Source organism: Eumetopias jubatus, unplaced genomic scaffold, assembly GCF_037043125.1.
Source record: "Eumetopias jubatus isolate StellerSeaLion01/CBP00866 unplaced genomic scaffold, mEumJub1_p1.0 scaffold_7, whole genome shotgun sequence".
NCBI lineage: Eukaryota > Metazoa > Chordata > Mammalia > Carnivora > Otariidae > Eumetopias > Eumetopias jubatus.
The window spans coordinates 10254698-10357819 of NW_028274813.1; the positions used below are offsets into that span (position 1 = coordinate 10254698).

The following is a 103122-nucleotide window of genomic DNA, read 5'->3' on the forward strand; positions in this document are numbered from 1 at the left end:
CAATTAATAGACATCAGATTGGGGTAATCACCAAACAAGAGTGATGGCTGTGAGTACATGGAACCTCCCCTAGAAGGCTTAGCACTGGCTGACAGTGATGGTCATTGTGATTATAATGACGAGGATAAGGAGAATAAAATCTGATAGCCAAATAACACCAAGCCCTCTATACTGGACATTTATTTTGACAAACCCACCAGGTGCATAACAATAACATCGACTGTGTGAAAAGCTCTATGTTACCCAGAAACACTGTCAGCTTCTCTATCATTATCTGGCTTGATCTCACAGAGCATATTCTCCCCTCAATTACAGAAGAGGAGATAGACAGAGGCTCAGAGTGAGGAAGTGACATACTCAAGGCCACTGGAAAACCCATGCTCAGACTTTATCTTTTTATGTCATTCTATTTCTTTTTTTCTCAGAAGGAATTACATATATCAGAAGACTCAATATTGTTAAGATATCAATTCTCCCAAATAGATCTAAGATCCAATGCGATTGGAATAAATATCCCACTGTGCTTTAATGAATAAATTGAAGGGCTGATTCTAAAATCCACATGGAAATGCATGGGACCTTGAATAGATAAAATGACTTGGAAAGAAAAGAACAAAGTTGGGGGATTTACACTACCTGCTTTCAAGACTTATAAAGCTACGGTGTGAAGCTACAACACATAGTTATAGTAGCAACATGGTGTGAACATAAATATACATAAATAAATCAAAAGAACAGAACAGAAAGCATAGAAATAAACCCACAAATATGTTCAGTTGATTTTTGACAAAGTTGTACCAGCAATTCAATGGACCAAAGGATATTTTCTTTTTTTTTTTAAAAGATTATTTATTTATTTATTTATTTGAGAGAGAGAGAATGAGAGATAGAGAGCATGAGAGGGAAGAGGGTCAGAGGGAGAAGCAGACTCCCCGCTGTGCAGGGAGCCAGATGTGGGACTCGATCCCAGGACTCCAGGATCATGACCTGAGCCGAAGGCAGTCGCTTAACCAACTGAGCCACCCGGGCGCCCTTTTCAACTAATGGTGCTGAAACAACTTGATAGCAAGAACAAACAAACAAAACAAAACCCTTTGATCTGTGTCTTAGAATTTATACAAAAATTAACTCAAAGTCTATTTGTAGAAGTAAACCTAAAACTTTAACCGCCAACTTCAATGAGAAAACAAATAAAAAAATCTTTGTAACCTTGGATTAGGCAAAAATTTCTTAGCTATGACACCAAAAGCACAATCCACAAAAGAATAAATCAATCCAATCAAAGTTCATCAAAATTAAGAACTTTCTCTCTTTGAAAGATACTGTTAACAGACTAAAAAGACAAGACAATGTTTGGGAGAAATTATTTGCAAATCACATATCTGATTCCTGAACATATAACAATACTCAACACTGAAAAATGAGGAAAAAAATCCCAATTTAAAAAAACAAGGAAAAAATATTTCAAGACATTTCACCAAAGCAGATACACAGATGCTAAGTGAAAGAAATCAGACCAAAAGAAAAGAAAAGAAAAGAAAAGAGTACACTATGTACAATGCCATTTATAAAAATCCTAGAAGGCACAAAGTGATCCATAGTGACAGACAACAGTGATCAGTGAGAGAGAATGCAAAATATAACCACATGGCAATTTTAGTACTGAAAAACTGCACAAAACTAAAAATAAAAATTCACCAAATGACTTTGAAGCAGATTGGAAAAGACAGAGAGACAAGCCGGTGAACTTGAACATACATCAGTAGAAAGTATCCAACCTGATGAAGAGAAATAAAAGAGACTGAAAAATGATCAGAGTTCAGATTGTTAGAGCAAAAGGCTTAAGATATCCACAATTGGAGTACCAAAAGCAGGAGAGAGAGAGAGAAGGGCACAAAACATATAATGGTCAAAACTTGCAAAATCTGGTTAAAGACATGAATTTACAGATTCAAGAAGCTCGATGAACTTCAAATGGGATAAGTAAGAATAAAAAAGAAATCGTGTCTAAGCATATGACAGTCAAACTGCTGAAAACCAAAATTTGGAGAGAAAATCTATTTTTTTTGAGAGAAAATCTTGAAAATGCTCAGAGACAAAGTGATACATCCCAATGCCCACAAACATCTCATCAGAACCATGAAGGCCAGAAGACTGTGGAATGGTATCTTTACACCGCTGAAAGAAAATTTTCAACCCAGAATTACAGAGTTAAAGAAAATATCCTTCAAGAACACAGAGGTCTTCGCTGGGGAGACGTGGGGAGGGTGAGTGTAGGGACCCAAGGAAGGGTACAGGTGGGAAAACAAGACCGATCCTGCCTCATCGACACCAGTCTGTCAGGGGGGCGGCCGGCGACGCTGACTGCCAAGACCAAGCGGACAGGGTGAGAACAGCCCCAGGAGGGCACAGAGAGCTTTAACAAGCCGCTTCGGAGGACAGGAAAAGAAGGTCAGTGGAGCAATAGCCAAACTGTGGCAAGAGCCAAGATGTCCATCGACAGATGAATGGATAAAGAAGAGGTGGTATATATACACAATGGAATATTATGCAGCCATCAAAAGGAATGAGATCTTGCCATTTGCAACGACGTGGATGGAACTGGAGGGTGTTATGCTGAGTGAAATAAGTCAGTCGGAGAAAGACATGTATCCTATGACCTCACTGATATGAGGAATTCTTAATCTCAGGAAACAAACTGAGTGTTACTGGAGTGGTTGGGGGTGGGAGGGATGGGGTATCTGGGTGATAGACATTGGGGAGGGTATGTGCTACGGTGAGCGCTGTGAATTGTGCAAGACTGTTGAATCACAGATCTGTACCTCTGAAACAAATAATGCAACATATGTTAAGAAAAAAGAAAAAGAAGAAGATAGCAGGAGGGGAAGAATGAAGGGGAGTCAGTCGGAGGGGGAGACGAACCATGAGAGACGATGGACTCTGAAAAACAAACTGAGGGTTCTAGAGGGGAGGGGGGTGGGGGGATGGGTTAGCCTGGTGATGGGTATTAAAGAGGGCACGTTCTGCGTGGAGCACTGGGTGTTATGCACAAACAATGAATCATGGAACACTACATCAAAAACTAATGATGTAATATATGGTGATTAACATAACAATAAAAAATTAAAAAAAAAAAAGAAGGTCAGTGGAAGAACTGAATGGCAGCTCAGAAGTTGGGGGCTGGCCATTTCTCCCAGCGCAGAAGGTAGAGCAGTTTTACCAGGATTTTAATGGAGGCCAGGGTTTCACAGTTAAGAATCTTTATGGGAAAGCTTCTGCAAACTCAGCAATTTGGGAAGAATTCCCCTATTCCTTTCTAGCCTAAACTGTCTGTGGAAGTAACCAAGGATTCTCTGGAAAAAGAAAGGGAGTTGGAGACCAGGGGATGGCCCCCTGACAGAAAATCAGTGTGCCTACAGTGTGTGCCAAGTCTCAAAACTGCCTTGAGATCACCAGAGCCTCCATTTCCTCAATAGTAATTGATTAAAAACATTGTTTTCACATTAAAACAAACACTTGACTTACTATACAGCAAAATGCAAGGAGTGCCCAATTTTCAAAGGAACTCGTGCTTCTGGAGCTTCACCCTACTCCAGGTCCCAGGGAAATAAGACCACTCACCTCTGCAGCTTGTGGGAATTTGTTGACAGTCTGAAAAGCGCTGACCTAGGGAGCTCTGAGCAATGTCCACCCAAGCAAACATGGAAGAAGGGATTCTCCTGGCAGAACTAAATTGTTCTTGGCACAGCCTCCAGGGTTCATCTTCTGTTAGATGAGGCAGGTGTCAGGCTAACATTTCTGTTTCTTTCTTTTAGAGCTAGAACAATTCATAGCTACCTTATATCACTAATCCTTGGTGGACCCTCACCGATGTATTCTTGCCAAAGACCTCACTACCTTGAAGCATCAGGTTAGAGATACCAAATCTGACCAGGCTGGCAGGCACACAATTTCTGGCCATCCCACATTCCTAGTGAGGCATAAAGACCTTTTAAACATTTATTTAAAATGTGCTACTCAAGAGAAGTCATCACCAGAGCCAAGACGACCAACATGGTGGAGACAGTTGGCTTACAATGGGAGACACAATTTTCTCTTTCTCTCCACCTTTCTCATGCTGCATGGGGTCTTTTTCTTTTAGTGTGCCTTTGCTCATGGTCATCTTCATTGTTCTGTGGTGTCTCTCCCTCTCACAAGCCAGTGGAGCCATCCGTTGCATCATCTCTGCCATGTAATGGAGAGCTGAGCCAACACTTGAGTTTCCCCTGGGACCCATGGTTGGTTGGCCATTGTGCAGCAGTCACCCTCTTAGACTCACTCCACAAGCTGTGATTATGTGGGCCCAGTTGTCCTGCACACCCCTTCCAGTTCCCGGCAGTTTCTATTCTTTTCTCCAGAACTTCTCAACCTTCTGCTGCCAATTATAAATCTATTCTTCCATGCAACCTAGATTAGAAGAGATGGGCATAGAATTCGTAAGCGAACACATTCTTAGCAGAACAGGCAGAACAGATGGCCTCCAAAAGGAAGAGCTTATAAGCCTGCAGAGCTGCTTTAAAGGAGACCAAGAGCAGTCTCCAAAGATACACAGAAAAAAGCAGGCAGCTGCACCAGGAGAGGGTATGTGGTGGTCTCCATACCAAGCCTCCCCTTTAGCCGAACCGCTCACCGAGAGACCATACAGAGGGGACCTCAGCATCCTCTTTGAGAAAATGAGATTATTTACTGGTCACTTCTAGCTGCTTCACAGGGGAGCCAGGAACAAACACGACCAGAAGTGGTCAGTTCATAAATCATATAGTTTAAATTCAGCTCGGTGTCTTCCTTTGCTCTCTAATACGGATCTTTCTCTGCCTTGCACCCCGCTTAAGAGTAGGTCAGTTAAGAATCGAATAGATTCGTTTGAAAGCTCCTTTTTTCCTGGGCCACTCTTGAGCTCAGGAGGTCTGAATGATGCCCAGGGTGGGGAGCAGGGGCTGGTGTGACTCTCCTTCGGCAGTGTCAGCACATCCCAGGTAACCTGTGTGGCTCCAACAGTGGAAAGGCAGTAGGGTCAGAAGCATCTCTGTGCGGTGGGCAGTGGTCAAGTTGTGCAGAACGGAGGTGATTTGGGTTGAAGGTGAGCTCCCTGCTCCTGTGTGCAGACCTGGCCTTTCCTGGGTGGGGGTGACTCAGGGGGCTCTTGCCAGAGGCCAGAGATGCCTCTGAATATTCTTTCTGCTCAGAGGCTTGTCAATCTGCGGCTGAAAAATGATCCACAGCCCCAACAAGGTGGACGGAGTGGGACGTTTGGGGCAGCTCACCAACTATAACAGCAATGATTCCAGTCTCTCTATTCCCCCCACTTCCCAGCCCCTCGGCCGTGAGGGAGACGCCCCAGGGATAGGGTCGCCTCACCGCTGGGGATCCAGTAAGGTCACTGACATGAGCATGCTTTATAAACTGCGAAGGGCTGCCTGAGATAATTGCCAAAAAGCAGACGTTTTGAAATCAAATGTCCACATGGTCCTGGAAAGGAATGTAAATGAAGGAAAGAGTCAGATGGGGGACAGTAATCCAAAAGGGCCAGGGAGGCTGTACCCAGGTGTGGCAGGGAACACGGGACTGTTTGCCCTGTACCCCTGCTCACCCACAGCCCAGCCGAGTCACCTTGGTCATTCTCCCTAATCCCTCAGTGCCTTAGGACCCTCTTCTATAAAACAGTGATGACACTAGGAATCACCTAAAGACTTCTAATGAGGTGAAACGCGTTAATACACTCAAATCACTTGGAAGAGTACTTGGTGCATAATAAGTGCTCAATAAATGCTTGCTATAGTTACAGCTATCATTACGATTATTAATTTGGCTCAGCCAGTCGTTGTCAGATGGGATACACCCATGTTGCCAGTTCTTCTAATTTTCCAAACAAAAATGAAAAATCTCTTGATTTTTAAATATTGGTGACTAGTTTTTGTTTTTCAAACCTGTGGACAGTTAAATAAAGACTGGGATCGAGTTAATAGTGATATAACAATACTGGTTTCTCAGCTTGGCAAATATACCACGCCCCTGTAAGAATTTAGCAATAGGAGAAGCTGGGTATAGAGGAACTCCACCTTTGTAATTTTTCTGTAAGTCTAAAACTACTCAAAAATAAGAAGTTTATTTAAAACCTACATGGAGTAACACACACACGTACACATCGATGGGCCCAGCTTAGCTTCTGGACGAGCAGAGAGCGAGCTTTGATAGAAGGGCCTTTCGCTGGGTTACACGGATAGGACTGAGAAATACAAGAGTGAGCCACCTGCCTCCGCACGGCTGGTAACCGAGGGGAAACGCGTTCAGTGGGGAACAGACAACTATAGAATAAATGCCTCTTGCTAGGTAGCGGTCAGCTTGTCTATTTGAATCCATCCTGCTGTTAAGAACAGCTAGAAAACCTGGTCTTGAACAAAATTCTCAAAAGCATCAAAGAGATGATAAATTAATTCCTAGGACAAAAAGATAAGAAACCAAGGGCCCAGAGGAATAAGCAAACCTAAAAGCTGCTTTTTATTCTGAGGATGGGTGCTAATCTCACAAAATTCAAACCTTCATTTTGACAGCTGTCCCCAGCCTTCAAGGGACAGAGACACCCGAGCTGGCATCTGGATTACTCTTGGGCACTTACGTACATGTCTTTCTCTGGACAGAGGGCCAGATATTGTCCATTAGATGTTCTTTAGGGCCCTTGACCTCCCCACCCACCCCATACACAAATGGTTAAGTAACTGAATGCAAAGAAACCAGTCAACCTTTTTTTTTTTGGTGGGAATTACGAAGATTTGGTTTGGGAAGACACCTACTGCTCAAAACCTTCCTCCTGTCTTGTCACTAATGCCTGACATTCACCCACCAGGGACACAGGACCCGGCACAGTGGGGTCTTCAGCCTTTGCAGCTTTTCTACTGTGTGGCACATGGTCAGATCTTCTGCAGGGAACAACCTATGACATGAGGAGGCGGAGAGTCCTAGAGGCGTGCAGGGGACTGGGGGGGGGGAGGGGAAGGGATGACTCTGGAAAGGAAGACCCTCCTGGTAAAGGACAGAATTCAGGAAACAGTGACCAGGAATGGGTGCAGGCACTTTTTCTGTCTTATTAAAATCCAGGTATCTTGGTCCTTGCGCAGCCAGGCTCCTGCAAGATTTATTTTCTGTTTCCCTCATCCTTCCAGCAGGGGACGCTGTTCCATGTCGGCAAAGTTGGAGGTAACCACCGAAGCCACAGCCAATTCTACCCTTAGGTCCAGTGTGGGGAAGCATCCTGCTTATGGATCCCCATGGGACTAGTGTCAGAGCTGAACTGGGACCCTTGCTTTCTGACTCCAGACCCTGTCCCTCACCTGCCTGGCCTGTGCAGAAGGTCAAATAGATGTTGGACCATGACTGGACTACTGTAAACATAATCACACTGGTCCACAGCCTTGATGACATTATGCTCATTGCATCCGATGAGCAGGAAATAGCAAGCCTGTTAGCCGCCTTAGCAGTACACATGCATACCAGAGGCATTCACAGGCCTGCCACCCCAGTGAGCTTCTGGGGATTCGGTGGTCTGGGCCATTTTAAGGTATCCTCTCCAGAGGAGACAAGTTGTTGAACCCTGAACCACCTGCCACAAAAAAGACGGTCCAATGCTTGGTTAGGCTTGGTTGGTGAGTCTAAAGAAATTACATTGGAATTTGAGGTTCACAATGTGTACTGTATCCTCTGCTTTTCCTCCTTCTAACAAATACCTCCCACCGTATTCCCACTCACTGTTATGTTCCAGCCACACACATTGCCCCGTAGGTCCTGGAATAAGCTCCGTGCTGCCCCAGGGCCTTTATACTTTCTGTTGTTTCCTTTGCTTGGAAGGTTTTCAGCCTCAGTCTTTATCCTGTAAGTATCCACTGGACTTGATCTTCATAGATGATTTCCCTGACCACTCCACCTGAAGTGGGTTCCCATAAACACCCTGATTGTCTATCTTAGACCCTTATTAATTTCCTTCATAACATTACACTTATCTAATTTGTTTGTTCATCTTTCTTGAAGATTTTTAGCTACTAGTTCATTGTCCCTCTCTCCAATGTTCCTCCTTCCTTAATTCTTAGAAATTTCAGTATCTGCACAAACAGAACTTTATGATGTATCTTTCTACCCTGTTTAAGGTCACATGGTCACACCCTGGATATTGTACCAATGACAGTGTGATCTGTCGTTACAATCACTCCACTAATATATTCTGTTCTCCCTTTGCCCTATTGCAAAACCAAGCCCTGATTAAATCCCACACTTCATCTACTCCATGTGCAGCCATACAGCTGAAGGCAAGGGAGAAAACGCATGACCACAGTGACCGGTCATACTTGAACCTCACAATCACTGTCATCTGTCATCAAGGGGCCCTTAATGCTACTCAGACATCACACCATACTTCCCTAACCCATTCCTTCCCGTTTCCCATGACAATTCCGTATCTTCTTCTCTCTCCTAAGACTTCCAAAACTGTCCACTGGGTGTTATGCACAAACAATGAATCATGGAACACGACATCAAAAACTAATGATGTGATATATGGTGATTAACATAACGATAAAAAAAATTAAAAAAAAAAGACTTCCAAAACCGTCTCTCCATTCTTATTGTCAGCTGATGACTTTGCTTCTTGTTGCACAAAGGAAGTTGAAACAATCAAAAGAGGAATTCTAGAGGATTCCAGCTCAACAGTTTTCCACTTTCCTGCAAGTATGCCCTTAAACTCTTCCTTCCCTTTGTACTACGGATGCAGCATCCATGCCTGCAACAACAACAAAGGCCAACACCGCTCCTGTGCACTAGACCCATCACCTTTACCAACTCAAAGACAATGTCCCAACGATTCTCCTCTCCCTCTTCTGCCACCAATGATTGTCTCTCTACTTGAACATTCCCCTCTGTTAACAAACACAGCATATTCCCGCCAAACCCAGCATCAGGGGCCCTGGGATACACAAAGATGAATAAGCAGGTTTCAGAGTTTGCCCTTTCCCCATATGCACTGGTAATGTATTTTATGATATGAGACCAAGGAGATCCCTGTTCTTTCCGTGGGATGATGGGTGGGGCAGTTGGGGACTCAGTGCAGAGCTACCCCCTGGAACACAGACAACATGGCTGAAAAGTTGGAGCAGTTTCCATCTCTGGCCTCTCCCGACCATTGTTCCCTCAGGAACTGGAGGCCTGTCATACAGAAAGTGAGTCTGCTCAGATAAACAGGGAACCAATCTTGGGAAGAAGGGTGGGCATCAAGGGACGCTGAAGGCAAACCTACCAAGACCCAAGACACTGGAAGAGGTGGGGCTGCTGTTGGTAATCTGCCAACGGGTTGGTACCACATCTTGTCCCTGAACCCAGGTTACACATAAACAGCATGGAATGAGATGCTCTGGGATTTCAGAGACTGGTGTGATCACTTCTAGATGAGGAAACATGGAGGAGTTAACATTAGACCCAGGCACGAGAGGACACCAAAGAAGCATTGCTATGGATTAAAGCAGAGAAGAAAAGCATGAAGTCTCGCTGGGGGGTTAATGGCTACTGGGAACAATGTGCTAAGCACCTAGAGCGCCCTGTGAGAGAGAAGGTCGGCATTAAGTTGGGATACGTGGAGTTCCAGCCATTTCTCAAGGCAGGGCTGGGAGTCAACCACTGTTTACATTTACTTCCATGGCACTTGCTACCCAGAGTCATTGATTAGGGTCCCCGGTTGCTGGAATCCAAGCATTGCAGCGTCACTTGGGTCTGAGACACAGATTTTGCTGACTGGCGTTGAGAAACCTGTCTTGGTTATTTTTTGATGAGTGCAACTCGGTTCCAGGCATGATGTGTTTTTCTCTGCACGTCTAAGAACAGAGTTATGTTCCCCCTGCAGTTCAAACAACAACCGGGTGGCTGGTACCTACAGACAGATTTGGTCAAAGGCCATCACTTCTGAAGGGCCAACTTGTAAGCTGATGTCCAGTTGTGGATGTTGGTTTGCAGCCCCCGACCTGATACTTTTAAATAATTGAGAAAACTGGTGGGAAAATATCAACTATCTCTCTTACAGGGTTATTTAATCAAGTTGGACCATGGTTAACATATAGCGACATGCTCATAAGAACTGTGTAGGGGTGAGCTGATGCATATCACTAGCATTGTTCACAGAAATAGGGAAGACAGGGAGGGAGAACAGTTGTCAGGGAGGAAAGAATAAGGTCGAAAGACTGCAGCACAAATCAGGAGTCAACAATTGGGCATTGGAGCCAGCCCTCACCTAACTGGCCAGTCATATTGCCCATATTAGTTATTCTTAAACATTTGCTTCTGGTCCAGGTGCATGGCCACCAGCCTCAGTCGGAGAGTTGTTAAAATAGATCCTATGTGACTTTTACAGGAGTCACCTAATCCCAAGTCTGATGTGCCTGAGATACTTTAAGAAAAAAAAGTAAATTAGTAAGCCAACACACAGGAGAGTTGAAATAGCTCAATTTCAGATACAATAATGTTGAATTTTATTTAAAAATATAAAATCTGGGGTGCCTGGGTGGTTCAGTCAGTTAAGTGTCTGCCCCAAATCCAGCAAATTTCAAGTATACAATATAGCATCATTAACTATAGCCACTATGTGGTACATTACAGCCCAGAACTTAGCCATCTTATAACTGGAAGTTGATACTCTTTGACCGACCTCTCCCCATTTCCTGCACCCCCAGACCCTGGTAGCAATCTATGCGTTTGACCTTTTATGATTCCACATATAAGTGAGATCATACAGTATTTGTCTTTCCCCATCTGGCTTGTTTCACTTAGCATGATGTGATTGTTAAGCTTCTCGACATGAAACCCAGATGTAAGGAAATTAGGAGGAGAACACTATGTCACCGTTCTCTTTCTTCCATCACATATTTCCCTACCATCCCTACTGGGAAGCAGGCCCATTTTCCCTGGTTACAAAGGCAGAGTAGCTGTGATTTCCAAGGCATTCAGAATGTCAGGTGCTAAACTCACCTGTGTGTACGGGTGGATATATGCGTGTGCTCACACACTAAGTATGTGAAACCTTCTCTAATGTCTCACAGACTATTGAAGTACAGGATGACCCATAAAATTAAGGGGGAGTGGATATTTCAAATGGTCACATATGCACAACTGAGGTAACAAAACCCATCAGTACACTTTAAGAGGGTAAAATAATTTTTGAAAAGTTCATGCAAATCACATGACCAAGGTGGTGCTCCTGGCCTCCAAGGGAAAATCCATCAGGAAAGAGAGGCTGAGAGGTCTACTAATCAGACTTACTGCACAGCATGGGAGACAAACGGTCAAGAATATAAACTGTCTTCCTGCAAGGACCCTTACTAATCCCAATTTTAAGCAAAAGAGGAAAGAAATTGGGGCAAAACATAGAAATTTTAGGCTGTGGCTTGAAGGCATTCATTCAGCAACTTCTTCGGATCAAAGACCTCATAATCCCAGAGCTGGGAAACCCAGTCTGTTATGTTAGAGTCTTAGGGATTAACAGACAGGTAGTTCCTTCAGGATGTGATGGTTTTTAATATGCTACACTTGAAGTTGCAGGGGAAAAAACACCAAGAGCACTTTTTGTTGATTCATTCCTATGTTCAGGCATGCAGGGACTTATAATTCGTCCGGAATCACGACTTAGAAAATCATACGAGGAGACCGGTTTCCAAATTGCCCTGCGCTCAGGAGAATTGAAAGTCCTTAAGAATTACCAAATCCCTATGTTTATTGCAGCATTATTTACAATTAACCAAGACATTGAAGCAACCTAAGTGTCCATCAATAGACGAATGGATAAGGAAAATGTTGGATGTATACGCACTGGAATATTATGCAGCCATAAAGAGAATGAGATCTTGCCATTTACAACAACATGGAAGGACCTAGAGGATATTATGCTAAGTGGATAAGTCAAACTGATAAAGACAAATACAATATGATTCCACTCATAAGTGGAATCTTAAAAAATGAATCAACAAACAAAAAGCAAATCAGACCTATAAATACAGAGAACAAACTGATGGTTGCCAGAGGGAAGGGAGGTGGGGGGATGGGCAAAACGGGTTAAGGGGAGAGGGAGGCACAGGCTTCCAGTCAGGGAATGAGTAAGTCACGGGAATAAAAGGTAGAGCATAAGGTATGTAGTCAACGATACCATAACAGCAATGTGGTAGCCACATTTGTGATGAACATACCCCAATGTACAGATTTGTCAAATTACTAAGTTGTACACCTGAAACTAATGTAACGTTATGCATCCACTGTCCTCAAATAAAAAAGAATAAACTACAATATAAAAAATATATAAAACTATTTGGTAGAAAACAAGTCATAATTTCAGAAGAGTTTATGCATGAAATTTAGAGATTTTAATATGTTCATCTAATAAATATTCAACGGCTGTTATATATAGACATGTATGCCAGGCACTGTACTAGAGGCTGGGTGTGGATGTGGGGATGAGCACGCACAAGAACCTACATGCTCCCCTTCATCTCCCAGCTTCCCTTGCAATTAGGTGAGGGTCACATACGGGATGGGGGCCAACGGACAGTGAGCAGAGTGAAATGTGTGGCTTCCAAGCCAATGCCATTGAGAACCAGTGTGTCCTCTCCAATTCTCTTTCCCTGACCCTTGGAAGCCACGTGTTCCAGAAGCCGTAGCAAAGAGATGAAGAAGGACCCCCCTCTAATGCTGTTGTGCTAAGCCCCTGCGATTTGGAGGTTGTTGCAACAGCGGCTGATCTTGGCTGGGGACTCAACATAGAACAACCAGACATGGTCCTTGCTCTCGTGGAGACTACACTCTGGCGAGAAAGCTGCTCTAAGTGTTTGTGACTGTCTTCAGAGTTCAGATCTTAGATTTTGCCAAAATTATTAAACTCTGTTTTAAGGGGAGAGGATGGTACTGAAAACAAATTATGCGTGATTCCATTCCACTCATACGATCATGAAATAAATATTTTTTGAGCTCCTACTGTATACCAGTTACTGTTCCAGGACCTGGGGGTAGGATGGGCAAAACAATGTTCGTGCCCACACAGTCTAGTGGGAGAGACAGACATAAACAAATTGGCAAATAGATAAATGGTAATATATAATGTAAGTATAGACATACAACATAGTATCGGGTAGTGACAAGTGTCATGAGGGAAAATAAAGGTCAAGGACATTGTGTCATGGTGTATAGGAGGGCAGATATTTCGGATGAGGTAACCAAAAGAGCATTCTCTGCGAAGGCCCATTTGAGGCATGAGCTGAATGCCATGCAGGACCATCCATGAGAATACCCCAAAGGGGGAGAATGTTCCAGGCAAAAGGGCCAATAAGGGCAAGTACCAGAGCTGTTCTGGTAGGTTGGGCTCTGTGCCCAAACTCAGAAATGGCTAGATCCACCAATAACAAGGGAAGCTTGTGGTCAGGCTGAGGTGGGCCCTGACCAACCCAAGTTTCTGGGAAAAAAGTTAGGCTCTCAAATCTATATTACCATTGATTTGTCCACCCTTACACTCTGGCTTTAAGCTGTGTCCATGCATTGTTGAGCAAAGAGAGTTTATTAAACTCACATTTTATATCATTCATGTTAACATCCATATGGATTTCCAGCAATGTTCACCCACTCTGTGATGCCATAGTCTTCTGCAAACTTACATGGTTTCCCTGACTAATCCAGGGGTACCCAGATGGATCCAATGGGTCTATTAGAGTACAGGAGAAAATACTGTAAAATTCATTAATTTTTGTCTCCTTTTAAAAATGTTTATTTTTCTTTGTTTTATTAAGGCAAAAAATGCATTGGGACTGTTGCACACGTATATAGTTTATAAATAACATATTTGGAGCTACTATTTTTTTAAAGTTTTCTAATAGAGATGCATCAGCCCATTAGAATGATTAGTTACACAAGTAGTTGTGAGTTATGGCTGCCCCCGGTTCAGGAAAACAGCGCCAACCTGCCCTAGTTGACCAGATGACCAACCTAATTAAGTATTAGGACAAAAGATCTGAACATGCATTTTGGTGGGTGACGGTTTTGCATCTGGAAAATGTTCGTTAGAAGCCAAAGCAGTTGGATTTTCCAGAGTTTTTCCTTGTTAATGAGGCTAACAGGAAAATCTTGAAATCCAGCCATGGAGAGTCCTATCCCCCTGTGCTCCAATCTCCAATTAGAGACTACGCACATAGCACAAACTGAACGAGGACAAGTATGTGACAAACACAGACTTCAAGACCTGTCCAGGCACCAGAGTCAAAGCCCAAATATGACACAGCCATGATGTACGTAATGTTCATGTTGTAATATACAAGGAAGAAGATCCCGGAATAAACACTACTGGTTTTCCAGGGCCAAACTAGGCAAGTCACTTAAATTCTCTGAGTTTCCATTTCTCATCTACAGTCAAGGTGACAGCAGGCAGTGACTCTTGCCCAGGCTTGCCGTGGGGTTGCCAGAGGCCATCTCCATGAAGAAGTGACCTAACGCACTGCTTGGGAGGAAAACCACCATTCCATTCCTTAAGAAGCTTCTATATGCTTGGACCATAGACAGTCCTATCATTCAGCCTTCCCCCAAACACCGTAAGGTAGATACGATCTCGATTTTATTGCTGGGCTCACAGAGAGATTAAGTCATCTTCACAAGGTCCCACAGCTAATAAACAACAAAGATCTGAGTCCTGCGCGGTCTGACTTCACCATGAAATCTTTTCCCCTCCATCAGCTGATGTCCGGGGACGAGGGCATTTGGAGGAAAGCCAAAGAGGGAAAGAGAAATCCAGGGGAAGTTACTTAAAAAAAAAAAAAAAAAAGACCCTCCCAGAAACTGTCATATATATAAATATAGCATCTTTCTGTGTGGTCGTTAAGCTAAAAGGAATTAAAGATGTTCTTTTCCATAAACACAACCCACTCTTGTTTCGAAAACATAAGCACACAAGAAGATACAGAAGGAAGGAAAAGTCACTCCAGCTGGGAAGGATGTGTTCCAGAATAACCACTGGTTTGTGTCTTTCCAGAAGCTTCTATGCATATACCTTAGTTTCTACACATGTAATCTCTTACTGGATACAGGATGCTCTGAATGACACCGTTCTCTTACTTCTTTGTGATCAAAACAAACCAAAGGACCTAGACAGAAGAGGGAAAGAAGAGAAAGGGGAATCAACATATATTGAATGTTCACCGTATGCCGATCTTTTATAGAAAAATTGACTCACTTTACCCTAACAACCACCCTGAGACCTTGGAACCAGAATCTCCACTTACAGATAAGGTCAGAGAGGCCATGAGGGTTTAAGTAACTTGTCCATAGTGAATCAAGGCTGGTTCTGACTGTCCCTGAGGCCCATCGGACTTTCCTACCAAAGTCCACACCATCCCAGACCCTATCAGGACTGTTATCTTTCCCAGGGGACTGCATACAAAAAGGGGAGCCCCAGAGTCTCCTGGGGTGGTGGTAATGTGTGTGTCTGTGTGTGCGTGCAAAAAATACTTGCTTTCAACCCCCTGAGTGAGCCCAACCTCCAGCCACGGGAGGAGGGCACGTCTCCCTTAATCCCCTCCACAAGCCCTCCAGCAGCTGAGCAAAGTCGCCGTGCAGAGCCTTCCCTACCTGCTTCCCTTTTAGCCCCATGGAGGCCAGAGGTAGAGGGAAGCGGGCAGAGGGAGGCCCAGAAAACACACAGCCCCCATTGTTTGCTCTACACAGACCTTCTTCACAGAAGGCAGTGTTGACCGAGCTTTGTTTATCTGAATTGCTCAACACTCTGCAAAGTGGAAAGTTGAATACGAGGCCCTGAGAACCTGTTTCAGTAGAATGGAACGCATTGATTTCTCACTACATTTCTGGAGCATGTTTGTTTTTTGTTCCCAGCCATTTCATTGAATTACTTCATTTCTATTGGCCTACCATGAAAACAAGCCTCGCACCGCCTCGAGCCAAATGATATTTATGGATCCTGGGCTTCCATGATCGGTGTCTCCTGAAATCCTCGCTGGAACCCTGAGAGGTCAAGGTGATCACCCCCATTCCACGCAGTGGGCGAAGCGACCGGTCCGAGGTTCCCAGCAAGGGAGGCAGAGCTGGGCCTGAGCTGCTTCCCCACTGTGGTTCTGGAAGCCCTCCCAGGACATTGGGACCGGAAGGTGGAGAGGAGGAAGCCGTTCCTTATAAAGCTGAGCATATACTACCCTGTAACTAGCTAGTCCACCCAAGAGAAATGAAAACATGTTCACACAAAGCCTTGTGCTTGAGGGCTTATAGACACTTTATTCATCATAGCCAAAGCTGCAGGCACCCAAACATCTGTCAACAGAAACTAATTGTGGTACACCCCTGCAGTGGAACTACTCAGCCAGAGACAGGAGGAACTTCGCAAACATGTTGTGGAACAAAGAAGCCAGAGGCCAAAAAAGCACACAGTGTCCGCTCCCACTCTCTCCATGTCCTTCTAGAAGAGGCGAAACTGACCTATGGAGACAGAAGTCCGAGGAGAAGTGACCTTCAGTGGGAGATCGGAGGGTGGACAGAGTGGGGAGCTTCCCGGGTTGATGGATTCGTTCTCTGTATCTCGATCGAGCGGCAGTTACACAGATGTACGCAAATATAAACATGTATCGAGCCATGCATTTAGGATTTATGGTTTTACTGCATGTAAATAACACCTCAGTGAAAGTAAATACATAAAAAGGAAAACAGGGAGGCAGTGATCGCACATGTCTGGTGATTGCAGGTGGAGAGGGGGAGGGAAGGGAGGGTTCAGGGCAGGTTTCGTGGAGTCATCGCATTTATTCTCTCAGAGCCTCACCTGCAGAGTGGATATGATAAAACCCTCTTTGCAGAGCTACTGGAAAGAGAAGAGTTTGTGTACACAGGGCCTGGCACCCAGGAGCCAGGATTCAGCTGTGGGCATTTGGGGATGGGAGGTGGCGGGGTCAGCTCCTGGGCGGCGGGACCAAGGAGCTGCCCCTGCACCTGCCCGGCCAAGTCAGCAACAGGAGCAGGGAAGGAGACACAGTGCACACGACGCAATCCCCCTCCCTCGGTACTATTTCACCATCGAATAGCTTGGCCCTAGCTCTATTGTCTTCCTGTGAGCCTTCCCCTTTCCTCGTGGGGCAGACGGAGGTGGCAGATGGGAGCAGCAGCTTGTGGGGGGGGGGCAGGCTTGGCCAGCAGGACAGCGTCACTCTAGGTCCTGGCTGTGAGCCCACTGCCCTGGTCCCCTCTGCCTCTCCCTAGTGGGGGCCTCCCTTCCCCACAGGATGGCTTCCAACTCAAATAGACAACAACTGGTTTTCGGTCTAGGAAGCTGCATGCCCCATGCCCATTTATAGCATTCTTTTTAATTTAAATCAACTTAAGGAACATATAACATATTATTAGTTTCAGAGGTAGAGTTCGGTGATTCATCAGTTGCACGCAACACCCAGTGCTCATTGCATCACAGGCCCTCCTTAATGCCTGTCACCCAGATGCCCCATTCCCCCCACCCCCCTCTGCTCCAAAAACCATCAGTTTGTTTCCTAGAGTTAAGAACCATTCTACGGGTTTTCATACTCTCGCCCTGGCAAGACGCCTTAACCATCTGATAGAAGAAACACTACGTTTCTTTTCTTTTTTTTTTTAAGATTTTATTTATTTATTTGAGAGAGAGAGAATGAGCAATGGGGAAGGGCAGAGGGAAAGAGAGAGAGAGAAGCAGACTCCCTACTGAGCAGGAATCCCGACCCAGGACTCGATCCCAGGACCCTGGGATCATGACCTGAGCCAAAGGCCGACGATTAACCAACTGAGCCACCCAGGCGCCCCAAGACACTCCGTTCCTGCTTCTTCATTCGTTTTCCCTCAGTTCTTCCAGCAGCCTTGAGCTCCTGCTTTGTGCTCAGCAGAGTCAGAGTCGGAAAACAGGATGCCCCGCCCTCAGGTAACCACACTCCAGCGTCTGAGCTGAGCCCTTGTCCTGCAGTCACATAGGCTGGTTCCAATCTCCCCTCCGCCACTCGCCAGCTCCGGGACCTAGGACTCACCGGCTTGACTTCTATGAGCCTCAGTTCTCTCGTCTGTCAAATGGGGATAACAAAAGTACCTGTGTCTGACATGCTCAATAATTGTCAGCTCTCAACGACACATGTTACCAAGTATGCTCTGGAAGCAGCAAGGAAGGAGATGTCCCCCAGCACGGCCAGTTTGTGGGGGTGGGGGTGGGGGCAGGAAGGCTCCTCAGTGACGTCATCCTCGCCCCGGATGTGAAGAGACGCACTGAGTTGGCCACACTTCCTTCCCGGGACGGAGCAGCCTGTATAAAAGCCAGCAGCCTTAGAGGCACAGCCGCAAGGGACCAGTGGAGCTGGTATGGTCTGTGGTCTCGGGCAGGGATCAGCAAATTTGTTCTGGAAAAACCAGACAGTACGTAGGCCTAATTGTAGGCTTTGCGGGCCACGCACTTTCTGTCACCATGATTCGATTCTGCCACCGCCGCAGGAAAGTGGCCGTGGAGGGTGAGCCAACAGCGTGATTGTGTTCTGATAAACTATTAAACGTGGACAGGGAAATCTGAATTTCACGTAATTTTCCTGCATTACAAACCCCTTCTTCACGCCACCCCGACCTCTGCTTCTGCTGTCACATCCCCTTCTCTGACTCGGACCCACCTGCCCCTCTTTTATAAGGACCCTCATAATTACACTGGGCCCATGCCTGGAAAATCCAGGATAATGTCCCCTCTCGAGATCATGACCTTCATCATATCGGCAACATCGCTTTCACGGTGACACACTCACAGGCCCTGGGGATTAGTACGTGGGCATCTCTGGAGACGTTATTCTATCTACTGCAGAGGGATTAACAGGAGAGCGGCTGACGTGATGGCCCAGGAGGTTTAAACTGGTCACACCTCACCATCTCCACGTGTCTACACCCGCAGGCCCATGAGGGCCGAGGACCGGTGAGCAGGGTGAAGCAAGAGGGGAGCTGGAGACGAAGGGTTGACACAGAAGCCTCAGACCCGACAAAAAGGTCCGAGGGATGGCCATGGGTCCTATGAGGGTCGGGAGGGGTGAAAGAGAAGGTCGCCGGATGGGAAGCAAGCAGCTGGGGGCTCGGAAGGCCATCCACAGCCATGTCGAGTGATGCGGAACGGACCAGGCCGGCCCCTGTTGCCCATCTCCTGTGGTGTAGGATGTGATCCACGAGCCTGCAGATGTCAGGGATGAGGCCGGGAGACGGTGGGCCTGTCTAGGGAGGCAACTACCTGATTGCAGGAGGAGGAGAGGTTTGGACCCAGCTGTGGGCCGGGAGAATTGGACTTTCTCATGGCCCCAAGGGCAGGGATGCTGGAGCATAAACAGCCCCCACAGGAGAGGACTTCAGGAGAAGCCAGGTCTCTGGGGACGCTGGGTATCAGCCGCCTGACTAGTACCCGGGCAGGGGAGGGGCTGCTGGGGCAGGTGATGGGGAGCTGAGCCCCAAGGCTGAAGTGGGGCAGAAGGAGAGGCAGGTACGAAAGCTGCCATCAAGCGCCGTGTCCCAGGGTCCCACCTGCTGGCTGTGGACCTGCCCTGGGAGTCTTTGGTCCTTCCTGTCACTGGGGGATGGGGAGACTACATCTAAGGAGGTGAAGCAGTTGCCAGAAAGAGAACTGAAGAGTAAGTCAGGAGGTATGGATCCCAGCGCAGCTGCGGGAGGCCCTGGGGGAAGCCCGGCGCCTTCCTGGCGCTTACCCCCGATGTCAACCCTTGTCTGTGGCTCCTGCCTTCTGCTTATCTCCTGACCCCAGCCCTCCTCTCTATCCCTCTGCCTTATCCCGCCTCACAGGGACATCCGAAAGGGGCTCTGTGGTCCCCAGGCTCAGCCCCCACCAGGGTGCAAGTTTCTGGACAGTGGGGAGCACACCTTCCACCTTTGCAAACTCTGAGCCAGGAGGCGGTCAATACAGGACGTTTCGTGAGTGAATGAACAGATGATAGATTCATTCATAGATGGGGAGAACTAAGGAAGATGACCCCATATGATGACTACAGAGAGAGGAAGGAAGGGAGGGATGGGGCAGGGAAAAGGAGGTGGACTGGCCACACGGTCAGCATCCGGGTGATTCTCTGTGCCTCAGATTCCTTACCTGTACTAAGGGGATATTAATGCTACCCACCGCACGGGATTCAAACAGAGCCCAGCAGATAGGAAGCACTTGAGAAGCATCGGCCACAATGCACGTGGTGACAGGCCCCACACTGGAGCCAGTTCGGGGGTTTGTATCACCAAAGGAGAGCTGCAAAAGACTCGTTAAGATCGAGCAAACAAAAAGGCTGAAAGTCAACAGGAAAGAAGACAACAAAGTGAATCGAACCATTTCAACCCAAGGTCGGAGTTGGGCAAGTTCAAAGATCCCTAATGCCCTCCTTATCTGAGCCACCCACGCAGGGCTCGTATTTCTGAAAAACAAGTCCCAAAGTCCTTCGGGGTCTCCCTCGGCCCCGTGCAGGGGTGAGTCCTGCACAGCCGGTGCTCACTGGGTGTTCCTGAGAGGACCCTTGCCACGCCAGCTCCCTTCCTCTCCCAGGGAGGGTTTTGCTGGCATGGTGCCTAGAGGCAAGAGAAGATGAGGGTGGAGCTGGAACAGGGGCTCGTTGCTCGAATACAAGTGCGTGCTTTCTGGAGATTGGCAAGCATTGCTAAAAGGAGAAAAGAGAACTTTGAGAAGCTCCCATTGGCCAAAATGTGGTGACCAGACCATCCTAAAGGAAATACCACTGTAGTTAAATAGGACAAGCTGAGTCTCCTAAAAGCTGAAAGGCCATAATGAACATAATGGCCTATAAATTCAATAAATTTAAAATAAAGTGTAGAAAAGGTTAGTGATAATGCAAATAATGGTTTTATTAATTTTAACACGTAGGGGATAAAGCTATAGATGTGTGCTTCCCTCCTTCTATTAACTCCATTGTCACTTACAACGCATAGATCTGCCTTCTTTTCCTCTGAGTAAGGATGAAAAGTGAAAACAAGAAGCCATAAGCCAAACATTTCCAGAAAAAGTCAGACCTGAACCACACACAGGAAGCAGGCCCAGAGGTCACGTACAGGAAGGAAGAGGGTCCGGTCGGCTGTTGCAAGATGGATGATTTGCAAGATGCCAACAGGAAGCAGATTCACGGTGCAAACTTAATTCACACCCTGGGAGGAAGCCCAGGAGCATCTGACTAACCCTCCTAATGTGAACAGGCTATGACAAGGCAGACACAGTTGTCGATTATGCTCACGGAGCGGGCCTGGGGTAGAATACCCCACAAGCATCCACTCATTTGAGCCTCACAACAACTATAATGAGAAAAAGACTCTTATTATCCCCATTTCACAGATGAGGAAACCAAGGCTCTGAGATCAGCCACCAAGTTGACAGGGCTACAAACCACCCCACACCCAACTTGGTCCTCTGTTCCTAACCCTGTGCCTCTAGGAAGAAAACTAGCTCAGAGCCCAGCAGAGGGGAGTGAGGCCTTTTGGGATCAGCTGAAGCTTGAATGCTAAGAAGTGTGCCTGGACAAAGAGCACCGTTCCCCCCATCTTTCTCCTGCTCAGACCCCGGGAAAGCATCTGAATGGGCTCCCGGGCCCAAGACACATCCCCAAATATCTCATGGTAATTGGCATCGACTTAGGGCCCACCTGGGCCGAGGCTGCCTCGAGTCTTACATGAAATCATCTCGTTCACCCTTCCCAGTCCTGGTACAAGTGATATATCTTATCTTGCGTATTACGGATGAGGGAACTGAGGCACGGGGAGGGACGTGGTGAAGCTCTCACAAAGGACAGGGGTGGAGTTCAGGCTTGAACCAGATGTTTGGCTCCTGAGCCCATGCCTTAACCACGGCCCTACAATGAAGAAGAGAGCCAGTGCCTGTGGGGGAGGGACCCCAGAGTGAGCACAGCAGGACCCGAGTGGGAGTGCGCGCTGAGAGCCTGGTGCACCTGTGTGTTGAATGGGGCAGCACATACAGGCTGGTCCCCACGCTCTGTGGCTGTGGGGCCTCTGAAGTGTACCTCCACCCTCCTGACTTGGCCCAGGGCCCCAGGAAGGGTAGGGTGTCCCCAGAAGCTTCTTACTTAAACCAGCCCACAGCATCTTCCTAGGATGCATTCACTCCCAGGGAATCAGCCTAGAGGCTACTTTCGACAATTCCAGAAGCCACTGAGTGGACAAGACGTTCTCTACCATGGCTCCTGGTTCAAGGAACACTGTCACTGAGAATGGTCCCTGGGTGCCCTCCACCACCGCCAGCCAGGATTCCGTCCTTGCTCGGTTTCCCGGATCATCCCACCCCTTCTTCCTAAGATATGTGTCCAGAGGAGCTCTCCGCAGCAGGAAGCCCCAGGGGAGTAGGGACCCTGGAGCATGCGGATCGGGAGATAAGGAAGGGCTGAGCATGGAACCTTGACTCAGATGGCACAGGGCCCCGGAGCCCCTCACGTGCTCCCCTCCAAATGTCCCAGTCCCTGCTGGGACGTCCTGCATCCATTTTGTACCCAGCCAACATCCATGACACACACCTCTCCCATACCCACAGACCCTTCCCAGCTTCCGTGGGGCTCCAGCTGGGCATTTCTCGGGTGGCTCGGTCTTTCCCTCTACGGCTGGCCCTGGAAAGCTGCCAAGATGCCGGTGCCAGTCCCTAGGCCAGGGGGGTGACACCTGCTATCTCCGCAAACGCCCTGAGCCCAGTGCGACCCTCCCTCTTACAGAAGCTCAGAGGGACAGGTTGACTCGTTGGGGTCACACGGGCTGGACACGGCTAGAAGAGCAGGTGACAAGCAGGACTGCCTGGGCCAGGGAGGGCCGGCTGCACCCGCCTGGCTACCCACAGCTTTGTGCAAGGCGGCTTCCTGTCCCAGTTCCCCGCCCCTCCCGGACCTGCTGCCTCTGACACCCAGAGCCTCCTTCCTCCCAGGCTGGCAGAGACAGTGCACTGCCCAGGTGCATACAGAGTGCCAGAGCAGGAGAAGGAGGAGGAAAAGGCAGGCTGCCACAGGAGGTGTGGAAGGCACCGCAGCTCAAGGATTGGAGGTAGAGGGGGTGTAGGGCAGTGCCTTCCCACCAGCCCCGAGGCCACCAGGCTGAGGGAGCCAAGCTTGGCAACGGAGTGGAAGGTGGGGCACTTGGCATTGCCCATCCACTGCAGGGAGGTGGGAGGGGCAGCTGGGTTTGGAGGGAGGCCATTGTACAGATGGAGAAACTGAGACATGGGGCAAGGAAGAGATGCCCGGGAGGTATGGAGGTCAGGCCCCACTTCAGTCAACACTCACCTCTCTGAGCTGTGAGGGGATGGAGGGCCCCAGTGGGGAGAAGCCCATCCAGCCAGCTGAGGGAAAGAGCCTGAAGCCCGATGGTGGAACTGGGATCAGGATGGGAGTGGGGAATCCTCCCCTCTCTGAGCTCGTTCCTGCTCCTGTCTGGCAGGTGGCATGAACTCCCCTCCCAGAGTCACTGAGAGCACTGAATGAGAGAAGCCTGGGGGGCATTCCCGGAAGCCTCCCCTCTGCCGCAGTGACACCAGGGAGACCCACGGGCACAGGTGGGGCCCCATTATTAAGGGCTCGCTGTGCACACCCAGCACCGGGCTCTGAACTAACCCAGAACCGCTGCACTGAATCCTCACAGCAGCCCAATGAGGTGGGTACCGTTGTGATCCTCATTTTACAGGTGGGGAAACTGAGGCACGGGGAAGTGAAACAGCTTGTCTGAGATCTCACAGTCACTGAATAGGGGAGCTGGGTTCTCAGGTCTGAACCTATGTGTAGCAAAGGAAGCTGCGGGCCGTTCACCTGGCACAGTCCCACATTTGGGACCGGGGGAATGAGAGAAGGGACAAAAATGCCCTCTGCCGCTCCATCAAATACGCATAGAGAGCCTGCCATGTGCCAGGCAGCCATCAGAGCGCACAGAGAGGGATGTGGTCTGCCTTCAGTTTTTAAAGAGATCACAGTCAAGCAAGGCCCAATCAACCTCAACCCTGTACTACCACCTCTCCCACTGCTAGTGCCCTGGGGGCCTGCAGTAGCTCCAGAACAGGGCCTCATTCCCAGGAGAATTCAAGCATATGTGGATCGTATTCCTCTGCTGGGAGCCACACCCAGTGGAAACAGTAACAGGCTGAGGCTGGCCAAGAATTCAGCCTCGTCCTGCCCAGAGAAGCCCGGAGAGCCGGGCTGAGCAGACCCAGATTAAGAGCCCACTGTGTGCCAGGCACTTTACAGAAGTTATTGTGCACAACCCTGACAACCGTGCTAGGGGGCGGGACTTCCAAACCCCTCTGATGCAGACAAAACCACCCCCTGGTTCAGAGAGGTGAAGCAGCTTGCCTGAGGGAGCACAACCCTGCTTTATGTATTTACCATCTGACCGCTGGTCTGTGCCCTGGGCCGCCCGTGCCAGCCCAAAGCGGCTGTGTCAGCATCGGTTATGGCCCATGTTCCTCCTCGGGAAAATCGACAGAGCTCGTATCTGGGGCTAGCTTGGTGACTACGAATGAGCAGCCTCTCCACCCTGGACCTCTGCTGCCTCCTCTGCCAAAGGCGCTTTTCACTTCCCCGCCTCCTCCAGCGCATCTCCAGCAGGAGACATCTCAAGGGGCCTGGGTAAATAGTAGCTCTTGCTGGGGCAGCCAGTGAGAATTCCCCAGTGGGAGGGCAGGCCCCCAAAGGAATGCTGTCCCCAAGAGTGCCTGAGTCATGCCACCTCTCCATGGATGCAGGACGCCACGGTTTATGAGCTGGGTACAATGACTGCCTTTGGTAGACGGGACAGAGGGCCGTGGGCTGCCTGGGCAGGGCACACACGGGTGGCGCGGGTGGACAGCTCAGCGGTGGCCTCTGGACTTAGACCCCGTTTGCTCCTCTGATAACTGGAGTGACCTTAGTTAATATTCACCAGCAACCTCCCCCGTCATCCCTGTGGGTCCACGGCTTAAATAGGAACCAGAGACAAGGCTCTGTCTCCTCAGCCTTGGTCACCAGCCCCGGCCTGGGACAGTAACTGTAAGTATGCCTTCCACTGGGGAGAGCCTCTGGAGGCCCCCGTGCTGCCAAGCAGGCCCCGGGGATGCAGGGAGGATGGAACAGGCTGGGGCTGGAGCCCCTGTCATCATGGCAACAGCAGCCCCAGAGGTCCCTCTCCTCTCCCAAGCCTGCCCCGGGGCCTCCAGTGTGTCCACCAGTATCTACTGGTGGATACACTGGCCCTCGAGGAGCCGCGGGGAAGTGGCGACCCCAGGAAGGAGCACACCTCTGTGGGCACAACTCCTATGTCCCTCCTGTTTGTCCCCTGCCGGCCTCACCACCTTCCCCGGGCTTCCCCTTCTGTGGGTGAGAAAGGTAAGGCCCAGAGAGGGACCGTGGAGAGCCCAGGCTCCCATAGAGACCTTGTGGGGAAGCCAGACGGGACCAGAGCACAGAGTTCCAGCCACTCATGGGGTCTCCGTCCTCTGCAGAAACGCCCAGAACAGAACCATGCTGGACCCCCCGTGCTCAGTGGGTCTCTGTGTGCCCTCGTGCACGGTGGAAGATGGGAAACCATGGAGGGGGCCCCGGCTCGGGCTTTCCGCTGTGCTCCTGAGCCCTCGCTCTAGCCAGCCGGCTGCTGAGCTCCTTGCATGCGGCCAGCCATTTGAGCCTTAGAGCAATCTTCCGAGGTGGTCACTGAGATGATTCCCATTTTACAGATAAGGAAATCAGGAACAGGGAAGCTCATGACTTGCCCCAAATTACACACTATCCAGGATTCCCACTGGGGCCACCTAGATCCAGAACTCACCCTCCCAAACCTCTACCTCCCACCAACATAATTCTCTTGGGTCTTAGGACCCAGCTGGGGAATGGGAGAAACCCAGGTGGGCTAGCCTCGAGGCCTGTTTGATGTGGGGTGACCCTGGGCCCCTGCTCAACCTCTCTGTCCTCTTGGACAAACTGTAGACAACCTTTGCCCTCTTTGCTCTCACCCCGCCCTGGCCCCCCAGCCTTGATCTCTGGAGAGTGGGAAGGATAAAATTTTTCTGTCATCAGTTCTTGGAGACGGGGGCTACAAAGATGACCAAGGCCAAGGCCACCAGACTCCCATGCAGTGCTCCAAAAGATCCATAACTATATCGATAACAGCTAAGCCTCCCTGACAGCTGACTTTGTGTCAAGCATTTCTTGGCACTTTGTACATGTTTAATTTGCACAATAGCTCCGTGGGAAGTGCACCCTTGTCATCTCCAGGAAACGGAGTTTCAGAGAGGTTAATTAATCTGTCCAAGGTCACACAGCTGCTATGGAATTGAACTCAGGCATCATGGCCTCAGAGCCACTGGCCAGAGGCACACGCGATGCCCTCTTCATTTAGCCCGATCACATCCAAGCATTTTTCTGTTGCAAGGTCTCTGGCTTTAGCTTTGTAAACAGAGAAGGATTGAATGCCGAGTCCCAGAATCAAAATGCCAGGCATTAAATCCCAGATTCATAAGCAACCAGGTCTGTGGTTTTCAGTAAGTTGCTCAACCTCTGGAGGCCTCAATTTCTCCATCTATAAAATGGGGCTAATAATCATTCCCACTCCACAGGGTAAGCATTGGGGGGACATTAGATGAGACAGTGCGCGTAAAACACCTGCTGTTTACTGGGTGTGACCACCAGGATGCTGATGCTGGTGCTGGTGTTCATTCGACACGGGCTTTGGCAGCTAGGAGGCAATACATAAATACTCAGAGAATTGAATTTAAAATTTTCTGAACTCAGAGGCAGTTCCCGGCCCAGAAGGGGCCACATCTCTGGTCCTGGGCAATGTGGCAACTGGCCAGGAAGAAATCTGCCAGTTTTTTACATGTGCACCTTACCTGTGCGCAGGTACGGGGAGAGCTTCCACACCTGGCAGGTGCTCGCCCGCCCACCCACTGCCTTGTTCGTCCCTCACATCTGCCTGGTGAGGGATTCTTTTCTCCACAGACAGGAAGCCATGGCTCAAAAGAGTGCACCTCCCCGGGGCTACTTGCCCAAACTCAGCAAGGCTGGGTCACACGTGGGCTTTTCCAGTGTCAGGGTTTAGCAGGTCGTTGATGCCCCAGTGGCTTTCCTGGACCTCCCTGGGTCACCCCGATCATTCATTTTATGCTCATGGGTGGAAATAGAGGTAAAGGTAAAGGGAGGGCTCCCTTCCTGCGCCCCCACCTGGCACACAGCTCACACCAGCCCTGGACGCCAGGAACGTCACTCTGACGTCTTCATTCTTTTGGTTTAAAGCTTGATCTGTCTATACACCTCTGGGTGCTTCACTATCTACTTTATCTACTCCTGTTGCCTTCCCCAGCATTAGTCTTTGGGGGATGCAGGGTACGGCCTTTGATAGAAGGGCATGGAGAAAGCAGAAGTCTGGGGTCCCTGAAGTTGGAAAGAATACTTGAGAGACAAAAGGAAGCCGACAGGAGGCCCAAGCCCAATGCGAGGGTCCCTCGGGGCCCCGTTCTGGCATTCACAGAGCCCAAGACCAGAGGACCCAGTTGTCTCAGTCTGCAGTTCAAGTGGCGGGAAAACCAAGACTCTTTCCAGCTTTGTCACTGGTTTGCTATGTGGCCTTGACAAGGCCCTGACCCTCTCTGGATCTCAGACCTTTTACTATAAAAAGGAGCCAGGAAAGGTGATGTGACACCCACTGAGATGGATGTGTTCACCACCGCTGTGGCCCCTCCCCAGCTCAGCCCAGGCCAGCAGCCCTTGGAGGGAGAGGGCACCCCACCCACCCCCTACCCACCCACCCCCAACAGGAAGTCTCAGTCCATTTTGCTCCACCAAACCCAAATACCTTCTGAGAATCCAACGTTAGTCCAGGGGAAACTCGTTTAGGTCTTCCCCCACCTCAACTTCAGCAGCTGGGGACTTGCGTGCCCAAGGCCGAGGGGATGCTAGTGGTCCCATCAGGGCTGGACGCCACAGCCTTTGAGGCCCCTTCGATATTTAGTGTCCCCACCCTGCAGAGACCCAAGTCCCTCATGATCTCTGAGCCCTGCAAAGACGAGGGGTCTCTGCAAACCATGAAGACCCGCGCCAAACCCCGGTGGGGAAGCGAGGAAGAGCCGAGGGAGATGGACGTCTGCAGAGCCAGTGCCAACACTGGCTGATTACTTTAGGAAAAATATAAACACGTATCACGTAGCATGCAGTCCGTCAGGTTTGGATTACTTAGAGGCACCAAGGCCAGAAAAAGGGTGGCGAAGAGAAACCAGGGCTGTGCTTCATTTTGTTGTTTTTTTTTTTTTTTAAGATTTTATTTATTTATTTGAGAGAGAGAGAATGAGAGATAGAGAGCACGAGAGGGAAGAGGGTCAGAGGGAGACGCAGACTCCCCGCCGAGCAGGGAGCCTGATGTGGGACTCGATCCCGGGACTCCAGGATCATGACCTGGGCCGAAAGCAGTTGCTTAACCAACTGAGCCACCCAGGCTCCCCATTTTGTTGTTTGATTCGAAAGAAACTTTTATAAAAAGTCTGTGAGGATAGACTTCCTCATTTCCAGCTTCTTCCCCCCAGGTTTTCAAATTCCAAATTCAAAGATTCCTTTGTCTTTGTGTTTTACTAAAACGATGAGTTAGTCCCATGAGAAATAGCTAGCCATGTGGCCGCAGACACACTCTCCTCGGCTTGGACCTCAGTTTCCCCACCAGGTTGTACTCAGGGGGTGCAGACTGGTGGCCCTGAGGCGGGGGCACATCTGGGAGCCACAGAACACATGTCCCTCCCCTGCCTGCCCTCCGAAGGCTTCTGATTTGCAACCCCTAGCAGCTTCTAGAACCTGTCAGTGTAAGGTCTGATGCATGGACTTATTTCACAAAATTTTCCCAATACCCCCACTTTCTATATGAGGTAGAATGAGAACCAGGGAGAGCGAGTGGCCTGTCCTGGGTCATATGGCTGGCCGTGACAGAGCCCACATTAGAACTCAGGGCTGTCTGAAAAAGGGATGTTTTTTGAAGTCCTACACCCCACCCCACACACAAGTACACACCCCCTAACTTGCTGGAGAAATCAGTATCTCTACAGCCCGCATCACTGCCAGGCCCAGAGCCGGGACAGAGGTGGTGACGACAATGGGCAGGTAAGCTCACTGCAGGGACTGCACCCCATTCGTGTGGCTGAGGCCACAGACGCATGTGGGGCTGCCCTTCAGCTCAGGCAGAGTTGCTGGGGGCTGAGGCTCACCATGACTGGTGAGTGGGGACAGCTCTGCAGCTCCATGCATTCTGGCTGTGTGTCACTGGGCAGACTCTTACCCTCTCTGGGCAGCAGCTTCCTGTCCATTAAATAAAAGGAGCTAGTGGAAATGTTCCCATTCCTCATCCAGTCATACCTGAGCCTGATCTGGCCCGATTCCTGGGCAGTTGTGCACAAGTCTCTTATGCTCCTTGTGCCTCAGTTCCCCCTTATGTGAGACAGGATCTGTGACACCTGCACACAGGGCCACTGCAGGAAGTAGGCAGCCATCAAGAGCATGGACTCCCATCCAGACGGCCCGGGTCTGTGATTCTGCTCCTGCTACTTTCCTGCTCTGTGGCCTTGGGCAGGTGGCTTCAACCTCTCTGGCCTTCGGTCTCTTCCTCTGTGGATGGGCAACGGTCCTGTGCCCTAGGTCACAGGTCATCACGAGAGGACAATAAGCTGAGACAGCCAAGTGCCTAGAATGGGACTCGGCACGCGGTGAGCCCTGTAAAGTCTTTGCTACTGTTCTGTCCTTGTGTGATGAGGATGTAGGAGAGTGCTTGGCCCAGCGCCGGCACATAGTAGAGGTTTAGTAAACTCTGGACGCTCCACCTGGGGTCAGTCAGTGGCCGGGGGACTCACCGTGTGGCCTGACTCGGGCGTGGTGCCCCTCCTCTCTCTCTTGCAGGACAATGCCATCCTCCATCACCTGGGGCCTCCTCCTGCTGGCAGGTCTGTGCTGCCTGGGCCCCCACTCCCTGGCTGAGTATCTCCAGGGAGACGCTGTCCAGGACACAGTTGCATCCCAGCACGATCATGAGCACCACCAGGAGCCAGCCTGCCACAAAATTGCCCCAAACCTGGCTGACTTCGCCTTCAGTATGTACCGCCAGGTGGCTCGTGAGTCCAACACCACCAACATCTTCTTCTCCCCCGTGGGCATCACTACAGCCTTCGCCATGCTCTCTCTGGGGGCCAAGGGTGACACTCATGGCCAGATCATGGAGGGCCTCGGTTTCAACCTCACTGAGAGAGCAGAGAGTGAGGTCCACGAAGCCTTCCAGCAACTCCTCCGCACCCTTAACCACCCAGACAACCAGCTGCAGCTGACCACTGGCAATCGTCTCTTCATTACTGAGGGTATGAAGCTGCTGGATAAGTTTTTGGAGGATATCAAGAACCTGTACCACTCAGAAGCCTCCTCTACCAACTTCAGGGACACTGAAGCGGCCAAGAAACAGATCAATGATTATGTAGAGAAGGGAACCCAAGGGAAAATTGTGGATTTGGTCCAAGATCTTGACAAAGACACAGTTTTTGCTCTGGTGAATTACATTTTCTTTAAAGGTAAGGTTGCAACACCAGCCTGAGCTGTTTCCCACGAACACATTCAAAAATATTCTCAAACACACAGTTGTTAAACTTTCCATAGCAGTGCAGAATGAGTGGGCAGTGAGTCTCCACATGTGTTATTTGGTTTCCCACACACAACCACTGTCATACTTTCCTCGATCAACTAAAGTCAGGCGCTGATGAGTGGGACAGTCATCTTCTCTGCAGGACTTTTCAGAGCCTTTAATGTCCTAGTGTGCCTTGTCGATCCCTACCAGGGAGGGAGGTAAAATGGGCAGTTTTAGCAGAGTATATGAAGGGACTGGGGTTTCTTGGAACACAACTTCTGATAACTCCAGTGCAGTGGGAGGAGGGACGGCTTTGGAGTCAGAAGCACCAGGGTTGGAATCCTTCCCCCACCGATTATTAGCTGTTTGATTGTGGGCAATCATCGTTCCACTTTGAGGTTTCCCCTCTGTAACAGGGACATACTAATACCCTTGTTGTCAGGTCTCTGTGAGGACTGAACAAGTTACAAAGAACACAGGACCACAGGCTCATGTAACAGGTGCTCAAATGAGCTTGAATCTCAGCCTGGCCTCCTCCCTGAGGGATGGCAATGTGGGGGGCCTGTGGGCCGCGGAGGGCACTCTAAGGTAGTGGAACAGCCCATGGAGATGGCCTGGTGGGGGAGGAAAGACGAGGCCAGCATGGCCTCCTTCACTTTGCCGGCTCCTCATTCTGGAGACAACAGTGCAATGGAGAGCCCCGGGCCAGAGTCAGCACATCTTAGGTCCCAGCTCTGCTTTGGGGCTTCTGGTGGGTCTGGCCCCTCTCCAGCCTCAGTCTCCATCTCTGTCCAATGGGAGAGTTGGGTGCAGGGGCCCCCGGGGCACCCCTCCACTCTGACTTGCCCAGATGGGGCCGCTGTCTTGGCGTGGGGGTGGGGGCTGGGGAGGAGCTGCCCAGGCATCTGCATTCCGCACGGTGATCCAGGGAAAACTTTGGAGTCGGGGGGAGAGTGATTTCCTGAATGACAAGAACCGCCCGCTAACAAGGGGCAGGGAGACTCAGACAAGGAGGTGCTGAGTAGGACTGATGTCAATCATTTTCATTTAGAATCTCCCAAGCCACCCTCAAATAAGTAAGCATGAAATACAAGTAAAAATCCTCGCTCTGTACATCCAGCTTGGCATCCCTTAGCCTCCATTAAGATAGACATTCTGGATCCTACTCAGGTCTTGCATTGTTCTCACGGAAGTCCTTTCAGTAGATTTCACCGCAGCCCCATTTTCCAGCTGGTGAAACAGGTTCAAAGAGTAGGCTCTCAGCGAGGAGGTGCAGGGCTTTCTTAGCGCCCCCCATATTGTCCCAATCTTCTCCCGCCTCTGGCTGAGGCCCACCTTGCCTTCTCTCCAGGCAAATGGGAGAAGCCCTTCGAGGAGGAACATACCACAGTGGAGGACTTCCACGTGGATGAGCACACGACGGTCAAGGTGCCCATGATGAGCCGCCTGGGCATGTTCGACATCTATCACTGCGACAAGCTGTCCAGCTGGGTGCTGCTCATGGACTACGTGGGAAACGCCACCGCCATCTTCATCCTCCCTGACCAGGGCAAGATGCAGCAGCTGGAGGACATGCTGACCAAGGAAGTCCTGGCCAAGTTCCTGGAAAACAGACACACCAGGTGATTCCCAAACCGGAGAACAGCCCAGGCGCTGCCTCGTCGGGACCCAGCCACCGGGAGGGAGGGTGGACCCACATCCCATGGACCGCACAAATGCACATGACCCGGTGTCCCGGACACAGGCTCACGTCACTCCCACCACACCGGCCAGGCTCCGGGAGAGGGACGGCGCCCACGGGGAGGAGGCCAAAGCCCTGTGTCCTTGGGGACTCCCCCCGCCCCGGACACTGCCCCTTCCCTGTGCCAGCACCCGGAGCAGGGTGAGCAATGCCAGCATGAGCCCTGGAGAACCGAGAAAGGAGACGTGGGCTTCTGGAAAGGGGAGCAGTGGACAGTCAGGGCTAGAAGGGGAGAGCTCGCCTGGGGACCAGAAAAGCACAGGCCCAGGTTGGTTTGGGTTCCTCGGTCACTAGACCAGTGTGGTTTGGTGAGGTCCCCAAGTGAAGTGATATGTGAGCATGCAGCGCAGATTCGTGCATCACTCAGTAGTCATACGATGCCCAAGGCCTCAGGAACTAGTTTATCGGGTCCACTCCAAAATACACATCCCTTTATAAATGTATGCAATAAGAATATAGAAAAATAATCCAATACATTAAAATTAGAATTAAGAAATAAAATTAAAATGCAGAAGACGGTATAATGCACATATACATACACACATACATATGAGAATAGAAAAGAGCATAAGGTTAAAATTAAAATAGCAGTTTTAAGACCTCTTTCCCGGCCCCGCCTCCCCCACCCCACCAGAGGTGACGACCTCACCCCTGTGTTCCCTGCACCAGAGGCTAAGGAAGGAGACAAGGTGGGGCAGAACCCAGAGTCGCTCACAGGGAGCCTCTGTGCCCATCAGCTCACTCCGGCAGACCCTTGATTCAGGCCCTGGAGAAGTCCCCATCTGGGGGGAACCTAACCCTGCAGAGCAGTGTGCTGAGGGCTCCCCAGTGGAGTGCCCCGAGGGCTGCTCAGAGGAGGCAGAAGGCAGCCCCTGAGACTTTGCAGGACTAGCTCATCCCTGTGACTCTACATTCTCTGGCCCCAGGGGCTGGAGGAACGAGAAATAGAATAAACCCATGCACACCGCCCGTCCCCCTGTGGGAGGGAGAAACAGCCAGAAACGAGACACTCCATGTGTGTAACCCCCTTGTTTCCTGTCATGACAGGTCTGCCAGTTTACGTTTGCCCAAACTGTCCATTTCGGGAACCTATGATCTGAAAACCGTCCTGAGCAAAATGGGCATCACCAAAGTCTTCAGCAACGAGGCTGAGCTCTCGGGGATCACGGAGCAAGGGCCCCTGAAGCTGTCCAAGGTGAGTTGTCCCTGGCGTCCGTGGGTCAGAAGGTGCCACAGCGTGTACGGGACCACAGCGCAGAGGTGGTCTGGGGGAGGACAAAGGGACACAGACGCACCTGCGGACCGAGGTCCCTGAGGAGTGCCACCGGAGCCACTGGGACTGGAATGTGGGCAGGTGACAGTGGAGGAGGGGCCTCACGGGCTTCTGCCACATTAGGGACTTCTGCGCTGGTGGCACTGACCCTCTGGGTCATCTCTGGCCAGGGCCTTCCCTTCTTTGGGCCTCAACGGACCCATGTTTACCAAGACAGGCTTGGGCTCAGGGATTTCAAAGAACTTTTGTCCCCTGCGTCTGGGACCCAGGAGCTACTGGCCAATCACAGAGTCGGAGTTAACAAGTGATTTTGCCTAAAGATGACATTTATTCAGGAGAGTGGCAGGTGACCAAAGACACCACTGCAGCCCCATGGCTGGCTGGGAACTGAGTGCCTGGTGTGGACCAGGCACAGGGAAGGTCCCTGTCAACGTCCGGGGCCCCAGGGCACTTGACATCTGATACTGAAAACAAGGCAGGAGCCAAGGAAGACGAATCACAGGGAAGTCTCCCTGCTGGGGTTGTGGGCGGCTTCCCAGGGAGACTGAGCAGGTTGGTGAGGATGGAGAAGTAGGGTCCACCGGTGGAGTCAGGCAAGGGCTGGAGAAGGTGGTGAAGGCCTGTGTGTTGCCTGTAGGGAGGGAGGTCGGGGATGGGGAAAGACAGGCTGCGTGGAGGAAGACCTGAATGAGCCCCTCCCTGGGCCCCTGCACCCCTCCTCTGGCCTTGCTACCAGGCTGGGGGAGGGGACGGCCCCGCTCAGCACCGGCCCCTGTGCTCTCTCCCTGCAGGGGCTGCATAAGGCTGTGCTGACCATTGACGAGAAAGGGACAGAAGCTGCTGGGGCCACGTTTGTGGAAGCCATCCCCATGTCGATGCCCCCAGGTGTCGACTTCAACAGCCCGTTCCTTATCATCATCTATGATAAAAACACCAAGAGCCCCCTCTTCGTGGGAAAGGTGGTGAACCCCACCCAAAAGTAACTGCCTTTTGGGTTTGGCTCCCTCCCGAGATGACATTAAAGAGTGACCCGGCCCAGGCTCGAGTGTGACGTGTGAATCCTTCAGCCCCCCATCTCTCAGGTCTCCCTCTCCGTCCCCAGGAAGTGGGTGGAACAGTCACAGCATCTCCCCTGTAGGCACTGTCCTACCCTGTAGTGGCACTTACACTGTCCAGGAGCTGTGCTACGCCCAGAACCACTGCCTGCAACACACCGTTTAGCGGCTCTTCCCCAGTCACTATGGAAAAGTCTAGGCTCTCAGTCTTATCTGGGAATCGCCCAGGGGGATCGCAAGGGCTCAGATACCAGCCTGCAGACCCCACCTCCACCAAGCATCGCTGGCTAAGCCCCCCAGCCCTGGTGCTGCTCGCGGAGCCCCCCATGAGAGCACCCCCTGCAGGGCTGCCAGCACCAAACCCGAGGCTTCGCCCCCACCCCCCCCCCATGGCTCCCAGGGCTTTCAGCTCACACGGGGGCTTGGAGCTGCCACACCTCCAACCACAAAGAGAGACGCCTCGGTCCCCTTCTCCTCCCACCTTGTCACCTGAGCTAGGCTTGGGCTCCTACCGCTCAAAGGTCTTTCCTGCAAAAAGCTATGGTTGATTTTTCCTGGAAACTCTTTCAGTGGGGCTAGGCTAGGAACACATATTTTGTCCTTGTCTTCCATCTCTGCCCCAGGACCCTCAAACACATTACCCGCAGCAGCAAGCGGGTCTTCCGCATCCTCTTCTCTCCAGGTGGGTCTCTGCGTCTTGGGCTGTGTCACCTGCTCAGACTCGTCCCGGTTTGCCAGAGCCCCCAAGACACTTACCCTGTGTCCTCTTCTACCCAATCATGGGGCCAGGTTGTGGCTCTGGAAACTCATTCCAATGAGTCCTTGGGCATGGGACAGGAGCCAGGCCATCAACCTCACTTGCCCTCCCTGCCCTCCCTTGGCTAAGCTCTGACAGGGGACACTTTTCATCTGGCCTTGTTCCTGCCCCACGGCCCACCCTGTGGTCTTCAGAGGGAAACCACAACTCCTACCACAGCTAGTGGCCATCCCAGGAGCAGCCCTTTCACTAAGGGCCATGTGGTTCTTTCTCATCCTCCAGAGTCCCACGGAAGGGTTATGGCACTCGGGAAGTCCTGCCGGACCCCCAGCCCGAGGGAGCCAGCTCCCGGGACTCACAGGAATGTGCTTGTCTGGGGCACCTGGGTGGCTCAGTCGTTAAGCGTCTGCCTTCGACTCAGGTCATGATCCCAGGGTCCTGGGATCAAGCCCCGCATCGGGCTCCCTGCTCAGGGGGAAGCCTGCTTCTCCCTCTCCCACTCCCCCTGCTTGTGTTCTCTCTCTCGCTGTGTCTCTCTCTGTCAAATAAATAAATAAAATCTTAAAAAAAAAAAAAAAAGGAATGTGCTTGTCTGTGGGAAAGACTGCCCCATCCCATAAGAACCTAGTAACGCCCCCCTTAAGTCACTCACGGAGGCTGACCGCACATCCACACAACTGCGGTGAGTCATATGAAATTTACACCTTTTAAGTCAGAAAGGCCACATGTGTGCAATTCCATGTAATCCAATATAACGGTTAAAACTTCAGCTGTCTCCCAGATAAGTCTGATATCATCCCGATTTCTCTGCCTGGACACATCCAACCTCCACAAATTCCATTAATGATACACCCGGTGTCAAACACCCGGGACGATGCCAGAGTGAGAGCAAGTCCAGACCCTGCAGCGTCCCAGCTGTGTGACTTTGGCGAAGTCACCAAACCTCTCTGGGCGTCAGCATCTTCATCAGGGTTATAGCCATGACTTTGAGTTGGTGTATGCTTCAAAGCAGGTACTCAAAACAGCTTTTGAAGGAGAGCAGAGCTGGGTGCCGATGTAAGGGGTGACATTTGTGACATTCATGAGCTCCTCTGTAAGCCTGGAGCCCCTCGAGGGGCAATTCCAGCATTTACTCCTCACTCAGCACTGTGGAGCGGCGAGTGGAGCGGCTCGGCTCTCATGTGCCCATTCTCCAGGTGAAGAAACAGAGGCTCAGAAAGGCCACTGGTCTTGCTCGAGGTCATGGAGCTAATAAGTGGCAGAGCTGGCTTCAGGAGCCCCACTTGTTCCTGCAAACCTCAGCACACCACCCACGCTCCCCACCAGACACCCACAAGCTAGATTCCTGCCTGAAGCCTGGGCGATGCTGGGGCGCACAGCCACATGCTGAGGACACCTGTGCGGGAAAACACCCTCCGCCCCAGAGGGCAAGTAGCCGATCTGCGGGAGCCTTTTTCACTCGAGGCTGAAGAGCTCACAGCCTTCAGCAAGCAACCTGCACAACCCTGCACACCCCCCCCCCAATATTGGGGAGCACATGCAAAGGCCAGCTGGGACTCCTGGAGCCCAGGGAAAGACCAAAAAGCTGGAAGACCTAAGGGCGCTCACCTAAGAAACCATCATTCCACTTCCAAGAATGGTCTGCAGATACTTTCGTCTGAGCTGTGGTGACAGAAACCCAATTCGAATGACCTGAAAATCCCCAGTGCGGAGGTCACAGGCTCTTGACAACCCACAGGGTCCATTCATGGGTGGGCAAAACATCCAAACAACCTTGTCATAAGGAGGACAGGAGTGTGACACTAATCAGCCAGGGCAGCCAGAAGCCCCGGCTTTGCCTGTTCTTTCAAATGTAGTCACTGCCTAGTGTGACCCGCAAACCAGTCCCTGAAGGACCCAGGCTGCCATTCGTCATCCCCCATTGACAGACGGAGGTTAGAAGACCTGCCCAGCACGGGCCTAGAAATCGGGTGCCGCACTCAGGCCCGGGCTGCCCCAAGAGCGCGGGATGTCCCATCCCTCTCAGATCTTACAGGCGAGTCCAACCTTCCGGTCCGCACGAGAGCCACCTGTCTGGCCTAAGGCTGGCTGCAGCCCAGCCACTGGGACTGGGGACTGGCGAGCATGTACCAGCAACTCTGGGGGAGGCGGGGCTGTGTCACGGGGGCCAGGCTAACGGCTAATGGCGGGACAGTCCCGCAGGGAAGGGCCTGGCCCCGGGTGGGGCTGAAGGCTGATTGCCAGGGACGTTTGTTCTCAGAAGTCAGAGCTGCCTTTCCACGACCCGGTGCCCACTGACAGTCACTTCCGAGCCATGGGACTCAGGACATAGTTCAAGACTCCTGACAGTGGCAGAGTGAAGAAATCGCTTTGTTTATTTATGCACATTGCCAATGTCTGCTGTTCCGTTCACTGTGCTCTCCGTGAAAGGCACACCACGGCACTAAACTACTTCTGGCAGCTCTGATTTTTCATCATCACATCGCGTGCAGTTGGATTTGTTGAAACGAAGGGTGTGTGCCTCTTAATGTTGATAGCGGTCTGTAAATGGCCCTCGCCTCAAAAAAGGTGATTCCAATTTACATTCCCACCATAAGAACAATCGTTTCCTTACAGTTGTTGTCCATCCAGTAGATTACAACAGGCTCGTTTCAGGGAGACCTCGATACTAAGACGAGCTCACTCACTTATACATGTCAGGGCCACTGCAGTTTCCTTCGCTGTGACATGGGTCCTTGTCCAGAGCCCCCATCCATCCTCCTTCCCTCCACCACCACAGTCAGCCCAGGTGTGTCAGCCCCGCCCCATTACCACCTGCCTTCCTGCTTCCAGAAATCATGGGGCACATCCTGAAAGTAAATTGGACTGACTGTGCTGTGATGGATTAGGGCCCCTCTCAAGACAGCTGACAGTGAGTTGGCATCTTTCAGCACCAGGGTTCTAGCCAAAAGGTCTGGCGATGTCACCGGAGCCAGCTGGAAGAGGGAGGGCAGGGAGAGAGGTGCCGAGCACCTGCAGGGCACACAGGCCCCACTGTGAGACTGCTCCCCCCAGAGTGTTGCCCCCCCGCCCCCAGCTCGGGGCTGGTTCCCAGGCTGCACGTCCAGGGTGGGGAGCCCCACAGCTGTGCCCAGCTGGCCGAGCTCTGGGCCACCTGCTGCTCAGGGAGCTGAGCTGTGGAACCACCAGTGGCATGTTAAGGTCTGTGGGCTGCCGGGCAGCTCTGCAGAGCCCAGACTTGGGGCCACTTCCCACGGGACCCAGGCCCGGAGGGCAGCGAGTCTCCTGCAGCCCGCCTGGTCACAGATGCCACTGAACCCTGCTTTTGGGTGGACCTGGAAAAAGTGTTTCTCACTCCTGCGATCAGGATAAAAAGACCAGCAAACTGCAGCACCAAGAGCGAACCAAATCTAAACTGCAGGTTCAGACTTTGGTTAATAGCATTGACATTGAGTCCTCGATTGTCACAAGTGTCCCACAGCTGTGCAAGATGTTCCTATCAGGGGAACTGGGGTGCAAGGGGGGGAAGGTACCTGGGAACTCTCTGTGCTTTCTTTTTTTTTTTAAGATTTTATTTCTTTGACAGAGAGAGACACAGCGAGAGAGGGAACACAAGCAGGAGGAGTGGGAGAGGGAGAAGCAGGCCTCCCACAGAGCAGGGAGCCCGATGCGGGGCTCGATCCCAGGACCCTGGGATCATGACCCGAGCTGAAGGCAGACGCTTAACGACTGAGCCACCCAGGTGCCCCCTCTCTGTACTTTCTGTGCAATTGTTAAAGTCTTCATGTATGTATGTATGTATGTATGTATGTATGCATTTTATTTATTTGACAGAGAGAGACACAGCGAGAGAGGGAACACAAGCAGGAGGAGTGGGAGAGGGAGAAGCAGGCTTCCCGCGGAGCAGGGAGCCCAAGGCGGGGCTCCATCCCAGGACCCCGGGACCATGACCTGAGCCGAAGGCAGACGACTTAACCAACTGAGCCCCCCAGGCACCCAAATAAAGTCTTTTTTAAAAAAGAAAAAATATATTATGATGGAAATGCCTAAGGCAGTGTGATAAAGCACACAGAATTCAAGAATCCCAAGGCAGCCTTCGAAATAGTGTGGCAGCGTGAGCAGGGCTCCCGACCACACTTGCATCTGAGCCGGCCTCAGCTCCTGTCACTGCAAAATGGAGACAGTGAGACCAAACTCGTTCAAAGTTTCCTCTATGGCTGATGGTGCAATGGCGTCTTTCTTCAGTGCTGGTCCTTACCGAATATTAAACATCAGACTGCAGATTCTGAAAGTAGCGGTTTGGGGGCCTGGTTTCCCCTGCCTCTTGATTCGCTGGCAGAAAATTAACAGAGGGGTGAATTACAGATACTTCCACATTTTGTTCCTGAAGACCTGAGTTGGGAGTCCGACAGCCTGGGGTCTTTTCAAGGCTCTACCACGAACGAAGGCGCCCGGGGCGCTAGGGAAGCCACCACCCCTCTGTGAGCCTCGATTTTCTCACCAGTAAAATGGGAGCACTAAGCTCCCTTGGGTCCTGATATTCTGCCAGATACTCACCACCTCAGGGCAGCCCGACGCTGTTCTTTCCCATCATAGTAGGCCCACTATCATGATGCACCTGGCAGGTGCCTGTTACTTCCTTTCTGTGCCCAGACAAATGGACTTTGGAGCCCAGAGGACACAGATTCCAGTGCCCAGTGTGAAGATTCCAAGGGCTGGGACCTTGGCAGTCACAAGTCGGGTGACATCAGGGGGCCGACGTTTCTCGGAGATCAACCATGTGTCAGGCACAATTCTAGGCTCTGGAGGTGTTGTAATTCACTTTCTCCTCCCGACAGCTCTGTGAGGACAGTATCAAGGCAAAATGAACTCTGGGTCTTGCATGACCAGGGGGCCCCCAGCAGCCCATCCTTCCAATGGCCCTTGTGCCTCCTGGATCCGCTGGACTAGCCCACTTCAAAGAAGAACAGCAAGGCCCTCTGATGATATCAGGCACTCGCCGCCTGCACCCTGGAGGCTCCCCAGGCTGATTTCCTGCAGCGGGGGTGGCTGTGGGTCCACAGGACTGGGTGTCCCAGCCCCCTGAGACTGCCCCATAAGTAGGGGAAGCCCCGTGAGCCAGTGTGGGACACCTGCCGTGCACGTCCAGCCCGTCCAGCCTGTCTGGGAAATCAGTGCATTCTGCTGAGTGAGTCACTTTCCATCAGCCTCCTCCCGAGCTGACACTGGTCTGCGAGGCGGAGCCCCTGTGCCAGGATTATAATCTCCACATAACAGAGGAGAAAACCCAGGCACAGACAGTTTGGGCTCTGATTTGCCTGGTCAGGATTGGCAGGCAGGCTGTTCCGCTCAGTGCCGCCAGTGGGGAGGATGGAATCACGCCATTCAAACACTCCCAGCACATAGGAGGCCCACTATCATGATGCGTGCTGGTGGGTGGGACAGCTGGAGGGTTGCTTTTCCCTTCTCCCAGCCACCCCAGGCTTAGAAAAGATCCTGTGGCCTTGGTGGTCTTCCCCTGTGTCTCTGCCACCTGCAGGTGGCAGGGACAAGTCCCCTTGAAGCGCCCTTTCCACGTTCCCAATGTGCTTCTCCAACACACCTCAGGATCCTTCTCTTTTACCTGGTTCCTTTTCAGCTCCAGCCAGAGCCAGAGTCCTTGCCCTTGCCATGTAGCTTCCACGCCCCTCACTTAACTATCTTACTGGAGAAAGCACATGCCCTTTTAGCTTTCCCCCAGAGCAACCTGCTCCACAGATTTCCAAGGGATGGCGCGTGGTGCCCCCCGCCGACTCCCTGGCCCCCCCGCCCTCTTGCTCAGTGGACCCTGGCCTTGGTCTTGTCGTTGGAACTCCTCCTCTGAAAGCTTGAGGTGTATTCATTAACTCCCCAGATAACCTTGCTATCTTGTATGTCACCTCCTTCCCTTTCTTATCTGGGTTCACGGCCCCATCTCCCACTCGTTGGCCCCTTACTGGTTGTAAAAGCTTTTGTTTGCGAAACCCACCACCCTCCTCCCCCAAAGAGTTGATCTCTCAGGTCCCTTCTGGCCATGAGTTTTGATGGCTAGCCTGGCTTCACTCACGTCTCCAACAATCTCATTTTAAAGAGGAAGCTCAGAGAGATGAACCATTTGTGTCCTGGGTCCACAGCTAGCGAGGGATCGAAGCGGGTTAGAACCCAGGCCTGTCTGACGCTAAAAAGTGTGCTTTTAACCAGCTCCTCCCCTCCACGTCAACCCTCTGCCACCGGCGTCTCCGAGGCCCCTGCCACCCGAGCGCAGGGTGGGGACTCGGGTGCTGTCCGGGGAGCCGGGGAGCTGACTGTGGGGCCCACAGAGTGTGGGGACCGGCACTGAGACTCATCATGGGGCCAGCTCAAGAAAGGTTTCTAGGGGCTGCAGCTGGGCATGAGCGTTTAGTGGGAACAACCCTGACACTCAGAGGAACTTGTCATTAAGCTCCCAGTGACAGGAGGACCATCGGGGCATCTGCGTTCCCAAGGTGACAGGTGAGGAGATTTGCTGCGGTCTCCCGAAGCCCTGCCACAGCATGTCACAGCAGAATCCTGGGACCCCCCGCTAAGAAAGGGCCCTCACCCAAGGAGCATGAACACCTCCGTCTCACCGGGTCCAGTGAATGCCGTGGCCCCAGTGAGCCAAGCCGGGACTCAGTGGACCCAGACCTGCTCTGAAATGAGAAAAGTCTGTCCAACTTGGAAAAATGAGGCCTTCCAAGTGGGCCATGTGCTCTGAACCCCTCCTCCCCCTGCACAAGGGCACTTTGACCCCAGGAGACCCTGGGCAATGTCTGAAGAATTTTTGTTTGTCTTACGTAGGAGTCGCGAGATTGCTACTGGCATCATGTTTTGTCTAGGATGCGTCTGAACATCCTACAATGCACAGGACAGCCGCTCCCAGCATGGAATCTTCCAGCCCAGAACGTCAATGGTACTGAGCTCGAGAGCCCTGACTCCCGGTGTGCTCAGCCCTCAGAAGCAGCCACGTTCCCGCTTCAGAGAGGGAAGTATTAGGTGAGCATTTCTGAGTACAGAGCACCGGACCAGAAGCTTGCAGACCTGTCTGGGGCCAGTGCTGCTTGACCAGCCGTGCGGCCTTGAGAAAGTTCAGGAACGACTCTCCAAGCCTCAAGTCATTGAAACAAAAGTAAATGCCTCTGAGTGCCCTGAGGTTAAGGGCCCGCAGCGCTTTTGTCAGCCTCATGCCCCAGACCCAGAACATTATAGGGTCAGATCCTAATCCACTCCAGGCTAAGATGCCCCTACTCTGAGGGTTGTAGCAGCTGCAAGGAAAGGGGGATGAAGTGTACGGAGTCAGGCAGAGTCTGGGCCACCATCAGCCAGGATGGGTTTCTGGCTGTGTGTCGTTGGGCAAGATCTTACCTCCTCTGGGCAGCAGCATCATGTCAATGGGGGCAAATGGGGGACTATTCCAGATCCAGGCATCCCTGCACTTGACCTGATATGCTTCCTGGGTAATCGTGCACCCGTACATTATGCTTCCTGTGCCTTAGTTTCCCCTTATGTGAGACAGGATCTGTGACACCTGCACACAGGGCCACTGCAGGAAGTAGGCAGCCATCAAGAGCATGGACTCCCATCCAGACGGCCCGGGTCTGTGATTCTGCTCCTGCTACTTTCCTGCTCTGTGGCCTTGGGCAGGTGGCTTCAACCTCTCTGGCCTTCGGTCTCCTCCTCTGTGGATGGGCAACGGTCCTGTGCCCTAGGTCACAGGTCATCACGAGAGGACAATGAGCTGAGACAGCCAAGTGCCTAGAATGGGACTCGGCACGTGGTGAGCCCTGTAAAGTCTTTGCTACTGTTCTGTCCTTGCGTGATGAGGACGTAGGAGAGTGCTTGGCCCAGCGCCGGCACATAGTAGAGGTTTAGTAAACTCTGGACGCTCCACCTGGGGTCAGTCAGTGGCCGGGGGACTCACCGTGTGGCCTGACTCGGGCGTGGTGCCCCTCCTCTTTCTCTTGCAGGACAATGCCATCCTCCAGCGCCTGGGTTTTCCTCCTTCTGACATGCTATCAGGTTCCCGGCTCCCTGAACACATCCAGGCAGGATTCTAAGCTCCATCAGCATGCCCCCTTCCCCAACATAGCCACCAAACTGGCCAACTTTGCCTTCAGCCTGTACCATGGACTGGCCCATCAGTCCAACAACAACATCATCTTCTCCCCAGTGAACATCGTGGTGGCCTTTGCGAAGGTCTCCCTGGGGACCAAAGGTGACACTCGCACCCAGATCCCATAGGGCCTAGATTTTAACTTCAAGGAGACACTTAAGGCCACTGTCCACAAAGGCTTACAGCATTTCCTCTGCACCCTCAACCTGTCAGACAGCCAGTTCTAGCTGCCCAGCAGAACTATACTATTCGTCGATAAGAATCAGAAGCAAGTGCGTAAGTTTTTGGAGGCTGTCACGAAGCTGTCCCACTTCTCCATCAACTTCAGAGACACTGAGGAGGCCACAAAACAGATCAACCAGTATATAGAGAAGGAAACCCAAGGAAAAATTGGGGATTTGGTCCAAGATCTTGACAAGACACAACTCTTGTTCTGGTGAATTACATTTTCTTTCATGGTAGGCTTTACCACCAGTATGAGCTGGTTCTAAAGGAAACACGCAAAAATATTCTTAAACACTCACTTTGTAAGCTTTCCTTGGCAGTGTGGGAAGGAGTATGGCAGGGCATGTCTGCAGCTGTTATTCATAGTATCCCACACACAACCACTGTCATACTTTCCTCGATCAACTAAGGTCAGGTGCTGATGGGTGGGACAGTCATCTTCTCTGCAGGACTTTTCAGAGCCTTTAATGTCCTAGTGTGCCTTGTTGATCCCTACCAGGGAGGGCGGTAAAATGGGCAGTTTTAGCAGAGTGTATGAAGGGACTGGGGTTTCTTGGAACACAACTGCTGATAACTCCAGTGCAGTGAGAGGAGGGACGGCTTTGGAGTCAGAAGCACCAGGGTTGGAATCCTTCCCCCACTGATTATTAGCTCTTTGTGGGCAATCATCGTTCCACTTTGAGGTTTCCCCTCTGTAACAGGGACATACTAATACCCTTGTTGTCAGGTGTCTGTGAGGACTGAACAAGTTACAAAGAACACAGGACCACAGGCTCATGTAACAGGTGCTCAACTGAACTTGAATCTCAGCCTGGCCTCCTCCCTGAGGGATGGCAATGTGGGGGGCCTGTGGGCCACGGAGGGCACTCTAAGGTAGTGGAACACCCCACGGAGATGGCCTGGTGGGGGAGGAAAGACGAGGCCAGCATGGCCTCCTTCACTTTGCCGGCTCCTCATTCTGGAGACAACAGTGCAATGGAGAGCCTCAGGCCAGAATCAGTATGTCTTAGGTCCCAGCTCCGCTGTGGGGCTTCTGGTGGGTCTGGCCCCTCTCCAGCCTCAGTCTCCATCTCTGTCCAATGGGAGAGTTGGGTGCAGGGGTCCCCGGGGCACCCTCCCACTCTGACTTGCCCGGATGGGGCCGCTGTCTTGGCGTGGGGGTGGGGGGTGGGGAGGAGCTGCCCAGGCATCTGCATTCCGCACGGTGATCCAGGGAAAGCTTTGGAGTCGGGGGGAGAGTGATTCCCTGAATGATAAGAACCGCCCACTAACAAGGGGCAGAGAGACTTGGACAGGGAGGTGCCCAAGTAGGACTTGGGGAGCTTCCAGATACACCTAATAATTTTCATTAATCATCTTCAGGCCATCTAAGATAAACATAAAATCCAGGTAAAAATGCTTGCTCTGTACACCGGGACTGGAATGTGGGCAGGCTCTGTGCCATGTAGCCTCTGTGATATATAAATTCTAAAACCTCCTCTAGCCTCACTTTAGCCCCACAAAGCCCTTCAGTCCCCTGATGGGGTCCTTGTAGCCCCAATTTACAGCTGGTGCGGCTGAGCCTCAGAGAGAAAAGCCTTACCTGGGCACTCCTTCTAGCACACTTATGCCAGCCTTCTCCCATCCTGGCTGATGTGCACCTTCGACTTTGCAGGCAAATGGAAGGATAAATTCAAGTTTGAGCGCATGGTGGAAGGAGACTTCCATGTGAATGAAAAGACCACCATCAAGGTGCCCATGATCCAGCGCCTGGGCATGTTTGACCTGCCCTGGGACCGGGAGCTCGCCAGCTGACTGCTGAGGAAGCGCGCCGAGGCAGAGTCAGCGCCTTCCTGATCCTGCCTGGCCCCAGGAAGATGCGGCAGCTGGAGGACAAGGTCTCCGGAAACCAACTCTCCAACATCCTCAGGGTCATTAACATATGGTGCTTCCCGGTCCAGGGCCAACCTGGGTGCTGCCACGTCGGGCCCGGCCGCAGGGAAGGAGGGTGGACCCACAATCCCATGGACCGCACAACTGCGCATGACCCAGTGTCCCGGACACAGGCCCGCGTCACTCACATGGCACCAGCCAGGCTCCATGAGAGGGACAGTGCCCACGGGGAGGAGGCCAAAGTCCTGTGTCCTTGGAGACTCCCTCCCCCACCACTCCCCAGTGGAGTGCCCCGAGGGCTGCTCAGAGGAGGCAGAAGGCAGCCCCTGAGACTTTGCAGGACAAGCTCATCCCTGTGACTCTACATTCTCTGGCCCCAGGGGCTGGAGGAACGAGAAATAGAATAAACCCATGCACACCGCCCGTCCCCCTGTGGGAGGGAGAAACAGCCAGAAACGAGACACTCCATGTGTGAAATCCCCTTGTTTCCTGTCATGACAGGTCTGCCAGTTTACGTTTGCCCAAACTGTCCATTTCGGGAACCTATGATCTGAAAACCGTCCTGAGCAAAATGGGCATCACCAAAGTCTTCAGCAACGAGGCTGAGCTCTCGGGGATCACGGAGCAAGGGCCCCTGAAGCTGTCCAAGGTGAGTTGTCCCTGGCGTCCGTGGGTCAGAAGGTGCCACAGCGTGTACGGGACCACAGCGCAGAGGTGGTCTGGGGGAGGACAAAGGGACACAGACGCACCTGCGGACCGAGGTCCCTGAGGAGTGCCACCGGAGCCACTGGGACTGGAATGTGGGCAGGTGACAGTGGAGGAGGGGCCTCACGGGCTTCTGCCACATTAGGGACTTCTGCGCTGGTGGCACTGACCCTCTGGGTCATCTCTGGCCAGGGCCTTCCCTTCTTTGGGCCTCGACGGACCCATGTTTACCAAGACAGGCTTGGGCTCAGGGATTTCAAAGAACTTTTGTCCCCTGCGTCTGGGACCCAGGAGCTACTGGCCAATCACAGAGTCGGAGTTAACAAGTGATTTTGCCTAAAGATGACATTTATTCAGGAGAGTGGCAGGTGACCAAAGACACCACTGCAGCCCCATGGCTGGCTGGGAACTGAGTGCCTGGTGTGGACCAGGCACAGGGAAGGTCCCTGTCAACGTCCGGGGCCCCAGGGCACTTGACATCTGATACTGGAAACAAGGCAGGAGCCAAGGAAGACGAATCACAGGGAAGTCTCCCTGCTGGGGTTGTGGGCGGCTTCCCAGGGAGACTGAGCAGGTTGGTGAGGATGGAGAAGTAGGGTCCACCGGTGGAGTCAGGCAAGGGCTGGAGAAGGTGGTGAAGGCCTGTGTGTTGCCTGTAGGGAGGGAGGCTGTGGTTGTGGAAGGACAGGCCAGGTGAGGAGAGAGGCCTGAGTATGATAATGAGGCACAGAAAAGGGGCCAGCCCCCGGGGAGGAAAAGGTTAAGGAGAAGTGTCCTTGAGGCGGTTGGGTAAACATGACCTATTGAAGGAGCCCATAATTACCAGCTAAAGAACTCTGACTTATTAGTCCCCATTCACACACACACACACACACACACACACACACACACACACTCACACACCTTTCTCACACACACATACGTTATGCACACACACACACATTTACTGAGCACCTACACTGAACAGGGCTCCTCACATGAAGCACCTTAGTGGTCCTGGGAGTCCATATTGGATAGCTCTCATCTTCCCCTTTAGGAAACCAAGGTTTCAAGATGAGTTGTCATCTCCTTGAGGTGACACAGTTAGTTAGTGGGGAAAATGGGATTTAAACCCAGGTCCTTGTGATGGAAAGTCATATTTTTTCTACTATATACACCATGATGATTCAGTTGTAAATTTTGTGATCCTTTAATAAAAATGCTCAAATGGCAGACACCCAACTAGCAATTCTGCTTATTTGTCATTATTTTCATTTTTATTTCAACGAAGTGCTAGAAAGACCCAGGTCCTTGACGGGCATTTGGAAAGATCCCTTCCCTGAACCCCCATGACAGCTCTCATTTCATCACATTGGCCTTGGTCCCAGCTCTGCGTGGGGGCTGGTGCAGCCTGTCTCTGCTTCCAGTAGGCCCCTGTGTCTCTCCCTTCCAGGCCATGCATAAGGTTGTGCTGAGCTTCGATGAGAATGTGACAGAATATTCTGGAGCCACCCCTTCAGAAGAGAGCATCTGGTCTAAGCATCTGTCCATCCAGTTCAACAAGCCCTTCTTAGTCATCATCAAGGATGAGAACACCAACGTTCCCCTCTTCATGGGAAAGATGGTGAACCCCATGCAAAAAATGACCATCCCCTCCCAGGCCAGGCCCCCTCCCTAGATGACATTAGAGAATGGTGGACCTGCCCAAGCATGAGTGTGATGAGCACATCCCTAATATTCTTGTCTTGAGGTCTCCCTTTATATGTGTGGAATCCAGGTCACAACAAGTGTTCATGTATCCACTTAGTTCATATGCATTGAGCATGCACACTGTCCAGGCACTGTGCTAGGCAAGGTGAAATGTTGGCTGAAACCCACAGTTTAATAAGCAGACATAGAAAGCGAGCAATGACAGGAGATGGCTTCTTGGGAAGTGGGACAGGACACCTAGTTAATTATTTAGATTTTGGTAGAAGTGTAACAGGCAAAGAGGGAAAGAGGCAAGGCTAGGAAGGTGATTGAATCAATAATCAAAATCTCCCAACAAAGAAAAGCCTAAGACTCCATGACCTCACTATTGAATTCTCCCAGACATTTAAAGAAGAATTCACACAAATTCACACAAATTGGACCACTTTCTTACACCATATGCCAAAATAAACTCAAAATAGATTAAAGACCTAAATATGAGATCTGAAACTGTAAAACTCCTAAAAGAGAACATAGGCAGTAATCTCTTGGACATCAGCCTTAGGAACATAGTTTTCCTCAGGCAAGAAAAACAAAAGCAAAAATAAACCATTGGGACCACACCAAAATAAAAAGCTTCTGCATAGCAAAGGAAACCATCAACGAAACAAAAAGGCAACCTACTGAGTGGGAGAAGGTATTTGCAAATGCCATATCCGATAAGGGGTTAATATCCAAAATATGTAAAGAACTTACACAACTCAACACCAAAAGACAATGTATTAAATTTTAAAATGGCCAGTGGACCTGAGTAGACATTTTTCCAAAGACATCCAGATGGCCAACAGACACGTGAAAAGATGCAAATCAAAACCACAATGAGATATCACCTCACACCTGTCAGAACGGCTAGTATCAAAAAGACAAGGAAAAAGGAATCCTTGTACACTGTTGGTGGGAATGCGAACTAGTGCTGCCATTGACAACATGGAGGTTCCTCAAAAAATTAAAAATAAAAATATCATACAATCCAGTATTTCCACTATTGGATGTTTACCCAAAGAAAATGAAAACCCTAATTGGAAAAGATATATAAACTCCTATGTTTAGTGCAGCATTATTTACAATAGCCAAAACATGGAAGCAACCCAAGTATCCATGAATAGCTCAATAGATAAAGAAGATGTGGTATACATGCACAGTGGGATATTACTCAGTCATAAAAAAGAATGGTGGGGTGCCATTTTTGATGACATGTATGGACCTGGAGGGTATTATGCTGAGTGAAATAATAAGTCAGACAGAGAAAGACAAATATATATGACTTCACTTATACATGGAACCTAAAAACAAAACAAATGAACAAAAAAACAACAACAACAAAAACCAGACTCTTAAACACAGAGAAAAAACTGGTTGCTGCCAGAGTGGAGGGGGATAAGGGGATGGATGAAATAGATGAAGGGGATTAAAAGGTACAAATTTCCAGTTATAAAATAGATAAGTCAAGGATATGAAAGTACGCATAGGGAATACAGTCAATAATATTGTTATAATGTTGTATGGGGACAGATGGTGACCACACTTATCATGGTGAGCACTGAGTAATGGATAGAACTGTTAATCACGGTATTGGAACAAAAAAGAATTCACACAAATCCTCCACAAACTCTTCCAAAAAAATGGAAGAGGAGGGAACACTTCCTAACTCATTTTATGAGGCCAGCATGACTCTGATACCAAAGCCAGACAAAGACAGTATAAGAAAAGAAAACCACGGACCAACATCTCTGATGAATATGGATGCAAAACTCCTCAACAGAACACTAGCAAAGACAATTCAACAGCACAGCAGAAGTATCATCCACCAGGACCAAGCAGGATTCATCCCTGGAATGCAAGCCTGGGATAACATACGGAAATCGATCAATACAATACATCACGTCCATGGAATGAAGAGAAAAAATATGATTGTCACAGTTTATGCAGAGAAAATATTTGACAAAATTTCACGCCCTTTCGTGATAAAAACACTCAAAAAAGGAGGAACATAAAGAGACTACCCTCAACATCACAAAGGCCAGGTATGGGAAGCCCACAGCTAACGTCAGACTCAATGGGGAAAGACTGAATGTTTTCTTCAGGAGCAAGTCCCAAATGCCTGCTTTGGCCTCTTCTACTTAACATAGTTGAGAAAGTGAAATAAACCAGTCATGGAAGGACACGTACTGTACAACTCCACTCCTGTGAGGTACCTAGAGCATCGAAGTCACAGAGACAGAAAGCAGAATGGTGGGGGCCAGGGGCGAGGGGAGGAGGGGATGGGAAGGCACTGTTTACTGGGGACAGAGTTTCAGTTTTGCAAGATGGGAAGAGCTCTGGGGACGGATGGTCGTGATGGTTGCACAACAACATCAATGTCCTTAGTACCGCTGAACTGTACACTTCAAAATGGTAAGATGTCTTTCACAATGAAAGACAACATGATGCAAATTCGTTTAAAATTTGATAGTAATGATAATGTATGACCAACATTTTCTAAATAAGCCAGTGAAATTCCTGACACGTTAGCTGTTACTCCTAATTCTATGGTTTTAATGATAATGTCACATCAATTCGTTAAAAAATATATATATATATCCAACTGCTCTACAAAAAAAATGCCATAAAGCCAAAGATCAGAAATTTTTTAGCCAGTATGACAAAGAATCATTTTAACTTTAAAGAACTCTCTCAAATCTATAAGGAAGACAGCAAGTAACCCAGTAAAATAATGGGCAAAGGATTTAAACAGGCAGTGTACAAAAAAATAAATACAAATGGCCAATGGAAATATAAAAGAATTCTCAACCCTACTCATAATTTAAGAAACACAGATCAGAGTGCCACCTGCCACCTATCAGATTAGCATAAATGTGCAAAGTTGACAATACTCTGCTGATTTCCATGTGAAAAAAACAGATCTCATACAACAGATGGGAGAGTAGAAATGTGTGCAATCTTGTGGGAACATAGTTTTGTGACATCTATTAAAGCTAAAAGTAGAAAAAAAAATTCTTTGATTCAGGAATTTCACTGCTAGGAATTTACCCCATGAAAATATTTACAGGGGCGCCTGGGTGGCTCAGTCGGTGAAGCGTCTGCCTTTGGCTCAGGTCATGATCCCAGGGTCCTAGGATCAAGCCCCATGTCAGGCTCCCTGCTTAGCAGGGAGTCTGCTTCTCCCTCTCTCTCTCTCTCCCTCTGTGCTCTCTCTCTCTCAAATAAATAAAATCTTAAAAAATAAAATATTTACAAACAACAAATGTAGGGGGGAAGTTCTTTTTAATTGCAACATCGTCTGAAGAGCAAAAAAACCCTAAATGTCCACCAATAGGGGATTGGTTACATAAAATAAGGTACATTTCTATAATGGAATGTCATGCGGGCTTTCAAAATCATAAGGCTAGTTCTATATGGGCCGAGAGGGAAAGATCTTTAAAAGAAAAAATAGGGTAAAAAGCAAAATACAGAACAGTGTACAAAGTATGATTTCTCCTGTGAACACACACATTCATTTCTCTAACAATTATTTACTAAGCATCTACTATGTGCCAGGCACTGGCTGTGCAGCTGTTAACAAAACAGACAAAATCCCTGCCCACGGGAGCTCGATGAGGGATAGGCGATAATCCTGGTAAGTCAATACCATGCATAGAATAGGGGAAGGTAATGAGTCTTACAGCAAAAAATAATGCAGGGACAGGGTATGGGGTGCTGGGGTGTGAGACATGCTCAGACAGAGTGGTCAGGGAAGGCCTCACTGAGAAACCCAAGGCAGGTGAGAAAGTAAGCCACATGGGTATCTGGAAGAAGAGCAGCCAGACATAGAGAATAAGGTGATGCAAAGGCCCTGGGGTAGGATGTCTGGCATGGTCAAGGGAAACAAAGAGGTAGTGTGCCTAGAACAGGGGAGAGTATGAGAGAGAGAGAAGCAAAAGAGGCCAGAGATGCTAACTGCAGTTCCTGGCCTAGGGGTGTGGGGGGGCTTATATACTGTACACCTGCCAGGACCGGCCTTTGTTCTAAGTGACCTGGAGCCCCAAGAGGGAATCCAGCAGAGGTGCAAAGTGATTTACATTTTGACAGAATCATATAAAGATGTGGGCAATCGAATCACAGACCATTTGTTTTCTTCTTTATGGTTTTCTATATTTAAAAAGTATTAAATATTAATTTAAGAATCAAATGGAAGGGGATGCTAGATTGGGAAGATGGATGGGCAAGGAAAAGTTCAAGGAGGCAGTTCTCTCTTAAGCAAAGAAGCAGGGTCTCTGTCTTGGAGGAGGATATTCCCCCTAAGATATTTCTCTGTGGTGTTAGTTTGTGTTATGGGTGAAAAGAGTCCTTGATGAAATGGGTCTGGAAAACTCTGGACAAGTGTGACTTCTCAGCATCTTTCAAATATTACCACCCAAGTGGAAGGGAGAAGATGCAGTGCTTCCCCAAGCTTATTTGACCACAAAGCCCCCTTTTTTCTTCTTTTAATGAATCGTCTCTAGGATTCCATGGAATACACTTTGCTAAATGCTGCTGTGGGTGAGAAGGTCGTTAAGTGAGGTTGTGGCAAGGGCATAACTGCATTTAGCTAGCTCTCTCGGGCAGCGGTCAGGGGAACTGGTTGGCGAGACAAGGTGAGGTATAAGGAGGTCTGAGAGCTTACTCCCCTGCCACATACGTGTGTTGCACTTCTGGGCTAACATGCCCTTCTGCTCAAAGACAGTGATTCAAACACCAGATACCCCTACACCCAGAGACTCAGTGGCATCCACTGGAAGCATGCTGATGCAGCAGAGTGGCATTTGACATTTTTGGTTCAGAGTGATAGCACCATCTGCTGTTGCCCAGAGACCCAGCCTTCCAAGCTCGTCCCTGGGCATTAACTGGAGGGCAGCTGAGGTGCAAGAGACAGAGTGGACAAACGGGACTGTTAGGTGGGGAGGAGATGACCAGGCCAAGGATTACGCAAGCCCACATCACCTTGGGTCTGTTAATATTAACTCAATCTCCAGCCTGGGGGAGCACCAGCAATCTCCAAAGTCACTGCCCTGATAAATATTGTTTTGCTCATCTTATGGGCTAGGTCTTCAATGAGTCTCTCTTGGCCTTAGATAGTGCTCCTGCTGAGTCCCCCATAAATATGCAGCTTTAATCCCCTATGGTTACATGTTAGGGAAGATTCCTCCCATGGGACAGGGCAATATCTGGCGATGGACCAAATGGGAGCAGAAACGCAGCAGAAGCAACATGAATATCCAACCAACGGGCTTCAGGATAATTGTCACCTTGAGCCATTTCAATAATTGTGCCATCGAAGCCACTCCTAGGAGGATTTCTTCCAAGACAGCGCACCCCCTGTCTTGGTGTCTGGATACTTTTTTTGACTCCTGGTCATTGTTCACATAAACTAAACTTATGAAAAAGTATATTCAGTCAACCAATCATCTTTCACTCAACCATCTTATCCTAAGTTAATCGTTTATCCAACCATCTTGTCCTAAATGCCCAACCGCACGCCAGGCCAGGGCTACCCATTGTGCTATGTGTAAGTTCTATGTAAATGCAATGAATAACTTTTAATTACAAACTTCTTTGTAAAAAGAAGCAAGGGCCTCGTAGATATTCTATTGCCCTGCTGCCTATTTGGAGGATTGCCTTCAGGGTCAAGGACAGTGGGGCATGGATGCCTGCTGGAGGAATTACGGGGCCTGAAATCCAGGCCCTGCTACACTTGCCAAGAGGTGACATCCAACTGATCTAAGAAGTGTCCTTTTAAATTTACACAAAGATGCTATTACTTCAGAGAGCATGTGATAAAATGAGCATAGTAAAATGTTAATGACAGAAACTAGGTGGTAGATTTAAACTGTCCACTCTAAAAATCTTGACTCTATGTTTTAAAACTGTCATAATAAAATGTTGAGGTGCGGAAAAGTGGAATGTTTTTCCTTACCAAGTTATGCATGGACCAGAGAGATGCTGTTATGGGTTAAATTGTGCCCCCCTCAAAAATGTATATGTTGAAGTTCTAACTCACAGTACCTCAGAATGTGATCTCATTTGGAGATAGGGTCTTCACAGAGGTGATCAACTTAAAATGAGATCATCAGAGTAGGCCTTAATCCAATATGATGGGTATCTTTATAAAAAGGGGAAATTTGTTCACTGGGACATGAGTATAGAGGGAAGACAATATGAAGGTAATGCAAGAATACCATGTGAGCAAGGAGACAGTCAATCTAGAAGCCCGGGAAAGAAGGTTAAAACAGAGCCTTCCCTCACATCCCTCAGAAGGAACCAACAGCTTGATTTCAGACTTCTAGCCTCCAGAACTGTGAGATAATAAATTTCAGTTGTTTAAAGAGCCCAGTTTGTGGTACTTTGTTATGACAGCTCTAGCAGACTAACGGGTGCCTTTTCCTAGTCTGCACTGAGGGAGGCACCCTGAAGGCTAGCAGAGACCTGATCTTCACCTTGAACTCCTAGAGTAGACACAGATGTAATGAGGGCTTGGGGCAGTGGGGAGATTTCCTACTGCAGGGTTTGGGTTGTTGGGAATTGACCATAAGCTAATGTTTACCTTAGAAAGGAGTGATGATGAAGGGAAGTCATTGCCCACTGGCATCTAAAGACCAGCTAATGTCCAGTAATGGGGCTATAAGCAAGGAGTTTTGCCACTGTTGACTTCTGACACCCCATACTATTCCACAAATAAAGATACCAGACAGGGTTGGTAAAAAAAGAAAAAAAAAAAAAAAAAACCCACAGTGACCCAAGCAACCAGGCATGGCAACCAGGGAAAAGAGTTATTAGAGCCTGGTTCCGTTCCTGGCTATACCATCTTGGGTAAGCCACTGGAACTCAATTTTCTCATTCACAAAGACAAGGTTTTGGGGAAGATGAAGGTGTTACATGTAAAGTTTTAAGCACATAGTAAGTGCTCAAGAAATAGGGGCAAAAATTCAAAGACAAGATTGAGATAAGCCCCATGAGGACTAACAAACAGGCTCAAAAGCTTGTTTGTACAACAAACAAATGGCTGCAGGTGACGGTCATCAAGACTGTGGAGGGAAAAATCAATACTCTGTTGATATCAGGTGTTTTTCCATATTAGACACTGTAAGAACTGACTACGGTTTATTGTCAATCCTTACAGAATGTGTGCTGGAGTAGAAAGAATACTTGCTTGTGAGGCAAGAGAAAGGATTCTAATTCTCACTTTGCTCTGGGCTGTGTAACCCTTGGTAAGTCTCTGTTACCTCTCCCAACCTCTACTTCCTCAGCTATCAAATGAGAGCATTGTCCTAGACTGAAAATGACAAACAGTTAGCCATGCACAATTTCTTCCGCTCTCACATCCACACAGACATCACCAGTCAACCATGGCCCTATTTTCATCTCCATTCAGACAGCCTCAGAAACCTTCTCAAAATAAGATTCTGGGAATCACTACGATAGATCCAAGATGGCAGCTTGGATGGAAACCATTTACTGTCCTGTGCCAGATGATCTCTAAAATGCCTTCTAGTTCCTCTGTTTGCCCAGCCTGATTCCTTTCTAAGAACAGACATGACTTCGTTTTGCATCTTTCAAGACTTTCATGTGGTAATTACTGGGGACATTTCACTGTCTGGGGTCTTACATTTTGACTTGCCCATCTGCTTCAGTTCCTCTTCTCCCAGACCAAATGTCTAACCTCCTCACCAGGGTCCTAGATTTGGGTGTCTCCATTATTTTAAGTCATCTGGCTTCCTCTGCCCACATCCAAGACAGTTCTGGTTAATGGATTAAGGCACTCTCATACAGAAAGAGGGAGTCTCAAATGCCTTTGGAATTCAGTCTCTCTGGCAGCACCTACCAATTGCTTAAAATTGATGTGTCAGATAAAAACTACTGGCCATTTCATTAGAGGAAAATATGTCAAAGATACTCTAGAAGAAATGACTGAACTGGAGACTAGTTCTGTGCGCATGTGTGTGCGTGTGTTGACAGGTACGAGCTCTCCATATGAATAGCTTTCTTTTCAACCTCTAATTAAGCCTTCAAACCACCTTTCCAATTCTCTTCTAACCTCCGCAGCAACCTCAGAATGTGCCTGTTCTCAGGAAGCCATCTATTATAGTAGAATGCTGATCAGGGTGTCACATAGTTTTGCATGCCAAGCCTGCCTCAATCTCAGCAAGCACCTTGCTTTTGAACAAGCTACTCAATCCTTCCTGGGTTCACCTGCAAAACAGGACTACTGCCTCCTCATAGGGTCCCTTTAGTGTACAGCACATATTCTACCACCTAGAAAATGTTAAACAAATAAATAAGATGGCAGCTCCCCTTGCATGTGTTGCTATTATTAATAGTACCATATCAATATTGATCTGTTGGGCCTTGGGCTTCTGCTTGGGAATTAAGACACTGCCCATGCCCTGGAGAAGGGCAAGAGGGAGCAAAGGTACATGAACAAACTGGAGGAAGGCAGTGTGACTGCAGCGGAATCTGAGCCCATCTGGGGCACCACTCAGAGTTTGCTTAGCCAGCATCTCTTCTGCCTCCTGTGTGGTTGCCTGGATTCTGCCCATCCTCAAGGACAGGTCAGGTTTACATCCTTCCAGGAGCTTCCACTGAGTACTTAAGTTTCTACTCTGTCTGGTGGAGGAAGCTTAATCTTAGTCAACTCTAGTTAAATTCTGTTAGTTTAATATAAACTTTGTCAACTCAGTATTCTTGCATCAATTCGGGGTTTCCCCAGTCTAGAGTTGCATACACCCCAGTACCTATCCCTGAGGTATTTGAGTATGGAGACAATAGGCATCCATGGTCTCAAGGAAGGCGATCTTCTTGAAGGCAGCAATAAGATCACTCTGAATCTCCTCTCAGTGCCCACCCAGGGTTAAGCACGGTGCTTCAGAAGCAGATGGATGGATGGATGGGAAGATGGAAAAAACACTTTCCCTACAGAATGTGGCATCATCCATCCTTCCTCCTTAGTCTCTCTGACAGTGTAACAAAGCCACCCTCCACTTCCTGTTCCTCTAGTTCCCCACGGACAAGTGAGCACGGCACATTGTGCACCCAAAAGGTACAGGTGCAGCGGGCCACAGGCTGGAACATTTGCCTAAGGAGGGTACAACCTGCCCTTTCTGTGTGCTTCTGCCTCCCTGACCGCCAGAATCAGCTGTTGATGTTGGCTATCCTCTCTTCTCCTTAGCTAAGGACCCCTGTCCACAGGGGCCAGCCTGGAGGGTGCTGCAGATATGTCAGACTCCTAGTCTGTAAGTAAAAATTTCCTTCCCCTAGCCTCATGTCTGGCCCCCATGGCTCCCAGTTCATTCCTGAGGCATACCTCTCTCTGCACAGTTATGGGCCGTAGTCTGGGGTAGGATATGGGGAGGGAACAGATCAATGCCATAGGACCTGTGGCTTACCCACAGGTGAGTCTTATCATAGAGTCATCTTGTCCAGAAATAGGGAGCCAATGAAGGATAAAATCAAGCCTTGCAGGGCAGCAGACTTTGACTCAAGTGTGCTGGCTCAGTCCCTGGCTAGCTGTTGACCTTGAACAAGCCACTCCACCTCCTTGGGACTTGAAATTTTGCAGGGGTTGTTGCAAAAATTAAACAGAGCATTGCTCAGAGTATTGGTTCAAAGGATGAGACTTCTATGAAGAGACAGCATAGGAAGGTGTGGGAAAATGGGAGGGGAAAACAGCAGGGTCTCTCATGAGACACCCAGAGGTTAGCAAAACCAGCGAGCTCTTGCCTATCCAGAGCTGAAGGAGTGAAGGGAAGAAATGGTGAGAGCCAGAGCCATGGAGGAGGGGTTATCTGGAAGGACCCAAGATGGTGGAAGGACACAGCTGCTCCAGAGGCATGGAGCTGAAGCAGGAAACTTCTCTCTTCTCCTGCCCAGCAATCCCACCCACGACCAAACCCAAGAAGAAGTCAGCGGCCAGGAGAGCCTGGCCGTCCGGTCCAGAGGGGGTCAGCCTTTTGGAGCATAAAACATGGCAGAAAAGGGCAGACAAGGCATCTGAGCAGAAGGCTAGCAAAGAATAGCCTGCAGGAAAGATAGCCCTAACAGAAATAGGAACAGCCAACTTCTGCCGAGCGCTTACTACGTGCCATGAGCACATAGACTATTTCATTGAACTTTGACTCACAAAGAGTTTAGCCCTGAGCGTGTAAGTGCTCCCTACTATATAACTTGTATTATTGGCTTCATGGAGTTTCCCACTGATCTAGAAGGCAAATTCAGATTCTGGACGTTTTTAAGAAATGGGGGATCAGTGGGGCGCCTGGGTGGCTCAGATGGTTAAGCGTCTGCCTTTGGCTCAGGTCGTGATCCCAGGGTCCTGGGATCGAGCCCCACATCGGGCTCCTGGCTCAGCGAGGAGCCTGCTTCTCCCTCTGCCTCTCTCCCTGCTCATGCTTTCTCTCTCTCTGTATTTCTGTGTCTCAAATGAATAACTAAAATCTTTAAAAAAAAAAAAAGAAATGGGGCATCAGTGACCCCCACCCTAGCCCTAACCCCAAGTTTTCCTTAGCAACTTTTTAGAATGAAGGTATATTTTACCAAATCATAAAGCACAGGGGCTCCAAAGATGGGGAGACCTGACCACAGCAGAAGATAGTGGGGAGATAGGCTGGTGTCCACCCCTGCCCAGCCTGACAGAGTGACAGGGCACCCTGATCCCCAGACTAGGACCTAGGTTGCATGGGAAACCCAGGAGTTCCCTCTCTCTCTCTCCCTCTCTCAGGGAGCCTACCTAACCCCTCTCTCTCTAGACCAAGCTGCCCACTTCTCCCATTCCATGGTGACAAACATCACCATTCCCGTGCTCACAGGACAGGGAAGTCAGCCACGGGACAAGGGAAGTCAGCACAGGACAAGGCCCACTCAGTCCCAAGTACAAATTTTGAAGGAAGAGTCTGGCTGTCCTGCATCAGGTGCCCATTCCCGATCCATCAGCATGGCTGGAGGTGGGGAGCTCCTGCTCAGGAGCTAATTTGCAATGACAACAGAAAATGTGTATAAATGCTCCATACAATTTAGGATATAAGTGTAACAGGAAAGGGGAATGAATTTTAAAAGGTCCCAATTTTTAGAGAGCTATATTGCATCCTGGTTTAAAAGATTCACTTTTAGAAAGAGAGACGTTTGCCCTCAAATTAATAGTTCTTAATGAAATTCCATCTGGATTTTTTCAATTTGCAAACAGTTCCTGAAGTTCATCTGGTGGAATAAATCCACAAAAAAACCTGATAATTTTTGAAAAAAGAAAACAAAGCAAGTTGCCTCACACAATATCTAATGTATTTTTAACTGTATGGTACTGGCAGAAAAATAGGCAAGTAGGGGCACCTGGGTGGCTCAGTTGGTTATGTGTCTGTCTTCGGCTCAGGTCATGATCCCAGGGTCCTGGGATGGAGCCCATTGGGTTCCCAACTCAGCAGGGAGTCTGCTTCTCCCTCTGCCTCTGACCCTCCCCCCACTCATGCGTTTTCTCTCTCTCTTTCTCCCTCCCTCCCTCTCTCTCTCAAATAAATAAATAAAGTCTTAAAAAAAAAAAAAAACTTCAAGAGAAAACTTTTGCAGCATCTATGACTGGCAAAGTCCCACTGTTATGTACTTAAGAATTTCCTGCAACCCAATCAAGGGGAAAAAAGACAGTTGAACAACAACAAAAAAGTACAACAAAAGTTGGCACTCTATTTCCGTCTATTAAACAGTCAAAAATAAAGTGATGCCAATACCCAATCAGAAAGAGCATGGTGGCGTAGACAGGTTTGCCCCGAGTTTGTAGGAACATTATGGGTTCAGACCTTTTGGATGGCAAATTGGTAGTACCTAGGAAAATTTCAAATATGCATGCCAAATTCATAAATGAACTCTACAAAATCACTCACATTTTGATATATATACAAAGATGTTCAGGAAACATTTTTGAAAGAGCAGGAAAAATATCAACACCTATCAATAGAGGCCGATTTAATAACTTACAGTAAGTGAATCCTTCATACACAATATATATAACCATTAAAATAACGGAATGATGTGCGCCTACTGACAAATTAGTAAAAGACATCTATCATATATCAAATTAAAAAGCAAGTAATGGAACAATTTGCAAAAGAGATTCCACTTCATTTTGAAGGATGCATATATAATTATTCATACATGTAACTATGTTCTATGTGTAAATATCATATATTCAATTCATATGCAGACCCAAAGAAAAAATTCTAGACCAAATTCTTAAAACTGATTACCTTTGGGGAGCAGGATTGGTTGAGCGGGTGGGGAGCTGAATGTTTATACTGTGAGTATTATGTTTTAAGTAGAATTTATTATTATAACTAAAATCTAAAGAAGCCTGAAGGGTACAGCTAGGACTTTTTTCCCTAAGACCTATAGTTTTACCAAACACCTGCTGTGTTTCACCCACTATGGGCTCACATCAAGGGTCACACAGTTCCAGAGCCAGGATTCGAACCCAGGCCCACCTGATTCCAAAGCCTGTGTACCCCAGGACTCTCAATGGAGGAGGAAAGCAGCAGGAAGAGTTCCGGGGTGTCACGCTCTGCTGGACTGGATGACCGTGCTCTGTGTCTCTGTTTGTCCAGGATGGTGCACCCCACTCTGTTCTTCTGGCTACTGGTGGCCAGGCTGGGTCCTCATGCCTGTGGCCAAGGGGCTCCTGACCAAGAAAATCATCCAAGACCTGTCGGCCTCCTCAACCTTCCTGAACAATTCCCACTTTGCCTTCAGCCTGTACAGGCGGATGGTGGCTGCGAACCCAGGCAAGAACATCATCTTCTCCCTGCTGAGCTTCTCCATTCCCCTCACCCTGCTGGCTCTCCAAGCCAGGCCAGAAGTGCACACCCAGGTCCTTGAGGGTCTGGGCTTTCCCCTCACCCAGGTCCCAGACGACGGGGTCCATGCACACTGCATCCAGCCACTCCTTGCCTCCCTGCGGCCCCTTGCGGCATGCCGGCCAGACATGGACAGCATACCGTTTGTGGACCAGAAGTGGTACCTGGCACAAAGGTTTGTCGACATTGCCCAGAACCTGTATCACACAGAGGTCTTCCTCATCTGCTTTGGGAACAATCACATTGCCAGGGAGCAGATGGACCACTTCACCAGCAAGACGACCCACTTCAAGATCAGGAAGCTGGCCCAGGAGTTGAACCCGGACACCATCTTGATTCTGGTCAATTATATTTTCTTTAAAGGTAAGAAATCTGGGTGGCTCAGTCGTTAAGCGTCTGCCTTCGGCTCAGGTCATGGTCCCAGGGTCCTGGGATCGAGCCCCGCGTCGGGCTCCCTGCTCAGTGGGGAGCCTGCTTCTCCCTCTCCCACTCCCCCTGCTTGTGTTCCCTCTCTTGCTGTGTCTCTCCCTGTAAAATAAATAAATAAATAAAATCTTTAAAAAAAATAAATAAAGGTAAGAAATGATTATTTAGATCCCTCTGCAGTTTGTAACAAAGTTCATCTGTCTTTTGTCCAAGACGAGTATTTCTGTTTCCCTGCCATTGTCTTCCTGCCTCTCTGAGAATTCTACAACTTAATTCCTCTCTCCCCTGTACCTGCAGCCCCTCCCTCTTCTGGTACCTTCTCCTGAACGTTCTGGGTCCCTCTCAGGCTGTAGCCCTACTGCAACCAAAAGTTAGGTCGCAGTGCCCCCCACACAGACCAGCTACATAATTTGTGTGTTTCACAGTGAATGCGTATGTGGGACCCTTGTTCAAAAAATCGCTTTTCAAGTTGGCGACTACAGAGCATGAAGCTACATTCGGGGCCCTTGTGAGAGCCAGGTTGCACCTCCCTAAAGCCAGCCCTGCCCACGTGGGCTATCCCAGCTCGCCTCCCATGCCACCAAACACAAGTCTTCTGAGCCCCAGGCTCATCCCAAAGTGTTTTGCAAGCTGCATCCCGTCCCCTCCTCAAAAAGGGACACCTCGTTGAGCAGGGGGCCCTGCTCTTCTGTGTCCACACAGCATTGCTACATTTAACTCTATTTTGTGGACTCTCCTTCCTGACACTGTCCTTTTGTGGGCTTGGCATGGTTTTCGTCGTTCTCCTACCTCTTCTGCCGTCTTTGTGTACCTCCCTCTCATGTGGAGTCTGTTAAAAATGGCATTCCATAGAGTTCTCCCTCAGTCATCTTCCTTGGGCAAGCGTGGCTTTCCAGTGGGACCTCCCCTCCCGCACTCTGGACCCCCCAAACCTCTATGCCCAGCCCCCACCTCTTGTCAGCTCCAGACCCAAACCCCCACCGACACTCTGGTCACCTCTACCCAAATGTCCAAGAAGTGCCCTAAGTTCAACATGTTCAAAACAAGAAGGATTTCTTCCCACTGTCTCTCTCTCCCACCCCCCAAAATCTCCTCTTCTGTTTCTTTTCCTCTAAGTCTTAGGGTGCCTGCCCAAACCGGGTCTCACCACAAGCTGGGCCGATCCTCTGTCTCTTTTCCCTCCAACACTACCCTTCTAAACAGGAACCACGACCTGTGGGGTCTCCTGCTTCATCTCTCTTCAGTCTGGTCCACCTTCCCCCTCCACTGCCACTAGCCGCATTCAGGCTACATTACCTCTTACCACAAGTGTTGCAACTGCTTCTTAACAGGCTTTCCTATCTGCAGTTTGCCTCCCTTAACCCATTTTCCACACTGCAGTCAGGGTAACCATTCCACCAGCCACATTTGACCTTGTAACTCCACTGCTGAAAAGCTCTAAGTCGCCCCAGCCCAGCTGTAGCACTTAGGATCGTGTTCCACATCTTTGGGACAGACCACAAGGCCCTTCAGTGACCTGCTCCCTGCTGATCTCTTCAACCACATCTCTCGTCACCCTCCCTGCTCTCCCTCTCTCCAAGAGCATCACAGGCTAGCCACATGACACAACACCCCTTTCCGGAACTGCGTGATCCCTCTGGCCTACAGGTCTCTACACAGGCCACCCACCCCTTTGCTCCCCACTTCCCCTCCGCTTCCCCCACCACTGGTTACCCACCTGTCAGGGCTCAGCTCCAAAGTCACCACCCCCAGGAAACCTTCCTTAACAGCTTCCACCACTGGGGTTGCCACATTTAGAAACAAAACAAAACATGGGTATACTTATATTAAAAAATGATTTCTTGTTTCTCTGAAATTCAGATTTAACTGGGAATCCTGGATTTTTGTGTGGCAACCCTGCCCACCATCCCCCAAAGTAGGTGGCGATGGGAAAACTATTTTTTCGTTTTGAACATGCTGAGTGTGAGGTGTTTCTAGGACATCTGGATGGAGGTGACCAGATGGCCCGTGGGGATTTGGGTCTGGAGCTCATAAGAGGTGTGGGCTGCGCATAGACAGTTGGGGGGCTCCAGTGAACAGGAGGGTTAGAGCCACTGGAGGGGACAAATGCCTCTCCTCTGTGTTCTGGTGGTACCAGTTCCTCTCTTCAACCTGAAGACTTAACATGCAGTATCATAGTTTTCTGATTACTTGTCTCTAACCCCACAAGACTGTGGGCTTCTTCACATGGGAGACGTTGTTTGGTATAACACCTGGAATCCAGACACTGTCAAGATTACAGCGCTCAGAAATTCAGCTTCCTGGTTCTCGGCGCTTCCTGCCCTGCAAGGCTGGCCATGTGGCCCCTCAGAGCTGGACCCCTCAACTCCTGGCTGGGAGCCTCCACTGCCAGGGGAGAAGGAAAAGCAGGAGGCCAGCTCCAAAGGAGGAGGGGTGGGCTCACCCCAACCCTGACAAAGCTCCTTGGGCCCCATAGCCCATGGTTTACTTGTAGACTGCCTTCAAGCTTCTCCATCCAGCTGATACCAGGGAAGAGAATAGTGGCATATTTTGAAGAGTTGCAGTGAACCCTATAATAGTAAGACCAATAGCCAACAGTTACTGAGCAACTACTATGTGCTGGACACTGTGCTCAGCTTCACTGAGAGCAGCTCACTGAATGCTCACAGATATCCAATGAGGTAGCTGTTATACCTCCAGTTTGCACATGAAGAAATTAATGGTCCTCATTCCCTCTCTGGCCTCCCTTCCTAACACCCTCTCTCCCTCACTCCTTCTGCTCCACAGGCTTCCTAATGTCCCTTGAACATGCCAGACCCATTCCTGCCACTGGGCCTTTGCACATACCATCCCCGCTCTCTGGGATATTCTCCCTGTCATGCCATCACTCCCTCACCCTGTCGGGTCTTTCCTCCATGTCACCTTCTCAGGGAGGCTCTCCCTTCCCTCTGGCATTTCCTGTCCTCCTCAGCACTACCACCATCGAACATATTTTTCCTTATTTTTCTTGTCCCTTGTTCCCCCTGGTACGGAAGCTCCCCTCCAACAACAGTCTCTTGTGCACCACTGTAGTGCCCCCACCAAGAACAGTGCCAGGCACACAGCAGCCCCTCGCAAACTACCTCCCAGATGAACGAGACACCTGCCATCCCATGCCTTCTGCCCTGAATGCTGGTGGTGTCCTCTCTCTTCTCAGGGAAGTGGAAAATCCGCTTTGACCCAAAGCTCACTGGGATCAGACCCTTCTCAGTGAGCGAGGGGGTCAAGATCCTGGTGCCCATGATGCAGCGGCCGGGCTGGGTCCAGCTCCAGTGTTTCTACCACCTGCACAGCTATGTCCTCCAGCTGCTTGCAGCCGCCACACCACTGCTGTCTTCCTCCTAGAGGCAAGGCCAGGGACACAGAAGAGGCTCTGATGAGAGAGGAGTTTGACACATGGTCTCAGCCCTTCCCACTAAGGTAAACCCCCAGCTGTCTCTGCTCCCGAACGCAGTGAGCCCATCTCAACAGCCTCCCTCTCTGCCTTTGCAACTTGGGGGCTGTGACCCTTCTGGTCTCAGGACCCATGATGGGAGGGAGAGGAGACCGTTCGCACCTTAATTGTTAGGCAGGATTCAGCTGAATGCTCCTGCAAGCATTGGAAACTGGTGTGCCTTCCCAGGGAAGCATCAAATTTTCCTCTGAGAGATTTACAGTTCGTGTTAAGGTTTTAAAGCACGGAGCTGTTGGAAAGGACCGAGCAATATTTCACTTAGCTTTGCCCAGCATCTCTCAAACAGGATCTGAACATGCCATGCATTTTCACATAAGACCTAGAAACAAACAGTGGAAGTACGATGGAAACCATGGTTGGAGAGTTGCCTCCTCAGCCATTCACTGATATATTCGCCGTGACCCATGAGTGCCCCAGTGGGAGCCAGGACCGGGCCTCTCTACACCTGGTCATGGCTTCCCAGCCACCTGCACTTCCCTTCCCTCCTCTTTGCCATGCCCTCGATCAACTCACTTGCTCCCCCGAGGTACTCGAGGTCTCTGCTACTCAGTGTGGCCTGTGGATCAGCATCGGTGGCTTCATCTGGGAGTCTGACGGAAATAGAGGATCTCGGGCTCCATCCCACACCTCCGGACTCAGAGTCTTTAGTTTAACAAGATCCCAGGGGATTCACATGCACATTGTAGACTGGGAATCCCTACCCTGGGCTCCAGGCAGGTCCTGCTGCTTCTGGGACCATCTTCAAGATCCCCAGCCGTTACAAATCACCAAGCGCTGTCTCGCACGTGCCTTCTTGACAGCCATCATTCTGTCTCAGCACGTTATGGGCCGGACCACTCTTCACCATGGCGGGGAGTGGGGTGGGGGTGGGGGGCTCCATCCTGTGCATCATGTGATGTTTGGCAGCATGTCCAAATGCTCCAACTACTGGATGCCAGTAGCACAACCCGCCCCCCGCCCCAGTTGTGACCACCCCAAAAATGTCTCCAAACATTGCAAGCTATCCCCTGGAAGATAAGGTCTCCTTTGTGCTACGGAATGAACCCAGGGGCAGACTGTGGGCCCCTGCACCCCACCCGCCCTAGGTTCTCATCACGACCCAAGACCTGGCCCATGAGACATGGAGCGAGCTGCACTAAGCTAAGGGTCAAGGTTTTTACCCCGACAGAACTTTCTCAGTCCCCAGCACCCTGCCCCTCAAGAGGACTGAGAGACTCAGCTCTCTTCCCATTGCTTGGCCCCCTGCAAGTCGCCTGCAGCTGTGAGGAGACTGTTGGCTCAACTGGCGATGGAGACAGGGAGGCCAAGGGCAGACGCATTCTCGGCACTCGGTCTCCATGTGGCCGTGACCCCAGACAGCCAGGGTCGGGCCCTCCTGCGGGCAGAGCCCCTGTGTGCTTTTCAGGTGCAGACAGGGGAAGGTGAGTCAGGAGGAAATAGGAACTCTGGCTCACAGCCCTGCCTCAGGGCCACCCTCATGCAGGGCCATGGGGGGAAGGCTATGTGTGGGGCCCAAGGAAGATGGATGGACAGACAGACAGACAGCCTCCTAGACAGCGGGGCCCAGCGGCAGGCCAGTCTGACAGGCGGCAGCCCGGCTTGAGGGCGAGCTTCAGCTCGCTTCAGGGGGTCCAGTCCTTGCTCTTTAGAAACCGTATAACTTGGGGGGAATCACTTAGCCTCCTGGGCTCCCCCTATTCTCCCGATGCGAAGAGGGTAATGGTAGCACCCAGCTCCCAGAACTTCTGTGAGGACAAAATGAAATCACCTTATAAAGTACCTGGCACAGGTCTGTTCATTGAAGGCACCCAGTAGACACAGCTGACATGGGTTTTATTCTATTAATCTACAAGCACTGAGATTGCTGGCCCGGGCCATTCGTTAGGTAGTATTATTTCAGCTCTGTTCTCGTCTCTCATTCCCCCAAGTAGCAGGAGGGGGCTGTATTTTCCAAAATTCTCTTTATCTGGGAACAGCCAACTGGAGCAGCTCCTGCCCTCAATGGGCATGCCAGATATATTCCGTTACCATGCAGGAATCACGGGCATTTCTCTGCAGACCATCCCCATGAAGATCTCCAGGGTAAGTTAGATGCCCCAGGTGTCTGGGCCACTTATAATGCACCTCTCTTCCTCCTTCATTCAACATACACCCAGGGGCCCCGCCAATGCCATGTCTGTCCCGTGCCCTGGGGCACACAGGGCTCCCCAGCTGGTGGGGAAGTCAAATGTGGAAATGGTGATTTACAACACCCCAGTGGTGTCCTGAGGAGAGCTGCTCCGGAGGAGAGGGCTGAGCCTCATTAGGGAGTGAGGGATGATGCCCCCTTTCCCAAGCTCACCGCGAAGGCAAGCGCCCCTGCTCTGGGGAGCTGGGAGGAGCTGTGGAGAGCGCGAGGCCAGGTGTGTTTCTGCAAACTTGACCCCTTCCAGGAGGACAGGGGAGTCCCCTTGGGGTTCTGTAAGAATCAGAGGCAAGGCCCTCTGGATTGAGTCCTGAAGTCCTAGCACCACTGTGGCATCTCTGGGGAATAGAAAGGGGAATTGCCCGGAAATATTAAATAACTTTGGGAGAAGGCAAGTAGTGGGCGGGGGGCGCGAGTGGGGGTGGGCAGGATGGGAAGTGGGTCCGTGGTGAGCTGGATCTGGCTCCAGAGGGGTCTTGTCAGCCAGGCTAATGCTGGGACAGTCGCCTGTGAACTGGGGGAGGAGGGCCACCAGGGGCTATAAGCAAGGACGGGATTGCATCTGAGCTTCAAGGAGCTCACAGCGGAGCTGACCATGGATGGGACAGGAGCAGAGGCGGAGGATACCTCGGGCTTCTGGACCCTCCCCAGATCCCATCTTCCCACCTTTCATTTCAACCGACCTTTCCTGCTATTAATATTTGAAGAAGGCAGCGGCAACCTTCTCTTCATGGGGAAAGTGATGAATCCCATAGCAAAGTCATAGTCAGGTGCCCAGAGGCCCTGCCTCCCCTCCACCTCCACCACCCTGGGCTCCTGAAGAAAAAGGAAAACCAAGACTGACGTCTGCTGAGCACACAGCTCATGGGTCTATTCTGGTCTTTGCACAAAACCCCTCTGAGTCATTATCCCCATTGCACAGATTAGCACACCAAGGTCCAGAACAGGTGCACGATCACAAGCCAAACCCACTGCCCCAACACCAACATTCCTGGGAGGATCTGCAAACTCAGATCACTCTCGTGACCTTCCGGCAGCTTCACATCCCCGGCTGGTTCTGGACTTCTTCCTCTGCCTGCCGTCAGTACGTGCCCTTTACTGCCTGGACCGTGGCAGACCTGTGTTCCTTTGGAGAATTGGCTCAATAACGCAGCAAATGACCGCCTTGTGTGAGGGTGCTTTGGTGCCACTGGGCCAGCAGGCCCCCTACCCCTGCATGACTTGGGGAACCTGCTGTGAGTGGCCTGGGCACTATTTGTGGGACATGGAGGGTAGGACTGTCTCATCATCACCACGAGGGGCCAGCTGGGTTCCAGGGCCCTCCACAAGTCATTGCAAAGACACCATCACTGCTTCACTACCTCGCCACAAGCTCAAGTGTCCTCTCTCTGACCATCGCCTCCTTTCTCTCCAGCTCATTCCTTTTGGCATCCAACCCCAACAATCCTTCCACCCACTGGGATGCATGATCCATTGAGCCTACCAGTTTCCACCTCCCTCTCTTCCTCCAGGCCTGCTTCCTCCTCGCCCTGCTTAAATTCCATGACCACCTGTACTCAGCTCCTCTGCCTTCTCTGTCTTTATCATGCCTGCTTGGCAAAACCCTCCGATTCTCCCCATGCTCCAAGCCTACATGCGAACTGCTGAATATAGCTAGAAAAAAACATACGACACACTGATGGGTCTCATTTTAAATTCATGATCGCTAAACCTCGAAAGTGGCATTGATCCTGGGAGCAATCACTCTCTACTCAAGCCTTTCATGCTCCCACTGCCTTAAGTAAATACTCCATAACTTGGCTTTCATCTTCACCTCCAAGCTTCCTGCCGCAAATCAGTCTCAGCTGACAACCTTACTTCCTTTTTCACTAGCAAAACATGGGCAGTGATCATCTGCCCACCACCTGAAGCTCTGCTCATACCTCCACCTTCCTTCCTGTTCCAATGGAGTACCTGGTCGTGGTCCTGGCTGAGGCCCCCCTCCACCTCCGCTACTGGTTGGTATTTTACCTCACCCACTCAAGGACACCACGCCAGCAATCCTGCCCCCTACCTCCCTCAATCACAAATCCTCCCTATCTACTACCCTTGTGCTATGAGGATGCAAACATGCTCCTCTTGCTTCCATAAGATGGATGGGTGGATGCATGCGCAGATTGGGTATAGGTATACAGACATCCACACGTGATGATAGATATAAACAGAGACAGAGATAGATTAGAGGTAGAAACAGAGATAAATATAATCATTTCCTCCTCCACAGACACACCACTATGGGCTATCAACATAGTGGAACACCAACAAAAAAGGAATATCTGTTGATACATACTACAATGTGGATAAATGTCAAAAACAATATGTTAAGTGAAAGAAGCCAGACCAAAAAGACTACAAATTACGTGATTCCATTTATACAAATCACCCAGAAAAGGAAAAAGCATGGAGCCATAAAGCAGATCAATGATTGCCAACAGCTGGATATACGAGTAGGAATTGATAGCAAAAGGGTTTATGGGATTCTTCGTGCGTATGGCAGTGGAAACGTTCCAAAACAGATGACATTGCTACAACTCTAAATTTACTAAAAATCATTGAATCATACACTGTCAGTGGGTCAGTTTTACGGTATATAAGTTATATCTCAATAAAGCTGTTTAAAACTGCCCTTTACACATACATCAAACTCTGCACTGAGGAGGAAATTTTACTGCTCCAAATGCATATGTTAGCATATACGCTAAAAAAATGATGAGGTCACAATCATCTGAAGACATTAAAAAAAGAACCACAAATCAAATGAAACAATGTAGAAGAAAGGAAATAATAAACACAACGGAAGTTAATGAAATAGAAAGCAACATAAAATAAGACAGATTAAGAAACTCAGAAGTTGGTTCTTTGGATATACAATAACATTAATGACCCCTTGGTGTGACTGATCAAGAAAAAAAAAAAAAAAGAAGCACAAATAACCAAGGTCAGAACTGAAAAATGGACCATTCCTGTGCATCTGGAACATGCTAAAAAAAAATAGTATGAGTATGTTATAAAAACTGTATATACATAAATTTTTAAAGCTAGATTAAATGGACAATTTTTTAAAATCCTTCTTGAATAAATAGGAAATCTGAATAGTTCTGTAACTATAAGGAATTAAATCCATGTATAAAACATTTCTCACAAAGAAACCCAAGCCCAAATGATTTCTCTGGCAGATTCTGTGAAACATTTAAGGAAACAACAACATCAAATTTACACACTTTTTGTCCAGATTTTAGAGAAACAGAGTACATTTCCCAAATTGTTCAATGAGGCCGGCATGACACTGAGACCCAGATGTGGCCAGAGCAGTCGTCAAGGGGCACCTTGCGACTGCTGTGTGTAACACATTGCATTATTTCCGCTCATCAACACGATAACCCTCTTAGGCTGGCACAATTCTTCACATCAGTTAATGGACCAGAAAATTGAGGTCTGCAGACAGTAAGGGATGTGCCAAAGTCACATAATGAGTAATTGCTCGAACAACACTGGGGACAGGTCTGACAAATTCCAAAGGTCCTGGCCATTTCTCTTAGTGTTTCAATTCTAATCTCCTGCCTCCTCTGACTTCAGGGAAGGTGGGAGGTTAGGAAACTGAGCCTCAGAGAAGTAGGGCAACTTGCCCAAGGTCACAGAACAAGTTGGTGACAGAGCAAGGAACAGGCTGGGACTGCGCCCCAGAACTTGCCCGCAGCATCCCCTGCTCCTGGGACTTTTTCAGGCTCCTGCCAAGTAGGCCACACGTGGACCGCCAGGGGGCGTTCCCATCACCACTCCACACCCCGCCAACCTCCTGGGCCCGGGAATCTGCCCCGTGGAACTCCTACGGATCAAGACTGGAGTGCCCGCAACCCCTGCTCTGCTGTGGGGCCCGGCAGGGAGGGAATGCATGAAGCCGGAGGCAGCCGAACTCTGTGGTGAGGACTTTGGCTAAGTCGCCTGGGTTCAAATTCTGATTCCTGCATGTGCTGGTGACTACAGGTAAGCCCTCCAACCTCTCTGCAATTAGCCTGATCTGGCAAATGGAAATAGCAATAATCGTTAGTATTCCTATGCTTTGGAATACATCAGGCACTCTTCTGTGCTCTCTCCACATACTACCTCAGGCATTCTTTACAACAACCTAACAGATTCTAGAGACCAGGATCTCTGTTCCTTAGCTCAGGTGTAGAGAGCTGACATAAGATGCCCGACATCACATAGCTAGGGTCTGGATTCAAACCCGGTTCCATGCTCTTGACTGCTGCACTATCCTGCATGATAATAATACCTACCCTGTGGGTTCTGGTCAGGATCAAATAGATCCATACACATTAAACACCAGAGCCAGCACCCAGGCAGGGCTCGCTAAATGCTGGCTGTTGTCCTCCCTGGGCGCCAGACCCCATGCTCAGTGCTTTACACTCAGCTGTGAAACCAGAACAGAGCAAGAATTGGCAGGTGGGAAATCTAAAGGGAAATAAAAGGGGGCCAGCCAATGCAGAAGCTTACCAGTGAATTAATGGCCGCCCCTCTGGGCTGATTTCCTGCCTATCCAGGTGAAGGAGGCCCAGAGAGGATTAGAGTCCTGCTTGGTCCAGGAAAAGCCTGAAGGCTGAGCGTACAGGTGGAGCAGGTGGGTCCCGCAGTGTGGGCCAGCAGGGCTGCAAGACCGGGAGTCAGGCAGTTCCCCTGACCTACCACAGGCAAAAGGCAGGCTCTGGGACCAGCAAAGGCTATCTCAGGTTAGCCTCTGAAGTCCAAGATTTGGCCCATGCCACCCCCACATTGGCCATCAGTACAGGTTGGCGTCCTGCTTTGCCAACACAGCTCATGATTCCTTGGGTAAACAACCAGTCAGGGCTCAGCAAAGGCCAGCCAAGACTCCTGCCTAGTGAATCTGATCACCGTAGGTCCCTGGCTTGATATGACCTGTCCCACACCAGAGCGAGGTCCTGTTTACCTGGAGATGAGATTCCAGGCAACATTGCCTTATCCACAAAGCTACAGAAGTTAGAAGGCCCTGAGCAACACTGCCGGTCCCAGCTTCTGTGGTTGGCAATGTTGGACAAGAGGAACCCAAGCTACACATCTGTGATGGGGTGATTTCACTAGGGGAAGATGGTCATTCTTAGAGGACTCCAGCCCGAAGCTCCTCCTAGGGTTTGGGGTGAACCCTGGAAGACCAGCAGATCTTTCCCGAATGAGACCCAGATGCATCAATGCTGAACCGGTCCTCCTGAACCAGGTGGTCTCACTCACCCAAAGGCCACAAGCCAGGGTCTGGTGCACACAGACCAGCGGTTCAGGGAACACGTGACTAACAAATGGACATCTGACTCAAAAGTGCCTAAGAGAAATGTTCATTTAGAAAATTAGTTTGTTCCATTAAGGGGCTCAGGTTTATGGTTAAGGACAAGGTCTTCATGTCAGTCACTAACAGTAGCCAGTACTCTGTAGGCGCCAGTCGCTAAGGAGATAAAATAACAACAATTTCAGCTCTGGCTCTCCTGATCGAGGCCTGACCACGTGCTCGCTGCTGTGCTAGGCTCACGGAGGCATCCAGGCTTTGCCGTGTATGATATATATGTATATGTCTTTTCAGGATTCTTTCTGAGTCCATTTTATACACCATGACCCTTCACTCTTAAATACTTCCATGTATATTTTCTAAGAATTGGGGGTACTATTTTTCAGTAAAACTCTCAACTTCGGGAAAGTCACCACTGGTACAACACTTTCCCTCTAATGTACTGTTCATATTCCAGTCTTGTAGATTGTCTCAGTAATGCCCTTCGTGGTACACATTCCCACAGTTAAGGAGGGAATGTGTGCTTCCTCAATGGAAGCCATCAGGGATGACGTGCTGGTCTTTCTGGGGTCACCCCAAACCCGGGAAGAAGCTTCTTGCTGAAGCCCTCCCAGAATCACCGCCTCCTCCTCTGGAATCACACCATTACAGATGCCATGCCTCTTCAATCTCCTCCGAGAGGTAACACATTTCGGCTTTTATGAGACTGACACTTTTATTAAAGAACACAGTCCCTGTTGTCACTAAATGGCACAGACCTATGGGAAAAGACGAATTTGATTCCCCACCTCACACCATACACACAAATCAGATCTAGGTGGAGTGCAGATCTAAATGTGAAAAATAAAGCAACCAAAGCTTCTAAAAAGAAAATATGAGAAAATGGGTTTCACAACATCAGGGGAGGCAAAGATCTCTGAAACAGGACAGAAGCAGCATTGACTGCAGAATAAATAGAAGGACTGGGCTCCGCTGGAACTCTGCACTATGTTCACCAAAACATTCCATACAGATAGCAAAAAGTCAGGCCACAGATTTAGAGAAGGTTTTTCGCAATATATTTATCTCTCTTTCCGGCACTCCTACCAATCAATAAGAAAAAGATAATCTGACAGGGACAGTCACTCCTCTTCAATCTTACTTAAACAAGGTACTTCTCAAAAGACAATATCCTTGGCTAAGAGGGAGAAACTATATTATCTTTTTAACCCAGAAAGTTCTCGCTCTTGTGTATTTAACAAAAACGTTTAAGCTTATCTGGCACCTCCCACATTTTACTCTAAGCAGTAAGAATAAACCAGACCATACCTGCCAGACCTGGAAATCTCATCAGCTACCAGCTCATTTGTAACATTTTCCACACTCATGTTACCGCAGGTGACAGCTTGCTAAACTGTCTCCCTCTGCATAGTAAGAGTCTTCTTCCACCTTTCCCCAGCCTGGTCCCCACTTTCCATTAAGCTCCTAACAACAACTTCCTCAAGGGTCACAGGTGTCCACTAACTGTCATGTAAGACCTTTCCAACTCCCATTTGTCAGCTGACCCCAGAACTGCGGCTTCATTCCCTCCTTGTTATTCAGCTCCCCACCCACTCCCAGGTATCTAAATCTGTTCTAGGTACTATGGCTTAATAATAAATTATCTAAAATTTTAATAGCTGGAAACAACCATTTATTATGCTCTTGTATTCTGAGGACAGGAATTCAGACAAGGCATGGCGGGAGTGGCTTCTCTCTCCCCATGATGGCTAGGACCTCGGCTGAAGGTTTTTCAGTAAAGGGCAACCACCATAATACCAAAACTAGAATAAACATCTTTTGAACCCATAGGAGAAAGTTCAATCTTTTCAATGCAAATAAGTAAAAGACACAAAAAGGAAAAAACAGATAGTAAATGGAATATATGAAATAAAATGGTATGTCAGTCCTAATACAATAATTAAAGATAAATGTAAATAGGTTAATTTTGCCAATTAAAAGACAGAATGTCATTTTTGGATAATAAAAATAAATTCAACCAAATGTATATGTGAGACACTTTTAAAACAAGAAAACATAGTTTGGAAATGAGAGGGTGAACTATATCAGGCAAGTGTGAACCAAAACAAAGTTAGGAAAGCAATCTTCTTGGATAAAGTAGAATTTAAGGCAAAATGTGTCATATGAAACAGAGATAAAAGAAAAATTAGCAATAGAGCAAGAGGATATGATTATCAAAAGTACATCTGCTTTAACAGCCTCAAAGTACATCAACCAACAGCTGATAGAGATAAATGGATGAACAATCGTGATTGGAGATTTTAACATTCTCTGAGAGACGGAAAGGTCAAGCAAATAGAGAATCAGCATAGATGTTGAATAAAAAAATAAGTTCGAACATTTGTACATATACACATATGTATACACATTTATGCATATTGAACAGACACTACCCATTATTTTTAAGAAAACATGGAACATTTATAAAAATAAAGCATATATGATTGCAAAAAATCCTCAATAAGCTCCACACATTCAATATCATATACAGGCATACCTTGTTTTATTGTGCTTCACTTTATCCTGCTTCCCAGATATTGTATTTTTTCAAATTAAAGGTTTCTGGCAATCCTGCATCAAGCAAGTCTGTCGGCACCATTTTTCTAACAACATTCACTCGTTTCGTATTTCAATGGCACATTTTGGTAATTCTTACTATATTTCAAACTTTTTCATTATTATATTTGTTATGGTCATCTCTGATCAGTGATTATGACCTGCAGAAAGCTCAGATGATGTTTAGTATTTTTTAATTAAGGTATATACATTTTTTAGACATAATGCTATTGGACATTTAATGGACTACCATGTAGTGTAAACATAACTTTTATATACACTGGGAAGCCACCAACTTCATTTGACTCACCTTATTCTGAAATTCACTTTATTGTGGTAGTCTGGAACCAAACCAACAACATCTATTAGGTATGCCTTGTAGATAGTATTTGTTGACCAAAGAGAAGTAAAAGTAAATAACACAAGGGGCGCCTGGGTGGCTCAGTTGGTTAAGCGTCTGCCTTTGGCTCAGGTCATGATCGCGAGGTCCTGGGATCAAGCCTCGTGTTGGGCTTCCTGCTCATTGCGGAGTCTGCTTCTCCTTCTCCCTCTGCCTCTCCCCTGCTCGTGCTCTCTCTGTCTCTCTCTCTCTCAAATAAATAAATAATCTTAAAAAAAAAGTAAATAACAAAAGAGTAGCCTAAGGTTCTAAATACACTAAATGACATATTACTAACTTACCCTGGGGTTAAAAATAAAAGGGAATTAGAAACACATCAAAACATGACAATGATAATAGTCAAAATCAAAAATTTGTGGGGCATCGCTCAGTCAGAAGTTAGATGAAGAATTTTAACTTTAAATACATTTATATATGGAGACTGGAAATGTTAAAAAGTAGGAAAGCTAGCTAAGCATTTAACTCAAGAAAATATAAAAAGAACAACAGATTTAGAAAAAAAACAAGGAATTTGAAAGGATGGTGAAAGGTAAAAATAAAGGAAGAAATCAATAAAAAAAATAGATTTTAAAAAAACCAGTAAGGATTAAGAAAACTAAACACTAAAAGCTGATCCTTTGAAAAGATTAATTAACTAGACAGATTTCCCTAACAAGACTCATCAAGGGGGGGGGGGGAAGAGAGGAAATATGTAAATAAAATATAGAAACAAAAAAATTACTGATATGACGTAGATTTAAGAATAATAAATTCCTAGATATAAGTACCAAAATTGACTTAACAAATAAAAAAACTTTTTTAAAAAGACCCATAAGTATTAATAAAACTGAAGTGCCTCCAAAATCTCTAGAACCAGTGCAACTTCTCTTCACTCCTGGAAACAGCTTCCCTGGAAGTAATAATGTTATCAACCAGCAGAGGGCACAGGACCCTGGCTAGCATTTGCAAGGCCATAATATTTTGCATGCTGTGATCAGGCCGATGATAAGCAAGCATGCCCAGAGTCCTTTGGGGGACTGATATGAACAAGGAGAAAAAGTGAGTCTCTCAAATAACCAGTTAGAACCAAATAACTTGGAACTTCAGTGGCCACCTTTGTCCTCAACATACAGGCTAAAGCAGGAAAGCTGAATAAAGAAGAGCTAAGAAAGATTTTTTTAAAAAGAGACAGAGGGATATGATACCCAACTTGGAACCCCTGGATCCAGCCAAGCCTGAAACCCTGCCCCCCTTCAGAACTCTCATTCATGAGACCCAACATATATTCTTTTTTTTTTTTTTGCTTTAAAAAAGTTTGTTGCCTGTCAATTTCAACCAAAAGAGAACTAATAAATAAAAATGCAGAAAAGACAGAAGGTACTAGACTTTCGAGTAGAATGGTCTTGGATTTGAAACTCAAGGGAAGCTCACCTAAGCTCCATGTGACTCAGTTTCCTTATCTAAACAAAAGTGATAAGCACAGCATCTAATTTGTAATGTCTTTGGAAGATTACATGAGATAATCCATGGGAAGCACTTGGCTGCTTTTCTTCCACGTCTCTTTTCTACCAGACGTTAGACTCATCCCCAGCCCGAGCTTAGCACCTGGTTCTTCACAGGTGTCCATGCCACTGGGCTAATTAAGGGCACCTGTGGCTTCCGTGACAGCTGCCTCCTGGTAACCACAAGCACTGACGCAACTCCAGCCTCATTTTGATATTAAAAAGAAAACTTCAGGGAACTGAACACGGAAGAAAGCTAACTTGCCACACTGCTGTGTTTGTTCAAATATCCTGGAAAGGAAGCCCATTGGTTAATGTCCGGGGGGAGGGGACCACCGAATGGTGAAGGCCACTGGCCCCCCTCTAACCATTAACCAGCAGGGAAGCTGGCCAACAAGATTTAGCGGTGGTGGCCCGCGGGCTTACTGTACACATACCAGGACTCAGGACAGCTGGGCCGAGCCGGTGGTGGCAGCCTGAGCCCTCTGCAGACCGTGAGTAGCACCTGATCGCTGTCCATCCCTCCTGCTCCTGCCCAGCCACCGGAATGAAGCCATGCGCATCTTGCTTATTTAATTTGTTAATGGGCATTGAGCATTACAGTAGCCAGGGTGATCTGGGGCTGGGTAGATGAGCAGTGATATGGGGAGGGTTTTGCAATCTGTGGGTCACCCATGTGGGTTTGATCTGCCCCGGCCTCCAGCCTTGCAGGGGTTGACACTGAGCCAAGAGTCATTTCCATCTGTCACTCCACTGATGCTCCTAAGCCCACCCAGCCAAGTAACACAAGAGAGTCTGACAGCGGAGCTGAATGGGTGCAAGGCAAGGCCCCTGCTGGGGGATGCAGGCAGGGACAGCTGTGCCCCTTGGCACAGTGGACTGTGCGTGCCCCAAGGTCGCACACACCTACCTCCTTGCTCATCCACCTGGGGCGAGGGTACTGCAGATGCAACAGGACTCCCTGCATGACACCACATGTTCTAAGGCTTAAACGCAGAGGGCCCAAGATACTACCTGGCCCATGGGGGCATTCATGAAAATAATGAATGCGGTGGGCGTTTACTTTGAGCCTCACTTCAAAAATGAGAGAAAAGGAGGACATACATGAAATGAAATTCATGAAGAATATCGACACTCTGCATTGTAACATTGCTGGGTACTTTTTGGAGACCTATTTTCCCCTCATCGCTCTGCTTTCTATAGAGAAAGGCAGAACGGCATGGCACCGAGTCTGAGGCCAGGCTGCAGGGCTTAGAATCTCAACTCTGAACAGGTTACTCTGCCTCCCTGGGCCTCAGTTTTCTCATCTGTAAAGTGGGCCCAGGATGACCAGCTGCATGAGGCCACATGGGAAAGCACTCATAACCGCTGTGACTGATGTTCGCGACAATCTCAGGAGGTGGATAGAGTTTTCATCCCTACCTTGGGGGCTTATCACAGAAGGGGATGAGGTGTGAAATCCCAGAGACAACAGGAAGGGGAGGGGAGACCAGAAGAAGTGGTAAGTGGACAAGCCCACCCCGCTCTGGGCTGCACACGACACCAGGTCCTTGCCCGAGAGGGCTCCCGACAGGTTTGGAGGGGACGGGGCTAGCCGGGATTTCACTGCAGTGTGACAGGGCCGTGATGGGGAAGCACAGAGATCAGGGCTCCTGGAGGAGAGCTGGGACTTGGGTGTCCAAGGACAGAAGGAAGGAGCCAGGCAAGGCAGGGAAGGGATGGGACGGCAGAGTGGAGCCGCAGGGGGCCGGATGGGGCAGGTCTGTCTCTGTCCCCAGCTCCCGGGTCAGAGCAGGGCTCCCGAACAATGGGGAACTGAGATGACCTGCCCTGCCCTGACCCTGGCAGAGGGAGGAAAGTCTGGTGTGTGCGGGAGGAACCCCGACACACACAGCGGTGCCGTGGCTCAGACTTCAAGGGGCCAAATTTGAGGCTGGGGCAGGGCTGTCACCAGGCACAAAGTCATGAAGTGAGGACCAACCCCTCCTGGAAATGATGAGAGCCACCGAAAGTTTTTCAGTGGGAGAATGGCCAATCAGCTTGCATTTTCACAAAGGATGCCTCTGGCCGCAGATGAGGGGAAGGGTGGGAGGGAGCTGAGCAGGCAGGGGCAAGAGACCAGGTAGGGGTGACCACTAATGCTGGGAGAGGTGACGGGCCCCGAACTTGGACTGTGTCCTGAAATGGCAGTGGGGAAACAAACATCAGAAAATCAGAATGTCAGATGGGCAAGGCCAATGGTGGGCATTATTATTGACTCTATATTGTACTAAGGCAATGGAGGCAGAGTTTAAATAGTCCACCCGAGTCACCAAGTTGGTAAATAGCAGTGCTGGGGTCCTAATCCAACGTGGTCAGCCACGAAACCAGGAAAATGAAAAGCCAGGCAGCCAAGAAAGGAGGGGAGGGCAGCAAGGCTGTTACCAAAGCAGAAAAGCACAGAAGCAGGGAGCTCAGAGCAGAGAACTTCCCACGAGGAAGGACCTGTTCCCTCCACACGGAGGGAGACTCGCGGGGAAGGTTGGAAGAGGGGTCGGGGGGTGGTTGCACCTGTCTGTCGTGAGGTTCTGGTTTGGGAGCATGCCGGGGAAACAGCCTTGGGGTGTTCCAGAGCAGACCAGTGGTTCCCATGCTCAGAGGGCAGCACATTCTCCTGGGGGCACTGGTTTCACTGTGGGCTCCCGACTCCCTCCCAGAATGGCTGGCCCCATAGGTGGGGCCGTGCAGGGGGACCTGCTCCTCCTTCTTTATTGGGATACAGGTGGCTCCATAAAGCAGGGCTTGGGACCACCAGCCTTGCAAGTAGAATGTTTTGACCTTGGCTGCATGCATTTTTTAAATTTCTCTTACCAAACATCGTTTAATGGCCTATATTTCATTTTTTCCTGAATTTTTTATTACGGTAAAATATACAAAAGATTGATCATTTTAATCATTTTTAAGTGTGCAGTGGCATTAAATACATTCTCATTGCTGCGCAACCACCACCACCGTCCATCTCCACAACTTCTTCATCATCCCAGCCATAAGCCTACCCATTAAATACTAACTCCCCATTTCCCCCCTCCATAGCCTCTGCTATAACACTGTGAAATAAAAGAAAGAATATATATCAGTCTCTGCCTCCCACATTGCTGACACAGAGCTCCTAAAACCCTTCTAATTTCTGAAGCGGTAAGAGCACCAGGAGCATCTCTTGTTCTAGTATTTGGTCTTTGCCCCTGGTTCCTGACACAGAGTTCCTAAATCCCTTGGAATTTCCCAGGTGATCACAATGTCTTTTGTTCTAATGAGGTGACTTTTCGTAGGTGCCTGGAGAGCGTCAGGATGGGGCTGGCCCCAGAAAGGTCAAGCCATGATTAGAAGCTTGGAATTTTCAGCCCCACCCTCCTTTCTCCGGGAAGAAGAGAGGGGCTGGAGTTAATCATCCATCCTGCTTATGTGATGAAGCTTCCATCAAAATCCCAAAGTATGGGGTTAAAGAGCTTCTGGGTCGGTGACCACATCTGCATGCCCAGAGGGTGGTGCACACCAGCTCCACAGGGGACAGGAGCTCCTGCATTTGGGACCCTTCTGGACCTCGCCCTATAAATCTCTTTATCTGGCTGTTCACTCATATTCTTTTTTACATCCTTTATAATAAACCAGTAAACCTAAGCGTTTCCCTGAGTTCCATGAGCCAGTCTAACAAATTATCAAACCCAGTGAGAAGGTCTCGGGTGCCCAGTCAAAAGGACAGGGTGACAATCTGGGACTAACGATTGGCATCTGAAGTCGGGGGTGGGCAATCTTGTGGGAACTGAGCCTTTCACGGGGCGGGGGGGGGGGGGTGCGTTGACACTACCTCTAGGTGAACAGTGTCAGAACTGAGTTACATTTAGGATTGTAGTTCATTGCAGAATTGAGTTACATTCTCTACCAGCTGGTGGTGGAGACTTGCTTGGTGTGTGGGAAACCCACATCTCTGGCGTCAGAGTGAAGCGTGGCAATCGTGTGTGAGGAAAGGAGAAACACAAGAGTGTTTTCCGTATTTATACAACCACCTTTTATTTATCCATCCATCCACTGATGGACATTTGTATTGTTTCCGGTTTTTTGGCTATTGTGAACAATGCGGTCATGAATATTGGAATGTACAAATAACTGCTTGAGTCCCTGTTTCCAGTTCTTCTGTGTATCTACTCAGAAGAAGAATTGCTGGATCATATGGTAATTCTATTTAATTTTTTGAGGAGCTACCATTCCCTTTTTTTCCACATAGCTGTACCGTTCCCACCAGCAAGGTAGTTTCCAGCCCTTCCACATCTGTGCCAATACCTGTTTTCTGTTTTGCTGTTTGTAGTTTGGCTTGGTTTGGTTTTTGAGACAGCCACGCAAATGGGTATGAATTGTATCTCATTGCGGTTTTGATTTGCATTTCCCTGATGACTCTAATGTGAGCATCTTTTCATGTGCCTGTTGGCTATCTGTGTAACTTCTGTTGAAGAAATGTCTACTCCACATCTTTACCCATTCTTCGAGTTGGATTTTTTTTTAATTTTTTTATACTTGAGTTTTATGTAATCTGGATGTTAATCCTTTATCAGATATGGGACTTGCAAATATTATCTCCCATTTTGTGGGTTACCTCTCTATTCTTTTGACAGTGTCCTTTAGTGATCAAGAGTTCTTAATTTTAAAGAATCCAATGTGTCTAATTTTCTTTTGTTGTTTGTACCTTTAATGTCGTGTCCAGGAAATCATTCTTTCTGATGCTATTATAAATAGCATAATTGTTAATTTACTTTTCAGTTTGTTCATTGTTAGTATATGGAAACAGAACCGGGGTGTGTGTGTGTGTGTGTGTGTGTGTGTGTGTGTGTGTGTGTGTGTGTGTGTGTGTGCTGGTTTTGTAGCCTGCTACTTTGCTTAATTCATTTCTTAGTTCCAGCCGGGTTTTCATGGACTCTTTAGGGTTTTCTACATGTGGCTGTGACGTTCATCAGGTTGCCTATGGACAGAGGTAATTTTACTCCTTCCTTTGGAATTTAGATGCCTTTTATTTCTTTTTCTTGCCTAATTTCTCTGGCTAGGACGTCCAGTGCTGTGTTAAATAGAAGAGGCGAAAGTAAGCATCCTGCCTTGTTCTGAATCTTAGATGAAAAGCTTTCAATCTTTCACCATTACATTAGCTGTGGGCTTTTCACATATTTTTTTTATATTGAAGTAGTTTCCTTTTAGTCTTAGTTTGTTGAGTGTTTTTATCTTGAAAGGGTGTGTTGAATTATGCCAAATGCCTTTTCTGCATCAAGTGAGATGATCATGGTCTTTTTTTCCTTCATCCTGTTAATGTAGTATAGCACATTGGTTGAGTTTTTTCTGTACAACCATCCTTGCATTCCAGAAATAAACCCCACTTGGTCATGCTATATAATCATGCTTTTAATATGCTGCTGAATTCTATTTGCTAGTATTTTGTTGAGGATGTTTGCATCAATGTTCATAAGCAATCTTCATCAGTACTTTTCTGTCCTTAATGTATCTTTGTCTGACTTTGGTGTCAGGGCAGTGAATGAGTTAGGAAGGGTTCTCTCCACTTTGGTTTTTTTGGAAGGAAGATTCGTGTGAATTCTTCAATGTTTGGTAGAGTTCAACGGTAAAGCCATTTGGTCCAGGGCTTGCTTTGTTGGGTTTTCAATTACTGATTCAATTTTCTTACTACATATAGGTCTATTCAGATTTTCCATTTCTTGTGATTCAGTCTTGGTATGTTTTGCATTTCCAGAATTTTTTTTCATTTTATCTAGGCTATCCAGTTTGTTGGTGTGTAATTTTTTTCATAATATTTTCTTATAATTATTTTTTAAAATGTATTTATTTTTATTTTAGAGAGGGGTATAGGGGGAGACAGAGAGAGAGAATCTCAAGCAGACTCCCCACTGAGCACAGAGCCTGATGCGGGGCTCAATCCCAGGATCCTGAGATCAAAACCTGAACCAAAATCAAAAGTCAGACACTTAAGTGACTGAGCCATCCAGGAGCCGCTCTTATAATTCTTTTTATTTCTGTAGAATTAGCAGTAAAGTCCCCATTTTCATTTCTGATTTTAGTAATTTGAGACTTCACCTTTTTTCTTACTCGGTTTAGCTAAAGGTTTGTCAATTTTGTTCTTCTTTTTGAAGACCACATTATATTCATTATATATCATCATACTATATTATACTGTATCAATTAGATATATTATATTTTGGTTTCACTGATTTTCTCTGTTTTTCTATTCTCTATTTTATACATCTGTGCTCTAATCTTTATTGTTTCCTTCCTTCTGCTACCCCACTCTCTTTTAATGACTATATGGAATATCTTTTCCCATCCTTCCACTTTCATATTGATGTCTTTGTATCTAAAATGTATCGCTTGTAGTCAGTGTACAGCTGGATCCTTTTTTAAATCTGTTCTGCCAATCTCTGTCTTTTGATGGGGGAATTTTATCCATCTACATTTAAAGTAATTGCTAACAAAGAAGGATTTCTGCCATTTCCTATTTGTTTTCTATATGCCTTATAGGGTTGTTTTTTTTTTTTTTTTTGGTCCCTCATTTCCTGCATTACTATCTTCTTTTATGTTTAGTGGATTTTTTTTTTTTTTGTAGTGAAACATTCTAATTCCCTTCTTGCTTCCTTTTGCGCATACTCTATAACTATTTTCTTTCTGGTTACCATGGAAATTACATTTAACATCCTAAAGTTATAACACTCTCATTCAAATTTATGCCAGCTTAAGTTCAATAGCATACAAAAGCCCTGCACCTATGTAGCTCCGTTCCCCACATTCTTTCAGTTATTTAAGTCACAAATTATAACTTTATTCACTGTGTATCCAAAAACAGAGACTAATAACTGCTTTTCATGGATTAGTCTTTCAAATCATATCAAAAATAAAAAGTGGAGTTACCAAGCAAGATTACAATAACACGAGTTTTTCTAGTTGCTCATATATTTACCTTTACCAGAGATTTTTATTTCTTCATATAGATTGTATTTACTCTCTAGTGTCCTTTCATTTCAGCCAGAAGGACTCCCTTTAGCATATCTTGCAGGGGAGGCCTAGTGGTAATAAACTCCCTCTGTTTTTGCTTATCTGGGAATGTCTAGATTTCTCCCTCATTTTTCAAGGATGGTTTTGCCAGATCCAGGATTCCTGGTTGACAGTTTTTTTTCTTTCAGTTCTTTGAATGTATTAGCTGGTCGGATATTTAAACTTTCTGGGCCCCCATTTCTGCCTACCTCAAATCATAATAATAATACCTACTTTATTAGTTTGTTGGTGAGGATTAGATGAGAAAATATAGGCAAAACACATAGGTCAGTATTGGGCATCTGTTAGGTACTTGATAAATCATAGCAGGTAAAATCATACTTTCAGATGAGGAATTTGAGGTCCAGAGTCCTGACTTGTCCCAGGTCACACAGCCTATGTGGAGGAAGGAACTGAGGCTTGAATGGGGTCCTCCATGGGGTCTCTTGCCTACCACTTCACCATGCCCCACTGCCTTGGAGGCCCTACATTATCTAATGAGAATTCCTGATTTTGCAGGTCCTGACCATCCTGGACAATGCTGCTTGCCCTAGGCACCTATTTCCTCTGGCTTTTCACCAGTGACCTCTGGGCCGTTCAGGCTAAGGACCCAGATACTGACCTGAGTACAGGGAGCCCTCACCGGGACTTGGCTCCAAAGAATGTTGACTTTGCCTTTACCCTGTATAGGCATCTAGTGGCTTCAGCTCCTGGCAAGAATGTCTTCATCTCCCCTGTGAGCATCTCCATGGCCTTAGCTATACTGTCTCTGGGTGCCTGTGGCCACACACGGGTCCAGCTTCTCCAAGGCCTGGGCTTCAACCTCACCAAGATGCCTGAAGCTGAGATCCACCAGGGCTTTCAGCACCTCCGCCACCTCTTCAAGAAGGAATCAGAAACCATGTCGGAAATGGCTATGGGTAATGCCTTGTTCCTTGACCGCAGCCTGGAGCTTCTGGAGTCATTCTCAGCAGACACCAAGCACTACTATGAGTTGGAGGCCTTGGCTGCAGACTTCAAGGATGGGGCTGAAGCCAGCAGACAAATCAATGAGTATATCAAAAATAAGACACAAGGGAAAATTGTGGACTTTCTATCAAAGCTGGATAGTTCAGCCACGCTCATCCTGGTCAACTACATCTTCTTCAAAGGTACCCCCCTATACCCCATTACCAAGAATAGTAAGAGCCATCAAAACCCAGGGTGCAATCTTGGGCAAAGCCTTTGATCTCACAAAGCACATTTTCATCTGTGAATCTCCATCTTCACCATAATCTTACTAGGAAGGTAGACTACATCATCTTACAAGTGATCAAAATGACACCCAAAAGAATTGAGCAACTTGCCCAAGCTCTTACAGGTTCTTTTGAGGCCCAAACATGTAATAATGAACAGACTGGCTGCCTCATGGTCTACAAATATTGGCTGAGTGCTGGCTGTGAGTCAGGCACTGGACCAGGGGCTGGAAGCACAGCCTAGAACCAGATAGACACAGCCCCTGCCCCGCCCCCCAGAAACTCCCCCCCGGATGGCCTTATGCCACACACTTCCCCAGCACTCACAGCCAGCTCTGACTAAGTCCCCTCTTAGTCAAAATTCAGCCTGTCCTCACCAATTCGGAGCAAGGTCTTCCAAAGATCTTTTTCGTAAAAATCACTATGGCAACTTGTTAAAATTATAGATTCCAGAGCCCATGCCAGACCTACTGAAGCAAAGCTTCTGCAAGAAAGTCCTACAATTTGTATTTTTAACAAGCACTCCCCCATAATTTTTATGAACAGACAGTTTGGAGATACATTGTCCTGGAGAAGAAAATCTACACTCCTTAGTTTATAGCACTGGTTCTGTACCCAGGGTTATCTTTACCCCCTTCTACTCTCTGGGACACTTGGCAATGTCTAGAGATATTTTGAGTTGTCACAACTGAGGGTGGGGTGGGGTGTGTTCCTGGCATCTATTAAGTAAAGGCTAGGGAGGCTGCCAAACAGGACAGCCCCTACAATGATATCTGCTACAGAATGGCTATCATCCAAGGCTGAGAAACCCTGGCCTAGAGGCATCTGCTTCTCTGTCCTTTCAGAGCCTCATGTCTCAACATTTTTCCTCCTCCAAGTTCCCAACACACAGCACACTCACACACACTCACACACACTCTCACACACTCACTCACTCACACTCACACACACACAAACACACACACACACACACACACACAATGTCCAACCACACTGAATTCCTTCTAGGTCCTTGAGCATGACTATCCTCGTGGAAGCCTGAATTAGTTCCCTGTGGCTGCTCTAACAAATTCACACAAACATCGTGGCTTAAAACAATTTAGATTTATTACCTTACAATTCTGGAGGTTAGAAGTCCAAGATTGGTCATGCTGGGTTAAAGTCAAAGTGTTGGCAGGGTGTGTTCCTTCCAGAGGCTCTAAGGGAGAACCCGTTCCTTGCCTTTCCCAGCTTCTAGAAGCCACCTGTCTTCCTTGGCTTGTGGCCCCTTCCCCCTTAAAGCCAGTGATCACATCCCCATGACCTCTCTTCTGACTGCCCCTCCTGTTTTCCTCTTCCACTTTTAAGGAAACTCTTGTGATGATACGGGAACCCACCCGGGTAATCCGGAATAAGCTCATCTCCAGGTCACTTGTTTAGCAACCTTAATGTCCTCTTGCCATGTAACATAACATATTCACAGGTTCTGTGAATTGGGAAATGGACATATTTAGGGAGCCATTCTGCCTGCCACAAAACCCATACTCTTTCTGTCCCCTGAGCCCTCCCTCAACTGGTCTGTGCCTAAAACTTCTTCCCACTCTTCAAATCTTGGCTTTGAAGTTACGTCCTCCATGAAGCCTCCCCCGATTCTCTCAGGGAAATCCTTGCTTCTTATACGTACCTGCTACCGTCTTCCCACACCTCATTTTAACAACTTTGTAACCCCAGACCAAAGTGGCTCGGTTTCATTTAAACAGTCATCCTCAAAGAAGTGCAAGTGAAAGAGAAAAAAAAAAAGTCATGACATGTAACATGTATCTCTCAGCAACATTAAAGCTCATCCAGATCATAATCTCCAGAAAGAATCCCCACACACCCTTTTTCTTCTCCCCAGCTTCTTACTCAGGGCCTCCCGTTAGCCAACTGCACCCCCCCCCAGCTCTTTGTTACCTGGACAGACTTACCATCTTGGTGAGCCCCCCTCCTGCCATCATCCTCTTCACAAGTCTGGGAATCCACCTGGCAGAGGCCTCCCTCCTTGGAGGGTGTGAGGCTGACCAGGCAAAAACAGCATTTTTTTTCCCTCCACCTTCACTGAGACATAATTGACTTATAACATTGCATAAGTTTAAGATGTACAGTGTGATGATTTGATATATATGTATATTGCAAAATGGTTACCAAAATAAGGTGAGTCAACACATAGTTACTTGTGTGTGTGTGTGTGGTGAGAATTCATTAGCTGTGCTCCCCTAGCGACTTTCAAGGATAGAACACAGTGTTGCTAACTGAAGTTACCATGCTGTACATTAGATCCCCACAACTAATTCATCTTATAACTGGAAGTTTGTAACTTTTGACCACTTCACCCATTTCTCCCAACCTCCTGCTCCTGACAAACCATCATTCTACTCTGTTTTTATGAGTTCTAGATTTTAGATTCTACATATAAGTGAGATCATACAGGATCTGTCTTTCTCTGTCTGACTCATTTCACTTAGGATAATGCCTTCAGGGTTCATCCATATTGTCCAAATCACAGGTTTTCCTTCTTGTTTATGGCTGAATAATATTCCATGGTGCATGCACATGCACACACCACATTTTCTTTATCCATCCATCCATAATTGGACACTCAAGTTGCTTCCACATCCTGGTTGTTGTTAATAATGGACATAGGAGTACACTTACCTCTTTGAGACCATGAGTGCATTTCCTTCTGATATATTCCCAAGAGTGGGATTGTTGGATCATATGGAATTTCTATTTTTAATTTTTTGAGGAACTGCACACATTAAGTTGCCTGCACTAATTTACATTCTCACCAACAGTGCAGGAGGGTCCCTTCTCCCCACATCCTTGCCAACACTTACTATCTCTTATCTTTTTGATACTAGCCATCACATAGGTGTGAGGGGATAAATTACTGTGGTTTTGATTTCCCTGATGACTAATGATGCTGAGCACCTTTTCATGTACCCGTTGGCCATTTGTATGTCTTCTGTGAAAAAAAAAGTCTGTTCAAGTTCTCAGCCCATTTTTTAATTGAATTACCTGGGGTTTTGTTTTTGGTTTTGTTTTTTTGTTTGTTTGTTTGTTTGTTTGTTGCTATTGAGTTATATGAGCTCCTTATGTATTTGGGATATTAACCCAATATACAGTCTGCAAATATCTTCTCCCATTCTATAGGTTGGCTTTCATTTTGTTGATTGTGTCTTCTGCTGTGTAGAAGCTTTTGAGTTTGATGTGTCCCTCTTGTTTATTTCTCTTTTTGTTGCTTGTGCTTTTGGAGTCACATCCAAAAATCATCACCAAAGCCAATGTCAAAGAGCTTCTTTTTCCCTATGCTTTCTTCTAGGAGCTTTATGGTTTCCGATCTTATGTTTAAGTCTTTAATCCACTTTGAGTTAACTTTTGCAAGTAGTGTAAGGTAAGGGTCCAGTTTCATTCTTTTGCGTGAATATCCAGTTTTCCTAACACCATTTATTAAAGAGACATTTTCCCATTGAGTAGTTTTGGCTCCCTTGTCAAATATTAGTTGACCATATGTGTAAGGTTTATTTCTCAATTTTCAATCCTGCTCCACTGGTCTCTGTGTCTGTTTTTATGCCATACTCTCTTGATTACTATAGCTTTATAATATAGTTTGAAATCAGGAAGCATGATGCCTCCAGCTTTGTTCTTTCTCAAGATTGCTTTGGCTACATTTTTTTCCATACAAAAGGCAGCATTCTTTACACTTGACCATGAGAGGGTCAAGGAGTCTGGGAATGTTTGCCCAGAAACGTTTCTGGGTGACAGGGCTGTGTGCTGCCTTATACACAGATTTTCTGGGACACAGAAAAACTAATTGGCAAGCCCCTCTTTAAGCTGGGGATACCCTGTCATATTTCCAGCAAGCCAGCATAATAAATAGCAATGAATGGTGACATAGCTAACATCACTAAGCTTAGGACACGTAAAGTGTCCCTGGCATGTTCCTTCCTTACTTAGTGAACTATCTTAACAGTCTTTCTATGGAGGGGGGGGAGGCGGGATTTTCTACAGGCCTCATCCTTGCTCTCTCCAGTTTGCCCCCATGAATTCTTAAGTTTCCCTACCACGAGTTCTCCTGGCCTGAGAATTTTCAAGAAGAAATCCCTTCAAGTAGAGGTTAGACCCCATTCTGTATTTTGTTTTGTGCAAACTGGATATGTTATGTTTGCTTCTAGAAAAGAAATACTCAGGAGAAAGCAAACAGCAAACTTTTAAGGATGAAAAACTTAACACTGAAAAATAGTCACTTTTTTTTTTTTTTTTTTTTTTTTTTTTTGCTGTGAATTGAACAAGTTAGCCACAAAACACCGCCACCTTCAGTCCAGGGGATCCCAGGGCTCCTCTGGAGGATGGGTTGAGAACCTTCCAATGATCTCACCTGCTGTGAGACAGCCAGACTGTGACAGCACACTCAGTCACTGGGGATGGAGCAGGCACGGCTTCGGGGTCTCCAGGCTCTGCATCCACAGCCCTGTTGCTCCATCCTCCCACCTCTCCCTACTACCTCCTTAGGAGCCCTTATGGGGGGTGGGGGTTTGAGGCTGGCTCAAAACAAGAGTTCTGGCCTCGGGGTCCGTAGATCCTGCAAGCAGTGGGATGGAGAAGGGTCTGCCTGGAGCTCTGCGCCAACCACCCTCAGGCAGCCTCAGTTGGGAAACAGATACTTCACAAGGGATCCCAGGCTTAAGGTCAGACAGCCAAGACACCCGGGGACCCCTGGACGCAAGGTCCTCAGTCACCTTGAGACCTGAGGAGTTAACCTTGAGAATCGGAGGCCCTGGTGAGGTCAACCCATGTCTTCAAACATCCAGAATTCTGTCATCTGTGAGAAGACTCGCAGTCTTTTGGAATAAGCCCAGAAGAGCCGAAGAGGCTCAGCCGATGGGCCTCAAGATCAGTTAGGCTTTGGCTCTAAGGAGCAATTTTCCTCCCATGAGAGCTGACCAGTAATGAAAGTCTGGTCTGTGAAGGTAGTGAGCTCCCTATCACCAGGCAGGCAAAGAGGCTGTGTGATGCCATCCTGAAGCATGGGGGAAGGATTCAAGTCCAGCTGTGGGTGGGACCATGTGACCTTGAAAGCATCTTCTCATCCTGACTTTCCCTCCAGGAAATGTGGTGTGGCCCTCGGGGCCACACAGGAGGTCAGGAGCCTCCCTCAGGGAAGTGGACACAATCCACTGGGCAGCCAGGCCACCTGCTAGACTTCTGTGGCCAGAAGTCAAGGTGTGGGTATGGAATGGGTTGTCTGTTTCTCCAAACCTCCTCCACCCCTGATCTTGAATTTGTAGCCCAAGTTCCATTCAGCACCATTCCCAGAGCCCTCCTGTCCAGGGGGTGAGGCAAAGTCTGGTTTACTGAATCTGGTTTACTCCCAAATCCAAGGGCATTCTCCTTTGTCTCCCTTCTTCTATTTTAGAGGCTCAGAAACTGAGTTAATCCTCAATCCAGTTCAAGAAGTGGAAGACAGAACAGGCTTTAAACTGCTGGGCATTTCACAACTTCCCAGAGAATTCTAGCCACTCTGGTGGGGACCTTCCAGGGAATGGCTGCCATGACACCTGCTTAGCACTCTGCTGCCCCCCAAACTGTGTTTTCCTCTGGCTCTCACAGGCCTATCTCCCGCCTCCCCCCTTCCTTCCCTTCCCAGGCACATGGGAACACCCCTTCAACCCCGAGAGCACCAAGGAGGAGAACTTCTACGTGAACAAGACCACCGTGGTAAGAGTGCCCATGATGTTCCAGTCGAGCACCATCAAGTACCTTCATGACCGGGTGCTCCCCTGCCAGGTGGTCCAGCTAGAGTACGTAGGCAACGGGACCGTCTTCTTCGTCCTCCCAGACGAGGGGAAGATGGACATGGTCATCGCCGCGCTGAGCAGGGACACCATTCAGAGGTGGTCTGAGTCCATGATCAGGGGGTAAGTCCTTGTCCTTCCCCCGCAACTCACGCTGCAGGGCTCGTTGTTTTCTTCCGCTGGGTCCCCAAAGGCCTGAGGCTCTCTGACCAAGAAGTCAGCCCTGTTTATCTCTGTCCACTGACACTGAGATACTTTGGGGCATTCCACAAAACGAGGTCTGTTTGTGCCTCGGAAACAGCACAAAACCTGTGAATGGTTCTTAAGTCACTCAGGGATGTAGCTCTTCTTCAAGCAATCAGTCCATCAGTAAATAAGTAAGAAAGGAAAGACATAAGTAGATAATAAGTGAGTAAGGGAAAGAGAGTGAGCTGTGTATATGCAGATGACCTGGGGGTCAGGAGGAGAACCAGCCCATGAATGCCTGACCTCAGGCCCACACCAGGGGCGGGCTCCAAGCGCACACGCAGGGAGGACCGGCTGAGCGTGTGAGCTAGGCCTGAATGATGAATGAATGAATGATGGAACTCATTGCCCCTAGGCACCTCTGAGCTAGACAGCAATCAAAATTATGGTCAAGCATGTGCGCAGCCCCAGCCTGCACCATGGGGGTGGGGGGAGATGTTCATGAACGTGATCCTCACTCTTGTGAGATTGGAGTGCTGTCTGTGCCCAAGCAATCAGAGCAGGGCCATCAGGGTGGGGCCTGGTGGTGGGTGGGGTGGTGCAGATCCAAAGGGCAGAGGGGACGCAGGAGGGGAAGTGGGCACTTGGATCTGGAGTGGCTCAAGAAGGTTTCCAGAGCAGGTGCCATTTCTTTCCTCTCTCTTTCCTTCCCTCCTTCCTTACCTCCCTCCTTCCTTCCTTCCCTCCTTCCTCCCCTCCCTCCTTCCTTCCTTCCTTCCTCCCCTCTTCCCTCCCCTTCCCTCCCTCCTTCCTTCCTTCCTTCCTCCCCCTTTCCTCCCTCCTTCCTTCCTTCCTTCCTTCCCTCCCTCCCTCCCTCCCTTCCTTCCTTCCTTCCCTCCCTCCCTCCCTCCCTTCCTTCCTTCCTCCCCCTTTCCTCCCTCCTTCCTTCCTTCCTTCCTTCCCTCCCTCCCTCCCTTCCTTCCTTCCTCCCCCTTTCCCTCCCTCCTTCCTTCCTTCCTTCCTTCCCTCCCTCTCTCCTTCCCTCCTTCATACACAAATGGAACCACCTGCTGTGTACCCTGCCCTAGGCTAAGCAGAAAGGATAGAAGGCAACTAGGACAAACTATAGCCTTCAGAGACATGCACTCTAGAGCCCGGAAACAGCTTCTGGTGGAGTTCAAGGTATACAATGGCGTCAGTTGTGCCAGGGGCAGGAGAGGAAAGGTGGGGGAAGGTGGGAGTGCCTGGCCGCCCCAGGGGACAGGGGAGGGGCTGCAGAGCAGATTGCTTTCCATCTGGACTGTGTATTAAACCTGAGTGGAAGTTCAGCCAGTGGAAGGGTCTCCAAGAGTGAACATGGAGGAGGAAAGGGCACAAACCAAGTCCAGGGGGCCGCGCCCAGGGCACCAGCTGCAAAGAAGGAGACAAATTCTACTTGAATGAAATGTGTAATCCAAGAGCTTTGCAGGCAGAAAATCTAGAAAGAAGCTCTCTAATATATATATATATATATATATAGGTTTTTATGTTTTATGGTTTCGAGTTATTTTTATTTTGAGCTGTAGCCTCAGAGCGCTGCTCAGTGCTGGAGCTTCTGGAAATGTTAGTCCAGTTCCGTGACTGGACATGGGAGTTTGACCTCAGTCCTGCGGGGAAGAGCTGCGGGGTCTGCTCTGTGTTTCTGAGAAATCCCCTATAAGGACATGGGGACCCGGAGGTGTTCTCAGAGTCCTGGACCCATCGCACCTGACCTTGGGTGTGGGGGTGGGGGTGAGGTGGTTTGGTGTGCACTTGAGCCTGTGTTTGGGTGACCTGAGGGGTCCCATGGCTGGCTGCTCACCATTTCAATTATGCCCTTCTCCCTCCCCTTCCAAAGGAGCCCATAATTGAGGAACAGGGTGTCCAGGTGGTGATTACCACCGTGGGGCAAGCCAATTCTGGCTCCTAGGCTGTGAAAAATGAGAAGGATAATCTTTCTTTTTACACCAAGAAAAATCTTTTCACTAAAACACTTCAGCTTAAAAAAAATCAATAACACATGCCATTCTCTTCTAGATATTTTTTTAAATAAACATCCAAGGCAGACTCTTGCATCTTTAAGCATCATATATGATTGGGCGTGAACTCTCTACTCCATCCAAATGATGTCCCCCAGTCCCAGAAGGCAGACCCTATGGTTCCTCACCTCCAGGCTTGTGTCACCCCTTCTCCCGCCTCACCCCTCCCAGGATCGCCCCCCCTCACTGGAGTGCCATCCCTCAGGGTCTGGCTACTGCCCACCTCCTATGGAAGCCTCCTTGCCCCCGCACAGAGCTCACAGGCTCCCTCCCTCCCTCCTCCCATGAGGCAAGGGGGTATTTGAAGCAACTAGTCATGGCCTCTCCACAATTCTGCTGCTTCCCAGTGGTGTGACTTTGGGGAAATTCCTCAGCTCCTCTTGAGTTTAATTCTCCCCATCTGGACATTGAAAATGTTGGCCCCAGCTTCCTAAGGCCGCATGCGCATATGTGCGTTAGATGCGATGCTGAAGCTAAAGGACGCCCAGCAGGTGTTCGGTAGAGGCCAGTCTCCCTGACTGCCAGTTGCTCTTCCTCATCTAGAGAAGTGCCCTAGTTGCCCTGCACTGCTTTGCTGTGTCAATGAGGAGAGGGACAAGCACAGAAGGGGATAGGACTTGGTCAAAGCCACACAGCATTAGTGGTAGGGCTGGGGCCAGGACGCTGCTCCCAGCCGGGTGCTCCCTCCACTCCTCTGCTTCTGCTTAGGGGTGCCTGGGGGACCACAGGGACTTCTTTAGGGACCCTTTTCTTCAGTGTCCAGTGGCCCAGCTATACCACGGGTGGAATCGGCTCAAAGAAAGAGCTGAGAAAAGATTTAGCCATTCAGAGGCCCAGAGAGGAAGCTGCCTGTGTGATGGAAGGAGAGGCAAATCCTGCCTCTCGTTCTGTCCCTTCCCCTTTTCCGCAAAGGTTGTGTCCGGCTGGGAGGAAGGGTCTGGAAGGATCACAGGGGAAACAGAAGTCGGCTGGCCAGGCCCAGCCCTAGGAAAATCTAACCCCATCTGCTTACCCCTGAGCAGCCAGGTAAACCTGTACATCCCAAAGGTGGCCATCTCCGGAGCCTATGACCTCAGGGCCATCCTGGGGGACATGGGCATTGCAGACTTGCTCGACAAGGGGGCAGATTTCTCCGGCATCACCCAAGAGGCCCAGCTGAAGTTGTCAAAGGTAAGTGTCCCTAGAGTCCATCTTCTTTTCCCCAAAAATTCACAGTATGAATAATAATAAGGAATGCGGGGCCCCTTCATGAATAGGTCTCTAAGCCCCAGGTTGAGAAACCCGGGTCTTCTCCACTCTTACTACAGGGTAAATGGAGGCTCAGCGGGAAAATGTGACGTCCCCATGGTGACGACACGGGAGCTAGGGACAAGGGTGGGCCCCCCACCAAAACGGATCCGGGAAAATGGGAAAGGTCCGAACGCAGTGCCATCAAACAGTCTACCCACTACATTCTTTCCCTTCATTCTTTAACTTTATGCTCTGTGGGTCCCTCAGTCATTCCAAACATATTTATTGGACACCCACTCCGTGCCCCGAACTGCTGGGCACCGGGTATGCCTGCATTACTGAGACATGGCGGGATCTCACGATCGGGTAGGTGACCAAACCTGAGAGGGGACAGGAGACAGCTGAGGTGGCAGCCGCCCCTCCCTCAAGCACACAGACTTGGACCATCATGGCGCCTGGTACCCAGTATGCCCTCCATAAAATGTCTGCTGTGCCAAGGATTGAGTCAAACAGCCACCTCCTTATAAGGGGAGCATTATTTCTCAAAGGAGGAGCCTCTGGCTTGAACCACTCACTCACCAGGGCCACAGAGCTGGTAAATGACAGCCTGACGTTTGGCTTGGGGTCTACTCAACTCAAAACCTCATTTCCCAAGACGAACTGCGGGGCTTCCTACCCCAGCTCAGCTTCTTCCTGCACCTGTTGACAGAGCTTCTCAGAAAACTCCAGCTCCTCGCTCTCTGGTCAAGGAGAGCCCCTGCCCCAGAGGTTGTTGATAATTAGCCAGTTCGGATCCACTGAAGGTGTTTGATAGAAGCTACACAAGCATTTTGCCAATTTCAGAATTCCTCCTAATTTTGATCACAGCAAAAGACAGTTCAACAGCCCCTTTCCATTCTGAGTAGGCACAAGCACTTTGCAGAAATGGGCCCCTAGTGTTTGGCTAGCAGGGTGCAAAAAGGAGCGAGGTCTGCCTCACCCAGGACCCAGTAAGGAGAGCCTGATGTGGACATTGAAGTCCAGTGAGTACTGTGGGACCCCTGATCTCCCTGTCTGGGCTCCATCTGCCCTCTTTCTAGGGAAGAAGTCTAGGTATGAGCTGCGTTCTGGAGGTGGACACACCTTGGCCCTCATCCTGGGGCTGCCACTTAGATGAGGAGCCAGCAAGTGACCCTCTCTGAGCCTCAGCTTTGCCACCCGTAAAACCAAGGGTGGGAGGGATGGAAGCGATGAGTCATGGCAAGCTCCCAACACACAGCAGGTGCTCAACCTCCACCTTCGGCCCCGTACCCAACAGGTGGTCCATAAGGCTGTGCTGCAACTTGATGAGAAGAGCTTCAAGGCACCCGAATTCCCTATGGTCATGCTAGACATGGCATCTGAGCCTCTCACCTTCCACTTCAACCGGCCCTTCGTTATCATGATCTTCGACCACTTCACATGGAGCAGCCTTTTCCTGGGCAAGGTTGTGAATCCGACCTAAGGGCGCGCCCCCAGGAGTCACAGCCCCAGCTGACCTGCGCATGAGGGAACCCACAGAAACGCTCTGGGAGGTGGGAGTTTCCCCCCCGCCCCACGCCCTGTCTTCTCCAGGTTCTTCTGTCCAAATAAATCATCATCACTGCAACTGCTGGCAGGTGTGGTTGAAGGGACGAAGTGGGACCGGTGACAAACTCGGAATGATAGCATGCGATCTTGCACCCCTATAATTTCCTGGTGTTGATCATCGTGCTGTTGTTATGTAATATGTGGAGGCTGGGGAAGGGTATATGGAAACACTATTGTTTTTGTAAATGTTTGTAAGCTTGAAATTATTTCTAGAAAAGGAGGAAATCATGCAACCCCAAACACGACAGAAAGACATCTTTAAGTGCTAGGGGAAATGTTGTGACATCTTCAAAAAAGAAAGAGAAAGAAACAAAGCAATCCTTCAGAAATGAAGGCAAAATAAAGGTGTTTTTTTTTCCACACAAACAAAAGCTGGGAAAGTTTGTCACCTTCCCTAAAGAAAAGTTTTAAGTAGTTCAGGCTGAAACAAGATGATGCTCAGTGGAAATTTAGACCTATGCAAAAGAATGAAGAGTACTGGAAAGGGCAAATATGCGAGCAAATAGAAAGCATTGCTTAAAATATCTTTAAAATATAATTAACGTCTAAAGCGAAAATAGTGATCAGTTTATTGCTTCAAGCTCCAGCGCTCCCTTTATTCCCCTGCTCTGCAAAAACTGGCTCTGGACATGATGTTAAGCTTTGTCAGTAGAGGGCGATAGAGACACATTGCCAGAGGAAGAGGCTTCCCCCTCCTGCTTTGGGGCAAAAAGCATTAAATGAGATAAAGAAGAATTAGATGATAGATAGATAGATGAAGGCTGGACTGATTGATGATAGATGACGGATAGAGGAGTGTATGTCTTGAGAGGTAAGAATTGAAGTACACTTCCCTAAAAATGCATATTTATACTTTCCATATGTAGAAGGTATATATAGACCTGAATCCTAAAACCATCATCTTACTTAATAAGAAAACACTAAATGCATTCCCACTAAGGTCAAGAGTAAGACAGGGCTGTGTTATTCCACCACCATTTCACGTTGTCCTGGGGGTATTAGGCCACAGAGTTAGACAAGACAAAGCAGAGGGATGGAATGGGGAAAAATGAAGTACAACACTCCTTGCAATACACCTGCAGAACCCTGGCAAATTCGTGATAAAACAAACTCATGTAACAAAAGAATTCAGCAAGCCGTCAGACTATATAGCATCAACATGCAAAAACATGAGCCTTCATATACACAAATCACAACCAGTTAAATAATGGAGGAGAAAACCCAGTTGCAACCAAAAAAAAAAAAAAACTACTTAGAAATAAACAAGAAATATGCAGAATCTGCATTGAGAAAATTATGACACGACTCCTTAAAGATGCAAAATCAGACTTGAACAAATGGAAAGGTACTCCTTACATAAGATGCCTCAGTATCACCTGGATATCTGTCTTCTCTGGTTCATTTAACAATTCGATGGTATTGCAATAAAAATAGTAGCAAATATTTTTTTTTTTCTCTGAAGACAGACAAGAGGATCCTGAAGTCCAGATAGAAAGATAAAGATAAAGAGCCAGGAAAACACTGACAAGGAAAAGATATGAGTGAGGGTGGGGAGTACTGGGGACCATCCCGAGCAGATATTAAAGCAAACCGCACAGATGCTCTAATTCTGTGGCGCTGGGACATAAATCTGGGGGCAGCCCAGTGACACAGGTTTGGGAGACTGGAAATAGACACCAGTACACATGAAAATTTAATATTCAAAAAAGAAAGACTTTTAAATAAATGGTATTGGGACAACTGGATAGTCATTGGGGGGAAAAAAGATACAAGTAGATCCATTCTTCATACCATACATAAGAATAAACTAAGAATCAGAGATTTATGTGAAAAAAAAAAAAACTGTAGGAGTACAAGAAGAAAGCACCCGTCAATTCCTCTACAATGTAGGTGTAGGAAAAGGTTTTCTGCCCATGACTCACAGTCCAGATGAAATTAAAGAAAAGATTGGCGAATTTGACTACATAAGTATTTTTTTAATTTTTTTAAAGATTTTATTTATTTATTTGACAGAGAGTGAGACAGCGAGAGAAGGAACACAAGCAGGGGGAGTGGGAGAGGGAGAAGCAGGCTTCCCGCCGAGCAGGGAGCCCGATGCGGGGCTGGAGCCCGATGTGGGGCTCGATCCCGATCAGGACCTGAGCTGAAGGCAGACGCCTAACGACTGAGCCACCCAGGCGCCCCAAGAAATATTTTTTTTAAATGTCCAGTCAAACCTCACTGATATGAGGAATTCTTAATCTCAGGAAACAAACTGAATGTTGCTGGAGTGGTGGGGGGGTGGGAGGGATTGGGTGGCTGGGTGATAGACATTGGGGAGGGTATGTGCTATGGTGAGCGCTGTGAATTGTGCAAGACTGTTGTATCACAGATCTGTACCTCCGAAACAAATAATGCAAATATGTTAAAAAAAGAAGAAGATAGCAGGAGGGGAAGAACGAAGGGGGGGAATCAGAGGGGGAGACCAACCACGAGAGACGATGGACTCTGAAAAACAAACTGAGGGTTCTAGAGGGGAGGGGGGTGGGGGGATGGGGTAGCCTGGTGACGGGTATTAAAGAGGGCACGTTCTGCAGGAGCACTGGGTGTTATGCACAAACAATCATGGAACACTACATCAAAAACTAATGATGTAATGTAGGGTGATTAACATAACAATAAAATTTTTTTTAAATGTTCGGTCAAAAATTCAAAGCAGGGCGCCTGGGTGGCTCAGTTGGTTAAGCGACTGCCTTCGGCTCAGGTCATGATCCTGGAGTCCCGGGATCGAGTCCCGCATCGGGCTCCCTGCTCCGCAGGGGGTCTGCTTCTCCCTCTGACCCTCCCCCCTCTCATGTGCTCTCTCTCTCTCATTCTCTCTCTCAAATAAGTAAAAAAAAAAAATCTTTAAAAAAAATGCAAAGCAAAGTCAACAGAAATGAAAACTGGAGAGAATATATTTGCAAAGTCCGTCACTGACGAAGAGCAGCTATCCCTCATTTGCGGCTGCTGGAATATATGAAAACATGTTCATCCTCATTTCTAATTTTTAAAAAATGCAAAATAAAACTCCGTGGAGGTACCATTTCCTGTCTGCCGGATTGGCAAAGCCGCAAGAGCTTCCCAGCCCAGGTCCCTGGAGTTAGGACGCTTTTCAGGGACCACGATTCAACCCAACACATATAACAAAACAGATATATTGACTTTTGATCCAGAAATTCTAGGAATTTAACCTAAAGACAAACCTCCCGCAATTTTTAAAGAATAATCTGCACAAGGTTATTAAGTGGAGCATTATTTGTAATTTGTAATCACAAAATACTGGAAATTACTTAAATGGCCAAACATAGGCAATTGGTTGAATAAACAATGGAATACTATGAAGTTGTAAAAAGTAGTAGTAATAAGGAGGACGTCTACAAATTGAGTTTGTAAGGACGAAAAAGAAATAAGAAAGCAGGGGCGCTTGGGTGGCTCAGTTGGTTAAACATCGGCCTTCAGCTCAGGTCATGATCCCAGGGTCCTGGGATCGAGTCCTGCGTCAGGCTCCCTGCTCAGCGGGGAGCCCGCTTCTCCTCTCCCTCTGCCCGCCCCCCTTGTAAAAGTAAATAAATACCTTAAAAAATCTTTAAAAAAAAAGGAAAGAAAGAAGAAAGTATATGTGTATATCCCTGCAAGGGATGGGGGCGGGGCACAGAGACTATTAGAATAATGTTAACGTTCTCTATATTCAAAAACAAAATTAAATGAACAAGATGAGGAAAGCCCTCAAAGCAAATGAAAAGAAAAACAAAGGAGCTCAAATGTATTTCAAACAGATAACGTGACCACACTGCGGGAGAGAAAAAGGATTAACCCAAGGAACTTTTGAACCCAGTACTTGGACAATATACCCCCAGTTTTAAGAATAAAAGACCACAAAGAAACCTTGAAGACTTCTTTTCAGGCATGTTTTTCCAAAGTGGAGTGGGTATAACAAACATGACATTATCTATAGGTTAAGCAAGAAGAGAGACGCACATATGGAATGGGGAAGCAAGAAAGAATCCTATGGGGTAGGGTATGAATTGGAGATATCACATGTGACTAGGTGGCTCAGTCAGTCAAGTGTCTGACTCTTGATTTCAACTCAGGTCATGATCTCAGGGTCCTGGAATCAAGCCCCGGGTCGGGCTCCGCGCTCAGCATGGAGTCTGCTTGAGATTCTCCCTCTCCCTCTCCCTCTGCCCCTATCCTGCTTCTGCTCTCTCTAAATAAAATAAATAAAATCTTCAAAAAATTATAACTGGGGGTATAAACTTATGGTTTCTAGTACATTCCTAGTGTCTAGGTTTACCTGGGACAATTTGAACACCTAAACAAATGCAAACGTGCATACACATATATTTATAATATGATCAGTAACGGATTAACATGTACTAAATAAAATTGAGTTCATGAATCTATACTAAGAACGTTGATAAATATGAAAGGAATATGGATATAGACCATCATCCTAAAAACTGATTGAGGCAAGAGTGTTCAATGGATATACATCTCGGGGTGGGGGATGAGGAGTTTGATGAAAATCAGGATATTTAAATTTTTTCCAAGTATTTCTTCACAAAGAACTTATTGCAGGAGACATGGAAGGTATTCCTGGAGAAATGGACATCCCCTTAACCAAGTTATTAAAATGAACATCACCAACTAGGGACAAACAGACATCAGGTGCCTCTGGATGTGATATCCTGAGAAGGACCCAACATTTTTTTTTTCTATTCCTGCCACCAAAAATGTATAATCAGAGGCTAATCAAGGGGATACACAAGACCAACCCAAATTGAGAAGCTATAAGATAGCCAACCCAAGCCTTTCAAAATGTCAGTATAATGACAGGCACAGGAAGAGCTGAAGAACCATCCCAGATCCAAGGAGACCAAGGTGACGTGGCGCCATATGCAACAGACAGCTTGGACAGACTCCTAAATTGCAAATAAAAATACCACAAAGAACATTCGTGGGGCAACTGGCAACGTTAGAGTATGATTGTAGCTTCAGGTATTGTAACGACATTAAATTGTTTGGATTTGATCATTTGTTACCATTTACATAAGAGAATATTCTTATTCTCCAGGATGCCTAATCATTTCAAAAGATTCAGAATAAGACAAGGGGTGGGGGGCACATGGAGACACAGACGCACAGAGAGAAGAGAATTGTCAAACATGTGGAAAAGGTTTAAAAATTAGTGATTCAGGGGCACCTGGGTGGCTCAGTCGTTAAGCGTCTGCCTTTGGCTCAGGTCATGGTCCCAGGGTCCTGGGATCGAGCCCCTCATCGGGCTCCCTGCTCCGCGGGAAGCCTGCTTCTCCCTCTCCCACTCCCCCTGCTTGTGTTCTCTCTCTCGCTGTGTCTCTCTCTGTCAAATAAATAAATAAAATCTTAAAAAAAAAATTAGTGGTTCTGGGTAAAGGGTCATAGAAGTTCTTTGTAGCTATTCTTGCGATTTTACTTGAAGTTTGAAATCGCTTAAAAATAAATGTTTTAAGTTAAAACCAGAAATAAATAAGTAATGACCAGCAGCATAAAAGGGAAAGAGGGAAAGGATATAACCCAGACAGATTACGGTCAAGAACAGGTGTGTGCACGCATACGTGGTGTGGGTGTGCGTGGGTGCACGTGTGTGTGTGCGTGCGTGTGCGGTAGGGGTGGAGAGGGGCCGGATGCGTGGTGAGCACTCTAGAAGTGTCCTGCTTTCAGGCAGCCGAGCTCCCGACTAACCTAAAGGCTCTTTCCTCCCCCAGCGCAGGGCCCAGCACTGCCCCACTGTGTCCTGGGCACTGAAGGCTGGACCGGCAGCCACATGGTTGGATGGGGACCCTCCAGCCGCCCTAGGACGACTGCCCATGAGGTTGTGAGGCTGCATCTCTGCTAGGTGAGCTCCCTTGAGATCTTTTGGTAACAGGCAACCATTCCTTCCCCCCACCGCTCCCACCCAGACCCTTGCACGTAGCCCTCGGAATCCTGGTCAGGCTGGCTGTCGGTCCATCCCCCTGCCTCCGGCGGGGCGGTGAGTCCTGCTGACATCAGCCCCCCTTCGCCATGCCAGGCGCTGGGCTGAGTGCTTGTCACAGACATGCTGTTACTCTCAGGTCTAAGCAGCGTGGGCGCCCAGCATCTGCCTGCCTTCCTGGCACAGGAGAGAGGTGCCCGGGGCACAGGCGGGGGGCGCTGGTCTCCTAGGCACCGGGTGGAGGCAGAGGTTGGGAAGCCTTTTCTCTTCCACGTCGTGCCACCCACCTACCCAAGCTCTGCCCTTGATCCGATGCACACAGAGCAAACTCACAGCGGTCTCTCTCTCGCATGTCCTCCTCCGTAAAGTCCAAATCTGGGGGCCGCGTTACCTCTGACATTCCTTCTGGCCCCAGTGTCCCACGATGACGACCGTTCATTAGTGTGTCGGGCCAGGCCTCAAGCTCTTTGCCTGCCCTACCCCGAGCACTACAGGTATGCAGTGCTCACAGTTAGGCCGTGGGAGCCCATTTTATAGATGGGAAAACCAAAGCAGAGTGAGGTTGGGGAGCTGGTCCAGGGGGCACTGCCGGGAAGAAGCCCAAGCGACAGCGGTAGGGACTGAGTGTGACCTGCTGGGGGCAGCGCAGGACTCATGTCCTTGCCAGAGGCACAGAGCGTCCGCACCACACTTCCTGGGGGCCAGGGCTTGCTGTCGTCCAGCTCCTTGCTGGTTCTGGGTGCTGCTGAGATATTCATAGGCCACAGGCTCCGTTCGGGCCATTCTATGAAGCGGGGAAAGCAAGCGCGGACAGGCTGAGCTGCATTCCCCAGTGAATACAGTGGGGGGCCCCGGGGTGGCTGACAGAGATCCTCACGCTCTTTCCAATACATTCTGCTGCCTTCCCTTGGAAAGATCCATTCTGAAATCCTGGCAGGCGTTGTAAGAGCCTCACAGAAAGTCAAGTGCAACACAGTGACTTCTATGGAGCTCTGAAGCCCTCCACGAACACCATGCCCCACAGCATTGGGCCCG

The 103122-nt window shown here is 48.7% G+C and overlaps 3 protein-coding genes and 1 pseudogene across 6 annotated transcripts; all 4 read left to right on the forward strand.

The window, feature by feature from the left end:
- The first annotated feature begins 22973 nt into the window (after positions 1 to 22973).
- On the forward strand, positions 22974 to 34720 carry LOC114205398 (alpha-1-antitrypsin). Of its 4 annotated transcripts, XM_028098884.2 has the most exons (7): positions 22974 to 23109; positions 23503 to 23715; positions 24976 to 25079; positions 29955 to 30613; positions 32018 to 32288; positions 33455 to 33602; positions 34472 to 34720. In XM_028098884.2, exons 4-7 carry the CDS (start codon positions 29959 to 29961, stop codon positions 34661 to 34663), a joined length of 1266 nt encoding a protein of 421 aa, XP_027954685.1. In that variant the 5' UTR covers positions 22974 to 23109; positions 23503 to 23715; positions 24976 to 25079; positions 29955 to 29958; the 3' UTR covers positions 34664 to 34720. The 4 variants fall into 4 exon arrangements, with proteins under 4 accessions (XP_027954685.1, XP_027954694.1, XP_027954676.1 ...); XM_028098875.2 differs by lacking the exon at positions 24976 to 25079 and having other exon boundaries at positions 22975 to 23109; XM_028098893.2 differs by lacking the exons at positions 23503 to 23715; positions 24976 to 25079 and having other exon boundaries at positions 22974 to 23192.
- Positions 34721 to 43499: 8779 nt separating this feature from the next.
- Positions 43500 to 48100, forward strand: LOC114204672 (alpha-1-antitrypsin-like; annotated as a pseudogene).
- Positions 48101 to 60820: 12720 nt separating this feature from the next.
- Positions 60821 to 64826, forward strand: LOC148163851 (alpha-1-antitrypsin-like protein CM55-ST). The gene is made up of 2 exons (XM_088024988.1): positions 60821 to 61379; positions 64639 to 64826. The coding sequence occupies exons 1-2, from the start codon at positions 60821 to 60823 to the stop codon at positions 64824 to 64826; spliced, it is 747 nt and encodes a 248-aa protein (XP_087881114.1).
- Positions 64827 to 84507: 19681 nt separating this feature from the next.
- LOC114208354 (corticosteroid-binding globulin-like) lies at positions 84508 to 95988 on the forward strand. Its single transcript, XM_028102431.2, has 4 exons — positions 84508 to 85135; positions 90885 to 91155; positions 94298 to 94445; positions 95803 to 95988. Exons 1-4 carry the CDS (start codon positions 84523 to 84525, stop codon positions 95986 to 95988), a joined length of 1218 nt encoding a protein of 405 aa, XP_027958232.1. The 5' UTR covers positions 84508 to 84522.
- Positions 95989 to 103122: the final 7134 nt, after the last annotated feature.

Coding starts and splice junctions, on each gene's coding strand:
- LOC114205398 (XM_028098875.2), top strand. Junction 32,289..33,454: donor CTGGAAAACAGACACACCAG/GTGATTCCCAAA, acceptor CTGTCATGACAG/GTCTGCCAGTTTACGTTTGC. Junction 33,603..34,471: donor GGCCCCTGAAGCTGTCCAAG/GTGAGTTGTCCC, acceptor CTCTCCCTGCAG/GGGCTGCATAAGGCTGTGCT.
- LOC148163851 (XM_088024988.1), top strand. CDS start 60,821: ATGCCTGTGGCCAAGGGGCTCCTGACCAAGAAAATCATCCAAGACCTG. Junction 61,380..64,638: donor CAATTATATTTTCTTTAAAG/GTAAGAAATCTG, acceptor CTCTCTTCTCAG/GGAAGTGGAAAATCCGCTTT.
- LOC114208354 (XM_028102431.2), top strand. CDS start 84,523: ATGCTGCTTGCCCTAGGCACCTATTTCCTCTGGCTTTTCACCAGTGAC. Junction 85,136..90,884: donor CAACTACATCTTCTTCAAAG/GTACCCCCCTAT, acceptor TTCCCTTCCCAG/GCACATGGGAACACCCCTTC. Junction 94,446..95,802: donor CCCAGCTGAAGTTGTCAAAG/GTAAGTGTCCCT, acceptor CGTACCCAACAG/GTGGTCCATAAGGCTGTGCT.